The sequence below is a fragment of the Neoarius graeffei genome, chromosome 21, assembly GCF_027579695.1.
Source record: "Neoarius graeffei isolate fNeoGra1 chromosome 21, fNeoGra1.pri, whole genome shotgun sequence".
NCBI lineage: Eukaryota > Metazoa > Chordata > Actinopteri > Siluriformes > Ariidae > Neoarius > Neoarius graeffei.
In genome coordinates this window covers 56,437,309-56,572,450 of record NC_083589.1, presented here as the reverse complement: position 1 = coordinate 56,572,450, position 135,142 = coordinate 56,437,309, and the positions used below count along the sequence as shown (strand labels likewise).

At 41.5% G+C, this 135,142-nt stretch overlaps 1 protein-coding gene across 2 annotated transcripts; it reads right to left on the bottom strand.

Moving 5' to 3' along the window:
- Positions 1 to 15,252: 15,252 nt before the first annotated feature.
- Positions 15,253 to 130,134, bottom strand: chst11 (carbohydrate (chondroitin 4) sulfotransferase 11). Of its 2 annotated transcripts, none has more exons than XM_060903398.1 (3): positions 129,944 to 130,134; positions 62,399 to 62,484; positions 15,253 to 18,224 (listed from the first exon to the last, which is right to left on the bottom strand). In XM_060903398.1, exons 1-3 carry the CDS (start codon positions 130,059 to 130,061, stop codon positions 17,370 to 17,372), a joined length of 1,059 nt encoding a protein of 352 aa, XP_060759381.1. In that variant the 5' UTR covers positions 130,062 to 130,134; the 3' UTR covers positions 15,253 to 17,369. The 2 variants fall into 2 exon arrangements, with proteins under 2 accessions (XP_060759381.1, XP_060759382.1); XM_060903399.1 differs by having other exon boundaries at positions 129,959 to 130,134.
- Between the last annotated feature and the right edge of the window lie 5,008 nt (positions 130,135 to 135,142).

The window sequence follows — 135,142 nt, the reverse complement described above, 5'->3', positions numbered from 1 at the left end:
GGCTCGTGGAGGCTTCCGGATGTTATATCCGCAGCCTTTCTCGAAATGAACCCTTGGCACGTAAATATAGCCTCCTGGGAGAAAGCCCCATTTCAGTGGTTCTCCCAGTGCGTCGTTTTGCTAATGAGAAGCAGGAGGCGGGGAAGGGTAGAGGGTGGGGGCGTGCCATGGGGGGAGGGGGAGGGGCTTGACCAAGCTGCGCGCACACATACTCGCTGCTATCAGCGCCTGTAGCCACGCTGCTAAGACAAAACCCCGTTCTCCCTCGGACTCCTTTCGTAAACTCAACGTGACACAGAGAGTGAGGGTGTTCGGAGTGGTAGTTTATGAACGTATAATACCCTAGGCTTGAACACGCACTCCATAACCAAAGAGGATAGAAGCAGCAACTACAGCAACATAGCGCTTATCCAACAGAAGACATGCATTGCGGAGCAATAGTCAAACATAAGCTCATAAGTTACAGTCAATTTCCAGACTAAACTCAGTTTAACAGAGCATGCTGCATGCTCTTTAGTTTTGTAGCGCAGATTACCTGGCTAACTGCAGGAAGCGGTTAGCTCCACAGCTAATGTAGCCATTGCTAGGCTAACGCACCGATTTTAAAACACGGCAAAACGACCAGTTATACACTTACTTGTTCAGTGTTTGTGGCTGATGCGGCAGGGATGCTTGGTACAGACCCAGGCTTCAGTGACAGTTGATGTGCAAAACCTGCCCTGTACTGTCCCAAGTTGTGGAAACATTCCTCAGGAAAATGCTTCCGACAAACATACACCGTCTTAGGTAGACTCGACGGCGTATTATTGAAGTAAATAAAATTAAGCCACTGCGTCTTCAGGGGCTCTCCCGTCGGCAGTAAAAACAGACTCTTTTCTGTGTTGTCACATCCATGTACAGCGCAATTTCCATGTTTCGCTTGCTTAAGTGATGCCATGTTGTTGTGTCCTCTATGGTCTCCTCACTACAACTGGGCGGGGCAATCCATACAGTGGGTGGGAATCCAGAGGGGGGCGTGGGGATCATCTCCCTTGCTAACGTAGTAAAGGGAAGAGCTTATCAACGTGCCGTTTTGACGCGCCATTCTCAAATGTTGGGCATAGTTTGGTTTACACATTATGAAATTTCTAGCCACTGGGGTGACTTAAGAAGGTCAGAGGAACTCATTTTAACGTTAAAAAACCTCAAAGTGAAAATTTCATGCCATGGGACCTTTAAAAAAAAAATCTTCAGTTTAATAAAAAGATACCACACTATCTATGATATCTCAGAAAAGCATCTTGTGACACAGTTTATCATGTATTACATTACATTAGATTACAGGCATTTAGTAGATGCTTTTATCCAGAGCGATGGACAAGAAGTACAAAAGTCAGGTACACGAAGTGCTGAACTTCTAGACAAGAATGTCTGTGAAGGTTCTCCATCATCTAGGTCATTGTAGTCTGTAGGTGCTAAAGAAGGCAACTGGACTTGCTTGAAATCCTTGAAGACGTTTCACCTCTTATCCGAAAGGCTTCTTCAGTTCTGTCTGACTAGTGAGGAGTTCCAGGTTTTTATACTCTAGTGAACCAAAAGCAACCCTAAGAAGAGTCGGTGAGGTCACATGGGTCATTGGCCCTCTCAGCCTATTGACCCTAACAACCTACAGGATGGCTGAGAGGGCCAATGACCCATGTGACCTCACCGACTCTTCTTAGGGTTGCTTTTGGTCCACTAGAGGATAAAAACCTGGAACTCCTCACTAGTCAGACAGAACTGAAGAAGCCTTTCGGATAAGAGGTGAAACGTCTTCAAGGATTTCAAGCAAGTCCGGTTGCCTTCTTTAGTACCTATGGATTCTAGACAAGAAAGTTCTAGTGCCAGCTAAACAAGTGACAGAATAACATTTAGTGTAATATTCTGTTGAAGTACCAACAATCTGCAATCTGCCAAGGAAACAAACCAACCATACAAATGAGCTGACAAAGTACAACTAAATAGAAAAAAATAGAACCTCAACAGCTGGCACTGAGTCATCATGACCAAATGAGACGAGACAGTACACAGTCTGGGTTGGTCAAGACCGATACGTGATTACACAGTGGGATTAATAACAATATTGCTATTAGCCCTAATTAATTCTTACTCATGAGTTAGTTCTCCATTGTATTTCAACATAGGAGTGTGAATGTAGTCAAGTGCTTCCTCTCAGGAATGTGAAGCTGGGGGCGACATGCCCCCCTGGGAAATTTTGGAATTTTTAACCCTCTAAAATGCTATTTCCTGCATTTTGAGAGGCAAATTTTGGTGGAATAAAGTTAAGTTTAATGTCTCTATTAGAGTACATTTCGTCCATGTATTTTTTTTCTATATGAAACAGAACCAGATACTATAACATAATTATGTCTACTTAGTATTGTTGAAAGGATAACACCCTCTTACCATGGGTTTGGTACTTTCTACTGTGTTTACATGTAAGTAAATACACATACAACATTCAAATGTACCTTGCTTAATTGAAGGAACCAAAGTAGCGCATTCTCTTGCCATTGAAAGATGAGAAGGCAGCAGTAATAGGTTTGCGAAATTTGACTTGGGATGTTAAAAAAATTTATACTGAAAACTTACCTCATTAACTTCAGTGCCTTTGTTGAGCCCAAAAAGTTTGCAATGGATGTTTGTCTGAAACTCCTCTTCATAATGATTTTCAGTGAGTGGTCAAGGGCAGCAAGCGAATTCATGTAGATCTTGAGCAGCATCAAGTTTTGGGGCGCTCAAAACTGCTTGTATGCCTCGTGAACGCTATCTAGCCATCCGGACAGGGCACGATTTATGAGTCAGATACAAACATAGCAACACTGTCATAGCCTTGCTGTCACAGGGTCCCCGCTTTGGCGCGAGTACCCAAGGAGACCAGACATGTCTAGACAGTTGCTACAGCAGTGGGTTAATTAGTCCACAGAATATTCATAAATCAGCTTGTCTACTAAAAGTGATGGGTTTTGCAGTTCTGCATAAGCCAAATAAGGAAAATCCCAGAAAGCGGAGGCAATCGGTGACGTCAGGGCCAGGCTAATTTGCATCGGTTTTGGTGCAAATGGGTGATACCAACCTACAGTACAAAGGGATGCTGGCGGGGTGAAGGGACACAGCGCGATTTAATAAGGGAAAACAAAGGCACGCAGCGGGTTGTTAATTCACACTACTCTCTCCTTTTCTTCCTTGTAAACAGTCAAAGGACTCCCATCGTAACTTTGGGGGGGGTACTTCCATTCAGTTTTCTTCCCCTTTACTCCAATTCCCACCTACTAGCTATAATAACTTTCCCCACAAGTCACCACTCAGATAATTGTGGCATCACTGGAATTCAAACATTTAGGAGACCCAGTGGCATAAACTAGCCTAAAATTGTACATTTTGCCACTAAATCTAATCCAAATCCTGCATCCTTCCTGCACCATCAGCCCCTTTCCCACACCTTGAAAATGATAGGGAGCCACTGTCAGCCCATGCCATTTGGGTTGGAAAAGCTCAGATCCCAAATGGAATGAAAAGCCTCGTGTGGTTCTGCGCCTGATGAAAGGAAGGAGGAGTGTGGGATGAAGGAGCTGAAATAAACCCTGAGGTATTTTCAGAAGAGCAGAAGCCCAGTGTGAGGCTGTGGTGAAAGCTGTGGCTAAAGGGAGGGATGGGGTTCATGGAGGATGGGGCTTACAGGTGCACTTCCCAACCGCACACTAAATTCGCATCCACACACAAACCAACAGCATGGGAAATATGGCTCACTATGATTACGGGATAGGAACATCTCAAAGGGATTTTGGAGTATTGCATTAGTCATGGACAAATATGTACAATTTTGTCTGAATATATTCTCAGATCCGGGTGGCACGGTGGTGTAGTGGTTAGCACTGTCGCTTCAGAGCAAGAAGGTTCTGGGTTCTAGCCCAGTAGCCAACGGGGTCCTTTCTGTGTGGAGTTTGCATGTTCTCCCCGTGTCCGCGTGGGTTTCCTCCGGGTGCTTCGGTTTCCCCCACAGTCCAAAGACATGCAGGTTAGGATAATTAGTGGCTCTAAATTGACCGTAGGTGTGAAGGTGTGTGAATGGTGGTTTGTCTCTATGTGTCAGCACTGTGATGATCTGGCAACTTGTCCAGGGTGTATCCCGTCTCTCGCCCATAGTCAGCTGGGATGGGATCCAGCTTGCTTGCAACCCTGCATAGGATAAGCGGTTATGGATAATGGATGGATGGATGAATATATTATTATAATACTCTTTTTTTTTTTTTCCTTTGTTAAATTATAAAAATGGATATAGATTTTCCTCTTTTCTAACCTGAAATGATTGGGGGGGTGCAATCTTTTGCACTCAGCTCTATAAGGGCAAAATGCATTTCACACAGTTGAAAGCACTAACATTGATAATGTAAATTTATATAACTGTTTCTTTAAAAAATGTTATGAGGGTAACAATTGACACTGCATTAATTTTTAAATTAAATTTACTGTAGATTTTAAACAATGAAGCAAATTAATTTATTTCTTTAAGCAAATCGCTTAAAATATGTACTTCAGTTGTAATTGCTAAGGCTTTTTTTGTTTGTTTAAAAATTGGATAAAAATGTATTTTTATATATATACCATTCAAAAGTTTGGGGTCACTTTGAAATGTCCTTATTTTTGAAAGAAAAGCATTGTTCTTTTCAATGCAGATCACTTTAAACTAATCAGAAATCCACTCTATACATTGCTAATGTGGTAAATGACTATTCTAGCTGCAAATGTCTGGTTTTTGGTGCAATATCTCCATAGGTGTATAGAGGCCCATTTCCAGCAACTCTCACTCCAGTGTTCTAATGGTACAATGTGTTTGCTCATTGCCTCAGAAGGCTAATGGATGATTAGAAAACCCTTGTACAATCATGTTAGCACAGCTGAAAACAGTTGAGCTCTTTAGAGAAGCTATAAAACTGACCTTCCTTTGAGCAGATTGAGTTTCTGGAGCATCACATTTGTGGGGTCGATTAAATGCTCAAAATGGCCAGAAAAATGTCTCGACTATATTTTCTATTCATTTTACAACTTATGGTGGTAAATAAAAGTGTGACTTTTCATGGAAAACACAAAATTGTCTGGGTGACCCCAAACTTTTGAACGGTAGTGTGTGTGTGTATATATATATATATATATATATATATATATGTGTCTGTCTCAGAAACTGGGTACTGTGGGGGTCCCCCACTAAATATACTCACAGTCAATAAACTATACGGTTTTGAATGGTGATGTTGGTTTTAATTTGAAATAAAATGATGAAAGAAATCTCATTCATCTCATCTCATTATCTCTAGCCGCTTTATCCTTCTACAGGGTCGCAGGCAAGCTGGAGCCTATCCCAGCTGACTACGGGCGAAAGGCGGGGTACACCCTGGACAAGTCGCCAGGTCATCACAGGGCTGACACATAGACACAGACAACCATTCACACTCACATTCACACCTACGCTCAATTTAGAGTCACCAGTTAACCTAACCTGCATGTCTTTGGACTGTGGGGGAAACCGGAGCACCCGGAGGAAACCCATGCGGACACGGGGAGAACATGCAAACTCCGCACAGAAAGGCCCTCGCCGGCCCCAGGGCTCGAACCCAGGACCTTCTTGCTGTGAGGCGACAGCGCTAACCACTACACCACCGTGCCGCCCGACGAAATAAATAATACAGATAAAACTAAATATTTGATGCGAATACTCTATTCAGAATTTGGCAAAAATTCTGCAAATTTGTGGAAAAATGGCGGCTTGATCTGGGACATGATAAATGGTTGACTACGTCGCATTCCCTTAAAAAGGTTGTAGTCCACTGAAAAGTCTACAGTTATCACTAATTGTATTTTAAGTTGTAACTTTATACATCTAAGGATTGGTGTGCTCACAGAATAATCATAACCGTAATAAAACATCATGCAAAATATTTGATCACCGTCATAACTCCATTTTCCGCAAACCCAAAACCAATACGATCGTGTGTTTTGATCTAAACAGAAAGCCTCAGGGTCGAGGTCACTACCTCACCAAATGTAGGAACTTACAATCACTACGCCATATAAAAATGTAGTTATAAATCTGCAATTTTGTTTTTTAAAGCGAAAGCTGAAAGTTAGGTATAGAATATGTTTCTTACAGAATATGTTACGATGGTAGCTGGTCTTGTATGAATTTCTGAGCTATAAAATGAGTTGTGGTCTATTTTTTACCGTAGCGTGTTATTTGTGTGCGGGGAAGGACACACAGTAACAATTTGCATGTGTAGAATGGAATTTTCCACTCCAACAGTTAGAAGTTGATCGTGCTTCCATTTGCGGTCTCTCTGTTACGTGGGTGATCTGTTCAGACGTTATCGCTGAAAAGGTGAGTCTTGACAGTTTTATTTTGTTTAAGGTGGGGTTTACATTAGACCATATCAGCGGATCATCAGATTAACGTTTTTAAAACGATTCGCGTGCACACAGCAACGCCAATACACGATTCGCGTGCACACAGCAAAGCCAATACACAGATACGCTCGGCTCTGCAGGCATCCTGCGCTCCAAATCACTCCGCCCTGAACAGCGAGTGCCCTCTGGAGGGTGCGCACTCCGGCCCTGCGCAGCTCACAGAGCGCGCGAGTGAAGCGCACGAGCAGTGATTCGGGACAAATAGCAGGAAATGAAAGTCCACGCCGTTTTTCAGCAGTCGCGTCACATGACCAACGTGGCATGACCAACGCCAGCGAATCAGGAAGGTGGATGTCACAGTGACGTTGTCCAATGACGACGTCAGCTAGAGCTCAGCACAGCGTATCCTCGTTCCTCAATGTTTACACAGCACCGGATCAGATACGTAATGGATTGAATACGTGGGCCCTGGCGGATTCAAGTTGTTCCGCCTGTGGAGTCGTTTCCCGGCGTTTTAATGTGAACGGACAGTGCATCCGCGACGAAAACGAGACAGATATGGTCTAATGTAAACACCACCTTATTTAGTCTTGCAGTATAAGGCAATAGAATGTTTCTTTTTCATCTTACTTTCATATTTCGTAGTGTTTGCGTATTTTTGGCCAATATTTTGCAGCCATGGTCAATTTAGATCGAACTTTTGATAGAATCTACGGCCAGTCATTTTGCCCCGCCCCCGCTCCGTCCGGTGCGGTAGTGATGTCCCATTGCTCACGCGCCGCAGCAGAGACCCGCGCGACCTTCAGCCGGTACAGTCGCTGTTCTTTTACCACCGCCGTTATTCTCATCTTTCCGGTGTGTTCTTGATTTTTCCATTGTGTCCTATTTCGCCATATCAAATACCCAAAATGTATCATATTATTCATATTTAAGTGAATAATCAATTCAATCATCATAACTTGGCATTTTTAACCCAAGCAATCAAAGAGAGGAAATGTATTCAATATTTTCACTCATCTGTGAAGGAGGGGCTTTAATTCTTCATGATGGAGTTATTTTATATGTAAATCAATTTTACAAAAGCATTTGAATTGTAATAAAAAAAATTTCCACAGTGGAGGCCAGATAAAGCAAGATACTATCTTTATTCTTATTAAACATGACAAAAGAAACATTGAGTGTTAGGGAAATGCAAAAAAAATAGTAAAATTAGAAAATTTATTTTTTGACCATAATGTCCCAAATGAGAGACCAGTTTCTGAGACAGGCCCATATATATATATATATATATATATATATATATATATATATATATATATATATATATATATATATATGTATGTATGTGTGTGTATAATTTTTTTAAAATCTAGGTTTTATTTTAATTTCACTGTCAGAAATGGGGTACAGTAGGAATCCATTTCTGTCCCCCAAGGTACAGTCTACACTCATGTACCCCCTTGGGTTTATTATTGGGCCTCAAGGTTACTACGTGTACCTTTTTAGGGCCAAAAAGGTAAATATATGTTCCCAAATGGTATGTCAAGGGTATATATAAGTACCTTCGAGGGATTAATTCTGATCATCCCTCATCATGAATTTAATAAGTAAAGTTATCCGTACTTTGTGTGTGTGTTTGTTTTGCCTTTTGAGTGATCACTAGGATAATTTTTTTTTCCCTTTGAGGAGCTCTTTCAATTTCTGTAATTTATCTCTTCTTTGAAAATTTAAACCACTACACCTGCACCTTATGTAAATTTAGGTTTTCAGTAACAGATTACTCCAGAAGTTAGAAAGACAATGTAATGTCTCAATGCAATCCAGATGTTTGGTGCAACTGGATTAATAGGTGAACTTGGACGTAATCCAGGCTCAAGTTTCTTTCTGGATTCAGTCCTGGATTAGTTTTTTTTCCTCCTATTGTATGTGACTCTCCTTTCCTGAAATCTCAAGCTTTTAAAGGTCATGCAGTTAGCATCACCATTTCTTCCTTATCGCAAAACAACCAGGACGTTTCCTCTCGATGCTGTCATACTGTGTTTGCTGCTGACATATAGATCTGAAGCACAGAGTGGCACAGATGCTCAGCACACTTGTGGGTTTATTTCTTTTTTCTTTTTTTCTCCTCTCCAACAATTTCTTCAAAGACACCACTTCAAACCGTGGCAGGACGCAGCTCAGGACGTATAATCAGAGAGCACAGGCCTTCCCACAGAGTGCAGGAGCTAATGCCAGCGTGCCAAGGTCAGCCATGTTGGAACAGCTTCAATAACATCTGCTCAGCAAGAAACAGTTTCAGGACCGAACACGCTAAGCGAGAAAGGTGTTCTGTTACAGTTTGTGTTTTTAAAGAGTTTTATGGAGTTTATAATGAGTCTCGGTTTGACTTGATTCTTTTGTTCATTTTGCCAATACTGTCAATAATTCAGTCGTTTTTATTGTGTAATACATAATGAGGAGAAAATAATGGTTTTATGTGTGGATCTTACAGAGCTCTCCCAAGTGAACAGATACAAAATGGTGACTAAAACAGAACAACAGAGAGAAATGATTTTTGGAATTTTAGGAAAATAATAATTACTTTCCAAATGACTTTGTTAAAATGGGACCAGAATGAATGTGCTGTGTTGCTCAGTATTTTTTATTATTATTTTTTTTAGCTTAAATGCCTAATTTGTTTATCATACGCAGGTACAAACAAAAATCACAACTGTGCTAGTGAAGTGGATTGGGATTAAAAACTATTTTGGATCTGTTCAGTGAGTCAGATCATTTGATTCACCTCACCAGTGAACATTGAATCTTTCAGCTTGTAAATGGTTCATTTTTTGGATAAAGCTTGCAATATTTTGACCAGTTATTGTTCTACTTTCCCTAATTATGGCTGAAATTGTACCTTCTAGTTAACACAATAACGTTATTATGTTACCTATTTACATTTCATTTTATCAATGAATCAAATGAATCTCAATAACTGTAAGCCTAAATAAGCAAGGCTCTACAAATGTGCATTGACAAACACTGTAAACATTCCTGCAGCTCCTTCCCGTAATACACTCACCCCACACACACACACACTGGAAATAAAACACACTTTCAGGTAAATGAATGATTCAGTAATAGTACTGAATACAGCTACCAAAAAAAAACCCTCATGCAGGCGAGTCGACTCAAAGAGCTGATTCATTCATATGACACATCAGTAGAACAGTTCTTCTGAAGTAATCTTTATTGAGAAAATGGCAGAGAGAGAGAGAGAGAGAGAGAGAGAAAGATTCATGCATGAAGCATGTTGTGCAGGAGACACACTTCCCCTGTACATTTCTAAATCGGTTCCTTTTTGGTGAGTACAGTCAGTCCTGATGAGCCGGAATGAGAAGAGGGGCCTAAAACAAGAGTCTTTAGAGTTTACATGGACACAAGGAAGAAATAAAAAATAAATCAGATAGTCGCTGATGTAAGACTTGGATAGTCAGGTATACACGTACAAACACATAGAAGGCTATGTGAATGTAAAGCTGACAGGCATCTAATCAGATCCAATCAGTTATGCATCCAGACAGAGCCAGAAAAAGAAACTCGGATGTCGCAGCTAAGCTTTAGAGCTGATCTCCAATCAGCGGTCCTTATAATTATAGTCATTACATATAAGAACTGATTGTAGGGCAGCACTATCAGCTTAACCCAACTCCACAAAAAGTGGGTATGAATTTACCTGCAGGAAAGCACTCAGAGTAAGCTGTGTGTGTGTGTGAGAGAGAGAGAGAGAAAGAAATGACAGTGTTACTGAGTGGCTGAAAGACAGTACACCTATGTTACCTGTGTGTGTGTGTGTGTGTGTGTGTGTGTGTGTGTGTGTGAGAGAGAGAGAGAGAGAGAGAGAGAGAACAATGTTACTGAGAGGCTGAAAGACAGTGCACCTACAACCCCAATTCCAAAAAAGTTGGGACAAAGTACAAATTGTAAATAAAAACGGAATGCAATAATTTACAAATCTCAAAAACTGATATTGTATTCACAATAGAACATAGACAACATATCAAATGTCGAAAGTGAGACATTTTGAAATTTCATGCCAAATATTGGCTCATTTGAAATTTCATGACAGCAACACATCTCAAAAAAGTTGGGACAGGGGCAATAAGAGGCTGGAAAAGTTAAAGGTACAAAAAAGGAACAGCTGGAGGACCAAATTGCAACTCATTAGGTCAATTGGCAATAGGTCATTAACATGACTGGGTATAAAAAGAGCATCTTGGAGTGGCAGCGGCTCTCAGAAGTAAAGATGGGAAGAGGATCATCAATCCCCCTAATTCTGCGCCGACAAATAGTGGAGCAATATCAGAAAGGAGTTCGACAGTGTAAAATTGCAAAGAGTTTGAACATATCATCATCTACAGTGCATAATATCATCAAAAGATTCAGAGAATCTGGAAGAATCTCTGTGCGTAAGGGTCAAGGCCGGAAAACCATACTGGGTGCCCGTGATCTTCGGGCCCTTAGATGGCACTGCATCACATACAGGCATGCTTCTGTATTGGAAATCACAAAATGGGCTCAGGAATATTTCCAGAGAACATTATCTGTGAACACAATTCACCGTGCCATCCGTCGTTGCCAGCTAAAACTCTATAGTTCAAAGAAGAAGCCGTATCTAAACATGATCCAGAAGCGCAGACGTCTTCTCTGGGCCAAGGCTCATTTAAAATGGACTGTGGCAAAGTGGAAAACTGTTCTGTGGTCAGATGAATCAAAATTTGAAGTTCTTTATGGTAATCAGGGACGCCATGTCATTCAGACTAAAGAGGAGAAGGACGACCCGAGTTGTTATCAGCGCTCAGTTCAGAAGCCTGCATCTCTGATTAGTGCGTGTGGCATGGGCAGCTTACACATCTGGAAAGACACCATCATTGCTGAAAGGTATATCCAGGTTCTAGAGCAGGGGTGTCAAACCTGATCCATAAAGGGCCTTGTGGCTGCAGGTTTTCATTCCAGCCATGCAGCAGCACACCTGACTTGGCTCATTCAATCAACTGAACTGTCTTCACACAGTCAAATACTTGCAGCCACACCCACCCTTGATTAAAGGGTGGGTGTGTCAGTTGATTGAATAAGCCAAATCAGGGTGCTGCTGCATGGCTGGAATGAAAACCTGCAGCCACACGGCCCTTTATGGATCAGGTTTGACACCCCTGTTCTAGAGCAACATATGCTCCCGTCCAGACGACGTCTCTTTCAGGGAAGACCTTGCATTTTCCAACATGACAATGCCAAACCACATACTGCATCAATTACAGCATCATGGCTGCGTAGAAGAAGGGTCTGGGTACTGAACTGGCCAGCCTGCAGTCCAGATCTTTCACCCATAGAAAACATTTGGCGCATCATAAAACAGAAGATACGACAAAAAAGATCTAAGACAGTTGAGCAACTAGAATCCTACATTAGACAAGAATGGGTTAACATTCCTATCCCTAAACTTGAGCAGCTTGTCTCCTCAGTCCCCAGACGTTTACAGACTGTTGTAAAGAGAAAAGGGGATGTCTCACAGTGGGAAACATGGCCTTGTCCCCAGAGGTGGAAAAACCCGGGTGCAGAAAGTAAAAACCCTGCCACATTTTTGCTCCAGTCAATTCAATGAACCAGCTGATCCTAATTACCACATCCCCTAAGCCAGGTTGATGAGCTAATTGGTGAAATCACCTGTGTTGAGAGCACAGGCAGAAGGAAAACCTAAGCAGGACTTTTACTTTGTCAATCCAGTTTTTCCACCTCTGCTTGTCCCAACTTTTTTGAGATGTGTTGTTGTCATGAAATTTAAAATCGCCTAATTTTTCTCTTTAAATGATACATTTTCTCAGTTTAAACATTTGATATGTCATCTATGTTCTATTCTGAATAAAATATGGAATTTTGAAACTTCCACATCATTGCATTCCGTTTTTATTTACAGTTTGTACTTTGTCCCAACTTTTTTGGAATTGGGGTTGTAATATGTTATCTGTGTGTGTGTGTGTGTGTGTGAGAGAGAGAGAGAGAGAGAGTGTGTGTGTGAGAGAGAGAGAGAGAGAGTGTGTGAGAGAGAGAAATGACAGTGCTACTGAGTGTCTGAAAGACAGTACATCTAATATGTAATATGTTACTTGTATGTGTGTGTGTGTGTGTGTGTGTGTGTGTGTGTGTGTGTGTGAGAGAGAGAGAGAGAGAGAGAGAGAGAGAGAGTGTGTGTGTGTGTGTGAGAGAGAGAGAGAGAGAGATGACAGTGTTACTGAGCGGCTGAAAGAGCACATCTAATATGCAATATGTTATCTCTGTGTGTGTGTGTGTGTGTGTGTGTGTGTGTGTGTGTGTGTGTGTGTGTGTGAGACAGAGAGAGAGAGAGAGAGAGAGATGACTGTTACTGAGCGGCTGAAAGAGCACATCTAATATGTAATATGTTATCTGTGTGTGTGTGTGTGTGTGTGTGTGTGTGTGTGTGTGTGTGTGTGTGTGTGTGTGAGAGTGTGTCTGTGTGTGTGTGTGTGTGAGAGAGAGAGAGAGAGAGAGAGTGTGTGTCTGTGTGTGTGTGAGAGAGAGAGATGACAGTGTTACTGAGGGGCTGAAAGAGCACATCTAATATGTAATATGTTATCTGTGTGTGTGTGTGAGAGAGAGAGAGATGACAGTGTTACTGAGGGGCTGAAAGACAGCACATCTAATATGCAATATGTTATCTGTGTGTGTGTGTGTGTGTGTGTGTGTGTGCACGTGAGCGTGCATGTTTTAAAACTTGGTAAAAACCAAATGTCCCCAGGACACATTGAGATCTAACAGTATTGACCTTATAGAACATTTAAAACTGCTTTTATTAATTTTTTTTTTAATCCTAAGGGTTTCCTTTTGGTTACTGAGGTTAGGATTATGGTTAGGTACAGCATTCATTAGCTACATTAATAATGATGTCAGTAGCAGGTCCTTACATTGATAGTACTACGTGTGTGTGTGTGTGTGTGTGTGTGTGTGTGTGTGTGTGTGTGTGTGTGTGTGCAGACATGAACATACTGAGTGAACAAAAAATAAAAGCTTCCAAACAGACTTTGTTCTTTCTCCGATCTCTGTCTCGATTGGATTTTATTTATTTATTTTAATTTATTGCTCAACAGTGAACAGTAACACTTTACATGAAGGTTTCCTTAACTGACATCATTCACTGTTTTAGCTAACATTAAAAAACTTTAAACTTCAGCATTAATCAGATAAAAGCAATGTTAAAATAACAAAGTAAGCTAACACGTGTATTCGTTCATGTTTGGTGAAATAAACGTCATGCACAAATGTTTCCAATGATTCCATCCATGACTAAAAATAAGTCCATATAAATGAGGATAAAGTAAATCAGAGCATGTTGAGAATCAAATCAACTCTGGTCTCTGGGAGCAAATAAATATTGGCAGTTATGAATTTTGCCAATCAATCGACCACTGCAAACATTAATTAAGGCTTTAGTTCATGTTGGTTGTTGTGGACTTATTTTCAATCATTAATCAGTGTTGAAGTGATGAAGCAGAAATTTTATTTTTGTCTTGTATTTGTTCTGGGGAGAATATTTGACCATTAATATTGCCATTGGTGACAATAATCTGTTCATCATCATCCATGACACTCAGCCTCAATTATGAATTTTGCCTATTAACCTAATTAACATATTAATTAATTCATTAGCTTACCTTTGTGATTTTGTTTTTGTGGATTATTTTTTATTTGAAGTACTTGTGGAATACTGGTTAGCCATGCTATTCATTATTTGACTTATTTCATCATCAATTGCTTAAAGCTAGACGGCCTTTCAGATTTTTCAAGTGTAGGTCATAAAAAGAATTTTCCCTGACACCCAATTATTTTTCTTTAGTGGACCGAAAGCTACTGAATTCAAATCACAGACTTCCAATTTTATTAGGCTTTTTAAAAATAGAACAATTCATGAATTTAAGGCCACGTGGCCCTAAATTCTCTGTTATTTTTTCCTGCTTCATCATGACCCAATTCAAGATACTACGTCATGCATCACGTGGTGGGCTTTCCCCGTTCACACAAGGCATTGTGGGATACAAATGTGAAACAGGAGAGAAAAATGGAGGGCGAGTGTGCAAATGAAACGTAAAAGACCGACTATAGTAACAGAAAGCGAGAAGAAAAGACGTTATATTATATACAAAGGAAAGGAAACGCAGGACCAAACTAATAAATATCGGCGCTCAGCGAGCACCTCGGTGTGATCAGCTGTTCGTTTAGCGACAGAATGATGGAACTGTCAGTGCACGCTCAAAGGGAAACCTGTAGATGGCAGTAATGCAACACTGTGGGTGCCAGCTGCCGTAAAACCCAAAAGAAGAAGATGAAGGTAAACCTGCGCATGCGCACACGGACTTCCTCTGTCTGCTTGACTGTGTGAAGCGAGTGATTTCATGCACATTATTTGCTTTAATCCACTCAAATTAAATAACTTCCAAGCCACAGAATAGCCTGTTTTGTTTTTTTTTTTGAGAGAGAGAAATTTCAGAAATAAGCATATATCACAATGACCAAATTTCAGAGAGACCTAAATTTCACCGATTTTATGAAATCGAAAGGCCGTCTAGCTTTAATTATTTAACATTACTTAAGCCTTAAGGGACATTCATTTCGAAACAAAGAAATAACAGAGTTATTAATCAGTTAGTTGATTAATTTTCTCTAACAGCAGCTCTGACAGTATTTCCAGATTGCAAGACAAAGTTTTCTGAGATGTTTATTTAACACTTTTACTTTGAAGGTAAAACTGTAACCTTATGTTATCAAATACAGGAAAGTGTTCAGTTTATGGTCTCTCAAGAACATCAGAAGCTGTATTTTTTGTCTTATTAACGTCAGCAGAGAGAAAAAGATGACCGGACGACTGCTTATAAGCTGCTATAACATAAGTGAGAACGGGAGCTAACTTGTCTCACTGACATTTATTGTAACGAGAAATGGATAAAAACTGTATTCACTGCAAATTGCTTTGGTAAAAGAGGAATAACTTCAGGTGTACAGTCGGGCATTGGGGTGTGGTATCACACAGCCTATTTATTATTTATTGGATTATTTTCCTATACCTTGTGTGTTTTATTCCTTAGAACATTTTTATTGTAGTTACTGTAGGTGTTGAATAGGTCCTGGAGTTAATAACATAGTTCGTGGTTTCTTAATGTTAATAATGTTGAGAATTTTAGTTAAGGTGACCCTTCTGTAAACTGATACCAGTGGAATTGAAGAATAAGTTTGAGAGTAAAAGAGAGAGAGAGAATTGGAGAGCAAGGCAGAACACACAGCTTGCATTATGCTCTTTACCCCTTTAATAACATTTTATTCATGGCATCACTAGAGAGCTATCAATTTGTTTTGTGTGTTTGTGCGTCCTATAAAGACCCTGTTCCACAGGGGCTCGATCTGTAAAAAAGCGCCAACAGGTGTTTGTTTATCCAGGCACACTAATCCGTCTGGGCATCCAGATGAAAGAGAAAGCTGGTGTTAGACTGAGTCACCTTTACCAGTGTAGGATTTTTGTACAGCCGTGTCGACACAGACGGTGGAGACAGACACACCCGCCTGTGGCTGGGAGACACATAAATAGGCAAATTCATCATATTCAGACTCTTCGGATTCACAGTCATAACAAAATAGGGCCGTAAAAGGACAATTCTACAAATGAAAGCATGTGTTCCTTTGAAGAGCTTAAATTGGGATAGAGACGTTACAGTGGAACAAACACGGCCTTAATGCATGAAACAGATACTGTCAAGCACTTTCTCCCATCTCATCTCCTTTACTCTCTCTCCCTCCCAACTCTCAGCCTGTATGAATAAATTGTTCCTATGAAAACAGCTCAGAAAGCAGAGACTTTGCTTTCCTAAACCTAAACACGATCCACTCAAGAGCTCAGCAACATTATACCATGTTATATTCATGAAAAAAAACCATTAAAAATCAATCCTGCCATTTATAAATCCATCACTCGGAGAAAAAAAAGATCAAATCATGCTTTCTTTCGTTTCTTTTTACAAAGTATTTTAAATAATGTTTTGCTCAGCTGCTCGCAGCTACCTTTCATAAGTCAATAAAAACAAAGCAAGTACATGAAATATTCCCTTAATTTTTTAAAGATGGCTGATAGTTCTCGGGAGTGACCCTTAATGAATTAACCTCTTGCCATCCTCTGACTTTTGAATTCAGGACAGCTACCGACTCGTAAGAGCAGCAGGATGCACCCATCTCCCAAAGGCACCTCTCAATGCCGTTTTTACGTCCTCCTGTGTGAACACAAAGGTCCTCCTTTACATATGCATCATATAATTACTGTACACACACACACTCTTCACACAGAAGACGGCTGTAGTTAGGGGGACAACCATAAATAAGACTGGAACAAGCGCGCTTAAGTACAGCCCGCAAGTTCTATCCTGGGGAGTAACAGAAGTCACATCAGCTGAGGTTTCAGTATCATTAGAGAAGTCCACAAGAGTCTTTCGCTCCTCGAGTGTTTGAAACTGAAGGGTGAGATCTTGAGCTTGTTATAATAAAATGAGTCATATTGCTTAATGATGGCAGGGAATATAAACAGTAACATGACCTTTATCTTACAATCTGATGGACGGGTGTATGAGCACAGAAATGCCAGGTTTACCTGAACTGCGCATCAAATATGAAAGCATGACCAAATACAGTACAAAATCTTCCTCTGTTCAATCACAATACAGCAGACTGACCACCGGTGGATTATACAGTTCCAACCGTCTCCGGAAGTTCAGAGTCTTTTGCTCTGTTTCCACTGGCGCCAATTCGTGAACATTTCTTCTCATGTCAATGTTCTGATTAAGTTAAGCTCAGCTTTGAGTTACGTGTTCGCGCAGAATGTGTGCGTTTAAAAATGTGTGTCAACTGTGCGCCAGCCCTTCCTACTGCTCCTTCAGGTAACTTGGAGAGGAGTAGTTAAACATCAAGAAGTCCATCTTGTAAAGCTGATAGAGCTGGTTCTGTTGTTGTGCGCTGATGTTGCTGAAAAACATGGCTGCCATCTGGTCAGTGGTACGGGTAGACTTGGCATAGGATGGAAAATGTAGCGAGTCGGGCACACCAGCCAGCTTGAGCACATAGTCAGCATCTTCCTCCAGTGTCTCGTACTTGCCCACCAGGTCGTAGTGGATGTGGCAGGGGTGGCACAGTGCGTACACAGTCTGCCAGTGCTCATTCAGCGGCGCCTCACGTTGCGTGGCTGGATCTATAAGGTACTCTGCGAACTCCGTGAACTTGACGTCACTACCATTCTGGAGTGCTTCGGCTGTAGCGTTCTTGCGGTAACGCCGGACAATACGTGTGCCGTAGCGCTTGTGGAAGGACGTGTTGTAGCGCAGGGTGAACTTGTTACGGTAGGCCGACACTAGGCGCTCGAAGGGCTCACGCACAAACAAGAACTTGAGGTAGTTCTTCAAGCGGTGGTTGATATCAGCGATGCTGTACTGATTGAGCGTCTTCAGGTTTGAAGGTACGTGCGCCTCGTTGGGGAGGATCTCCATGGGATCGCTGTATTTCCCGTGCCCGCTCAGGACCATCATCACCCGCTTCCAGTTGGTGCACGCCACCTTGGGGACGTAGCAGTAGATCAGCTCATGCTCTTCATCCACAACTAAGTGTTTTAAGTCACTGGGTGTCAGTACGTGTCGCTTGCGGCTTGAGGCACTGTGGGCACGACATGTCTGGGCCACCTGGTCCCGCCGAGCCTGATGGATAAGCGCTGATCTTGAGAACTCTGCCTGAGTGAGAGAAAGCAAATCAAATGACCGTTAGCTAAAATAGTTCAAGATTAGAGATAATGTATGATTCCGTTCTAATCAGGTACTGAAATCTTAAAAAAACAAGCAGATAATGTAACTTTCAGAGGGATAAACAAATGCCAGCAAAACACGAGTGATGTCTGAGGACTGTTCAATCTTGCCCAATGATGTGGTGGTCAAAATATACGATGGCCAAAGAAAGGAAATGTTTTAGGTTTTAGTCAGATTCTTAAAGTACGTTGCCATCACATCTCTGATATTTCGAATAACTCTTAAATCTTTCAAAAATAGTCTAAATTATCAATATTAGATCAGTGTTGTTGTAGCCCTGTGATGACCTGGCGACTTGTCCAGGGTGTACCCCGCCTTTCGCCCGTAGTCAGCTGGGATAGGCTCCAGCTTGCCTGCGACCCTGTAGAACAGGATAAAGCGGCTACAGATAATGAGATGAGATGAGATCAGTGTTGTATATAAATCAATATTCAAAGTGTTAATACTGGGATCGTATCAAAAATTAGGGAAATAAAATTGGGACACTGGCAGTGATTTTATTGGTCGCTAGTGGGTGTTTCTTTGTTGAGTTTAATGACTGTTGCTATGGTAACCCTGATAGCGCCTGGCTAGTGCGATATGGCTGCATAAACCACTTATACCCCTACTGGCCACTTTATTATGAACACCCATCCATCCACCTGCTCTTTTACGCAGTTCTCTAATCAGCCGATCCCTTGACAGCAGCACGATGCAAAAAATCATGCAGATACAAATCAAGAGTTTCAGTTCATGTTCATGTCATTCAAACATCAGAACGGGAAAATTGTGATCTCAAAGTGCGACTTTCTTTCTCTGTGGCATGGGTGTTGGTTTGAGCCAGATGGACTAGTTTGAGTATTTCAGAAACTGCTGATCTCCTGGGGTTTCCACACACAAACAACAGTCTCTAGAGTTTACACAGAATGGTGCGAAAAACAAAAAACACTGAGTGAGTGACAGTTCTGTGGGTGGAAACAAACACCTTGTTGATAAGAGAGGTCAGAGGGAAATGGCCAGATTGGTTCGAGCTACTAGGAAGGAAAGCTATAACAACTCATATAATCTCTCTTTACAACCATGGTGAAGAGAAAAGCATCTCAGCATGCAAGAGCAGAAGATGTGTTCCAGTCCTGCAGCCAAGAACAGGAATCTTAGAATCAAGGACAAGTTCCTATTAAAATGGCCGGTGAGTGTATAGGTCTTTCTTCTCAAGTGCCACTTACTGAGAACCTGAAGCCAATCCCAGCTGAGTTCGGGCAAGAGCCGAGGTTCACCCTGGGCAGGTCATCAATCTATCGCAGGGCTAACACAGAGACGAACAACCATTCACGCTCACATTCACACTTATGAGCAATTTGGAGTAGCCTGTTGACCTCATCCACATATCTTTGGACTGTAGGAGAAAAGCCTCACAAGCACGGGGAGAACATGCAAACTCTACACAGAAAGGCCCCAGTCAGGCGAGACGCTCAAACCGAAAACCTTCTTGCTGTGAGGTGACAGTGCTGACCAGTGCACCACTGTGCTGCCTTGTCTGAGATCTTTTATTCTATCCACATTCACTGGATATGAGCAATTGTGCGCTCTGATTAGCTACTCTACTACTAGGATATCAGCTCTTATAGAGTGAGTAGAGAAAAACAAAATGGCAGCACGCTTTGCTGAACCAACTGAGGACGAAATAAAAACTTGACTCGAAAACAAAACCCCAAAAAATACAATAAAAAGCGGCAAAATATGGAATAAAAGTATTTGACAGTAAGAATGTATATATTTTTATTTTTCAAGAATTATCACATTTTTCACAAATTGCTGAATTTGTCATTTCGCTGGTTTGTTTAGATTCTAAGCAGAAACTATTTTGTTGGACGTTTTGTGTGAAGTTTTTATTTATCAAATTTGCTAAAAATAAAAATGCTCTGTTTCTCAAAATCCAGTGCATGTGGATAGAATAAAACAGTTATTCCACTCAATCTTGTCTTACATGGCTTATAGCCGACTTGGTGCCACGCGCCTTGTTGACTATCAGCTCATGTACGACTTGATTTCGTGGAATAACTGTTAAATATTCAATCAATCTTGTAGGCCATCTCATCTTGCTTTTTTCCATAAATGAGTGCAAACTGCGGTGGTGTAGTGGTTAGCGCTGTCGCCTCACAGCAAGAAGGTCTGGGTTCGAGCCCCGTGGCCGGCGAGGGCCTTTCTGTGCGGAGTTTGCATGTTCTCCTCGTGTCCGCGTGGGTTTCCTCCGGGTGCTCCGGTTTCTCCCACAGTCCAAAGACATGCAGGTTAGGTTAACTGGTGACTCTAAATTGAGCGTAGGTGTGAATGTGAGTGTGAATGGTTGTCTGTGTCTATGTGTCAGCCCTGTGATGACCTGGCGACTTGTCCAGGGTGTACCCCGCCTTTCGCCCGTAGTCAGCTGGGATAGGCTCCAGCTTGCCTGCGACCCTGTAGAACAGGATAAAGCGGCTACAGATAATGAGATGAGATGAGATGAGATGAGTGCAAACTGAGCTTTAGTTGAGGTATAATATCTCTATAAAGTGTTTGCTAGTTGCACTCTAAACGATTCAAAGGTCAGATGTTAAGGATCTGTCTCAGAAGCCATCTGAAAATTTGACTACAAGCCAACGATGCAAACTTTAGTGCAGAAAACAAAGATCTGTATTCACTGCGATGCACTTCATCAGTTCATTCAGTGCAGATAATTAATTTTTAAATGGGTTTGCAAATGATCCAATCAAGAAGGTTGATTATTTTCAATCCTTTGTTCTTTCTCTCTCTCTCTCTCTCTCTCTCTCTCTCTCTCTCTCTCTCTCTCTCTCTCTCACACACACACACACACACACACACACACACACACACACACACACTTTCTCTACAGTATGAGGTCTTTGTTACAGTGGAATTTCCCCAGAGCTCACAGCCCTTCCTCAGTGTCTCAGTACTCCTGTTTATCAGATCATGAAATACAGAGCCTGTGTGCAGAAAGTAGTGGATAAAATGACAGGAGAACAAAGAGAGAGAGAGATGTAATCATGTCAGCGTGGATGGCACAGATCAAAACACCTCTCAGGCTTGATGCCTGGACTCTGGTCATTCTAATATTCAGGAAAAAGGTATCACAGCTCCCACATTCTCCAATCCGTGACTTCAGCTACTATCTCTTTAAGTATGGATGTTTGTGAACCTCACAAAAGTCATCTCGAGTCACCAGGATGGTGCACATCAGTATAAAATTAATAGTGGTGCAGTAACTGATATTTGTCTCTATATTTTGAGTCAGCTTTTCTTTTTAATTTTATGTATTTTTACAGTTTTCGAGCAATTTCCTCATAGCCAATTTCTAGTTCTCCTTAGTGTGTGTGGTGAATTGCGGGCGGTATGGTGGCTCAGGGGGCGGCACGGTGGTGTAGTGGTTAGCGCTATCGCCTCACAGCAAGAAGGTCCGGGTTCGAGCCCCGTGGCCGGTGAGGGCCTTTCTGTGTGGAGTTTGCATGTTCTCCCCGGGTCCGCGTGGGTTTCCTCCGGGTGCTCCGGTTTCCCCCACAGTTTCCCCCAAAGACATGCAGGTTAGGTTAACTGGTGACTCTAAATTGAGCGTAGGTGTGAATGTGAGTGTGAATGGTTGTCTGTGTCTATGTGTCAGCCCTGCGATGACCTGGCGACTTGTCCAGGGTGTACCCCGCCTTTCGCCCGTAGTCAGCTGGGATAGGCTCCAGCTTGCCTGCGACCCTGTAGAACAGGATAAAGCGGCTACAGATAATGAGATGAGATGAGATGAGATGAGATGAGATGGTGGCTCAGCGGGTAGCTTGCCACCTCACAGCTCCAGGGTCTCCGGTTCAATCCTGATCTCAGGTTGCTGTCTGTTAGTTTCACATGTTCTCCCTGGGTCCATGTCAGTTTTCTCTGAATTCTCTGGTCTCCTCCGACCTCCCAATAACAAAGCATGTACTGTAGGTGTACTGGTTAATCTTAATTGCCCCTTGGAGTGAGTTAGTGTGGGAATACACACTCATGAGTGTATTCCCAGATCCACAATAATCCTGACCAGGCTCGAGTAGTTACTGAAGATGAACGAATGATGAATTGGGGAAACCAGATGGAGGAAAATGTAATAATTTATTCAAGTGTCACTGAAGATTCTTTTTCTTTCCATCAGTCTTTTACAGTTGAACATATCTATATACAATCTATATGCACAAGGTCTGACACACGCATCCTTGGAAATATATGAAGCCATAACTGTTGCTGATCGTGAGCTGGCCTAGTGGTTAGTGTGTCTGCTAGCCACTAGGCCGGGAGATCAGGAGATTGTGAATTCTACTCATGGTTGAGTCATACCAAAGACCATCACAAAAATTGTACATACCACTGCCTGGCAAGGCTGCTGCAATATAGATGTGGGTGGGGAGTCAAACTCTCACACTTACCAGAGGACTAGCCCCGCACTGTAACCCTAGTTGTATAGGCAAGAGGCCAAGGAATACAGAAGAGGAGATTGGCGCCGTCCAACGTGCCTTAAGGGCCTGGTTAATACGGGGACTGGAGACTGCCTGGAAAGACCAGGTTCTGGCACGGGAAGGACTTCGACTTTTGACTTTGATAACTGTTGCTCATGCAGGACAGATAAATGAAGTTCGCCACTGTGAGCACTTTATTTCACAATGTCAGTATGTTTTGCTCCTGGACAAATGTAATTTAACATAAAACTATCCAGTTGTTTGTCAGTCAGTTCATTGTAGGGATTCTGTGGCTACCTTTTGTTCTTCACGTCCAATCAGAACTACGCTAAAATGTTTCAGAATGACGACTATAGTGTCCATCAAGGCCAAATCTGTGTGTGATTTGTTGAATGAGTCTGATGGAGACCTGGGGGACGTTGACTCTCTTGCAAAATCACCGGACACCACTTCTGGGATTACTGGAACAGCAGGTGAATGAGGCTGAACTTCTCACCTTGTCAGTAGAAAAGTGAGCTAAAACTGACAGGAACTGATACAAGAAATTGATGGTGTCCTTTACTGGCAGGATCGGAGGGGTTATTAAGGCAAGGAGAGTCATGACCTAGTATTAGAGAAGAAACACAACATGCCTTTCAAATGAGCTTATCCTGTATATGTGAGCTAACATGAGTCTACCATCTCAACATGAGAGTGAAAAATCCCATATTTCCTCCCGCTCTGGCATAATAATAATAACAAGACCGTCAATGACGGCATAGCTCACTCCGGCCCCGTCTACTCCAGATCTAAAGTGGGCCACCTTGCGCAATAAATGTTGCAAGCTATTTACACTATATACAAGTTATATATAGAAGCGATATCCACCCCAAGAATACCAACCTATTTGCCAGAAAGAATCCAAAACGGTGAGGAATTGACCGAGAAGAAGCGATTTTTGTTGAATTGCTCATTAAGGCTTAATTAGTCCATAACTTCATTAAAAATTGCAATTAAGCAAATCTGGGTAGAAGTGATATACACCCTAGGTACCCCTACATTCATGCCAGAGAGACTCAAAATCGGTGAAGAATTGAAGGAGAAGAAGTGATTTGTGTGGAAACTGCTTGTTAGGGCTTAATTACTCCATATCTCCATTATTAATTGCAATTATGCAAATTTGGGTAGAAGCTATATGCACCCCAGGCAGACCTACCTTCCTGCCAAAAATAATAAAAATCAGTGAAGAATTGAGAGAGAAAAAGCGATTTTCGTGAAATGTGGACGCCGCCGGACAGCACATGATGGCATAAACTCATCGCCTGTCAGCCGGATGAGATAATAATAATAATAATAATAATAATAATAATAATAAACTTTATTAGGCACAGGGTTTCAAAAGCTAACGCTTATTTACATGAAAGCTGTGCATAACAAATATAAATTAATGGCAAATATATAATAACGAATAAAATATATAAAATGTAATATGTGGATAAAAATATTAAAACTTATAGTGATTTGTACTGACAATTTAAACTTGACGAAATAGTGTGAAAATTATAATAACTTAGAGGTTTGAGTACATTGGACAATTATAGTTAATCTAGAACATTTTTAGTTATATGCATAACCAACAGTTTGAGCAAAATGATTTAACACAGCATTTTTAATTACAGAATCCAGACTGTTGAATAATTTAGCAGCAGAATATTTGAAAGCTCTATAACCAGACTTGGATGATATTTCAACCATGTGAGTGTTAGATTTGTTTCGAGTGTTGTGGTTATATACTTCAGAATTGCAGGTAAACATGTTCCTGAGGTATGACGGGCAAAGTCCTTTCAAGAATTTGAATACGAATAGGCATTTATGGAAAGTCCAACGATCAGTTCAAGGGATCCAATGGCCCTTTTCCACTACCCTTTTTCAGCTCACTTCAGCTCGCTTCAGCTCACTTCAGCCCGACACGGCTCGCGTTTCGACTACCAAAGAACAGCACGACTTGGCTCGCTTCAGTCCTGCTTAGCCCCTAAAACTCGCACCGTTTTGGAGTAGGGCTGAAGCGAGCCAAAGCGAGCCGAGTGAGGCTGGGGGCGTGAGCAGACACTCCCCTGTGCACTGATTGGTGAGGAGGAGTGTCCTCACATGCCCACACACGCCCCGCGAGCACGCTGGGATCTGTAAACACCGTAAACCCGGAAGAAGAATAATTACGAGAGAATTTCTGAAGCCTTATGCGCCTCGCCTCATCTATACGCTCTTGCCAGTATCTGTTGGCGTTGTCGGTGACAACAAGCCACAGAACCAAGACCAGCAACACTAACGACTCCATGTCCTCCATGTTTATTGTTTACTATTCGGGTCGTGAGACTACCGCTTAAAAGCTCACTGATGTCACTGTTTGCGCTGCTTAACGACATCACGTGACGTCCACCCACTTTCGCTAACTCCACCCAATGTGTCCACCCACTTCCAGCCAGCACGGTTCAGCGCGGTTGTAGTCGAAATGCAACTTCAATAGCCCCGCTCAGCTCGACTCAGCACGGCACGGCTCAGCCCGACTCAGCCGCGTTTGTAGTGGAAAAGCGGCACAAGCCAACTCTCTAAACAAGTTTTCAGATCATTCTTTTCTGGTCTTCTTTTGTAGAATAATGTGTAAAACTAAAAAACCTCTCTTCGTCTCTTCTGCAACCTGAGTAATCTGTCGAGGCTTGTCTTGTCAGCATTAGACCAGACCACATCACAGTATTCGTAAGCAGGCTGAACCAAAGAGCCGTGAAGATATTTGCATGCGTCCACAGTGAGATACTTTCTAATCCTCCTCAAAAGGTTTAATCTTTTAGCTACTTTTCCAGAGAGATCGTCAATATGATTAGGTCACAGTAGGATCAAAAGTCAGACATACCTGTAGGTACTTGAAAGAATCTGTAACTTCTAGATCAGTTCCTGTGAATGACAATACTGGCTTTGGAGATCTTTTAAGATGTTGCGGTTAGAACCCAAAAAAACATGACTTTCGTTTTGGTACAATTTACGATTAGCTTGTTAAGAGAAAACCAGTTATTGAGGGCATGAAGATTTTCCTCGAGAAGTAACTCTATCGAATGGACGTCCTTACCAGCAAAGAACAGGGCTGTATCGTCTGCGTAGAGAACAACCCTGCAATGATGAACTGACTTTGGTGAGAACATTGATAAACACAATAAAAAGAACTATCAGGTTCTAAACGTCAGAGGAAAACCTTAGACACTTGCTGATTAGTTTTCTGCTTCTGTAAGTCATCATTTGGCTCAAAATAAAAAGGTACTAACTTTTGGGATTGAACTTGGTGTTTAATCCCACTTCACACTGTACTTTCCAGGGCAATGAATTCCATGTGCTCGTGTTTGTTGTGGTTTCTGTTCTAGTCCTGTCTCCAACTCCGTCCTGTCATTGGTTTGTTGCTTGATTGTGTTCACCTGTTTTATGTTTAGTTCTGCTAAGTTTGTCTATTTATACCTTAGTGTGCCAGTATACCATCGCAAAGTCTTATTATGCATTTGTTTCCATGATTTCAGTGTTTCCTGGTTCTGTATTCTCCTGATTTAAACCTTTCCACGTTTTCCTTGCTTCTGATTATGGATTATGACTGTTTATCACTGTTTAACTATGCCTGAATGTGGTTTGATGCACACTATGGACTTGGTGTACAGTTCTTGGATTTACTTAAAATAAAGCTCCAGGGTTAAGAACTTGCCCCTACTTACTGCACATTAAACTCAGCATGAGCAGTCATTCTTGTTAATGATGCAAAGGCCAGAGAACTAAATATGCAGGCAGTATTTCATTAGTTCACTCAATGAGAAGATGACACTGCAGTACAGAGTCCTGAGGCCTTACACCTTACCTTATTAGTCCATTCAAATGCATAATGATAGGACTCTGGCTATTTGAATTAGCTATTGTAAAGGTCAAAGCAATAAAGAGAATGGAGATTTACAGTACCTTGATACTATGTACATAACCCACACTAGGTCCATGTACAGAGCCTGCAAACACCTAAGAGTTATTCCATGAAATCGAGTCGTACGTGAGCTGATAGCTGACGAGGTGCGTAGCACCAAGTTGTCTATAATCCATGTACGACCAGATTGAGTGGAATAACTGTTTTATTCTATCCACATTCACTGGATTTTGAAAAACAGAGCATTTTTAGTTTTATTTTTTGCAAATTTGATAAATAAAAACTTTAGACAAAACATCCAACAAAATCATTTCCGCTTAGAATGTAAACAAACCGGCGAAATAACAGGAGCAATTTGTGAAAAATGTGACAATAATAATTCTTGAAAAATAATTAAAACAAGAGTGCTCTGAGAGCACAATATCCCCTGCTGGCAACTATATCTATGCTATAAGTGCTTAGTACACCCTCGTGAAATTGTCAAAGTACAAATTTGGTAATCAAGGGCCATAACTCTGGTAAAATGCGACTGAACTGAACGAAATTGCAATATGTGTAGGACTGACATATAACAAAGAATCCTGCCAAGTTTTGTGAAATTCCTCCAAAAATTGTGAGAGAAGCTGATTTCAGAAGGTGAGTACCCTTCCTGGGACGGATGGACATACAGACAGATGGACGGACGGATGGACATCGCCACAACATAATCCCTCTTCGGGCCTTTCGGCCAGCGGGGGATAAAAAAGATACGTTCTTACCATCAAATACTTTCATGCCATATTTTCTTGCTTATTTTGTATTTTTGGGGTTTTGTTTTCGAGTCGAGTCTTTATTTCATCCTCAGTTTGTTCAGTAACACGGTCCTCCATTTTCTTCTTCTTCTTTAGGTTTTTGGCGGTCTGGCACCACCAACTGAGCTGGAGTGTGGAACAGGAGATATTGGGGGAAAAACTATCTTCTTTTAGCTATTTCTGTTTCTTTTAAATACTTGATAACAAAATGATATATATCTGACTTGATGCGCTCCGCCATTTTTTCCCCCTCTGCTCACGGTATATACACTGATATCTTAGTAGTAGAGTAGCCAATCAGAGCACATGATTGCTCATATTCAGTGAATGTGGATAGAATAAAATCTGATATGTTGTCTGATTGTTCCATATAGTGTTGTAATACGGTCTCAAGAACACTTTTTGAAGATCTCGGTCTTGTCTCGGTCTCAGACATGGAGACTCAGGATTTTAATTCAAGACGGGTGAAGACCACAACTGTGGAGATTTCACTAAATTGCCTTTGTAGAATCTGATTTATTTGTTAACATCATTATTGTGATTGGATGTAAAATTGTATGCTTCAAATGCAACCAATAAGGTAACTCATTACTCATTTGAAATTGTCGCTATTATTAACGGTTGTCACCCCTCCCCTACCCCCTTCACACACACTGATCTGATTCTGGTTTTGACTCGGTCTCACCCTGCCTTGGTCTCGGTCTCGACTTAGTCTCAACCCCTCAAAGTCTTGGTCTTGTCTTGGTCTCAATACCCTCTGGTCTTGGTTATGACTTGGTCTCGGTTGAAGTGGTCTTGACTACAGCACTAGTTCCAAATACAGATAGGTGACAAATTAAAGGAACAACCCAACATAAAGTGTGTTAATAGTGTGTGAGCCACCAGAACAGCTTCAGACAGCCGTGATATCAATTCTACAAGTCTCTGCTACTGTATTAGAGTGATAAACACTGATTTTCCCTCAGTTGGTGTTTTAATGATGGCGTTGGAAAGTTCCATCTAACACATTGCTCCAAAATCCCCCATTGGTGTTCAACTGGGTGAAGCTCTGGTGAGTGTGAAGGCCGTAGCATATGTTTTACATCATTTTCATCCTCATCAAACCATTCAATGAGCCCTCGTGCCCTGTCGAAGGGGGTCGGGTCATCCTGGATGAGGCCATGCCTATCAGGAGAGAAATGTTTCATCATAGGATAAAGGTGATCAGTCAGAATAGCTTTGTATTGATTAACAGTGACGCTTCTTTCTAAGGAGACAAGTAAAGCTAATCCATGCCAGCAAAAAAAAAAAAAAAAAACCACCTCCCACTGCATGACTGAGTCACAGTTTTTCCTTTAATTTGTCCCCCATCAGCATGGACATTCAGTAGGAGCTGAGAAGTGGCAAACTGAATGGTTCAGACCTTAAAAAAAGTGTGTGTATATGATTTTTAATGGCACATTAGGAAAATCCCTTCCAAAGCATCCCAATCTGGATGAAGAGCTGTTTTGCATCTCATCATGTCGCACAGATGGTGGAGGAATAACCTCCACTCTTCACACTTGTTTTTCATCTCTCCATCACTCACATAAGCAGTGAGGCGTGAACAAGAGTCTCACACAACACATGTTTACACAAACAACTTGCATGCCGATATGAGAGATTTGTGCATGGGGATTTGCTTCAAAATTAGTGCGAATGCATCAACACGCTGGCCCGGAAAAAGAGAAATAAAAAAGAAAGACTCTCTCTCTCAAATACTGCAACTAAGTGACATAAATGGAATGAATATAGTTATGCAACTATAATAGACTGTCAGTGCAACTGCGTGTTAATTACGGTAAGTGTTTTTTCTTTTCCATTAGCACAGTTTCCATATCACACATTTATACTCATTTTCAAAGATCAGAGTAAACATTCACGACATGTAAGTACCCTTGTTTCATCTACCCTGTCCCTCAAATTTATGCTAAAAACATATTTTTTATAAATGAGAAATTATCAAAAAAATAGAAAAAAATGATCAATTTTACAAAAACAAATAATAATAATAATAATAATAATAATAATAAAGCAGAAAAATCCTGAGTGAGAGTAACAATTTGCACCAGCGCTGCTCGCACAAATTAAAAACAGCAAATTTAGGGAAAAGGGACTGGATAAGGACTGTTTTATTATTATTATTATTATTATTATTATTATTATTATTATTATTATTATTATTATTAATAAAACAGTCCTTATACAGTCCCTTTTCCCTAAATTTACTGTTTTATTATTATTATTATTATTATTATTATTATTATTATTATTATTATTAATAAAACAGTCCTTATACAGTCCCTTTTCCCTAAATTTACTGTAGTATTATTATTATTATGGCGGCACGGTGGTGTAGTGGTTAGCGCTGTCGCCTCACAGCAAGAAGGTCCTGGGTTCAAACCCCGGGTCCGGCGAGGGCCTTTCTGTGCGGAGTTTGCATGTTCTCCCCGTGTCCGCGTGGGTTTCCTCCGGGTGCTCCGGTTTCCCCCACAGTCCAAAGACATGCAGGTTAGGTTAACTGGTGACTCTAAATTGAGCGTAGGTGTGAATGTGAGTGTGAATGGTTGTCTGTGTCTATGTGTCAGCCCTGTGATGACCTGGCAACTTGTCCAGGGTGTACCCCGCCTTTCGCCCGTAGTCAGCTGGGATAGGCTCCAGCTTGCCTGCGACCCTGTAGAAGGATAAAGCGGCTAGAGATAATGAGATGAGATTATTATTATTATTATTATTATTATTATTATTAATAATAAAACAGTCCTTATACAGTCCCTTTTCCCTAAATTTGCTGTTTTATTATTATTATTATTATTATTATTATTATTATTAATAAAACAGTCCTTATACAGTCCCTTTTCCCTAAATTTACTGTTTTATTATTATTATTATTAATAATAATAAAACAGTCCTTATACAGTCCCTTTTCCCTAAATTTACTGTTTTATTATTATTATTAATAATAATTATTTATTATTATTATTAATAATAATAAAACAGTCCTTATACAGTCCCTTTTCCCTAAATTTGCTGTTTTTAATTTGTGCGAGCAGCGCTGGTGCAAATTGTTACTCTCACTCAGGATTTTTCTACTTTATTATTATTATTTGTATTATTATTATTATTATTATTATTATTATTATCCCAACATTTTTAGGACGCTATTTCTCCCTCAGTTTTCAACCAATCATCAAAAAATTTCATATGAAGAATACCTCTTTTTTTCAATCACTTATACAGTGGTGCTTGAAAGTTTGTGAACCCTTTTGAATTTTCTATATTTCTACATAAATATGACCTAAAACATCATTAGATTTTCACACAAGTCCTAAAAGTAGATAAAGAGAACCCAGTTAAACAAATGAGACAAAATATTGTCTCATTTATAAAATAAAATAAAATACTTGGTCATTTATTTATTGAGGAAAATGATCCAATTGAGGAAAAGATCCAACAGGGATCTATCAAAGTCTGATCTTCACAACACATGTTTGTGGAAGTGTATCGTGGCACGAACAAAGGAGATTTCGGAGGACCTCAGAAAAAGCGTTGTTGATGCTCATCAGGCTGGAAAAGGTTACAAAACCATCTCTAAAGAGTTTGGACTCCATCAATCCACAATCAGACAGATTGTGTACAAATGGAGGAAATTCAAGACCATTGTTACCCTCCCCAGGAGTGGTCGACCAACAAAGATCACTCCAAGAGCAAGGCGTGTAATAGTCGGCGAGGTCACAAAGGACCCCAGGGTAAAGTCTAAGCAGTGGCGTGCACAGATAGACATGAGGTGGTGCTCAAGCACCTGCCCCTCTGCCCTCTGTCCAAAAAAGTGCCTTTTGAATTTTTTTTTTCCAGTTTACTGAGGCCAATCGGGAGATCGTGAGTTCTATTCACGGTCGGGTCATACCAAAGACCATCATAAAAATGGTACCTACTACCATCTGGCAAGGCTGCAATACAGATGCGCATGGGGAGTTAAACTCTCGTGGTTACCAGAGGACTAGCCCCCCACTGTAACCATAGCTATGTAATAGGCGAGAGGCCGAGGGCTACAGTAACGGAGATCGGCGCTGCCCGATGTGCCACATGGTGCGGGAAGGACTTTAACTTAACTAACTGAGGCCAATGTCGACATGATCTTTTAGAAAAGCCGCGGCATTAAAAGCGTGTGTGAAAATAATGTTCCGATGTGTGCCCCCTCCGCACACACACCGGACCTCTATCTCTCTTGCTCTGTCACGTGAACAAGCGTGCAGTGCATTCAATGTGAGGTTGCAGCAGCATAGCGTCCTGGAAGCCACGGCCTTGTCGTAGCGCAGACAACACATCGGGCAGTCAGTCAGCTCTTCCCCTGCCCCACCAGCCAGGTAACACATGAATCGAGTGAAAATGTATTGTTTGCCCTCTAAGCCCAAGCTGTAATTATTTTGTCGTGAAGTAGCCCGTCGCATACAGAAACAACTGCACATAAGTATTATATTTTTTGCTAGACCATTTTCAGATTTAGGAAAACAAAAATTTATTTTTCTATTTTGTTCAACTAGAGATTCCTGGCAAAGTCAAAAAGCCTTGATGTAATAAATTAACATTAAGTGGTTGTTTTACACCTTTAAAAACTAAAATGGGTCAGTGGTGACCCGAACACAAGAGGAGGGTTAAATCTCAGACTTTTATAATAAGGTGTTCCACATGCACAAAAAAGTGCCCTTTTTTCCCCCCAGAGCACTTGCCCCCCAAAATGTCTGTGCATGCCACTGAGTCTAAGCAACTGAAGGCCTCTCTCACATTGGCTAATGTTAATGTTCATGAGTCCACCATCAGGAGAACACTGAACAACAATGGTGTACATGGCAGGGTTGCAAGGAGAAAGCCACTGCTATCCAAAAAGAACATTGCTGCTCGTCTGCAGTTTGCTAAAGATCACGTGGACAAGCCAGAAGGCTATTGGAAAAATGTTTTGTGGATGGATGAGACCAAAATAGATCTTTTTGGTTTAAATGAGAAGCATTATGTTTGGAGAAAGGAAAACACTGCATTCCAGCAGAAGAACCTTATCCCATTTGTGAAACATGGTGGTGGTAGTATCATGGTTTGGGCCTGTTTTGCTGCATCTGGGCCAGGACGGCTTGCCATCATTGATGGAACAATGAATTCTGAATTATACCAGCGAATTCTAAACGAAATTGTCAGGGCATCTGTCCATGAACTGAATCTCAAGAGAAGGTGGGTCATGCAGCAAGACAACGACCCTGAGCACACAAGTCGTTCTACCAAAGAATGGTTAAAGAAGAATAAAGTTAATGTTTTGGAATGGCCAAGTCAAAGTCTTGACCTTAATCCAATCGAAATGTTGTGGAAGGACCTGAAGCGAGCAGTTCATGTGAGGAAACCCACCAACGTCCCAGAGTTGAAGCTGTTCTGTATGGAGGAACGGGCTAAAATTCCTCCAAGCCGGTGTGCAGGACTGATCAACAGTTACCGGAAACGTTTGGTTGCAGTTATTGCTGCACAAGGGGGTCACACCAGATACTGAAAGCAAAGGTTCACATACTTTTGCCACTCACAGATATGTAATATTGGATCATTTTCCTCAATAAATAAAAGACCAAGTATAATTTTTTTGTCTCACTTGTTTAACTGGGTTCTCTTGATCTACTTTTAGGACTTGTGTGAAAATCTGATGATGTTTTAGGTCATATTTATGCAGAAATATAGAAAATTCTAAAGGGTTCACAAACTTTCAAGCACCACTGTAACTGTCAATTTTCATGTTTTTATTTTTAATTTGTTCAAGATACCAGGACACAACTTTTCCCTACTAAGTGTTATTCTCTATCTCTTACGGTTCTGAATCTATAGGGCAGTGTTTCTGAACCACTGGAATGGGCTGCAAAGTGCCATCTAGTGGGCCACATTTTTTTTTTCAAGTTGAAGCTAATTTTTACTCATAGTAGGGTACAAAATTGCTGGGTTACATCCAATGTCATATCCATCTCATTAAGCTACGGTCACACTACAGCTCGCAATGCTTTGCGACGAGTTATCGATGAAAATGAGGTATTTTGGTGGTGATGAATGGGGATATACCGTACATGTGAGCTAAAAGTTGTGGTCACACAGCATGTGAACACTTGACTGTCACGCCTTTGTGCACTTGAGTTCACGTGTGGTTATACAAAGCCGTGGCTTAATGGTTAGAGAAGCAGCTTTGAGACCAAAAGGTCACCAGTTTGATTCCCTGGATCAGCAGGAATGGCTGAAGTGCCCTTGGGCAAGGCACTTAACCCCTAATTGGTCTCCAGGCTGCTCTGGATGTGTTGTACTGTATGTTGCTCTGGATAAGAGCGTCTGCTAAATGCTATTAATGTAATGTAAATAACAAGAACAGTTATGTTGTTGTTGGAAGTAGTGTTGGTGTTGTACACTAGTTTAAAAGAACTGGTAAATTAACCTCAAGCTTTTCATAAGTATTGGTCAACTAGAATTTGGAGAAAACCATGGCCACTTACCAAACATGACAGATGCAGCTTTCTAGAAAAAAAAAACATCTGCCATAAAAAAACTAATTAATAAAAGTTTTTTTAAACAGATGTTCATTTAATCTATTATTTATGACGTTCAAAATCATTTCTTTTGATCCTTATTGTTCTACTTTGTTCATATTTCATGCTCTGTTCTCCAGCTGAGAGACGGATTAGCAGAAACAGACCCAGTTACAAACAGAACAGTGACCTGGGGCTCGAACCTGCCTTCAATCTTTTATTATTATCAATGAGAGTGTGGCTTGCACTGGCTAGAGACAAAAGTCGTTTGTGTTGTTGGGGCTGCACGTGATGATAATCGTGTCCTGAGGAAGAAAAGTGCTTAACTGCAACTTCGCCGGCATTTGAAATCAGTGGGGTTCCTCATTTACTGCCTATAATCCTGCGCGCTTGAAAAGGGTCCAGCATGCATTTGCTCCAGGAAACCCTATTAAACCGAATAAATAAAACGTCTGGCTGGTGTCGGATATGTTCTAAAACATTTACGACACACAGAAAAAGTAAGATAAGCTCAGTGATGGACTGCTGAGAATAAGGAAATGTGAGATACTGAACTGAAGTCAGGCAGTGTGTTAATCAAGCAGTGTGTATCAGAAGAGAGAAGTTATATGAGGACATTTTTAGTGCCACAGTGTTTGCAGGAATGTAGAAAACACACAGTCTTTCTGGGGTGGGTTTCCCAAGAGCCTCTTAACGCTAAGAGCAGCTTAACTAGGAGAGAGAGCATTCATTGTGCTGCTCGCTCAACCATTTAATGATGATATTTGTACTACGAAGCTTTTGGGAAACTCAGGCCTGATCAGTAATCCAACATGTATAAAATAGGATTAATTGAGATGTCCTAGACATACTGTACAGTGGCAGAGTGGTATGGTGGCAGCTCGCTGAGCTGCCACCATACCACCCTGCCACTATACAGTATGTTTAGGACTTCTCAGTTAATCCTATTTTAATGATGATCTTAGTTAATTGGCTATTGATGTTAAAAAATAATTCTGTTTTCAGTATTAAGCAAAAATAATAATGGTGTTAGAATAATATTCATATTTATATGATTTGATACGTAATAACATTCCATGAAATCGAGTCGTACATGAGGTGATAGCTATAAGCCATGTACGACGAGACTGAGTGGAATAACTTTTATTCTCTCCACATTCACTGGATTTTGAGAAACAGAACATTCTTCTTATTTTTTTTTTACAAATTCTATAAATAAAAACTTTATACAAAATGTCCAACAAAATCATTTCTGCTTAGAATGTAAACAAACTGCTGAAATGACAGGAGCAATTTGTGAAAAATGCTATAACAATAATAATAATTCTTGAAAAATAAAAAAAAATGCGTTCTTACCATCAAATACTTTTATTCCATGTTTTATTGGGGTTTTCTTTTTGTATTTTTTGGAGTTTTGTTTTCAAGTAGAGTTTTTAATTCGTCCTCAGTTGGTTCAGCAACACGCGCCGCCATTTTGTTTTTCTCTCCTGACGGTATATGAGATGATATCCTAGTAGTAGAGTAGCCAATCAGAGCGTGCGATTGTTCATATCCAGTGAATAATTTGCTTTACTCTATTCACATTCACTGGATATGAGCAATCATGCACTCTGATTGGCTACTTTACTACTAGGATATCAGCTCATATACCGTGAGTTGAGAAAAACAAAATGGCGGAGCATTTTGAGGAACCAACCGAGGACGAAATAAAAAATCTACTCGAAAACAAAACCCCAAAAATTACAAAAAAAGCAACAAAATATGGAATAAAAGTATTTGATGGTAAGAATGCATCTTTTTTTATTTTTCAAGAATTATCACATTTTTCACGAATTGCTCCTGTCATTTCACCAGTTTGTTTACATTCTAAGCAGAAATTATTTTGTCCAACGTTTTGTATAAAGTTTTTATTGATCGAATTTGCAAAAAATAAAAATGCTGTTTCTCAAAATCCAGTGAATGTGGATAGAATAAAACAGTTATTCCACTCAATCTCACCGTACATGGCTTACAGCTATCAGCTCATGTACGACTCGATTTTGTGGAATAACTGTTAATTATATTAAGTTTGGAAGGTTTTGGTTAATTTTCCAGTAACAGCAGCTCCAACAGTGCAGCTACAAAATGATGCAAAACTCATTCTAATATATTATAATTTGTATAGGTAATCTTATGGGGCCGAGTAAAATTAAGGATTAATTTCAAAACTTTGAAATCACGAGTGGAATTGATCCTTAATTTTACGAGGAACCATACGATTACTTGTTTATAATATATCGGGCCAAATTCATACTTTGGAAGCCATTCAAGTTCACAACATTTGTCATTCACGTTTTCTGAACCAATCAGGGCGCGAGACTATCTTGCACGTTTGAATCAGTTTCTAAAGCGTCTTTCATCATGACACGGCGACACGACACGAGGATTTTGAAAGTGGTTTACAAAATTTTATTGGAACTTCTTTACAAAAGCCATTTTGTTGACAAAATTTGCTAATTTTTGTAGCCGTAACCAAGCAACAAACTAGCCAATAGCATTTCAGAAATACGGCCCCGTGTTAAGGAAAAAAGCCCTCCTTGATTGACCAATCAGAATTGAGTAATTTGGCCCTATGTATTATAACTATAGTAACAGCTCCTTTGTATATAATACTCTACTAAATGTTTAACATTCAGTATGTTTTCCACCACAGGAAAGTCTTCAGGACAGAAGACTTTGTGCTTATCGGTTTCTCTCTGACATGACTGATTGTGTTTATTTGTGTCTTATTAACATTGAGAGAGAAAAAAGATAAGATAATGAAGGAGCAACTGTTTATAGCTGCTTTAACGTAAGTGATAACTAGATTTGTGGCTGTACCATAACAATAAGCGCAACTATAAATGGTTAAAAGTATAAAGTGATTTGTTAATAAAATAAAAATTATAGTCGCTGCCAAATTGCTGTGGTATAAGAGGAATAAAACACTTCATGATGTGATGTTATTGGAAAATAAAACTTCAGGATCAGAATGCTAAGTCTGCTTCGCATGGGATGCACCACACCATTCCTCCATTTATTATTTTCCTATGACAGCACACCTTCAATTGTTTTATCCCTTACTTATTTTATGCAGCTCTTTTGTATTCAAATAACAGGTCAAAATGACAAAGTTCAACCAGAACTGAGAATAAAATATTCCATATTTCAGAGCTCAGCTGCAAGGGCACTGCATCTCATTTCCATTTTTCTTTCTTTTACCATCCGTCTCTCTGATTGACGGTCATGAAGTGACCTCCTGACCACGGTGAACTCGCAGTTCTCCTCTCAGACGTCTCCGTCTGCAGATCCAGTGCTGAATTATTAACACACGAGGCCATGCACTGAATTATTGAAGCATGATCGCGTCCTATTTGTACTCCACTAGTCATATCAAAGAGCGAGCGTATTTATAACTAGTGGGAGATATTTACCTTATACGTGCGGGATGTAGAGAGGAAAACAAGGAACTAATGTACTGCATTATAGTTAAGATGGAATGTGACTGGTGAAATCTCTCCTGCGTCTGCCACGCTGAGACACAAACTCACACACTGTGTTCTAAGGTTAAAATTCATTTGTGAAAACAAGGCAGGGATTGTGTTAGAAAGGCTATAGCATGCTTTAACACAGCCTGTACTTGTGCTTTTCACTAGCAAGGACCAGGCAGCTCACTCTGTTGCCGTGGCAATGATGATGACTCATGACAGCTGAACTGTAGATGCACGTCTGTGTATTAGTTCAATAAATACAAAATAGGGTGCTCTCTCTCTCTCTGTCTTTCTCTATCTAGCTACCTATCTCTCTCTCTCTGTGTCTCTGTCTTGCTCTCTCTGTCTCTGTATCATTCTCTTCTGTCTGTCACTTTCTCCCTCTGTATCTCGCTGTCTCACTCGCTCTGTCTCTCTCTTTCTGTCTGTTTCTCTGTCTCTACCTATCTCTGTTTCTCTCTCTATCTACCTATCTCTCTCTGTCTCTCTCTCTCTCGTTCTCTTCTGTCTCACTCACTCTCTCTGTCTCTCTCTTTCTGTCTCTCTCTCATCTCATCATCTCTAGCCGCTTTATCTGTTCTACAGGGTCGCAGGCAAGCTGGAGCCTATCCCAGCTGACTACGGGCGAAAGGCGGGGTACACCCTGGACAAGTCGCCAGGTCATCACAGGGCTGACACATAGACACAGACAACCATTCACACTCACATTCACACCTACGCTCAATTTAGAGTCACCAGTTAACCTAACCTGCATGTCTTTGGACTGTGGGGGAAACCAGAGCACCCGGAGGAAACCCACACGGACACGGGGAGAACATGCAAACTCCACACAGAAAGACCCTCGCCGGCCACGGGGCTCGAACCCGGACCTTCTTGCTGTGAGGCGACAGCGCTAACCACTACACCACCGTGCCACCCCTTTTCTCTCTCTCTCTATATATATATGTCTCTCTCTGTCTTGTTCTCTTGTCTGTCTATCTCTCGCTTTCTTTATATCTCTGTCTCACTTGCTCTCTCTGTCTCTCTCTATCCATCTCTCTCTCTGTCTCTTTCTCTCTCTTTCTCTGTATCTCTCTGTCTCACTCTATCTATTTCTGTCTCTCTCTATCTATCTACCTATCTCTCTCTGTCTCTTTCTCTCTCTTTCTCTGTATCTCTCTGTCTCATTTGTTCTCTCTGTTTCTCTCTTTCTGTCTGTCTGTCTCTCTCTCTCTCTCTCTCACACACACACACACACACACACACACACACACACACACACACACACACACACACACACACACACACACGTCTCCTAAACTGGACAGTCTGTAGACGATCTCTGTTTATATGCACTTTATATTTAATCTGATCTAAAATCACATGTATGATAACTCAGGACGACGTGGTTGAGTGTCAGCGTAACCATAATGAGGAATAACGATGAGTGTGGGTCAGTGTGAGTCCATTTTAATCATGCTGCTTGTGTGTTTAACAAGTTTAACAAGTATTATTTACATCTAAGTAAAACATCACCCAAATGTAATCACTGAGTGGACAAGGAGAAGAGTTTGTGACTCCCAGTAAAGCTGCTCAGCGTTTTATATCTCCCTGACGTTCAGAAGGAAGCAGCTCTGGTTGCTGAAACAGAAAATGCCCACATTATCCATTGATAAAGCAGATATATTGCCTTTAATCATCTTGTAATGTTAACAATATGTGAGCTGTGTCTGGGAATAACTACTGGAGAAATATTGGTTTTATCAAAGGTTTTTCTCCTTGGATTTCAAAGCCTATGACTTGCAACTTAACTTCAAAGTTTATGACTTACAACTTGGTTCAGACTTAAAGCCTATTGCTACATCCACAGTAATACGTTTTAGTTGTTTGGTTGCTAAAATGGTGTTTTTAAACAGAAATGATGTCCGTCAAGACGAGTGTTTTAGCTCCATATCAGAAATAATTTCTGTCCATACTAACACGCCTGAAAACGCATATCACATGATCATTCACGTACACTGGGCATGAACATGCTGGTATAAACAACTGATGCTACTTGTTTTCTTCCAGAAAAGGGTCACATGATAGGAGCGTCACCAATCAGGGAAGCTTATCAGTCGTGACTGACGAGACCCAATCAGGAAGCGAACGTGGGAGTCTGCGTCATCATTTTCAAACATCTCCATTTTCACCCGTCTACACTAAAACACTACACCGGAGTTTTCGAACTAAAAGGAGGCCAGCAGTGTTTCCAAAAGTCATAGGCTTTGAGGCTGGAAAACTCTGGAGTAGTGTAGACGCCAGGCGTAAAAGTAGCAAAAGTGATGAGTTTTAAAACTAAAATGTATTAATGTGTACATAAAATGTAACCTATGAGTTGCATCTCAACTAGAATTCAAAGCTTCTCCCAACTTCAATCAAAGATCTCAAGGAAGGCTTATGATTGATTCCCAATTCAACTCTCTCTTCAGAGCTTATGATTCCCAACTCAACTGAGACTTCAATGCTTAGGGGCAGCCATGGCCTAAAGTTAAGAGAAGCAGCCTTGGGCCCAAAGGTTTGCTGGTTTGATTCCCAGGACCGGCAGGAAAATCCATGGCTGAAGTGCCCTTGAGCAAGGCACCTAATCCCCAGCTACTCCACAGTCAAGTCAAGTTTATTTGTATAGCGCTTTTAACAATAAACATTGTCACAAAGCAGCTTTAAAGAATTTGAATGACTTAAAACATTATAAGCTAATTTTATCCCTAATCTATCCCCAATGAGCAAGCCTGCGGCGACGGTGGCAAGGAAAAACTCCCTCAGACGACATGAGGAAGAAACCTCAAGAGGAACCAGACTCAAAAGGGAACCCATCCTCATTTGGGCAACAACAGACAGCATGACTATAACATTAACAGTTTTAACATGAAGTCAGTTTCAGTGATGTTGTAACTCTTCATTGATGGAAACTTGAGTGCAAAACTGTTCATGACAACTGCAGTCCTAAAGTTAGCAAGTCAACTGTAGTCCTCAGCCATAAAAGCATTACTGTAAGAGTCCAGAGCGTCCTCCAGGTGTAACTTTCAACTGTCCTCATGGGGCCGTCCTCCACAGGAGCGATGCGATGAGACTCCAACCAGACACAGGGCACCAGGATGGATCAAGCAAGCCCTGGGTATGTGTGTGCTCATTGTACATTGCACAGTGGGGTATAGCGAAATTGTGAGAGCTCTACCCAAGACAGTACAGAAACAAATAATAGAATAAATAAAAACAATAATAAAATAAATAAAGAACACAACATATAAAATTAGGTGGCATTTTCAAATGTGCAATACGAGTTAAAACTTTTGATAATAAAAAAGTTCTTAAAGGATATGGGACATGAAACATAAAAGCACGCTATATCAGTTTCTTTCCATTAAAAATATGAATTAATTGCATCAACAAATACAAAATCATCTATTAAATTCAGCAAAATCGTTATATTCGTGATGATTATATGGCATTTCTGCTCGACTTCCGATATGCATTTTCTACAACCGGAAGAGCCGCTGTCACGTGATCATACGTCACAAAAACTTTCGGGCACAGCACAAGTGGGTAGATGAATGGAGAAGTGGATGACAAGAAAATTGTTTTTATAGTCTTTAAAGTGCATTGGACATCATACATTGGACATCATGGTGTATTGTGCTGCTTATGGTTGCAATAATTCCAATGGGAAATGCCCTGGAGTAAGTTATTTTGCATTCCCCAAGGACCCGAAGCTGAGGAAAGTGTGGGCTCACTACTGCCGTAGAAAAAACTTTGCACCTACTGTTTCCCACAAACTGTGTTCGGACCATTTCACTGAGGATTCTTTCAACTTTAATACTCAGGTACTGAACGAAATTAATTGCCAAGCCAAATTTAAGAGGCTACTTAAAGATGGAGCCGTTCCCAACGTCCCAATTCAGGAACAAGACGGCGGAGTGAAACCAGAAGTGCTACGGCCACCACGAGGTGCATTCACTAAGCGTCTGAAAGCCGAGGTAAGGATTAGTATTATAATTTTGGGTGTATCAATTATTGATTATCATAATTCTGACTCATTTACTCTTATATCTGTCCTTCTTTGTTTACGTACCGAATCGAAGAGTTGTGGTGAAGTTGTAGAAGAGTTTTTTTAAACTTTTATTTCATTTTATTATTCTATATTTTATTTCTACTATTGTTTAATTCTTATTTTTCTTCCCCATTTATTTTATGTAATTTTATTATCTATCGTTTACTGTTTTGCTTTTACTTCTGTAAATGGACTCTGGAAGCATTGTATCTCAATCAATCTCGAAAAATATCAGCAAAAAAAAAATAGCTTGCAACGGACTTTAGCTAGATCTATGATGAACTTTCAATGTATGATACAAAAATAATACTTCTTTCAACAGATCATTAGCCTTTGAGCAGAATTGTTTTTAACTTACCAGGAAGTGTTATCGAGCCGACCGCTTTCAGTTTCATGGGGACTGAATGAACTCTCACTCTCAGAATCATCTGACCCATCAGAGTAAAGACAAGATCTATGTTCATGTGAATTTCCAGCTATCGGTTCGAATTGATAGGGTCTAACTTCACATCTCTGTGAAACATCGGGAATATCACTGTCGATGGTGTCCATTTCGGTAACCTGTTTACATTAGATACCCAAGCGCTGGCTCCTTGGAAAGTTTTTGTTACGTCACGGGTCACGTGACCACCTAGCTCATTAACGAATCCTTGTTTTACGCTGATGTATAAAAAAACTTGAATAATGTGATGATTTTCACATTTTTGACGCCCTGCAGTGATTTAGATGGCATTTCTTATGTCCTTTATACATAATTATACCTAGAAAAAAATCCATGTCCCATATCCTTTAAAATAGTGCAATAGTCCTTGGAGCAGGTGAAGGAGTGCATGCGCGCACGTGTGTGTGAATTGAATTGAATTGAATTGAATTGTCAGTGATTGTTTATGGTACGTATGGCCCAGGGGAAGAAACTGTTAGAAAGTCTGGTGGTGTGGGATTTGATTGACCTGTAGCACTTCCCAGAGGGCAACAGGTTAAACAGGTGATGGGCTGGATGTGAAGGGTCTGAGGTTATTGAATTGACCCTTCTGAAGCAGCGGGACCTGGAGATATCATCCAGGGATGTCAGAGAGCAGCCGATAAATGCCTGTAATGTAATGCTCAAGACTCACAACTCGACTAGAACTCAAATCTTTTAACTTCCAACTCGAATAAAAAAAGAATAAGACTCTCGACTCAACTCAGACTACAAAACACGACTCCTGACTTGACTCAGAATTCAAAGGCTGTGACTCACAATTCACTTCAGACTTCTAAATTTCTCCCAATTCAACTCACACTTCAAAGCTTATCTTTTACATCACGGGCTCTCCAGTTTCTGGACATTTCTAGGCATCTTGCCATCTCAGTGTGTGCAATATTACGACAGGATATTTTCGTTCACGTCTTCAAGCCCAATAATGGACTATCACCCGTCTGCTCTTATGTAAACTCATCTCCCAAGTGAGTTCTTTATAACACTAAATCAGCTTTTCCACCCAATAAAACCTTACAAACTTTTCCATGATCCAGTTAACGGCCCACATCAGATTTTGCTTTTGCGCATTTACACATCCAATCCACTATTTACACAGTCCATAATTCTTAAGCCAATTTCAAATCATGAAATAAAAACAGCCGTGTTTTATCACTCCTTGCTTCCAGGATTGCATCAGCCTGTGATTTCACAATCTTGCTCAGTCTCGTTCATTCAGCTCCTTATTTGATTGAACTAGAAGCATAAGACTGCATGAAATAAAGGTTTTCATCATCAAGACCATATACGGCAGATCAGCGTCGATGATTTTCATACAGACTTTATTCCAAATGCAAACGAGTCTTTGTTAAGCCTTGTGGTCATGAGTGCACTCTCTTTTTCATTCTGGTGAGATGGATGTAGGGAAGTTTCCCGTACCTCAGGAACTTTCCACTGGCTTTGCCTAGGTGCTGTCAGGATGTCCTTTACACAGCGCACACACACACACACACACACACACACACACACACACACACACACAAAGGGTTTTATATTAAGAGGTTGCACAAAGGTGCCCAGGTAAACTTGCCACCTGAGATGGCAGGGCATGGCGCAGGAAACCTGATCCGCCCTGTGAACCACTGTTTGTGTGTGTGTGTGTGTGTGTGTGTGTGTGTGTGTATGTGTGTGTGTGTGTGTGTGTGTGCGTGCACACACACGTGTGTGTATCAGAGGTAAGAGGCAATTCTGAGATGCACACACCCACACACAGGTTGCTCTGAGGGGAAAACTGGCTTCAAATAAACAAACACAAACATACACAGGCACTCAGTATGAGGGAGAAAAAGAGAAGGACATACAGACGAGTTGGAGAGAGAGAGAGATCCCAGTGATTTTCCACCTTTTTGCGCTTGAAAAGTTTGAAAAGACAAGCTACTGAAACAAGCTTACAGTTCAGCGAGTTCAAGTACCCATGATCAAGTGAAGTGTGTGCGCGTGCATGCGTGTGTGTATGTGTGTGGATGGGGAAAAAAAAAAAAAGATACACCATGTGAAGCTATGATTATAGCAGGACCTTGATGAGCTGAAAGATAATGAAAGGCTAGACTTACTTTCTTTGGTATATTAAATGGTACACACGCATACACGCACGCACACACACACACGGTGCTGTAGTCCCGAACACAATTAAGCCTTGTCCTAAAGTAAAGGCTGTTGAAAGTTGAATTCGTGATGATGGCACATTTTAGCTCGAAGGGTCGCTTCATGTGTATCCAGTAAACCAACCCACTGTGTCTTGTCCAAAATGAGCTACAATTATAACGCCTACAAAGCAGAAACGAAGAAGCAGTAGGTTGTAACGGCTACTTTTAGGTCAGATGTGGGTATTGTATGTTTCAGCTTGGGCTCAGGTTAATATTTAATTTCGCAAAATGTCAAATGTAAATCTTCCCACTGGATGGGGTCATACAGTATGTAAGGAATAAAAGACTTTGGGGTGTGTTTCTTCTTCTTTTGGCTGCTCCCGTACATTAGAGATCGCCACAGCGGAACTGTTCCGCATTTCTGATTTGGCATAGGCTTTACACCGGATGCCCTTCCTAACACAACCCTCCCCAGTCTATCCGGGCTTGGGACTGGCGCTAAGAATGCACTGGCTTGTGCAACCCCAGTGGCTGGGTATTTTATCTAACCTGCATGTCTTTGGATTGTGGGGGAAACTGGGGCACCCAGAGGAAACCCACGCAGACACGGGGAGGACATGCAAACTCCACACAGAAAGGCCGCCGTCGGCTGTGATGTTTGAACCCAGAACCTTCTTGCTGTGAGGCGACAGTGCTAACTACTACACCACCGTGCCATGGTTATAGGAAAATAATCAATGGAAAAGTGGTGTGATGTATAATTACTATTACAGCAATGTTCTCTTATTCTTAAGTCTGATTGGTCAGAAGGTGTTGATTCATGTCCTATAACAGCAAATCACAGGTTTATATTGACGAAGTAACATTCACGGAAGGAGTCTCCAGTGCTAGTGCTTTGAAGAAGAAGAAAAAGAAGCGGAAGTCTTTATTTGCCACATATACACTACAGCACAGTCATGGGTGCCGCCAGGGGGGGAAAGGTTAGAACAATTCTAGGGGCCCAGCACTGCCATGGGGCCCTTTAAGGGGCTGATAATATGCTTTTAATGATTTTAATAAGACTTTTGAAATAACAACTATGCAATATTCCATCTGGTAAAATGAGCTAATTGAACAAGGTTGTCTATTTCTTGAGTTCTTCAACATATTGTCATTTAACCCTCCCCCTTTTGCGAAATGGTACGGTCCAGTTCTGGTAGAAGCGCGATGCGTTAAATCTGTGTGTTGATCAGTGCAACGCTACTTGCTGCTGTGTCGCAGTGCAGCAGCCAGCCAGCCAGCAGTGGAGTGCGTACAGTCTATGATTGCTAAATATGAAGAGTGGCTGTCAAAAACGTAAAGAAAGGCAGCTGAAAGCTGAGAGGGACTGGAGAGGCAGGCAACTGGTCACTCAGTTTTTCCCAAAGAAAGGTCGCTATCGCTCACATGTGTGCTCAAAATATTAGCGAATGGTAAATGAACAGTATGAACGTGGTTGGATTAGCCTATCAAGAGAACACTTTTACAGTTTGTACAGTGACATTTTTTCCATTTTAATAACTGAACTGACTTGTGTGATAAACAAGATGAAATATTACGTTATGCTGGTGCTAATAACTAGTGCTAATAACCAGTTTCATAACTAATGGGGTCCCCTAAATATGCACAGATTCAGCCTCAGGGGGACCTCCGCCCTACCAAACCACTGAACCCCCCCTTTGGAGAAGGAGGTAAGCAGCAATACAACCCATAAATGCTTTAGGATTGAAGTTTTTAATGAGCGAGCGCCATATACAGTTTGCTAGATTAAAGTGTTGCTAATAACGGACACCAGTCAAGTGTTTGACATGGTTACGTGTGTGGAATGTTCACACGTTCTAAACCATTGGTTTCAAATTGAGGAGCTGGAGAAAGCGCAGCACACATAAAAGAGGGATAGAGGTTACAACATATGAAGAAATACATACGTAATTGATCAAATTGAAATGTCACTCCGTGACATTTCACTACCAATTGTCCTAGCACAAGAAGGCATGTGGCAAAATCTTGAATTTTCATTTGTGATTGTAAATGCACCAGAATTAGTCACTGACCAGTTTTCATCTAGTCCCTGGTAGGTTAATACATAAAATGTAATAACAAAGTCACAAACTCAAGGTCCATGGGCTACCAAAGTCAAATAATGACAATAGTGCAATTGTGACGAGGGTGGGCAAAGTTGGGGGGCCCAAAATTCTAATCTTTCATGGGGCCCAAAATTTCTGGCGGCGCCCCTGAGCACAGTGACATTCTTTTTTCCGCATATCACAGCTTGTTAGGAAGTTTGTTTGCCGTGGTCTGTCGTTTTCCCACCATGGTAAAGTCAGAAAGGTTTAGACTTTGTCAGCTTATTGATAGCGTGACAAGCTACATAGCTAGAAACTGATGTACTGTTTCTTAATTATTAAAAAAATATACAATCTTTGGCAAATTGCTGTGGTATAAGAGGAATACTTTGGGTAACAGTAGCTTAGTATAAATATGCAAGTGATTATAGGAAATCGCACACTCTGATTGGTCGAGAAATACGGACTATTTCTTGATAATCACCTCAAGCGACTCAGCAAAATGGCGGCCGATCGCTTTGTCATCATAAGTGAGGAAGAATTACAAAGTATGAAAGAAAATGCTGTTATTAAAAGCACTAAAGATGCTATGAAGTTTGGTCTGAAACTATTTAAAGGTAAGGTGGAATTGTGATTTAGATAAATGACACAAGTCTGAAATAAATGATTTTCTAATAATTAAAAAAAAAAATTAATAATCACCAGTGTATTTATACTAAAACAATTATCCACCTCAATGAATATTGGTGAATAATAACTTCAACTTCGTCTCCATTATTATTCACCGATATTCACCTCAACTACAGTAACTGTTAATTGTTGATTATTTTCCTGAAACAGCACGCCCTACGTGTTTTATTCCTCACTTAATGCTAAGCAACACCATTTTAGATGTTGTCAAAAAAGTCATGAAATATTATACCATTTTCTGAAAAAAAAGTCACACTACTTTTATAGAGCATCACAAATCAGTGAAAAACATTCTGCATTGTTTCAACCTACTGAAAGCTAAAAGCTAGTAAGCTTAGCATCTTAGCAACATTTTTTAGGTTTTCCAAACCAGATAATTTGCTACTTTCACTTGTGTTATGTGTCACTAAATATCCTGTTTGAAAAATGTTCAATAAGTAAAGGTAGAGATGAGCAAAAAAATAATAAAATAAAATAATCAATACTGTATTTCTATTTGTAAGGTTAATGTTTGCATTACGTTATGTGCTAGCTGAAGCTGACCCGAGGTATACAACAGAAAATGAATTTGTATACTGCAGTACACAATAAAAAGTCAATCAGGTATACTTTCCAAATTATGTTAACTTCCTGTTATATTTCTCTCCTATGTGTTAGCAAGAGATGAACACAGCTACGTCTAGCTGCTAGAATGTTAGCATCCAGCTTGCTAGTTAGCATCCAAAAAGTATGATGAATAATTAAAGGCACTGTAGGTTTGGAAATATTTTTAAATGCTTTATTGCATTGCCACATCTCATCTCATCTCATTATCTCTAGCCACTTTATCCTTCTACAGGGTCGCAGGCAAGCTGGAGCCTATCCCAGCTGACTACGGGCGAAAGGCGGGGTACACCCTGGACAAGTCGCCAGGTCATCACAGGGCTGACACATAGACACAGACAACCATTCACACTCACATTCACACCTACGCTCAATTTAGAGTCACCAGTTAGCCTAACCTGCATGTCTTTGGACTGTGGGGGAAACCGGAGCACCCGGAGGAAACCCACACGGACACGGGGAGAACATGCAAACTCCACACAGAAAGGCCCTCGCCGGCCCCGGGGCTCGAACCCAGGACCTTCTTGCTGTGAGGCGACAGCGCTAACCACTACACCACCATGCCGCCTATTATTATTATTATTATTATTAATAATAATAATAAGCTAAGAGTTTTAGCATCTTAAAGAGGTCCTACTTGGAAGCTTAAATCCCTGGTTGTAAAAGTAAAACCCTCACAGGAACAAGAAGCTGAAGAACCATTTAGAGAGTTATGTGGAACCCTTTTTCCATGATTTTTTCAGATATTTCCACCACTAACTGCTGTGGAATCCCACGTTTTATACATTTAATGGACCTAAATGCTAGTTTGGCTTGGGTGAAGCAACAAACAACGAGCTGTTCAATAGATTTTTCACATTTCGTTTCATTTCAGTACATATCAATTATTCAACAGTAATAATTCTGGATTCATTATTCATGAGTACAGATTGTGTCTTTCAGGAAAACTCGTAAAATGAGCAAAGACTGACCTGAGACAACTATGCAATGTTAAAACGGGTCTATAAAAAGACATTTCTTTTTCTATTTTAAATTGGTCCTGGGCTGTCTTGATCTGGCTCGTAAAAGTGTATCTCTTTTGGTTTTTGTCCATGACCACAATGGCTTATTAAAACTTTTTCTCCAGTCAAAATGTCACTGAACTGTTAACATACGCCAATATGTGAGGGTTTTTTTTTTTTTTGGCTGTGCCTGCAGTTTGCAGTCATTGTTACACTGCTTATCATTCTGCTTGCTTCATTACACCCTATTCTACCTTGGTTCAGTGAAAATCAAGAGGACATTACTGCGTCTACATGGCTATAACGGGATTAACTGCAGCTATAAAAGTATATGGAATGTAAAAGTGAGAGAGTGGGCATTGTGGCAGTGGGGGCGTGGTCGAGCGGCAGTTTGTGAATGGAGAGCGAGGCCGGAGAAGGTCAGTGGCAAAACAATCACACTTGTGTCCGATTAATGCTGTGTGTGTCTTTCAGTGAAGGCCGAGGCCTGATAAGGAGAGACAGAGAGAGAGAGAGAGAGAGAGAGAGAGGGGAAAGAAAGCTTCATCTGGAGCAGTGTGTGCAGTGTTTGTGTGTGTCTCAGTGCGAGACTTAAAAGAGAAAAAAGCTGAAAAGTGAAAAATAAAAAACCCACCTACAAAAGTATCGCACCTGTCCCAGTGCTTCAGTGTCCCAACATTCTGTAGAAAGTGCTACAGGTACGTATATCTGTATGTTGTGTGTTTTAACAGGTGTAAAACTGCAGCCGTAATTTTTTTTAATCAGCTGTGACTTTTCCCAGGAGGATATTAACATTGCCATATAAAACTGCGTACTGCATCGAAACCACCACACATGCCGTTGAGTGAATACACTGAGAGCCTGTGGACTTCCCACATATGCGTATGATTTAGAAAAGGTCAGGGTGAGTCAGTATACACATCTGTATACACACAGCCTGTAATTAGCATTCATTACAAGCATATTCAGTGAGAATCCTTTTTTTTTCTTTCCCGGAATAAAAAGATACCCAAACTAGAAGGATGAGTTTCGGTAGTTGATGCAGTAATGGCTTTGCAATTATTTTAGCTGATCACTGATCAAGTAACCACTTGCACGGTTGCAGGTTTCCAAAGAAAGTGTCATTAGTCTTCTGTCAAGCAGAAAGCCTCAGCATTGTTCAAAAAAGGTGCCAGTGTAATAAGAAAGTAATTGTGATGCATGTGTTACCACCCCAAAGTAGATCATTTCGCAATGATCAGATGAGAAAAAATACAGCTTGTTACTGAGAAACCACAAAATGCAACGTCCTCTATCCTTTGTGCTGTGGTGGAAAACCTAAAGGAGCAGCTTCATCTCTGAATGTTATGATGTGCTGACACTGGAGACTCCTTCTTTAAAGGTGAAATAAAATCTATGATTATATATTTTTCCTGTTAAATGATTCTTTTCAACCCATTTATTATTAGATTTAGATTAGATTCATATTCAACAGCACTGGTATAAACTATTATCATGGTAGTGTCATATTTTAATCTCATCTCATTATCTCTAGCCGCTTTATCCTGTTCTACAGGGTCGCAGGCAAGCTGGAGCCTATCCCAGCTGACTACGGGCGAAAGGCGGGGTACACCCTGGACAAGTCGCCAGGTCATCACAGGGCTGACACATAGACACAGACAACCATTCACACTCACATTCACACCTACGCTCAATTTAGAGTCACCAGTTAACCTAACCTGCATGTCTTTGGACTGTGGGGGAAACCGGAGCACCCGGAGGAAACCCACACAGGGAGAACATGCAAACTCCGCACAGAAAGGCCCTCGCCGGCCATGGGGCTCGAACCCAGACCTTCTTGCTGTGAGGCGACAGCGCTAACCACTACACCACCGTGCCACCCCATATTTTAATCATTATTCTCAATCAAGCATTTTGATTTATAAACTATTATTCTATCCTCATTCACTGGATATGAGCAATCGTGTGCTCTGATTGGCTACTCTACAGTATTACTAGGCTATCAGCTCATATACCATGAGTAGAGAAAAACAAAATGGCGGCACGTGTTGTTGAACCAACCGAGGACGAAATAAAAACTCGACTCAAAAACAAAACCCCAAAAAATACAAAAAAAAAAGCAACAAAATATGGAATAAAAGTATTTGATGGTAAGAATGTACATTTTTACTTTTCAAGAATTATTATTATTACCGCATTTTTCACAAATTGCTCCTGTCATTTCGCCAGTTTGTTTACATTCTAAGCTGAAATGATTTTGTTGAACGTTTTATATAAAGTTTCTATTTATCAAATTTGCAAAAAAATAAAAATGATCTGATTCTCAAAATCCAGTGAATGTGGACAGAATAAAACAGTTATTCCACTCAATTTCGTTGTACATGGCTTATAGCCACCTCAGCAATACATGATTTTGTGGAATAACTTAACTATACATGATGTTACGTATATAAAACTAATATTTAGTGGAGTTTTAACTTTGCCACTATCACCAATAATAGTTCATTATTCATTCATTCATTTATTTGCTACAGTACATTTTTTTATTGCTCAGTAACTTCTTATTACTTATTTATTTAAAACTATTTTTATTAAAGTCCTGGCTTTTTTAGTGTAAGGAGCAGACGGAAATTGAAATTACTTACAGGGTTAATGCCAATGCTCTATTCTTCATAAAATGTATGTATAGTGCATTATTATACTACTATTATGCTTATACTATAGAAGGGTTTAAACTCAACAGCATTCTTTTTTTTTTTTATTCATTCATTTTCTGCACCACTGATCGTTGTGGCTGATCTGGAGCCAATCCCAGCTGACACTGGGTGAGAGGTGGGGCACACCCTGAGTATGTCACCAATTTATCCAGCGCTAACACAGACTCACATTCACACCTATGGGCAATTTAGAGTAGCCAGTTGATCTAATCTGCATGTCTTTGGACTGTGGGAGGAAACCAGAGAACCCTGAGGAAACCCACACAAGCATAAGAACATGCAAACTCCACACACAAAAGCTCTGGTCAACCAGCAGGTTCGAACCCAGAACCTTCTTGCTGTGAGGCGACAGTGATAATCACTGCACCACTGTGCCACCCAGCTGAACAACAAAAACAAATCATTCATTACAATTAATTGTTTGACAATTATCCAAATTTTAAAACTATGACACCATAAGATTGATTTTAACTATATTTTCTTTTCTCGTCTCGTCTCGTCTCGTCTTCTTCCGCTTATCCAGGACCGGGTCGCGGAGGCAGCAGTCTAAGCATGGAAGCCCAAACTTCCCTTTCCCCAGACACCTCGGCCAGCTCCTCGGGAAGAACACCGAGGCGTTCCCAGGCCAGCCGAGAGACATAGTCCCTCCAGCGTGTCCTGGGTCTTCCCCGGGGCCTCCTCCCGGGGGGACATGCCTGGAACACCTCCCCAGGGAGGCGTCCAGGAGGCATCCGAAAAAGATGCCCGAGCCACCTCAGCTGGTTCCTCTCGATGTGGAGGAGCAGCGGCTCTACTCCGAGCTCCTCCCGAGTGACTGTGCTTCTCACCCTATCTCTAAGGGAGCGCCCAGCCACCCTGCGAAGGAAACTCATTTCAGCCGCTTGTATCCGCGATCTTGTTCTTTCTGTCATTACCCAAAGCTCATGACCATAGGTGAGAGTCGGAACGTAGATCGACCGGTAAATTGAGAGCTTCGCCTTTTGGCTCAGCTCCTTCTTCACCACGACGGACCGGTAAAGCGACCGCATCACTGCGGAGGCTGCACCGATCCGCCTGTCGATCTCACGCTCCATCCTTCCCTCACTCGTGAACAAGATCCCGAGATACTTAAACTCCTCCACTTGAGGCAGGACTTCTCCACCAACCTGGAGAGGGCAAGCCACCCTTTTCCGGTCGAGAACCATGGCCTCGGACTTGGAGGTGCTGATTCTCATCCCAGCCGCTTCACACTCGACTGCAAACCGCCCCAGTGCATGCTGAAGGTCCTGGTTTGAAGAAGCCAACAGGACAACATCATCCGCAAAAAGCAGAGATGAAATCCTGTGGTTCCCAAACAGGATTCCTTCCGGCCCCTGGCTGCGCCTAGAAATTCTGTCCATAAAAATTATGAACAGAACCGGTGACAAAGGGCAGCCCTGACGGAGTCCAACATGCACTGGGAACAGGTCTGACTTACTGCCGGCAATGCGAACCAGACTCCTGCTCCGTTCGTACAGGGACCGGACAGCCCTTAGCAAAGAGCCCCGAACCCCATACTCCCGAAGCACCCCCCACAGAATACCACGGGGGACACGGTCGAATGCCTTCTCCAGATCCACAAAGCACATGTGGACTGGTTGGGCAAACTCCCATGAACCCTCGAGCACCCTATGAAGGGTATAGAGCTGGTCCAGTGTTCCGCGACCAGGACGAAAACCGCATTGTTCCTCCTGGATCCGAGGTTCGACTATCGGTCGAATTCTCCTCTCCAGTACCCTGGAGTAAACTTTCCCTGGGAGGCTGAGAAGTGTGATTCCCCTATAATTGGAGCACACTCTCCGGTCCCCTTTCTTAAAAAGAGGGACCACCACCCCAGTCTGCCACTCCAGAGGCACTGTCCCCGACCGCCACGCGATGTTGCAGAGGCGTGTCAACCAAGACAGCCCCACAACATCCAGAGACTTGAGATACTCAGGGCGGATCTCATCCACCCCCGGTGCCTTGCCACCGAGGAGCTTGCAAACCACCTCAGTGACTTCGGCTTGGGTAATGGACGAGTCCACCTCTGAGTCATCAGCCTCAGTCTCCTCAGTGGAAGACATGACGGTGGGATTGAGGAGATCCTCAAAGTATTCCTTCCACCGCCCGACAATGTCCCCAGTCGAGGTCAACAGCTCCCCACCCGCACTGTAAACAGTGTTGGCAGAGTACTGCTTCCCCCTCCTGAGGCGCCGGACGGTTTGCCAGAATTTCTTCGAGGCCGACCGATAGTCCTTCTCCATGGCCTCCCCGAACTCCTCCCAGTTCCGAGTTTTTGCCTCCGCAACTGCCCGAGCTGCAGCACGCCTGGCCTGCCGATACCCGTCGGCTGCCTCAGGAGTCCCGGAGGTCAACATGGCCCGATAGGACTCCTTCTTCAGCTTGACGGCATCCCTTACTTCCGGTGTCCACCACCGGGTTCGGGGATTGCCGCCACGACAGGCACCGGAGACCTTGCGGCCACAGCTCCGAACAGCTGCGTCCACAATGGAGGTAGAGAACATGGTCCACTCAGACTCAATGTCCCCCGCCTCCCTCGGAAGCTGGGAAAAGCTCTCCCGGAGGTGGGAGTTAAAGACCTCCCCAACAGAGTGCTCGGCCAGACGTTCCCAGCAGACCCTCACCATACGTTTGGGCCTGCCAGGTCTGTCCAGCTTCCTCCTCCGCCAGCGGATCCAACTCACCACCAGGTGGTGATCAGTTGACAACTCAGCCCCTCTCTTCACCCGAGTGTCCAAGACATAGGGTCGGAGATCAGATGACACGACTACAAAGTCGATCATCGACCTCCGACCTAAGGTGTCCTGGTGCCACGTGCACTTATGGACACCCCTATGCTCGAACATGGTGTTCGTTATGGACAAACTGTGACTAGCACAGAAGTCCAATAACAAAACACCACTCGGGTTCAGATCGGGGAGGCCGTTCCTCCCAACCACGCCCCTCCAGGTGTCACTGTCATCGCCCACGTGAGCATTGAAGTCCCCCAGTAGCACAATGGAGTCCCCAGTCTGAGCACCCCTCAGTACCTCTCCCAGGGACTCCAAGAAGGCCGGATACTCTATACTGCTATTTGGCCCGTAGGCACAAACAACAGCAAGAGCCCTCTCCCCAATCCGAAGGCGCAGAGAGGCGACCCTCTCGTTCACTGGGGTAAACTCCAACACATGGCGGCTGAGCTGGGGAGCTATAAGGAAGCCCACACCAGCCCGCCGCCGCTCACCATGGGCGACTCCAGAGAAGTGGAAAGTCCAGCCCCTCTCGAGGAGCTGGGTTCCAGAGCCCAAGCTGTGCGTGGAGGTGAGCCCGACTATCTCTAGCCGGTACCTCTCAACCTCCCGCACAAGCTCAGGCTCCTTCCCCCCCAGCGAAGTGACATTCCATGTCCCAACAGCCAGCCGCTGTGTCCGGGGGTCAGGTCGTCGAGGCCCCTGCCTTCGACTGCCACCCAATCCACACTGCACCAAACCCCTACTGCTACCTCTGTGGGTGGTGAACCCACAGGAGGTCGGGCCCACGTCGCCTCTTCGGGCTGAGCCCGGCCGGGCCCCATGGGCAAAGGCCCGACCACCAAGCGCTCGCATACGAGCCCCAACCCCGGGCCTGGCTCCAGGGTGGGGCCCCGGCTGCGTCCTACCGGGCGACGTCACGGTCCTGGATTTTTTCTCCATAGGGGTTTTTTGGTATTTTCTTTTCATACTGCTTATTTAATGGAACACTGATTGTTGGGTGTTTACCTTTATTATAACTAATAATACAATAATTTTATACAACTAACAAATAATTTGTTATAACTACTGTAATAATCTAAGGACATCAACCAGTGTATGTTGGTAGAGTTCAGTATATTGCAGCTTATCATGATTAATATCAACCTATTTTGCAAAATGGCCAGATCTTACAAAAAAACTGACTTAATGACCTTAATGTCCAGTTTATTGTTCAGAGAAATATACAGAGGATATTACATGGTGGCGCAAAGATAGGAAGTTTATCTTCCGGTGGTGAACATATTCATGAGTGAGTGAAGCAAACAAGTGAAAATATTTTCAACATGAGAAGATAAACTTTATATATTCACATCACCATGTAATGTTCTTTATATTATATGGACACATCCACACACACACACAAAAACAAAAAAACGCAAGTTAATCAAAAGAATTTTAATTTTGAACCAGTTCACCATTTTAACAACGTATGTCTAGTCAGCAGGAAAACACTGGGAGTGACGTCATAGGAATGAAATATCGGGAATTATTATACATACAGGACCCTTTTTCGATGGAATAAAAACGTGTTCTATTCCCTTCGAGCGGGTTTCATTCATTTGGTTTGATAGCATGCAATATTGTTAGCATATCGCTTATCCTACGTGTATTATGTCACTCTACCCAATAGAGAATGAGCGTTGAATATGGTTTACGATATTGCATGGTTGTCAAGACAACATGACATCACACACCGGAGCTGATGCGAATATTCAGTGAGAAAGTTTTCTGCTGTGCATGCGCAGAATTATTTCTGTGTTTGCCGGGAAAGAGAAAGACACATTGAACACCCAAAAGGCTGCCAAAACTTCATTAGATATTCTTCACGCATATTTACAAGAGAAAAACATACCAATGGATATCGAAAAACTGGAAAAGAGACACATCGGAGATGTAAAACTCCCGCGCTAGTGAGTGACTGCGACAATTTGTAAACAAACATGGCTGCTAGGTTTGCTTCATTAAATATGGAAGATATTGAGAGAATTTTGGCTGCCAGGTCACTCCGTTATGTGTAGTTATCAATGTTGATTTTAAAAGTAACTCAGTAAATTACACAGTGAAATGAATACTTAAGTCTGAGTGAAAAATACTGTGATGAGCATGTGTGGATCTTAGTTTCTTGGTCGTTAGCTTGTGCTACTGGCTCTCGGTAGTACTGCTTTATTAGCATTCGCTAACACTCCGGATGAATGCTACACTGCTTGGAAGGTGACTTCACTGCCGCGCTGACAGCACTAACTCGCGGGTAAGCTAGCACTGATCTTCAAGAATGCTGATATGCTGATATCAACAGAGCGTGTATGTATAATAATAATAATATTGGCTGGCTTTTTTCATGGTATGTCGGATATATCAGATATAGTCTATGGAATATATCTGATATACCACTCAACTCCAGCCAATATTACTTAAATATGTCACTCAGATCTGTAATGTATTTCATATGAAAAACGTGTGTCCATATAATATATATAATATACTTAATATGTACAAAATTTGCATTAAGGACAGTTCATGAAGGACAGGACGCTAAATCACACTGCATTAGAGCAGAGTGTAGGATTGTATTTAGTGATCTGCACTACTACAATACAATATACCCTTACATTTCTGCATCATTATTCAGTTATTTATTGAAAAGCATATTATTCAGTAACCAGAAGAACTAAGAGCTAACAGGAAGTGTGCAGTTATAGAACGAGGAACGAAAATCTTATCTTAACAATATATCCTGTTATGTTGTGTTGTAATTCACCTGTCGTTGTTTCTACAGAACATCCAGCTGTTTCACTAAACTTTCTGTGCTCCATCTTTGTGAAGTTTCCCATAATAGCTTCAGCAAGTCATCTACGGACTGAATTAAACTTCGAATGCCTCACATCACCTCATGGTCCACTGAACCATAAAATGGACACACACATTCTTTCTCTGTTTAGGCCTGCAGAGACATTCCTTACGTTTAGCTACAGAAACCTGAACATGACTTTACGAGTAGAGCTTTTTATGCATCTGTAGAGGTATACAGATTACTGGAGGAAAAAGAATCAGTGCTTTATAGTGTACATTTATATCAGAAGACATCATAAGATTTATTCTGTAGACTATGATCACACTACATCTCGGGATACTTTGCAATGGATTATCGATGAAACTGAGGCATTTTGGTAGCGACGTTTCCCTGAGCTTCAGGAAGTATTCCTGAACTAAGCAGCGAATACTCACTGCTTAGTTTACCGATGAAAACATCACCATCAAATTTCAATGCATGCATTGCAATGCATGCAATAACATTTTTTGCAACGTTTTTGGCCATTCAGGAGGCGGAAATACAACAAAAAACAACTCGCGGAGCTCAGAGATCATTCGCCGTGCAATGCAACCAATGTTAATTGGTCGCATCGCACTATTGATAGCGATGCGACCAATTTTTCATCGCCAAGTATTCGCAAATCCATCGCGAGCTGTAGTCTGATCATAAGAATTCAATATAGGCAATTATTATACATACACAGGGGCGGTCCTGGGGGCGGTCCGACCGGGCAGCCACCCGGGGCGGCATCGCGGGGGGGGCGGCACGAGCGCGGGCGCGAAAAAAAAAACGGTCCCAAAAAAAAAGGTCCCCCAAAAAACCCCCCCGAAAAAAAAAACAAGACAGGCGGGGGGGTGAACATTTTAGATGGGGGGGTGAACATTTTGGATGGGGAAGCCCAATACCAAAGTTGCGCAGGTGACATCATCAGTGTGTGTGTGTGCCTAACTTGTCGTAGCCCCATAATATGCACAATCCCGCCAGCGGAACGTTGTACTAGTCATCAAAAAGACTTTACTACCATAGTACTACACTACTATGACATTACACAGAGTCTTAAGTAATACATTACGACTTGATCATTGCCATTCTGGTAACAGCAAATTTATAACGGGCCGTGTCCGCGACGTACAACACACGACGAGAAATGTTTAAACGACCATGTAAAGCTGTTAACATTCTGTTGGCTAATACAGAGCCCAACGCGCACGGGGGGGGCGGCGGCACGAGCGCGGGCGCGGAAAAAAAATTAAAAATGGTCCCCCCCAAAAAAAGGTCCCCAAAAAAAAGCCCCCCGAAAAAAAAAAAAAACAAGACGGGCGGGGGTGGGCGCCAGCAGGGGGTTTCGCCCGGGGAGTAAATCACTCTAGGATCGCCACTGTACATACAGGACACTTTTTCGATGGAATAAAAACGTGTTCTATTCCCTTCTAGCGGGTTTCATTCATTTGGTTCGATAGCATGCAATATTGTTAGCATATCGCTTATCCTACGTGTATTACATCACTCTACCCAGTGGAGAATGAGCATTGAATATGGTTTACGATATTGCATGGTTGTCAAGACAACATGATGTCACACGTCGGAGACGTAAAACTTCTGTGCTAGCGAGAGACTGTGACAATTTGTAAACAAACATGGCCGCCAGGTTTGCTTCGTTAAATATGGAAGATTTTGAGAGAATTTTGAAAGAGAAAGACACGTTGAACACCCGAAAGAAATGTGTATGTATAATAATAATATTGGTTGATTTTTTTTTCGTGGTCAATCAGATATATTCCATTCAGCTACTCATCTTCGACTTGTTCAGTATCATGCTAGCTGAATGGAATATATCTAATATACCACTCAACACCAGCCAATATTATTTAAATACTGTATACAGGCAAAGTGCGCTTACTTGCTGGAAAGTTTGGTATTGTTCGTCTCCTCCTAGCAGTGTAAAATCAGTACGTTAGAATCAATGTAGAGCAACACTGTAGAATCAATAATTCCTAATGAATTTGTGACCGTCACTGGTTTAGTGACAACATTTTTGTTGTCTATAGACAAAACTAAAATCCATGACACAGTGGGCTGAGAGCAGAAATCTCAAAACCACATGTTTTTTTTTTCATTGTTAGAATTATTTTTCATTTAATTTTAGCTTTTTGTATTGTTGATGTTTTGAACTGCTGCATAAACTGTAGTAATTTTATGTTAGGCGGCACGGTGGTGTAGTGGTTAGCGCTGTCGCCTCACAGCAAGAAGGTCCTAGGTTCGAGCCCCGGGGCCGGCGAGGGCCTTTCTGTGTGGAGTTTGCATGTTCTCCCCGTGTCCGCGTGGGTTTCCTCCGGGTGCTCCGGTTTCCCCCAAAGACATGCAGGTTAGGTTAACTGGTGACTCTAAATTGACCGTAGGTGTGAATGTGAGTGTGAATGGTTGTCTGTGTCTATGTGTCAGCCCTGTGATGACCTGGCGACTTGTCCAGGGTGTACCCCGCCTTTCGCCCGTAGTCAGCTGGGATAGGCTCCAGCTTGCCTGCGACCCTGTAGAAGGATAAAGCGGCTAGAGATAATGAGATGAGATGAGAATTTTATGTTATGGTCTATTTTTTTTTTTTTAAATTAAAGGTGCAGTATAATTATTAGTAACATGAAAGAAAAAAAATCAAAATAAATGTTAAAAACACACAAACAAACAAATGCTCCTGAGTGGAGCGTTCACTTTATCATCTGGAGATGGAGTTCAAATGGCAAAGATGTCATCCTTGGGAGCAAAACTGTCCGTTCTCTCAGGGTTAGCCCTCAGAGTGACATATACCCTGTCTGTCCTGCCAATCACAGCGACACTGGTGGGCATCTGTAAGCTCATGTAAATCAAAAAGATGTAGCTGGCTGGCTTCACGTGTCATGGAGTAAGCACGTGTTAGCCGTCACCCTCCCCGGCTGGTAGCTGTCGTATGATGAGGGAAAGCTGGCTGGTCAGTAGAACATTGTCCATTAAAAAACTGAGCCAGAATTAAACTAAACAACGTATAATACTTTTTATGAGTGTACTAATTTGTAAATCGTTTAATACTGATACAGTATGTTGTGTGTTCAATCTTTTAGAAATTGGAGCAGAGTAACTTTTTCAGTCAAAGTTTCCAGAATTTTTACTCATAAGGCAAAAAAAAAGAAGACTAACAGTGCTTCTTTAGTTTAGTGTAGTAACTTTATAAAGTAAAGGAATCAGAGTGCAATATTACAGTGCAGCTAAAGATCAGTGGAATAAATCATGAACTGTAAGAGTTAAGAACTGAATGTGTGTGTGTGTGTGTGTGTGTGTGTGTGTGTGTGTGTGTGTGTGTGTGTGTGTGTGTGTGTGTCCTAAAAAGAGGATGATATAGCACCTGGTAGAACAAATTCCTGAATTGAAATGTTTCAGAAATCCTGGGCTGCTTTATACGGTAATGTGAAACTGCACTGAAACACTAGCCAGTCATCTTACAGCAGGAACCAGAGCCCAGGTTCTTCAACATTGCCTGCTTAACGTCAAGCGTCCCAGAGCCTTCTGTAAATTCGCTTGAAGAGCTAGCCCAACAGTCAGCTCTCATTAATATTCCATTGCTCTTTCAACTGCTATATTCAGGCTGGAAGTGCTCTCATCAATGCTCTTTTGCATTGCAAAAATGTTTGAGGAAATTCATGCCTGCTCTAGTCTCTTTCTGAAAACAATCACAGTAGCATTTCCAGATTGTACCATGAAGAAATTGCAGATGAACACAAGTGATGCATGATGTACAGCCATAACCGTGCTAACAGCAGGCAGGAGGAGATACTATAGCTTCATTAATATAGCAAAGCAGCATGGCGTTCCTGGTGTATACATATCCATACATCAACTGGTAGTCATGATGAATGAAAGTTCTTTTAAACTTTGAAAATGTTTCAGAGTAAAATTATGCAAGATGTGATTATCGTTTCAAGTCCATCCCTTTACTTTTACCCAGAGGAGGACAGTTGGCATGGCAATAACGTTCATTTGTCTCCAAAAGACGCAGAGGTGGACAAAGTGTGTGTGTGTGTGTGTGTGTGTGTGTGTGTGTGTGTGTGTTAGAGAGAGTGAGTGAGTGAGCAAGAGAAACAGAGATGTACAAGGATGAGCTTAATATATGCAAAATACGCTTAGAGGACAGTTCCTTTATGCAGAGTGGTGCAGAAATGTATTTTATAACAGAAGGGAAGTGGGGATTTGAGTGCCATATTGAGTTTCCATAGCAACATGGTCAAGAGCACTGAAGTCCGGGTCGAAAGGTTACCGTGAGCTTTCAGAGCACACTTCCTTTTACAAAATTAAGTAGTCTGAATGCTGTTGTATCAACCTAATTATAAATATTGAGTAACTACAGTGAAATTAATAGACAATATTAAAATATGTCACTATAAAAGTAATAAATCACGGCTTAAAGTGCCATTCCACCATTGGATGTATTCTTTGGCATAAAATACAATATATTTTATGACAACATGACCAGACAGAGAAATCTTTTAGCTTCAAAATGATATATCAAACATAATTTTTTGACAACGACAAGTATATTAATTTTGCGACCAAAGTCACCTACCCTTTTAATTTCCGCGCGGTAGTGAAACGTGATGTCATCGGCAGGTTCCCCTTCTTGTGTATCACATGTCGGTCTATTTTTAGACCAGGAAACCCCCAAAGTGAGAGAGTCATTTCTCCTCGTATATGGGGGCCAAAAAAATTGCGAAAAATTTTGAGTTAATCTTTCAGTTAGCTAGATTTATTGGTATTAGCTAGATTTATTGGTATTATTTTTATCGCGTTCTATCCGCCATTGCTGATAATATGTGCCACGTCACACGTCACGTGGTACACAAGAAGGGGAACCTGCCGATGACATCACACACGGAAATTAAAAGGGTAGGTGACTTTGGTCGCAAAATTAATATACTTGTCGTTGTCAAAAAATTATGTTTGATATGTCATTTTGAAGCTAAAAGATTTCTCTATCTAGTGATACCATTTATATATGTTGTCAAAATATATTGTATTTTATGCCAAAGAATACATCCAATGGTGGAATGGCACTTTAAGGGGTAAAACCTATTATATCTTCCTCTCAAATCTCAAATCAAGGGTTAAATCCACTTCTCTAGATCGAATAGAACAGGCAAAACTTCACGATGTGACTTTAAAATATCAATTATTGTAAATAAGCAATAACCTTTGCTTAAAATAGGAAGACCATTCATTCATTCATTCATTGCATTTAACAATGAATGCTGTTTAAATAAATTGAAAACAGAAACCCAAGACACATCTTCAGGCAACGCTTATTTTTGTGGTATCGAAAAATCAATATCAAAAATATCAAGTCCCAAGTTGTATCAAATGGAATTTTGATAATAGTGTTGTGTATTATTATAACAATTTAAGGTGACGCCAGACAAAGCCAGTGTGAAGTCAGACATTTATCAGACAGGCTGATATTTATAGCCTGTTAGAAAGGTACCTGTGTGGGGTTATAAAGTTCCTGCAGTGCATTTCCCGAACCTCTCCTACAGCAGCCCTCTGCTGCAAACGGGTTCCGTCTCATTACTGCAAAACAAACAGAAACGGAGACAGATGGTGAGGCAGGAAATCAGACACAGATCAGAACTAAAACCAGAATGCTAAAATGTGGGTAAAAGCAGTAAACACATTCACATTTATAGTTTGATGTGTCTCAGGTTAAAAAAAAATAAAAATAAAAATCCTCATGTCGTTATTAAACTTTCATTTGGCAGAGCCCTTCATATTGGCTAAATTTCCATATGCACTCCAATAACAAATACATCATAATAACATTTAGTAATAAAAATTGTGTATACATCATATAAGGAATCTAATGAACCAGTGTTGTGTTTAATGTTGTGGAACCTCAACAACACAAGTTAGTTCCTGTTATCACTTGGTTCCCTCACCAGCCTCTCGTATTTCTCTTTCTGTTGAAGTTAATGAGACAAAAAATACAGCTTGTCATGTTACCGAGAAACCACAAAGTGCAAAGCCTTCCGGTCCATCAGAACTGAGAATTCACGTGGTTCGACAAAAAAAGTTCAACATCAAATCCTTTTCTTTTTATCCTCGCAACAGTTCGCACCGCTATGGCCTCATGTATTATTAGCTTCAGTGTGTGAAATATTGAAAATCCTCTATGTCTGAACATATATCAGAACCTACATTCTGGGTTTCTAAAGGACGCGTGTCGTGAATATTTCAAATATAGTTTAAAAAAAAAAGTAAGCCATCCCTCTTGCCTTCATGCTTTCATTATGCTTCTCTGTGTCAATGTGATCTCATTAATTTTATTCAAAGCCTGCAGTGAAACAGTATTTGAGTTTGACGTTAAATAATTCTCTGTTCTGCTATTTACACATCACAGGTGAAAAACCCAGCAAGTCTGTAATGTGAAATAACGCACGATAAAGAGTTTAAGTGGTAAAATAATGTGAAACCTTCATCATTTACAAAATTAATAAATAAGAGATGTGACTTCAGGAAACAATAACCTTTGCTTAAAATAGAAAGACCATTCATTCATTCATTCATTCATTGCATTTAACAAGTCTGGATTGTTCACAACAGCAGTTTTAGGAACAAAGGTTTTGAGAGTGAAAAGGCTGCTTTATTAAAAAAAAAAACTGTGCAAAATGGTGACAAATAATCTGCCTTGGAAAACTGGAAGAAGAAATAAACCCCCGTTGCCTGTTTTGTTCATCATCTGTCCAGTTTGGATGAAAATATTCACACTAGCCTCAGATTCCTGTTTTTTGGCTGACATGAGTGGAACCTGATATGGTCTTCAATATGGCTGTGGCTCATCCATCTCAAGCTTCAACATGTTGTGCATTCTGAGATGCTTTTCTGCTCACCACGGTGGTAAAGAGTTGTTATTTGAGTTACTGTAGCCTATCTGTCAATTTGAACTAGTTTAGCCATTCTTCTCCGATCTCTCCTCTGAACAAGGCATTTCCAGCCACAGAACCACTGCTTAGGCCAAGTTTACATTAGACCGTATCTGTCTCGTTTTCTTCGCGGATGCACTGTCCGTTTACATTAAAACGCCTGGAAACGCCGGGAAACGGGAATCCGCCAGGGTCCACGTATTCAATCCAGATCGTGTCTGGTCCGGTGCTGTGTAAACATTGAGAATACGCGGACACGCTGTGCTGAGCTCTAGCTGGTGTCTCATTGGACAACGTCACTGTGACATCCACCTTCCTGATTCGCTGGCGTTGGTCATGTGACGCGACTGCTGAAAAACGGCGCGGACTTCCGCCTTGTATCACCTTTCATTAAAGAGTATAAAAGTATGAAAATACTGCAAATACTGATGCAAATACTGCCCATTGTGTACTTATGATTGTCTTTAGGCTTGCCATCCTTCCACTTGCAAGTGGTAAGTGACGCGCATGCCCGATATGCACTAGGATCACACACACAGCGGCTCAGTCCCGAATCACTGCTCATGCGCTTCACTCGCGCGCTCTGTGAGCTGCGCAGGGCCGGAGTGCGCACCCTCCAGAGGGCACTCGCTGTTCAGGGGGGAGTGATTTGGAGCGCAGGATGCCTGCGGAGCCGAGCGTATCCGTGTATTGGCGTTGCTGTGTGCACGCGAATTGTGTATTGGCGTTGCTGTGTGCACGCTAATCGTTTTAAAAACGTTAATCTGATGATCCGCTGATACGGTCTAATGTAAACCCCACCTTATTGTATATTTTGTCTTGTGCACCATTCTGTACAAACTCCAGAGACCGCTGTATGTGAAAGATTTGAAAGATCTGATTTATGCCCTAATTTTAAGGACTCGTGACTTGACTTGGACTTGAGTACTGATGACTCGGACTCGTGCATTAACCGAAGCCAGAGTTCCCAAGCACGATAATGTCCACAGGTGTGTTACACTAATTAACGCCCCATCAGAAACAACAGTGGAACCATTAACAAAACCCAACAAATTAACATATTTTACAATAGAGGGATTTGGGGAAGTTCACAAAAAAACAAAAACTTTATTCCTATGAAATTATGACATTGCTACATGTGTGTGGAAGAAGAGTCTGAAGACAAAAATATTAGTTTCTCAGTCGTTAGCCTGTGCTACTCGCTCTCCGATTTACGGTTAAGCTAGCATTGGTCTTCAAGAAGGCCGAGGGTGATCAATTTTTGGTCCCTCGATTATAAATCAAAATCTGATTGATTAATTCATCTGACACTTCCTACACAAACATACACTGCCATGGCCTTCTGTCCCGGCAATGAAGTCCTAACCAATGAGTGAGCAGCTCTAAACTCTTCTCAGCTGAGACACAACAAACAAAAAAATCTCATTAGATAACTCGATTTTAATGTTTTCACGACGGTAACCCTTTCGTTTCTGAAGCAAATTTGATAGAAAATGAGGCCGAATTAGAATTAGAAGAGAATAATTATAATGAAATTATGAAAGAATGAAAGCAATTAAAAAATGAAATAAATTAAATATAACATTTGAAATGCTGATAGGTTTGGGCTTCTCTGAAGGCCGAGAAGGCCCTGACGTTTCCCCTCTGGAGATGATATTTGGGGAAATAAACCTTCTGAGCAGTATTCCCAGGTCTCTACTGCAGTTCTCTGTGATGTTCTTTAGTCTTACAGCACAGAGCAGAAATGGTTAAGGATGTCATCTGAACTTTTCTGAGCTCTTTCCAATCCACTCACTAACCCACGTACAAATGTGGAAATGCATTTGTGGATGTGTATCAGATTCAGGCCAAGTTTACATTAGACCGTATCTGTCTCGTTTTCTTCGCGGATGCACTGTCCGTTTACATTAAAACGCCTGGAAACGCCGGGAAACGGGAATCCGTCAGGGTCCACGTATTCAATCCAAATCGTGTCTGGTCCGGTGCTGTATAAACATTGAGAATACACGGATACTCTGTGCTGAGCTCTAGCTGGCGTCTCATTGGACAACGTCACTGTGACATCCACCTTCCTGATTCGCTGGCGTTGGTCATGTGACGCGACTGCTGAAAAACAGCGCGGACTTCCGCCTTGTATCACCTTTCATTAAAGAGTATAAAAGTATGAAAATACTGCAAATACTGATGCAAATACTGCCCATTGTGTAGTTATGATGGTCTTTAGGCTTGCCATCCTTCCACTTGCAAGTGGTAAGTGACGTGCATGCCCGACATGCACTGAGATCACACACACAGCGGCTCAGTCCCGAATCACTGCTCGTGCGCTATACTCGCGCGCTCTGTGAGCTGCGCAGGGCCGGAGTGCGCACCCTCCAGAGGGCACTCGCTGTTCAGGGCGGAGTGATTTGGAGCGCAGGATGCCTGCGGAGCCGAGCGTATCCGTGTATTGGCGTTGCTATGTGCACGCGAATCGTGTATTGGCGTTGCTGTGTGCACACTAATCGTTTTAAAAACGTTAATCTGATGATCCGCTGATACGGTCTAATGTAAGCCCCACCTCAGGCGTCATGAAAAATTGAAGCATTTTAACATGCCATGATGTAACTGGTCTTAATGGGTTTGCAATTTGGTCCATAGACAGAGGCAATCACTGCGTAACTGAGTTAACGTCCAGAAAATAAAAAATGATGTCCTGTGAAAGCTGTCTTTGTTTTCCACTGGTGCACAATGAACACTGGCTATAGATCATCATCATCATCATCTCTCTCTCTCTCTTGCTCTCTCTCTCTTTCTACATTGGTTGGATCACACCACATGGTCCTTGATTATTTTCCTATAACAACACATGCCCAAGTGAGATATTTTTCACACACTGTTGGAGCATGTTTCCTGTTCCCAGCTTTTGATTCCATCCCATTTGTTGTGTCTAGGAGTGTAGGACAGGATAAATGAGAAGAAAGGTTGATGATAGAAAAAGAGGGAGGAATGAGCAAAATGAGCAAAACCTAATAATGATAGAGAGGAAAGAGGGGAAAGTGAGTGAGAGAAGAGAAATAGGTTTCTACAGCTATTACACACAGAACAGTTTACAGCTCATTAGGGCTAGAAACAATAAAGGGTAAACAAAAGAGCAAGACCAAGGTGTGTGTGTGTGTGTGTGTGTGTGTGTGTGTATGTGTGTGTGTGTGTGTGTGTGTGTGTGTGTGTGTGTGTGTGTGTGTGTGTGTGTGAAGTTCAATGTGAGGCTGTTCCACCTGAAAAAGCACTGAGATACACCGTTATTCCACAAAATGAACGTTCCTGGCTGAAACCAAAATCACGACACAATGAGCAGGAAATTTAAATGGGGTTCATTTTTTAAAAATTAAATATGCTTTTTTGATTTCCTAGATTTCCGTATAAGTGATATTAACTTATAATGCTTTGCATTAATATTTTGAAATGGAAAACTACCATGTGATGAAAAAAATATTGCAGCTAATCCATTGCGGTCACGGGTGAGTTGGAGCCAGTCCCAGCTAACACTGGGGTACATCCTGGGTACAGTGTTGCCAGTCGATCACAGGGCTAACACAGACAGACAGACAGACAGACAGCCATTCCCACTCACATTTACACCTACAGGCAATTAAGGCCCTGTCCACACGGCAACGGATTCAGGTGAATCTGATAAACTTGTTTATCGTTTCGGCCTGGCGTCCACACGGCACCGGCGTTTTGGGTGCCCCAAAAACGAAATCTTTTGAGAACGGGTTCCAGAGTGGAAAAATCTGGCAACGGCGCCATTGCGAAGTCGTCTGGATGAGTAGAACAGATTTATTTATGATGACGTCACAACCACATGACTGTCAGTGCTTCACGCCAGGTAGGAGTGTAACGAACTCAATGCGAGTTGTCAACAAATCCTATAACTTGGTTCATGAAACGTGCTTACAAAATATTTTCACTGCTTTCCAAAAACAAAAACAATCCCACCAGCAAAAATAGGGGGAAAAAAAGGAGCGATCTCACCTCTTCAGATGTTGGTTTAAGTCCGACAATACATTCCTCAAAAAGGGCGTAGAAGAACAAAGTAATCCATCAACATGTAGCATTCAATTTATTCCGGACCATTAAAGAATTCTGGAGGATATCAGAATGTTGGCGTACCGGCTTCCATCTACCCCCATTCATTCCTCTTTCCGCGTCTTTCGTTTTACGCTACTGATTAATAATCAAAACTTTATGTGGCTAATGCTACAGAAGAAGGGGTTTATGCGCATGCGTCTACTTCTTCTATTGTTCTGGTGTCTCCGATGGGACCGTCTTACAGCGCACGTAGAGGTGTGGCATGTGTATTGCATCGTTTTCAGCAAGCGTTGCGTTGCCATATGAACCTGATATTTTACTGATCCGTTGCCCATGTGGACGCGATATGTAAAAAAAAAAAATCTCGTTGCCGTTGTCGTGTGGATGTAGCCTTAGAGTAGTCAGTTGACCTAATCTACATGTCTTTGGACTGTTGAAGGAAACCAGAGCACCTGGATAAAACCCATGGAGGCATAGGGAGAACATACAAACTCCACACATGCCCCTTTTCCACCAAAGCAGTTCCAGGGCTGGTTCGGGGCCAGTGCTTAGTTTGGAACCGGGTTTTCTGTTTCCACTGACAAAGAACTGGCTCTGGGGCCAGAAAAAACGGTTCCAGGCTAGCACCAACTCTCTGCTGGGCCAGAGGAAAGAACCGCTTACGTCAGCAGGGGGGGGCGGAGTTGTTAAGACCAACAACAATAACAAGACCGCGAAAGATCGCCATTTTTAAGCGACGAGAGGCAGCAGCTGTACAAACGCGAATTCATCCATTATTATTATTGTTGTTACTGCTGCTGCTTCTTCCATGTTGTTTTTGCTTCGATATTCGCGCCAAGGTTTATGCAAACGTAGCGACGTAACTGACGTATACAGCGACGTAATGGCGTGGCTTCCCTTAGCACCGCGAGCTATGGAAAAGCAAACTGGTTCTCAGCTGGCTCGCAAGTTGAACGAGTTGTGAACCAGCACCAGCCCCGAACCAGCCCTGGAACTGATTTGGTGGAAAAGGGGTAACAGAAAGGCCCTTGAACAACCAATAGATTCAAACCCAGAACCTTCTTGCTGTGAACGTACTAAAGGTTTGGCTTTTGCAATCATGCCACTGCTACCTTGTGTTGAACCTCTGCAAGCCGGAATTGAACTCAGTACTTTTTGGTTGTCATGGGGTTAGTTAACCACTATACCATGGAAATGCTGTTCCAGAACTGTAAAAAATATATAGTTTCATCATCTGTCCTCTACTCTAAATGATATTTCTTTGTACAGGGAATGTTTAAACCATTATTCCCCTTTCTTATTAAGACTGAAATATTTTTGTAACGTGTTCTGCTTTAAACCTTCGAACATGTCCCCACTATACACTCTCAGAAAATAAAGTCCATTATTGTACCTTTAGGGGTACAATGGTTTGTCACTGGGGCAGTACCCTCTAAGGTGCTTATTTGTACCCTTGATATGCTGTTTGGGAACATGTGTATATACCTTTTGGCCCTAACAAGGTCCACTTAGTTATGTTGAGTTCCAAAAATTGGAGTAAAATAGTGTAGATTGTACCTTGATGAACAGAAATGGACTCCTACTGTACCCCTATTTCTCACAGTATAGTAAAAAGCAAGGAAAGAAAGAAGTATTTCAGGGTTATTTTGTCCAGACTGCGTTTATTTGCTATAATTTCGTAGTGCAAAGGAAACAGCTCATGGTGACAGTTGGAAGTCTATATTTATTCTAATATTTATTCGAACTAACTTGCCAAGTTCCGAGTCTCGAAATAAAATCTGCAAACACGGAGTTTCCAGTTTATTAGGTGCTAAATGCGTATGTCTAATAAACACGTAACCTGGTGTACATTTTGAGCATCAGATAGAAAAAGTAAAAGTACTGCAGAAAATACAGTAGTGTGTACATTGCTAAGCCAGAACTATAAAGGAGAAATAGGATTTAGGATAAATATAGTATACTGCAATATGTACAATAATCTTGGCTAATTTTATTATTTAATACTCAAACAACGTTGCCTCTTATGGAAGTTCCAGAAACTGTGATTTCTTTCTTGTCCTTTCTCATAAGGTTGATAGAATTCATCATGAATTTTTTTCATAATTTCCTCATTTATACTTCCTCCCAATTTATAATTTCCTTCCATTTCTCACCCTCTAGCTGCGTCTTCCTTAGCGTGTATGGAATCAATTTTGTGCCAAAATGTTCATACAATACTTTTGAAATATCAAACAGAAACGACAAATCAAAATACAAAAAAACAAAAAAAGTCAATTTTTTTAGACTGGCAAACAAATTATTCGTGTAATCGTGCAAAATATCAGTCTATTACTCTTCAGAAGCCTTTTATTTTTGTTCCGCGTCTTTGTCAGTTTTGTTTGACGTAATTTATTTTGGTTGCGATTCCAGCTTTCTCGTTTGCGCTCCCTGACTTTTTGCTTGCAGTTTTGGCACAAACTTCACGTGTGGGTGGGCTGTCCAGGAATGCATTCCCATTGGCTAACTTGTGTTTGTGCCAAACTTGTGCCAAAACTGCAAGCAAAAAGTCATGGAGCGCAAACGAGAAAACTGGAATCGCAACCAAAATAAATTACGTCAAACAAAACTGAGAAAGACGCGGAACAAAAATAAAAGGTTTCTGAAGAGTAATAGACTGATATTTTGCACGATTACACGAATAATTTGTTTGCCAGTCTAAAAAAATTGACTTTTTTTGTATTTTGATTTGTCGTTTTTGTTTGATATTTCAAAAGTATTGTATGAACATTTTGGCACAAAATTGATTCCATAAGCGTACAGCAGCTAGCAATCTGCAACTGTTAGCATTAAAGGGGAACTGAAGGCAAATTTTTTATTATCAAAATTCTATTTCTCATTTTATTAAATATCGGAATGCATTTTTGATCGCTATTTTATCACTGCTATAGCAGGTTATGAGTGTTTGAAATATGCTATGTAATATATCAGTCCATATGTCAAAGCAACGGCCGTAAACGAGATTCGTTGAGACCTGTGCGAGACATCGTAGGATGGAAGTAAAACGTACAGCGGAAATCAAAGCGACCGACATCTGCCAACGTTGTCAAAAGACGTGCGCGCCCTCCTTCGAATGCTGACATAATCAAGCCAGAAGTTCTCCCTGTGTCCGAAATCGTTCCCTACTCACTATATAGGGCACTGTATAGTGGGGACGCCATTTTGTAGTGCTGTCCGAAACCTTAGTGAGGATTATGTGGGAAATGCGCTCAGTATAATATGTATTTATCACAAAAATACATGCATGTATTTATTATTTTGAAAACCCACCAGCCGCCTGATCTGGCACGTTTTAATTGCGTGACAGTAATGACATAAATACCAGCGCGATGGACTCGTCCTTATCCTGTCGTCTTTCCAACTCTTCTCTACTCCATGTCGGTTCGAAGTCGTGTGGAATAATCTCCATCACTGATGAAGCTGGCAAATCTCGAAATTAATCTAAATTGGAAAGATATGGCGATCTGGCCGCTGTGTAAACAGTTTTCAAAATGGCGGCGCTGACGCTTCACATTTGAAGTCTGGCACAAGTCTCGTGAAGATCGCGCGGATAAGCGACGCCTGCTGTGAACCAAACAAACTATATTCAACATGGTTCAAAACCGAAAAGGCAGATAAGTGTAATATAATATGCCAATACGAGTCACGATATAAGGTTAATAAAACCGAAAACGTAATTAAATAGCATGTTAATTAAGAAATAAAGCAAGTTTAAAAATGACTTCAGTTCCCCTTTAAAGCAAATACAAGCTTCGTCAGACATATGTGCTACATTGTTTTTTTAACTGCTGCTCTTGGAATGACAAAGGAGAATCGCTAGCTAGCTACTGCTGTGCTGTCTGGCAAGGCACACTGCCATACAGATGCGAGTGAGGAGTCAAACTCTTGCAGTTACCAGAGGACTAGCCCCCCACTGTAACCCTAGCTATGTGAGAGGCCGAGGGCTACGGAGAGCGGCGCCACATGGCGTGGGAAGGACTTTTTACTCTAGTCTACATACTTTAATTCCTAACAAATCCCCAATTCATCAGCGTACATTACACCACAGAATGGAGGTGGAGGTGAAGTAGGATATACAGGATTTAGTTGATAAAAATATTGAACTGCACAAACCTTACTGCAGTGTCCAGCTTCGTGGCTCCAAAGGAAGTAGGTTACTCTCAGGGGAAACATCTGATTGAAAACATCTAAAACCTGATTGGTTGAAATTAATTTATGGGAATACAAACTGTCCCATGTCTCCTCCATCCCAAATCTCCCCGTCCTCCCCTAGTGTTAATACTAGTATATGATTCTGACATTGAGGCGGCACGGTGGTGTAGTGGTTAGCGCTGTCGCCTCACAGCAAGAAGGTCCTGGGTTCGAGCCCCGGGGCCGGCGAGGGCCTTTCTGTGTGGAGTTTGCATGTTCTCCCCGTGTCCGCGTGGGTTTCCTCCGGGTGCTCCGGTTTCCCCCACAGTCCAAAGACATGCAGGTTAGGTTAACTGGTGACTCTAAATTGACCGTAGGTGTGAATGTGAGTGTGAATGGTTGTCTGTGTCTATGTGTCAGCCCTGTGATGACCTGGCGACTTGTCCAGGGTGTACCCCGCCTTTCGCCCGTAGTCAGCTGGGATAGGCTCCAGCTTGCCTGCGACCCTGTAGAAGGATAAAGCGGCTTGAGATAATGAGATGAGATGAGATTCTGACATTTGAAACAGTTTGTCCAGGCTTTTGCAGACACATCACACTTCACTAACCAGCACACATACTTTTAACCTAAATCCAAACTGGATGGTGATATTTCAAAAAACAAAAAAACAGTAATTACAGTATTTCTGGTATATCATCCGCCCAAACCTAGAATTCGCTCAGTATAGATGATTACACCACAGCCCAGTAAAAACATACCCTCACCCTGCACATGCTTAACAGACTGTTTCCTCCCAGGCTGTGATAACACACTATCTCCTGCCATCCTTCAGCAATGGATTATGGTACACAAGGGAATTAGTTCATCACTATTTATCCTTCACACAGACGCAAACGAAAACAGATTACTTCCATTACGTTGTGTAAAAAGGCAACAATCGTGGCAGAAACACACACATGCACACATACATACATACAGCCTCAAATTGCCATAGGAGAACCCACAAAGAGCATAATTTAGCATCCCACAGTGCATATGAAAACTTTCCACGTGTAAATGCAGCTTGAACTCTACTGTGCAGAAGAAAACAGGAAGAAAGAAGTGTGTGTGCGCGTGCACGCGCTGTGATTTCTTGTTAAAGTCATTTCTGAAGATTACAGATTTCCCATTGGTAAAATATAGGCCAAGGAAAACCCACACACACACACGTTAACAGGGTTGAGCAGAACACTGTAAAAGCACTGATGGCTGAATATATTCAATAATGTATTCCATTATAATACGTAAAAATGAATCTATCTTGTATTATGTAACTGAAATTCACATCTCATCTCATCTCATCATCTCTAGCCGCTTTATCCTGTTCTACAGGGTCACAGGCAAGTTGGAGCCTATCCCAGCTGACTACAGGCAAAAGGCGGGGTACACCCTGGACAAGTCGCCAGGTCATCACAGGGCTGACACATAGACACAGACAACCATTCACACTCTCATTCACACCTACGGTCAATTTAGAGTCACCAGTTAACCTAACCTGCATGTCTTTGGACTGTGGGGGAAACCGGAGCACCCGGAGGAAACCCACGCGGACACAGGGAAAACATGCAAACTCCACACAGAAAGGCCCTCGCCAGCCACGGGGCTCAAACCCGGACCTTCTTCCTGTGAGGCGACAGCACTAACTACTACACCACCGTGCTGCCCTGTTGTGAACTTACTATATTAATTTCAGTGAACTCAAAATTTTAAGGCAGCCCTTGCACTAACTTTAAGTTAAAATAACAAATCATTTTTTACAGTGCATGCTGTGCAATTTTACTACACACGCCGTTTCAAGAATATATATTCTATCCACATTGACTGCATATGAGCAATTGTGCGCTCTGATTGGCTACTGTACTACTAGGATATCAGCTCATATACCGTGAGTAGAGAAAAGCAAAATGACGGAGCATGTTGCTGAACTAACCGAGGATGAAATAAAAACTCTACTTGAAAAACCCCCCCACAAAAATTGTTATCAAGTATTTAAAAGAAACAGTTAAAGGTCCCATGGCATGGTGGTTTGTTGATGCTTTAAATGGGCTCGTGGAGGCTTCCGGATGTTATATCCGCAGCCTTTCTCGAAATGAACCCTCGGTACGTAGATATAGCCTCCTGGGAGAAAGCCCCATTTCAGCGCTTTTCCCAGTGCGTTGTTTTGCTAATGAGAAGCAGGACGCGGGGAAGGGTAGACGGTGGGGGCGTGCCATGGGGGGAGGGGGAGGGGTTGCCGTCTGCCTCCCAAGCCGGCCGAGAGCGCTCCTCGTCGGGCACGGCCAGGCGGGCGAATGCCCTGGTCCGTCCGCCCTGTCTAAAAAAATGGTACAACTCGAGCCCATGTACCTGGCTAACTTCAGGAAGCGGTTAGCTGCACAGCTAATGTAGCCATTGCTAGGCTAGCGCACCAATTTTAAAACACGGCAAAACGACCAGTTATACACTTACTTGTTCAGTGTTTGTGGCTGATGCGGCAGGGATGCTTGGCACAGACCCAGGCTTCAGTGACAGTTGATGTGCAAAACCTGCCCTACTGTCCCAAGTTGTGGAAACATTCATCAGGAAAATGCTTCTGACAAACATACACCGTCTTAGGTAGACTCGACGGCGTATTATTGAAGTAAATAAAATTAAGCCACTGCGTCTTCAGGGGCTCTCCCGTCGGCAGTAAAAACAGACTCCTTTCTGTGTTGTCACATCCATGTACAGCGCAAAATGTAGTCATGTGTTCTGCGCATGCGCAGTAGGCTTCGCGCATGCGCAGTAGGCTTGGTAGGACAAACAGCAACTTTTGAGTTGGGCGGGCAATCCATACAGTGGGTGGGAATCCAGAGGTGGGGCGTGGGGATCATCTCCCTTGCTGACGTAGGCAAGGGAAGAGTTTATCAATGCGCTGTTTTGACGCGCCATTCTCAAATGTTGGGCATAGTTTGGTTTACACATTATGAAATTTCTAGCCACTGGGGTGACTTAAGAAGGTCAGAGGAACTCATTTTAACGTTAAAAAACCTCAGAAAGTGAAAATTTCATGCCATGGGACCTTTAAAAGAATGTAGTTTTTTTTTTCTCCCCCAATATCCCCTATTCCACATTCCAGCCCAGTCGGTGGCCGTAATGCACCTTTAAGTTGGTTTGCCAACAGCCAAAAAACCCTAAAGAAGAAGAAGAAGAAGAAGAAATTTAAAAAGCAACAAAATATGGAATAAAAGTAAGCAGGTGGGTGGCACGATGCTGTAGTGGTTAGCACTGTTGCCTCACAGTAAGAAGGTTCTGGGTTCGAGCCCAGTTGCTGACGGGGGCCTTTCTGTGTGGAGTTTGCATGTTCTCCCCGTGTCTGTGTGGGTTTGCTCCGGTTTCCCCCACAATCCAAAGACATGCAGGTTAGGATAATTGGTGGATCTAAATTGACCGTAGATGTGAATGGTTGTTTGGCTCTATGTGATGATCTAGTGACTTGTCCAGGGTGTACCCCGCCTCTCGATGATTTTGTCAGATGTTTTTAATAAAGTTTTTATTTATCGAATTTGCAAAAAATAAAAATGCTCTGTTTCTCAAAATCCAGTGAACATGGATAGAATAAAACAGTTATTCCACTCAATCTCATCATGCACAGATTATAGCCAACTCGGTGCTCCGCGCCTCTTCGGCTATCAGCTCACGTACGACTCGAGTTTGTGGAATAACTGTTAAATATATAGCATGGAGTTACTCTTACCACTCCCAACTTACTTATTTTCCAACAACAGCACATCCTGAAGTGTTTTATTCCCCTTATACCAGAGCTATTTGCCAACACTAACACATTTTTTAGTCTAGTCCTAGGGTCCTAGGGTTACAAACTTTTATGTGTTTTGCAGTGATTTGCTGCTTGCCCATTTTTGCCAAAGCTGTCATAAGAAGCAAAGATACAACTTCATTAATATTTAACTGAACGCTCTAGAGCATATTTCTTAATTAAGATGTGGTTGGGAGACTTTAGATAAGAATTAATTGAGTGTGTGTGGGCGTGAGGGAAAGTGTTTGATCCCGGAGGGGACAACAGTGTGAAGAGGTGATGCTGTTTGGCTTTCGATTTTTTTTCTTTTCATTTTCTTTTCATGTCTATAACCTTTCAGTGACAAATTGAAACATAATAAAATGAACAGTGCATAAATTGTGCGTTTGATAGAAACAGAGAACTGTGCAAGTCTTAGGCACTTTATTTTTTTAGTATAAACTTTGTTATAGATTTTTATTTGATAACTTCTACATTATCGAGTCAGGACAAAAACATTTTAGATTCCAAACATTAGTTTTCCAGCACGAAATTAAATGATACAGACAAAATGTTTGTACGTCAGTAGAGCAGCATATTACATAAGAGAAACTTTTCAGAAAAAAGACATAATGAAGGCTGCTGGGTTTTGCTGTAAAAATAGAAGTTCATGTGACAGTCACAGTGTCCAGAAGAACTGCGGCTGGTTCTGGAAGATGTTCGGTAAAACCTTATGGGGTGCCAAGTGCCACCAGGCCCATTTCGTGGACGAAATGCATTTCGTCCATCACAGAATGCATTTCGTCATCACAAAATGCATTTCGTCCATCACCGGGCCCATTTCGTGGACAAAATGCATTTCGTCCATCACAGAATGCATTTCGTCATCACAAAATGCATTTCGTCGGACGAAATGCATTTCGTCCATCACCGGGCCCATTTCGTGGACGAAATGCATTTCGTCCATCACAGAATGCATTTAGTCATCACAAAATACATTTTGTCAGACGAAATGCGTTTCGTGATGGACGAAATGCATTTCGTGATGGACGAAATGCATTTTGTGATTGACGAAATTAATTTCGTGATCTACCATACTGCATTCTGTGGACGAAATGCATTTTGTGATGGACGAAATTCATTTCGTGATGGACGAAATGCATTTCGTCCATCACAGAATGCATTTCGTCATCACAAAATGCATTTCGTGGGACGAAATGCATTCTGTGATGGACGAAATGCAGTTCGTCCACGAAATGGGCCCAGTGACACTTGGCACCCCATAAAACCTACGGCTCATTTCTTTATGAAGCTGCATGCATTGTACCTAACACTATTATTTTTTTAATGCAAAGGATCATCACAGCAAATGTTGACTTTGTTGCATTTACTACTGTTTATTACACTTCATAGTAATTTGAACATCGAAACATCCATCCATCCATTATCCATAACCGCTTATCCTGTGCAGGGTCACGGGCAAGCTGGATCCTATCCCAGCTGACTATGGGCGAGAGGTGGCGTACACCCTGGACAAATCGCCAAGTCATCGCAGAGCTGACACATAGACACAGACAACCATTCACACCTCAATTTAGAGCCACCAGTTAACCTAACCTGCATGTCTTTGGACTGTGGAGGAAACCCACGTAGACACGGGGAGAACATGCAAACTCCACACAGAAAGGCCCTCGTCGGCCACTGGGCTCGAACCCGGACCTTCTTGCTGTGAGGCGACAGTATTAATCACTACACCACCGTGCCACCCCTGTTGAAACATTTAATTTCATTATTTTTGAAGGCGTCTTTGCTCTACAGCATTTCTTTGCATGTGCCTCAGACTTTTACACACAACTGTAAATCTACAGGATGAGAATGAAGCACTTTAACAACAGAGACAACAGAAAAACGAGAAATAGAGATGAGAGGAAAAAACAGGGAGTGTACAGTCGGGCTGGTCGATATTACGATAGATCAATATTATGAGAAACTATGCTGTGTGTGCGAAAGATTTTGATATAGTTTTGAAAATGATTTTATTTTTTAAATATTATATATTCATGACAACCTTTTACAGTGTGAAAAAGTTCAGTTTTAATGCAACACCACTGTTCTGCTAGCAGTTTGTCAGCAAACCTAAATATCACCACGCATCAGTGGCGGCTGGTGGTCTTTGAAATAGAGGAAGCTCAGTTTTAGGTCTACGTAATAAAATTTTTCAATAATTTCTTATTTGTCATTTGTCAGTTATTTGTCAATTTGTTGCTATTTATATGTGAATTGTGCCATGTTCTACTCTGACTCTGACGAGCAAACTTAAGCATGCACATGAACTTACAGTGGATATAAAAAGTCTACACACCCCGTTAAAATGATCGGTTTTTCTGATGTAAAATAATGAGACCATGATAAATAATTTAAAAACTTTTCCCAACTTTAATGTGACCTATAACCTGTACAATTCATTTGAAAAACATAAAAAATAAAAAATGTACAATAATCTGGTTGCATAAGTGTGCACACCCTTAAACTAATACTTTGTTGAAGCACCTTTTGATTTAATTACAGCATTCAGTCTTTTTGGGTTCGCACCTGCCATCAAGTAAAATGACTCTGATTAACTCCAAATAAAGTTCAGACATTTACTCAGTTGCATCCTCCAGCAAAGCCAGGGTTCACAGAGAGCTTACAAAGCATCAGAGGGATCTCACTGTTGAGAGGGATCAGTCAGGAGAAGGGGACAAAAACATTTCCACGGCATTAGATATACCATGGAGCACAGTGAAGACCGTCATCAAGAAGTGGAGAAAATATGGGACAACAGTGACGTTACCGAGAACTGGACGTCCCTCCAGAATTGATGAAAAGACAAGACGAAAACTGGTCAAGGAGGCTGCTGAGAGGACTACAGCAACACTGAAGGAGCTGTAGGAATTTCTGGCAAGTACCGGTTGTGTACTACATGTGACAACAATCTCCCGTATTCTCCAAATGTCTGGACTATGGGGTAGGGTCAAAGAAAAACATCCAGACCTGGCTAAATTAAAAAAAAAAAAAAACATCAACTCTCTCAAAAGCATGTGGGAAAATGTGTTATGGTCTGATGAAACCAAGGTTGAACTTTTTGGCCACAATTCCAAAAGGTATGTTTGGTGCAAAAACAACACTGCACATCACCAAAAGAACACCATACCCACGGTGAAGCAGGGTGGTGGCAGCATCATGTTTTGGGGTTGTTTTCTTTCAGCTGGAACAGGGGCTTTAGTCAAGGTGGAGGGAATTATGAACAGTTCTAAATACCAGTCAATTTTGGCCCAAAACCTTCAGGTGTCTCCTAGAAAGCTGAAGATGAAGAGGAATTTCATCTTTCAGCATGACAATGACCCCAAAAAAAGTTCTGGAACGGCCCAGCCAGAGCCCAGAACTAAACCCAATTGAAAATCTGTGGGGTGACCCGAAGAGGGCTGTGCACAAGAGATGCCCTCGCAATCGGACAGATCTGGAGCGCTTTTGCAAGGAAGAGTGGGCAAACATTGCCAAGTCTAGATGTGGCAGGCTGATAGACTCCGACCCAAAAAGACTGAATGCTGTAATTAAATCAAAAGCTGCTTCAACAAAGTATTAGTTTAAGGGCGTGCACACTTACGCAACCATCTTATTGTACTTTTTTTTTTTAAGTTTTTGCCCCGAACAGATTTGTTTGCTTTTCAATTGAATTGTACAGGTTATAGGTCACATTAAAGGTGGGAAAAGTTTTGAAATTATTCATCATGGTCTCATTTTTTTACATCAGAAAAACCGATCTTTTTAACAGGGTGTGGACACTTTTTATATCCACTGTAAGTGTTCCTTGCTTTTCTTATGCCTTTTGTATGCCGTGTCAAAGTTGGCCAAATCTCTAAAACCCAGTTTTGACCCAATAATACATCCCTGGGATGGTCTCATTAAGAGACAAGGCCAACAGGACATTCTCTTGGTCAAAGCCCTCCTAGTTAACTAGTTTACTTTGTCATACCAAGACAGCTGAAATGAGCGACTGTGTCTGGCTGACTTTTAAATTAAATCAATCTTGGGCATTGATCTGCCCTGTTGTTTAATTATGAGCCTCTGCTCATAAGGAAGAGCATCAAAATCAAGGCTTCTCCAAAATCAGCTTGACAACATTAACAACGTTTGCTATTGCGCACAGCTAACAGCTGGCTTGCTGGCTGGCTAGATTTCCCCTCTATTGCCTGGCTTAAAATAAACAGCCTTTCCTGATCCGAAATGAAAGCAAGTAACAGACTCACAAACTCTATGTTTATGATTTTATTTACAGTATATACACATGAAAATAGGAACTGTATACTGGTAGGAAAAGGAGAAACGAGAATGAGCAGCAGCTAGTCTCACGATTTTACTTGCCAACACACCACATGATGGACTGAGCTTGAATCCCTCTGATCAATGCAACGTATAATTTTAAAATGCTGTCAGTCACATCACACTCAAAAGAGATTTGAGAGTTACTCCAGTCATCATACAGAAGCCCTGCGTCCAGTCCCGCCTTACTGTCGCCAACTCTCCACAGACTCCCAGTGAAGCTGGGCATCCGGAAATTATGTTTTAAAAGCATATTGTCCAATAAATGTCTAGCTTTGCTGCACTAAGATTAAAGTGGCATTCCCGTAGTGGCATTAAACTACAGAGATGCTGAGCATCAGTGTGTTTTCAATCAATGGGTCGTGCTTCCACAGGCTTCTATGGGGAAGGAAGAAAAATCATGTTATCAGATTATGACGACCATTGAGACGAACTATCCGTAAAGCTGAGCACTTTCTAGCACAAAATATCGATTTGGAATAAGCGAATTAAGTAGTGTACATACATCTTTAACAGATGAACTTTTTCATGACATTTTACAGAAAGCTGGGTTTCCCTTGTAATCTTAGAGCAGCCGCCTCCCACTTATAACATACAGTGGTGCTTGAAAGTTTGTGAACCCTTTAGAATTTTCTATATTTCTGCATAAATATGACCTAAAACATCATCAGATTTTCACACAAGTCCTAAAAGTAAATAAAGAGAACCCAGTTAAACAAATGAGACAAAAATATTATACTTGGTCATTTATTTATTGAGGAAAATGATCCAATATTACATATCTGTGAGTGGCAAAAGTATGTGAACCTTTGCTTTCAGTATCTAGTGTGACCCCCTTGTGCAGCAATAACTGCAACTAAACATTTCCGGTAACTGTTGATCAGTCCTGCACACCGGCTTGGAGGAATTTTAGCCCGTTCCTCCGTACAGAACAGCTTCAACTCTAGGATGTTGGTGGGTTTCCTCACATGAACTGCTCGCTTCAGGTCCTTCCACAACATTTCCATTGGATTAAGGTCAGGACTTTGACTTGGCCATTCCAAAACATTAACTTTATTCTTCTTTAACCATTCTTTGGTAGAACAACTTGTGTGCTTAGGGTCGTTGTTTTGCTGCATGACCCACCTTCTCTTGAGATTCAGTTCATGGACAGATGTCCTGACATTTTCCTTTCGAATTTGCTGGTATAATTCAGAATTCATTGTTCCATCAATGATGGCAAGCCGTCCTGGCCCAGATGCAGCAAAACAGGCCCAAACCATGATACTACCACCACCACGTTTCACAGATGGGATAAGGTTCTTCTGCTGGAATGCAGTGTTTTCCTTTCTCCAAACATAACGCTTCTCATTTAAACCAAAAAGTTCTATTTTCGTCTCATCCGTCCAAAAAACATTTTTCCAATAGCCTTCTGGCTTGTCCACGTGATCTTTTGCAAACTGCAGATGAGCAGCAATGTTCTTTTTGGAGAGCAGTGGCTTTCTCCTTGCAACTCTGCCATGCACACCATTGTTGTTCAGTGTTCTCCTGATGGTGGGCTCATGAACATTAACATTAGCCAATGTGAGAGAGGTCTTCAGTTGCTTAGAAGTTACCCTGGGGTCCTTTGTGACCTCGCCGACTATTACACGCCTTGCTCTTGGAGTGATCTTTGTTGGTCGACCACTCCTGGGGAGGGTAACAATGGTCTTGAATTTCCTCCATTTGTACACAATCTGTCTGACTGTGGATTGGTGGAGTCCAAACTCTTTAGAGATGGTTTTGTAACCTTTTCCAGCCTGAGGAGCATCAACAACGCTTTTTCTGAGGTTCTCAGAAATCTCCTTTGCTCGTGCCATGATACACTTCCACAAACATGTGTTGTGAAGATCAGACTTTGATAGATCCCTGTTCTTTAAATAAAACAGGGTGCCCACTCACACCTGATTGTCATCCCATTGATTGAAAACACCTGACTCTAATTTCACCTTCAAATTAACTGCTGATCCTAGAGGTTCACATACTTTTGCCACTCACTGATATGTAATATTGGATCATTTTCCTCAATAAATAAATGACCAGGTATAATATTTTTGTCTCATTTGTTTACCTGGGTTCTCTTTATCTACTTTTAGGACTTATGTGAAAATCTGATGATGTTTTAGGTCATATTTATGCAGAAACATAGAAAATTCTAAAGGGTTCACAAACTTTCAAGCACCACTGTATTGTCCAAACACCTTCAAGGATTGCAATATGATATTTTTAACCAAATCACCAAACCCTAATCCAGACAAAAAAAGAAAGTAACAGTGGAATTTGTTTTAAAAAAAAAAGTCCCATTGCTTTACTTCCCCTGTTAAATGTCTCATTCATGCGACAAACTGGCTGACTGTATTTCCATGTGTGTCTGACTCTCATTGACTCATCACTCTTTACACACACCAGAGATGGAATTCCCATCACTGAGATCACAATATGACCAAAAATGGACAGAACAAACGCAGACACACGGCTTTCACAATATGCAAGTTTTACTCAGTTTCATGTATGTCTTATTAGATCACAGGTCAGAGGTCAGACTGAGGTTAGTCAGGCTGCTGAATCAGCACCCTTCACATGTATACGTATACTGCCAGACAGAAAACACACACACACACACACTCTCTCTCTCTCTGCATACTGACAGAGGAAAATAAAATGATTATCAATTATATATCATAATGTAGCATATACACCTTCAATAATAAAGGGCCCAAAGTCAAGTCCTGAAGAACTCCATAAGATACTAAATGAGCATCACTCTTAGGATGCGAGTTGATCTAAAACTGCTTTTTAAAAAGTGAGTCATTTACAGCCTTGTGGTGAAGTTTATTAAAGGCAGCACTTGGATTTTCGAGAACCAAGCCCGACAGACGACTCTGGAAGGTGTGGTTTGAATACAAAAAGCCAAAAGAAACGTTTGTGTAAAATTATGGGCTCTATTTCTGTGCTGTCGCAAACATAATTTGCATAAATTAGTGGTATAACGCTGGTGTATTGCTAATTAAGTTGGGCTTGGGTCCAATTTTGTGGCGATATAAATCGCAGTGGGATTTTTGAGGTCTAAAAGTGCACTTGTGATACCACCCAAGGCGACAATCAGAGTCTTGCCTTAGTCTTTAGATGTTTTTGTGGATGTTTACTACACTATTAAAAATGCTAAACGCCCTAACGGCTGATCCAGTTGGCAGCATTTGCCTTCTCACAGTTAATATTCTCTCTGTGTCCATGTGGGGTTCCTCTGAGTTCTCTGGTTTCCTCCTACTGTCCAAAAAACCATGAAGGTAGGTGAATTGGGTATGCTAAATTGTCCTAGGATGGACTGACACCTCATCCAGGGTGTGTTTCTGCTTTTACTCAGAGGTGGACAAAGTACCCAACTTCATTACTGAAGTCAAAGTACAGATCCCACTGGTTAAATGTTACTCGCGAAAGTTGGACAGTCAAATTTTTACTTAAGTTAAAGTACTGAAGTACTTGCTTTTAAAATACTTAAGTATTAAAAGTACATTTTCTGTCAGTGCATTGTTGCATTACTGCCATAACGCTTACAAAACCTAATGCCTCTGAAGCAACCGACTGGATTTATAAAATGAACGCATGCTGTGCCATCATGGTGGTTTAACGTTAAGCTAGCTAGTCAGTGAAGCTCCACCTGACAAGCTAGCAAACTCTTTTCAAACTCAAAATCATATTGGGTAGCTAATGTTACTAGAAAAGAAAGATTTCTACATTCTGTTTATTTGGCAAGATTATGCTAAAACATTTCTGAAAGGACTTCAAATAAGTTAACGTTATTCATGTTAGCGTAACTCCAATTTTACATGCTAACTAATAGTGTCCAAGTTAACTAGCTATGTGTTAACGTTAGCCGTGGACAAGGCGATGGCAACTTGGCGGGCAAATCCATAGAAAGTCATTTGACTAACCAGACTGCATAGCTATTGCAACGTTATCGCTAGCTCTAAAAGCACAGACAACTTCATTACAAGCTTTCTCTTGGAATAAAACGTTCCACAGGTTAGACGGTGGGTTTTTATAGGCCGTGATGTGGTTCGTTTTGGGCAAACAAAGCAAACATTTAAAATGAAACGAATCTTTCATCCTTTCAGAAAACTCAAACATGGGTTCTAGATATGGCCATGGTTGAATGAAGAAGAAGATCCAGTTGGCAGCATTTGCCTTCTCACAGTTAATGTTCTCTCTGTGTCCATGTGGGGTTCCTCTGAGTTCTCTGATTTCGTCCTACTGTCCAAAAAAACATGAAGGTAGGTGAATTGGGTATTCTAAATTATCCTAGGATGAATTGTCCCCAGAAGAATCGCTTCCTTCCATTCTGACATCAACCGATCTTGTTCAAATAATGCTACTGGGAAATCATTGAACTTGATTTTATCCAGTCTATGGACGTGACGTGACCCTAGTGATTACTGAGAGGCTGTCTCAGTGTCACCTGAGAAAAAAACAATCATTTTAGAAAAGAAAAGGAAAAAGCTGCTTCATAGTAACGAGTAACGAGGACCATGACAGAAATGTAGTGGAGTGAAAAGTACGATACAGTACAACACTGATATCGTAAAGTCCTTGGGATATTGGAAAAAACTTTATGATATCAGAACTTTATGATAAGCCTAAAGTCACTTTTTAATAGAGAGCAAAGAAACACACTTTCAAATTCAATCTTTATTTGCAAACACATAATACATACATGCATTATATTTAATAGTAACACCAATACATCAGAAGAAATCTTTGATTGTGGTTTGTTTGACACTGATCACATGGTGATTGACATCAAGATCATTTTCAATAGCTAACAAATCCTTCAAATATTCCTGCATCTTGGGAAGGGGTCGTCCAGGGAGGGCCACCATGTACCTTCGAAGTTGACTGAGACCTGCCATGGCACTGGCATATGATGGCTTGTCAGAGTCATCAGATGTTTCTTCAGATATTTCTTCTGCTTCTTCTGGCTTGCTCTGAACTTCTGTCACAATCTCTTCATCTGTGAGTTTGGATGTTGTCTCCACGTTCTTGTCAGCATTGACAAAGTCTTCTGGTTCTGTACTGAATCCACAGACGGCACCAGCTTCACCACAGATGGCACGCCAGGTGTAGCCGTGTCTTTTCTTAAAACGGTGCAGCCAACCGCTGTTGGCAGTGAAATCTGGATGACCAAGGTGAGTGGCAAGGTCCTGGGCACGTGCTTGGAGTATGGGGCCATTGACTGGAACATTTGAAGCTCTTGCATCACGAAACCAGAGGTCAAGTGCTTTCTCAATGTCTTCATGTGAGGATTTGCGCATTCTCTTGGCAGCTGGACTAAATGAAGACTGTTCATAGCTCTGAATAATCTCTTCTTTCTTTTTGATCCATACTGAGAGAGTGCAGGGCTTGATGTTGAACTTAGTCGCTATCTCACTCTTCTTGAGCTGACCAGCCTCAACAGCTTTGAGGGCTTGATACTTTACTTCCAGTGTGTTGCGCTTCTTTGGTGTGATCTCGCTTGCCATTTTGAGACTGATTTACAATTGAGAAAACAGCTTGCTCTTTTATACTGTCCCCAAATCACCACTTAACTACTGATCAGATCAGCTCAAGCCCAGCAAGATCCTCAAGCGCAATTGATAATTACTCACTGCAGCCTGACACTCATTAAAAAGCTTAACACAAACAATGGTCAAGTGCAATCAGTAATTACTTAACAATCAACTTTGCAGGCTTCTGGGGTGCTTGACAGGAAAACTTTATGATAAGTGTAATTTATGGCCCCTGGGGACATCAAAATGACTTTACATTATACCTAAAATTTATGATAAGCAAGTTTATGATAAGCCAAAAGTTTTATATCATATTTAATGGAATTTATGCCGGGAAATGAAAATCACTTTACATTATCCATAACTTTACAATATCAGTGTTTACGATATCTGTGCTGTACTGTATTTGTCTTTCAAATGTAGTGAAGTTAAAGTCATAAGTTTCCAAAAAAAAACCCACAATACTCAAGTAAAGTACAGATACTCAAAAAGTGTACTTAAGTACAGTACTCAAGTAAATGTTCTTCGTTACTGTCCACTCCTGCTTTTACTCACAGTGTTACTGAGATTGGCTCTGGATCCACTGCGACCCTGACCAGGATGGACTGATGAATGAATGAATGAATGAACCCTAAAGGCTTCTTTGCTTTATCTCTCTTGGGAATCTTTTGAATATTCTGTATGACACCCTACAACTGTTTTATCCATTTATAGCTACTGTATCGTAGCTATAAATGGATAAAAAGTACATCTACTTTAATTAATACAAATTGCTTTCAAATGTTCATTGTTTAACAGAGAAAAATGCTTTTAAAAATGTGCTCTTATTAAAAAATATTTAACTTTTCTGTGATAACATTAACTCCGCTACTTTTTGTCGGACTACATCACATCACCCTGCTGTTACAAGTTCTGTTCCTTACATAAAGCGCTGTCTTTCTTCTCCCTTATTGTTTAAAAGTCTCCATAAGTCAAGAATGAAATTTTCCAAGCTGGCTGAACTTCCCGAGGAATAAAGGGCAGAAATTCCATGAAGATTACAGCTGAACTAGCAGTAAAACTGCACTTGTAACAAAACACTTTATCACACTATATTAGTACAAACTGACTTTTAAGACAAGACACAAAAGTATTCAGATATCAAGATAAGGTGCATAAGGGTCAAGGAGTTACAACAGCACTGTAAGTATATTAGTCACAGGACCAGACTTCTCCAAATGGAGATTCTTGCATGTAAAATGTAGTCACAATCAGTGTTCACTGAGATGATAAGGACCAAGAAACCAAGAGATACTGAGATATATTGTTTACCAGAAGCTCCTTCCTTCCTCTTCCAGATATTATTTCTCAGACATGAACAGTCTCCCAGAGAAGAGACCGCAGGCTTCCTTGCATCTGGTTGTCAGCAGCGTATGTGAATGATATTAATTTTGATGAATTCTTGTGAAGTGTTTTCTTTAAAAAAAAAAAGTTTCAAGCCTTGTGTAAAGAAAATCATAATCCGTTCAGTATGAAGATAACGTTTACACAGACTATCTTAAGTCATGGATGGTTCACTGTGCATTAGGGCTGAAAAACCTGCAGGAGATTGCAGCTGCATTGACCGAGGTGTATACAGTGGCACATTTTTACAGTGTAATGATTTAAGGAATAAGCCAACACTGAGTTCAGCTTTACCACAAGGGCTGATTAAAAAAAAAAAAATCCACCTCTGTTTCATTGAGAAATACAAACTCAAACACTCCCACACATATGCATGAACCCAGCTAAAAAGAGAATCCATCCATCATCTGTAGCCGCTTATCCTGTTCTACAGGGTCACAGGCAAGCTGGAGCCTATCACAGCTGACTACGGGCGAAAGGCGGGGTACACCCTGGACAAGTCGCCAGGTCATCACAGGGCCGACACAAACAACCATTCACACTCATGGTCAATTTAGAGTCACCAGTTAACCTAACCTGCATGTCTTTGGACTGTGGGAGAAACCGGAGCACCCGGAGGAAACCCACGCGGACACGGGGAGAACATGCAAACTCCACACAGAAAGGCCCTCGCCAGCCGCTGGGCTCGAACCCAGGACCTTCTTGCTGTGAGGTGACAGCGCTAACCACTACACCACCGTGCCACCCCTAAAAAGAGAATATTTTACATATTTTTTTCTACGGATTTATTCTCAGTTATATATCACGTTTTATTTCCTTTTGTTTGCAAGTTCATGTTACGGCCAGTTGTCGTCTGTGGGCGTGGCCATTCCTGGGAAATATGGAACCACAGCTTTTCTTCCATTTGGAAGTGCCCGTGGGGTTGAATGTAAGCCAAGTTCAAACTACAAAACTTTGCAATCAATTGTTGGTGTTGGTGTTGTAGATGTCTGGACATTACACAATCACTCTCAGCAAGCACTACACAACCTTTTACCTGGAGAGATCCCCAGCAAAGTACACCTAATCCCTGCTGCTTAGACTAAAAAAAAAAAGAAATGCAAGATCATGTGTCTATCATGTGAAAACGAGAAATACGAAAATATGTGTTGGAAAGATTGGTTAGGGAGACACGAGCAGTGACGATTGTCTGTTCTGCAAAGGTGCAAAAATGAGCTGTTTTTATACCACTTTATTCCGTAATAAAACCACTTGGGTCAGACATGCCAAATAAGTTTTCACAGAAGCATAATTAGCCCTGTGATGACCTGGCAACTTGTCCAGGGTGCACCCCGCCTTTCGCCCATAGTCAGCTGGGATAGGCTCCAGCTTGCCTGCGACCTTGTAGAACAGGATAAAGCGGCTAGAGATAATGATGAGATGAGAAGCATAATTATTGTGTTTACATTTTATCCTCCTACTCCCACAGAAATAGATGGATGATAAACTGGGTTCAGAGATCTGCTGCACATAAGAGCTGATAAATTCGACTGTTTCTTATCACTGCTCTTGTATAGTCATGTAAGGTTCATACGAGAAAACTCATCGCTAAGAAATTCAACCATAACTGAGCTTATCAGAACCTCATCGATGACTCGCAGACTGAAAAAAAAAAATCACACTAGGTAGTGTACACTGGGTTGAAGACCATTTTCTTCCAAAGAGCGTATACTGCCTACTGCGACTGAATGACAGGTGAGCTTACCATGAAACAATGGGGCCATGGTGGCTGAATGGTTTAGGCTTTGGGCTTTTTTTTAATTTGGATAAAAGTGTCAACCATCCATCCATCCATTATCTGTAGCCGCTTATCCTGCTCTACAGGGTCGCAGGCAAGCTGGAGCCTATCCCAGCTGACTACGGGCGAAAGGCGGGGTACACCCTGGACAAGTCGCCAGGTCATCGCAGGGCTGACACATAGACACAGACAACCATTCACACTCACATTCACACCTACGGTCAATTTAGAGTCACCAGTTAACCTAACCTGCATGTCTTTGGACTGTGGAGGAAACCGGAGCACCCGGAGGAAACCCACGCGGACACGGGGAGAACATGCAAACTCCACACAGAAAGATCCCTGTCGACCACTGGGCTCGAACCCAGGACTTTCTTGCTGTGAGCTGACAGTGCTAACCACTACACCACTGTGTTGCCTCATTCTTTAATTTCTTTCATAATTTCATTATAATTATTCTCTTCGAATTTTAATTTAGCTTCATTTTCTGTCAAATTTGCTTCAGAAATGAAAGGGTTACTGTCCTGAAAACATTAAAATCGAGTTATCCAATGAGGTTTTTTTGTTTGTTGTCTCTTGGCTAAGAAGAGTTTAGAGCTGCTCACTCATTGGTTAGGACTTCATTGCCAGGACAGAAGGCCAAGGCAGTGTATGTTCATGAAGGAAGTGACAAATAAATTAGCCAATCAGATTCTAATTTACAGGCGGCACGGTGGTGTAGTGGTTAGCGCTGTCGCCTCACAGCAAGAAGGTCCGGGTTTGAGCCCCGTGGCCGGCGAGGGCCTTTCTGTGCGGAGTTTGCATGTTGTCCGCGTGGGTTTCCTCCGGGTGCTCCGGTTTCCCCCAAAGACATGCAGGTTAGGTTACCTGGTGACTCTAAATTGACCGTAGGTGTGAGTGTGAATGGTTGTCTGTGTCTATGTGTCAGCCCTGTGATGACCTGGCGACTTGTCCAGGGTGTACCCCACCTTTCGCCCGTAGTCAGCTGGGATAGGCTCCAGCTTGCCTGCGACCCTGTAGAACAGGATAAAGCGGCTAGAGATAATGAGATGAGATTCTAATTTACAATGGAGGGACCAAAAATTATCACCCTAGGCCTCCTCGAAGGCCAATGCTAGCTTAACCATGAGTCGGAGAGCAAGTAGCACAGGCTAACAACTGAGAAACTAATATTTTTATTGCTAGACTCTTCTTCCACGCATATGTAGCAATATCATAATTTCATATGAATAAATGTTTTTTTAAACTTCCCCAAATCCCTCTATTGTAAAATATGTTAATTTGTTGGGTTCTGTTAATGGTTCCACTATTGTTTCTGATGGGGCGTTAATCAGTGTAACACACCTGTGGACATTATCGTGATTGAAATGTCTGGCTTCGTGAATCCTGCATGGACACTATTCATTAATACAGTACATTCTTTTTTCCAAGATATGATTTTTATTTTTTGATGTAAGAATATTTTGACACACATCTGCTGTTTGTATCGGATCAAATATGTAAATTAGCGTTGTAAATTTCCATGTGAAAAGTCTAGTGTTTATTCGAGTAGCCATTTGGCTGCGTGCTAACTGGTGTATTATATTGTCGGGATGCCAGAATTCTTTCCCTTGTCTCCATGTGTTGATAGTCCTGTTTTTCATTGTTTTCCAGCATAAATGCTGACAGATCAACTCTTCACCTCCTCTGCATCATCTGTTAGCCACACAGAGACTTTTAGTTATTATTAAAGTAACTGACTGGTTATAGTCGGTTACACACACTTGCTCCAGTATTTTTCACTCAGACTTAAGTATTAATTTCCCTGTGTAATTTACTTAGTTACTTTTAAAATCAACATCGACAACTACACACAATGGAACGACCTGGCAGCCTGCTGCTAACCCCTTGCAAAATTTGCCCCGTTGCTTTTTTGGTGTGTCTGGCAAAGGTTTGGTTGAGCTCAAGTCCCAGCACTAACAGTAACGGTTCACCACTGACATACAGGCCTACAGAGACAAAATACATATAGACACTGTTCTTTCTCTATGTAGTTGTGACTCTGATGGTCTATGCTTCAATGATACTGTGTGTGTGTGTGTGTGTGTGTGTGTGTGTGTGTGTGTGTGTGTGTGTGTGTGTGTGTGTGGACTCCCTGGTGTGTGATAACATGTCCGCAGGCTGGAAAACCATCTGCCACTCAAGAGCTTCATCCATCAAAACAAAGCAGCAGTGGCAGCCAAACAAAACACACTCCAACCCATTCACAGACCACACACCCACTGAGCGGATGAATACGTGTGAACAGAGTCGGCGGCAGGTGCTGGAGTGTAAAGATATGCTAGATTACTCAGTCGCTTGAAAACCATATTAAGAGCAACTGAAGTGAGCCTTCATAACGAGCACAGTTCATAACAAAGCTTGCTTTTCCTTTCACTGCATGGTTTAATGTCCATCAGGAGTGTGTATGAAAGCCAGTGTCAGTTAAATTGATGATTCATCGAAAACATCATGACAATTCCAATGCATATGTAACATGTGTAGCTAATTAGCTAGTCGTGGAGCTGCTGGAGTCAGCAAAAGGAAAGAAAAAAGCCAGCTTGCATGCGTGTATCCATCCTCAAACCCACCTTGTGGGTAAACACACACATCCTGATTTATCAGTCGGGAATTATAATGCACAACGTCCTTTCTGAATCCTGTTTCAATGCCTGGGAGCCTCGCCTACAGCACAGCTCTGTCTTTCTTTGTATCATGTTTTTCTTCCTCTCCTTCTCCCTCACTGCCAATGAACAGGATTATAATCCTGCTCTCATATACCGACTCGCTTTTTTTCAGCATTCATTTATTCTTTCATGCTTTTATTTTTCAAACAACTGCCCCATTAATTGCCCTCACTGCACTCATTCAGTCATTTTTGTACACGTATCTCTAAAACACATCTGCTATTTTATATTTCTGTAATTCGATCTATTTATGGCAGTGTTCACAAATTGTCACAGGAAGCATTAAAAAAGCGTTTAAACAGGGTATAAATCACTCTGTGACACTCATGATAAAGTGAGTTTCAGGTCGTGGGTTACAGTGAAAATTATTCGCATACGCTGAAGTGACTCAAAGGGAAAAACATCACTAGGAGCTCTTTAGGGAGTTTAGTTTGCCTCACATTGCGCACTGAGGGAATGTTCTCCACTTCCTGACAGCTTCATTTCTGTATTTCCCTTGACATTTCTGTGAGATTACTCCAAATATAAGAACTAATTTTCTTACTTTTTGCAAAGTGAAATAAAAGATACAAGGCTCAAAACTTTTAATCATGACTATATACTATATAATGATGACTATATACTATACATATAACCATCTTTAATATATTATTTATATATAAGTACTCGAGATGCACTGCTGCTCACAGCCTCAATTCCACCACAAACCTCTAACTGTACCTGCCACACCCTGAGGAGAGGAGAGGAGAGGAGAGGAGAGGAGAGGAGAGGAGAGGATTGGAGAGGGGAGGAGAGGAGAGGAGAGGAGAGGAGAAGATTGGAGAGGAGAGGATTGGAGAGGGGAGGAGAGGGGATGAGAGGAGAGAGGAGAAGATTGGAGAGGAGAGGAGAGGAGAGGAGAGGAGAGGAGAGGAGAGGAGAGGAGAGGAGAGGAGAGGAGAGGAGAGGAGAAGATTGGAGAGAAGAGGACAGGAAAGGAGAGGAGAAGATTGGAGAGGAGAAGATTGGAGAGGAGAAAGGACAAGAGGAAAGAGGAGGAGAGGAGTGGAGAAGATTGGAGAGGAAAGGAGAAGATTGGAGAGGGGAGGAGAGGAGAGAGGAGGAGAGGAGAAGAGAAGATTGGAGAGGAAAGGAGAGAAGAAGATTGGAGAGAAAAGGAGAAGATAGGAGAGTAGAGGAGAAGCTTGGAGAGGAGAGGAGTGGAGAAGTTTGGAGAGGAATGGAGAAGATTGGAGAGGGGAGGAGAGGGGACGAGAGGAGAGAGGAGGAGAGGAGAGGAGAAGATTGGAGAGGAAAGAAGATTGGAAAGGAGGAAAGGAAAGGAGGAGAGGAGAAGATTGGAGAGGAGAGGGGACGAGAGGAGAGAGGAGGAGAGGAGTGGAGAAATTGGAGAGGGGAGGAGAGAGGAGGAGAGGAAAGGAAAGGAGAAGATTGGAGAGGAGAGAAGATGAGAAGAGAAGATTGGAGAGGAGAAGATTGGAGAGGAAAGGAGAAGACTGGAGAGGGGAGGAGAGGAAAGGAGAAGACTGGAGAGGAGAGCAGAAGTTTAGAGAGGAGAGAAGATTGGAGAGGAGAGGAGAGGAGAGGAGAGGAGAGGAGAGGATTGGCGAGGAGGGGAGAAGTTTGGAGATGAGAGGAGAAGATTGGAGAGGTGAAATTTGAAGAGGAGAGGACTGGAGAGGAGAGAAGAAGATTGGAGAAGTGAAAAAAGGAGAGGGGAGGATTGGAGAGGAGAGAAGAGAATAGGAGAGGAGAGAAGAAGAAAGGAGAGGTTGGGGAGAAAAGGGGAAGAGAGAAGAGGATTAGAGAGGAGAGAATAGATAAAGAAAAGATAAAAAGAAAAGAGTCAAACAAAAAGAATGAGAAGAAAATACCTGAAAAAGAGATGAATTGAGAAGAAAAGAAGAAAAGAAAAGAACAAGAGAAAAGAAAAATAAAATCTAACAAAAGAAAAGAAAAAACAAAAGAATCAAAGGGAATCCGAACAAAAAACTGAAGAAGAGAAGAGAAGAGATGTATATGTACAGAGAGTGTGTGTATACAGTCGCGTGTGTAGAATGGCACTGAATCTCACAGTTTGCTTCTCCAGGAGGACGGCGTGAGGCTGTGAACGGACAACAACCCAAACCCCATGCTGTCCCGCTGTAACCCTGAACCCCTGAGACTCTGAATACTGATCCATACCTGTCCAGGTCATTACCACAGGAACACACCCTTACTGCTCCCTGCGGAGGCAAAACTCAGCATGAGCTAAAGAAAGTGCACTAACCATAGTATACTAGACTGAACATACAGGCAGGCCATAAATATTTGGACATTGACAAAGTTATTGTTATTTCAGCAGTCTGCCAGAGTGAGCTGAAATTAAATAAAGGATATGAGCTCAAAGTGCAGACTCAGCTTTAGTTTGTATTTATATCCAAATCAGATCAACAGTGTAGTTTTTATGTACAGCAGTTTATATATGTGTCCAGTTGAACCCCCCCAGTTCATTACACAAACTAGCTTAACCCTAAATGGTGACCGACTTGGTCAAATCAGGGCATTCCACTTATTTGCCTTAAAAAAAAAGTCTTGGGTTGCTTTTGAAGTAGTTTTGGGTCATTGCCCATCTGCACTGTGAACAGTGAGTTTTTACATTACATTACTGGCATTTACCAGATGCTCTTATCCAGAGCGATGTACAACATACCCAGAGCAGCCTGGGATTAGAGTTCTTTCTCAAGAGCACTTCAGCTATTTCTGCTGGTCCAGGGAACCAACCCAGCAACCTTTTGGTTCCAAAGCTGCTTTTCTAACCATTAGGTCATGGCTTCCTCAGTTTTGGAGCATGTGAGCAGAAAATACAACCCGATACACTTCAGAGTTCATCTTGCTGCTTGTGTTAGTAGTCACATTATGAAGTCAATAATGAAGTCTTCTTCTTCTTCTTCAGTAAATACAAATAAACAAATTCCATTGGCAGTCATACACGCCCACGCTGTAAGATGAAATGTATTATTCGGATCATGAGCACTTCCTTCCCTTCTCCATACTCTTCTCTTCCAACAGGCTTTTTTTTTAAAATCTCTTTTTTAGATGTTTTTGGTAAACGCTAATCTGTTTTTCCTGTGTTACGGTTTACCAGTGGTTTTCATCTTGTGGTAAACCCTCTGTATATACTCTGGTGAACTCTTCCCTTGATTGTTGACTTTGACACAGATGCGCCTACCTCCAGAGTGTTCTGGATCTGGCCATATGTTGTGAAGAGGGTTTACTTCACCAGTGAAAGAATTCTTCTGTCATCCACCATAATTGTTTTCCATGGTCTTTCTGGCCTTTTGGTGTTCCTCAGCTCACCAGTGCATTCTTTCTTTTGAAGAATGTACCAAATAGTTGATTTAATCCACACCTAATGTTTTAGCTATCTCTCGGATGGGTGTATTTTGATTTTTCAGCCTTATGATGTCATTGGCAGTGACTTTATATTGAGAGTTAATAGCAACAGATTTCAAATGCAAATGTCACACATGAAATCAACTCTAGATCTTTTACCTGCTCACTTCAAAGTGAAATAATGAGGGAATAATACACACTTGGCCATGAAACAGCTGAGCAGCCAATTATCCAATTATCTTTGGTCCCTAATAAGGGGATCAAAAAGCTGGAAACTGAGACTCTCGCTCAGTCAGGTCCATAAATATTTGGACATCGACAAAGTGACTGTTACTGGAATTTGTCGATGTCTGAATATTTATGGACCTGGCTGTACATTTACTTCTAGATGTACGCTTCCATACAGAGTATAGAGTTAACTCTATAAATAATGTATTCCTTATTTATTTTTAAACAAATCAACTCGAACTTTTCCTACGTCCTGCTCCCGAAGGTCTCCTGTGATCTGAATTACACCTGGAGCTACTGTCAGAGGCTCTGTTATTGAAAATTAATCAACACCTTTAGACTGGAGAGTTCAGCAGCGCTGTGGTGTAATGTTGCTTAATATACACATTTGCATTCTGGAACCTGGTGCATGTGACATGGCCTCCAGGTGCCTCAGCTGGAATAAACTCAAAGTGTCAGGATCATAAATCATCACTTCCTCAAACACGACACAAGAGACATGTACACACACACACACACACACACACACACACACACACAAACACACACTCCCCCCTAATTCCCCCCCCAATTCAATATCACAGAGGCAGTTGCCATGGGAACATGCATGAGGAAGTGAACTGATGTCAGTGTCACCAAGTGCTGTAGGCATCAGGAAAGGAAAAATGACAAACCCAGAGATAACTTGAAAGTGGGAGAGAACTAATGCTAACAGCCACGCTGACAGTTTATTTATGTTAATTCTTTCAATTGTGTTTTATTTGAATAGCATCTTTAACTACACATTGTCACTGTCACTAAGCAGACAAATCCGGATGGAGATGAGATCCCTAATGAGCAAGCCAGAGGCGACAGTGGTGAGAAAATACTGTATTCCCAGAGACGTACTGGGAAATAGTTTCTGCGATTGTTTAGGTGGACAGTTTGTACTGTGAGACCAAGTATCCTAATATAATAAGAGAGTTCGTTTCCTGGATCATCACTCAGTCATCACACTACAAGATCTGTCCAGAATAAAACACAAGCGATCAGATTATGCTCACGAATCATGTTCAAGTCTCAGGATCTTGGAGAGTTTTTTTTTTTTTTTGGTTTGGTTTTTTTTGTGAAGAAATATGCCTTCGGCTCAAATAATATGACGGATGACAGTTCAACATTACTCTGATTTATTATCGATCTTTTACACGTGACATCAAGGTTGCGTTTTTACACAAGATGTTACAGCAGTAAAGCAGTACAAGCACACACAGACACACACAATGGGCACGGCTATTGGAGTTTAGATATTTTCTAGCATTGTGGTTTCGTACCCCGTCTGCCCCCCCCCCCCCCCCCTTTTTTTGGGTCCACAACTGCTTTCTCTCAAAAAACACATATACATCTGTACACATAGTTACAGTCAGAGAAAAAATGTCATGGTGAAAAAAACATGCACGTACACATGGCCACACCACAAAATTACAGAGTGAGATTGAACTGTACAAAAGTGAGCGCTTAAAATAGCTGGTGGGGGAAGTGACAGCAGTTACACAGCACACAATCAGGCATGCACGCAGACACACACACGTGCGCACGCGAATAGCGAATATCCACACACGTAGAGCTGTGTGCCAAAGGCCACATGGTTCTTGTACTTCATACACATTCACTGGAGTCAAATAACAGCGATGTTTTAAACACAGCGCTGACTACAGACAGTTATAAATGTGTGAACGTTTTTGTTGTCTGAAAACGTTACGTATGAAACGACCCACAGCTACCAATTGAAAGCAGAAAATCAAACACGCTTACATACCAACACACACACACACACACACACATATCTAACTCTAATGTTAACCCCAAGTCACCACAAGGAACAGAATCTGCAGTTTATTTATCAGGAAAAAACAAGCTTGTAATATTCAACTGCATTCGGACTCGTAAATTGGAGACGAGGACTCGGATTTTTTCTTTATTTTTGTAACATGCCATAATATTTTGGCACAAGATATTTATATTTATCTCATCTCATCTCATTATCTCTAGCCGCTTTATCCTGTTCTACAGGGTCGCAGGCAAGCTGGAGCCTATCCCAGCTGACTACGGGCGAAAGGCGGGGTACACCCTGGACAAGTCGCCAGGTCATCACAGGGCTGACACATAGACACAGACAACCATTCACACTCACATTCACACCTACGGTCAATTTAGAGTCACCAGTTAACCTAACCTGCATGTCTTTGGACTGTGGGGGAAACCGGAGCACCCGGAGGAAACCCACGCGGACACGGGGAGAACATGCAAACTCCGCACAGAAAGGCCCTCGCCGGCCACGGGGATCGAACCCGGACCTTCTTGCTGTGAGGCGACAGCGCTAACCACTACACCACCGTGCCGCCATTTATATTTATATCTACCTTAATTTTTATACTAATTTCATGCAAGAGAATGCAAATTCACCTGTTCATACGTCATGTTCAGGAACAAACTAACGTTAATGGCGCTAAAATGCCTGGAGAGACGCCGCCAGGATTGTCCGCTTTGCTTATACAGACTTCTCGTGCAGTGGGAAAAAATGCACTGCTATGTGTTCCATATGTAGAAGAACTATCGAGGAGACGACGGGGACAACCTCAAACTCCAATTGTCATTTGGTAAGACTCCACCCAGAGAAGGAAGTGACACGCTATGTTCATTGCTCTGTTGATAGCAGGGCTTGCTTGCTGACCGATGAGCTAGCTAGTGTTAACCCTCTCTCATTTTATTTGCCCTCTTGATAGTGGGGCTTGTGTCAGATTCGACTCGGGTCAATAGTGGACTCGGCTCGAATTTTTCTTTAATGACTTGGACTTGACTCGGACTTAGACTCAAGGTTTAGTGACTCGACTACAACACTGTGAAAAATACCTTGTTGCCAAGTGGACACTACACGATGTTGATCACTTGCAATCATCTGTTTGTATTTTCTCAAAAATTAGACACAACAACTGTCCATTAGGTAACATTTAATTACACCAGAATATTTAGACCCAGATTTGCTAAGCAGGGCAAATTAGCATCTCATCTCATCTCATTATCTCTAGCCGCTTTATCCTGTTCTACAGGGTCGCAGTCGAGCTGGAGCCTATCCCAGCTGACTACGGGCGAAAGGCGGGGTACACCCTGGACAAGTCGCCAGGTCATCACAGGGCTGACACATAGACACAGACAACCATTCACACTCACATTCACACCTACGGTCAATTTAGAGTCACCAGTTAACCTAACCTGCATGTCTTTGGACTGTGGGGGAAACCGGAGCACCCGGAGGAAACCCACGCGGACAACATGCAAACTCCGCACAGAAAGGCCCTCGCCAGCCACGGGGCTCGAACCTGGACCTTCTTGCTGTGAGGCAACAGCGCTAACCACTACACCACCGTGCTGCCCTGCAAATTAGCATGAGGCCTAAAAAAAAAAAAAACCCTGATGGGAGTGGCCAGTTCTGCATGTGATCAGCATTCAGTTCATTTTAAAAAATACCAACACACTCTACCAAGAGCAGCACAAATTAGCGTAGGGTCATAAACAAATACACACTAATGTGCCTTTGCAGTCGATACGTTCTTGTAACATCTTCCTCTGGCATTCTGTATAAGAGCAGAACTGCTCTTTTACGCAGTTCTCTAATCAGCCGATCCCTTGACAGCAGCACAATGCGTAAAATCATGCAGATACAAATCAAGAGCTTCAGTTAATGTTCATGTCATTCAAACATCAGAACGGGAAAATTGTGATCTCAAAGTGTGACTTTCTTTCTCTGTGGCACGGGTGTTGGTTTGAGCCAGAAGGACTGGTATTTCAGAAACTGCTGATCTCCTGGGGTTTTCACACACCACAGTCTCTAGAGCTTACACAGACAGAATGGTGCGAAAAACAAAAAAACACAGAGTGAGCGACAGTTCTGTGGGTGGAAACAAACACCGTGTTGGTAAGAGAGGTCAGAGGGAAATGGACAGATTGGTAGGAGCTTTTTTGCCAGGAAGGATATAGCAACTCATATAATCACTCTTTATAACTGTGGTGAGCAGAAAAGCATCTCAGCATGCAACAGCAGAAGAACACACTGGGTTCCACTCCTGCAGCCAAGAACAGGAATCTTAGAATCAAGAATAAGTTCCTATTAAAGTGGCCGGTGAGTGTATATTGAAAAGAAAATATTAATCTCAGTAAACAAAAGTGTATTCTGTGCAAACTCAACAACTCTGGCTGCACTTGACAGACATCACTCTCCCTCTCTTACCATGTCAATGCCAAGCGCAAAATTAAGACATGCTTTTTCCGGCGTTAAATAATGACCCTATTAGCAGTAAACTGACTACTGCAAACCTTAGTAAATCGCACTGCATAATTCATTTAAATACTCTCTTCCTCCAGATTTATCTCTTACAAATACATACGCAATGACAATGAGGTCAGCTGCAAAAATAACTTTGCCCATGTCTTTCCATCGCTAACTTTTCCTCGTGTGTCTTTAGTAAATCCTGACAGTAGCTTTTTAAAGGTAGACGGCCTTTCAGATTTTTCAAGTGTAGGTCATAAAAATTATTTTCTCCAACACCCAATTATTTTTGTTTAGTGGACCGAAAGCTACTGAATTTGAATCACAGACTTCCAATTTTATTAGTTTTTTTTTAAAAAATAGAACAATTAATTAATTTCGGGCCATGTGGCCTTGAATTCTCTGCTATTTTTTCCTGCTTCACCATGACCCAGTTCAAGATATTATGTCATGCATCACGTGGTGGGCTTTCCCCATTCACACAAGGCATTGTGGGATACAAATTTGAAACAGGAGAGAAAAATGGAGGACGTGAGTGTGCGAAATGTGAAACATGAAAGACCGACTACAGTAACGGAAAGCGAGAAGAAAAGACATTATGTTATATACGAAGGAAAGGAAACGCAGGACCAAACTAATAAATATGGGCGCTCAGCGAGCACCTCGGTGTGATCAGGTGTTCGTTTAGCGACAGAATGATGGAACTGTCAGTGCACGCTCAAAGGGAAACCTGTAGATGGCAGTAATGCAACACTGTGGATGCCAGCTGCCGTAAAACCCAAAAGAAGAAGAAGGTAAACCTGCGCATGCGCACACGGACTTCCTCTGTCTGCTTGACTGCGCGAAGTGAGCGATTTCATGCACATTATTTGCTTTAATCCCCTCAAATTAAATAACTTCCCAGCCACAGAATGGCCTGATATTTTGTGAGACATTACAGAAATAAACATATATCACAATTTCAGAAGGAACTAAATTTTACAGATTTTATGAAATCGAAAGGCCGTCTAGCTTTAACACCACAAGAAAGTTTGCACATGCTGCAAAACCATTAGTAAAGTAACACTGGCCTGAAAGTGTTAATCATCATAAGCCAGAACATTGTTAGCAATGAGGAACTTAACATGCAGCCAGTGTGGATTGAGTAAGAGTGGGGTAATAAGGTTCTGACTTTTCTTTCCGGTAAAAACACAGTCTGCTGCAGTGGCAGCAAGTGGTTTTTAAAAACACAGGAAGCAGAACTTTCTGCCAGCACTGTTGGTCACAGCACTTCCAGTCAGCCAGTCAACTCAACTACACCAAGAGAGCCGTAAGAACCTGTTTTTACCGCCGGCAACTTTGTTGGAGGAGGTTATGTTTTTGTCGCCATTTGTTAGTTTGTTTGTTTGTCTGTTCCCAACGTGACTCAAAAAGTAGTGAACGTATTTTGATGAAATTTTGAGGAAAGATGAGCCAAAGACCAATTGATTAGATTTTGATGCAAGTCCAGATATGTGACTTGGCGGAGTTATGCATTCTACCAAGTGCCCTTCTAGTTGTACTATGAATTCTCAAATAAGTCAACCTTGGACACTAGTTTGACCTGACCTCCTGCTTAATTCTTAGTCATGCTTTTTAAGTAAGAGCATCAAAAGTCTTTACCAAAATCACATGACAAGATATCATGCTAAAAAGCAATTAGCTAAGCTAGCTAAATTTCACTGAGGAAGGTAGCAACAACTAGCTATGCAGTTATACTAAATGTCAATACACAGGTAATCACAGCCGGGCTGATATTTAAATAATATTGGCTGGCGTTGAGTGGTATATCAAATATATTCCATTCAGCTAGCATGATACTGAACAAGCCGAAGACGAGTAGCTGAATGGAATACATTTGATATACCACAAAAAAAATCCAGCCAATATTAATATTATTATACATACACATTCCTTTCAGGTGTTCATCGTGTCTTTTGTCTTTCAAAATTCTCTCAAAATCTTCCGTATCTAAGGAAGCAAACCTGGTGGCCATGTTTGTTTACAAATTGTTACAGTTGCTCACTAGCATGGATATTTTACATCTCCGATGTGTGACGTCATGTTGTTGTCTTGACAACCATGCAGTATCGTAAACCATATTCAACGCTCATTCTCCATTGGGTAGAATGACGTAATGCATGTAGGATAAGCGATATGCTAACAATATTGCATGCTATCAAACCAAATGAATGAAACCCGCTAGAAGGGAATAGAACACGTTTTTATTCCATCGAAAAAGTGTCCTGTATGGATAATAACCAATATAACAGCATGATTACGAGTGCTACAATAGTTTTAGAAATGAGAAACTAGTATTGAGTAACTGAAATTTCAGACAAAATATGGCCAAATTTTTTGTTTATTTTTGCCCTGTGAATAGAAATACATAGATCCCGGAGAAGTCCCACACACTGACAGCACATCAGATAGCTACGGTAGTTAGCTAGCTCGCATTAATTTGTATGTTCCTGTTTAAGGTGCCTCCAGTGAAATTAGCATCCCTTCTTCCTTTTCATCTTCATCTGTTGAGCGTTCACATTTTAGGTCTGCTGATGATGTCACTAACTCTACTGTCATAACGGTTTCACTGAATTGGAATTGTACATGGCAAACACAGACAAGTAGCATGATACAAACAGTGAAACGTCCCAGTGTGGTTATTTTAAACATAAGTACAGTGTCTTGCAAAAGTATTCATCCCCCTTGGTGTTTGTCCTATTCTGTCACATTACAAGCTGGACTTAAAATGGATTTTTGGAGGGTTAGCACCATTTGATTTACACAACATGCCTACCACTTTAAAGGAGAAAATTTGTTGTTTTATTGTGACGCAAACAATGAAAAATCAGAAATTTGGAGTGTGCATAGGTATTCACCCCCCACAAGTCAATACTTTGTCGAGCCACCTTTTGCTGCAATTACAGGTGCAAGTCTCTTGGGGTATGTATCTATTAGCTTAGCACATCTAGCCACTGGGATTTTTGTCCATTCCTCAAGGCAAAACTACTCCAACTCCTTCAAGTTAGATGGGTTGCGTTGGTGTACAGCAATCTTCAAGTTATGCCACAGATTCTCAATTGGATTGAGGTCTGGGCTTTGATTAGGCCATTCCAAGACCTTGGTGCTAACCCCCCAAAAATCCATTTTAATTCCAGCTTGTAATACGACAAAACAGGACAAATACCAAGGGGGATGAATATTTTTGCAAGGCACTGTACTCTTGTAACGCTCCTCACAAAATCAAATTAGTGGATCAGAACTAACTGTTGTGTAAAAATAAGCAACAAATTTTCAAAATGAATGCAAATAACGAATGCAAAGAGAATGTTATACTTACAATCTATATACAATATTTACAAATTACAGTATATTTACAATTACATTTATAAAGAGTGTCCTGTCTAATAATGCAGTACCCAATGATGGTACCTGCTCTGGCTCCCATGGTGTCTGCATGGGACGATAAATGACATACTAAACCCCTGCTGTTCAATAAACTTTAATCTTTGCTCCATTAAAACAAAATGTGTGGTGCAACAGAAAACTACTCGTCTTATCATTAAGAGACTCTGAGTTTCAATCCTGTATTAAGATCCAGGAGCCAAGGTATTAAAATTGGCCAACAGGATAAAGCGGCTAGAGATAATGAGATGAGATGCTCCCTGGATGGGAGGGATGGTATACTTTCTCTCTCTCTCGTCAATCAAAGCAACATTAGCCAATCACAAGTGTTTGTGAACTCATGTATGGAGAAGAGGGCAGATAGTGATTTCCTCCATGTGTGTTATGCTGCCCTGTGACAGCAGTTTGAAAAGATGCACAGCTTAGCTTCACATGTCTCAAAGGAAGAACATGTTTGCCTTCACCCATGGTGGTTAGAAGATGCCATGTGATAGAGGAGTAGGGAATTTGCAAGACCAAATTGGGGAGGAAAAAAGAAGGCACTGGACTCTGTTATAGGATGCCATTGAAGTCATTCATCAATAGAGTATTATACCGTAGGTGGGGTCCATTGAAAACAGTTTGTCAGGGTTCCCGCTGGCACTTGTCACTGACGAACATAATTCATCAGTGACGAAGAGAAAATTACTAGCAGTCGTCACAGTGATTAATGTATTTGTCATCAAATCCCTCCATTTGCTGAAATCCAACCCCAGTGAAGAGACGTCCCCAGAGCGTAAACAATGAGCACAAGCTTTTGACCAATTGCAATGCTTCTTAATCGGCCTGGTGTGGTGGTGTAATGATCTCTGCATGAAATAAACAATGACGCAGTCTAAGCTGATGAAATTTTTTTGGGCAGGATTCTTCAAGCACTGAAGATGATTTAAGGGCCGGAACAGCAACAGTGAGGCACACTTAGAGCCCCTACCGTCCCCGAGCACATGGGACAGTGTCAGTAATACAGGGGCCAGTAAAAAATACTAAGAGCCCCTACCGTCCCCCGAGCACATGGGACAGTGTCAGTAATACAGGGGCCAGTAAAAAAGGCCAAAGTGAAAGTGCTGTCAGTGGGCAAGCGACTGAAGGGAGCTATGTTTCGGGAGCGTGGCATGTTGAGTCCCGGTGGCTAACGAATATATGATGAAAATCGCGGTGTCATTCGCGGTGTTCGTAAATCGACTGGAAATTCAAATTCCTTCACTGTTGGTTGTTCCCAGATTCTTCTCAACTCTGTTCAATTGCAAATCAAGCTTTGTGTTGAAGTTAAAAGTAAAGGGAGTCTTAACACCTCTTTTGAATAATTCCATGCTAAAATAACCTTCAGTAAGTTCAAACTAAAGAGGATTATTTTACCTTGATGGTGCACAGGCTGCTCAAAATCAAGTCTCTCTTATTAGAGGCTGGAGTGGAGCCCAAATTTTATATGTAATGGAGAGGCCAAGCTGTATCTGTACAAATATTTAAACTGTGCCAGTTTGGTTGTTATAAACCTGTATTAAGTCCACTTTGATAAGTCGCTAACTAAGAAAAAATACAGACTAAGTGAAGAAAAAATAAGAAAATATGAAGAAACTTATTTGACTTGATTTTTCCAGAAAAAAAGCAGAGAATATTTTTCAGAACCCAGGGGGAACGCTGTTGTGTTAAATAAGCAAACCATATGATCTTACAGTAAGGCATTTGATATTTTGATTTACTGAAATATTGAATTTCATCCAGCATGATAAATACTTCAGACACATTGGTAAACATTTCACTGCTACATTTTAATGAAATTTTAATAGAGATCATGCTTACCATGTAGTCTTCAAAGGATAAGTCTTATGCTGCTCTACAGTTTTATAGCTATTACACTGGACCAGGGATGACTAGAATACCAAGGTCCTAAATTGTAGCTTTTCATTTCATAGGGTGAAATCAGCAACCATGTGTTTGTGAGCCAACTTACAAACTTGAAATGAGAACTTAGAAGACAGATGTTTCTGTATTCTTTTTCCTTTACATCTTTGTCTTCCATTTTTTGCTAACTGTGCTCCTGATAAATTGTATATCTTCAGAAAATTGCATGGTTAAGGAGCTGGATATAAATTCAGAACAATAGTGGGCCTAAAACAGAACCTTGTGGGATACCATATTTCATTTTTTTAAGCCATGACAAATTTCCATTGTGGGTAACAATGTTATAAAGGTTATGTTTTTGTTTTTTTTAATGTCTATAAAGGGTTTTTTTTGAAAGACTTTTATGAAAATTATGATAGAGCATCTATTTCAAAGAACAAAAAGGAAAAGAGTGAGTGAGCAAATCCAGTAAACAAACAAAAAAAAAGATTTAGTGCAGTTCATCAGAGGAATACAATCTAAACACACATTCGTAGGTCCTTGTTGGAAAAGACAGACATGTACAATACATGTACACATGCTCCAAAACACACACCCCACCCCCTTAGACACATAATACACCCTAGTTTCCATGGTGATCCTTTCAGACTTCTCAGATTTCTTTCATATTGTCTTCAGTTTCTTTTTTCTCCTCTCAGTCTTTTATTTTCATTCTGACAAACTCCAAAATATCTTTTGATCAGCCGCTACGGTGGTTTATTAAGCAGTGATACAAGGTTGATTACCTACAGAAAATGCAGACACATAAATACATACACACACACACACACACACACACACACACACACACACACACACACACACACACACACATAAAGATAAAACGAGAGAGGAATGAGACAAGCATGCTTGTTCAGCTCCGGTGTGTTGAAGTGTCAGACTGGTCGTCCCTGTGGTCCGCTAACACTCAGGTTTTCAAATTCACACAACACACACACGATAAGAAACGTCAAGACACAATGAGAGTGTAAATCTAACAGAGGGAACCATGGGGAGGTTATTAAAACCATTCAACAACACATCTCCTACACATTTTCCCCTCTGAATAAAGTCTGATTTCAATCTGATTTATGTCAGGAGTGTCCAAACACTTTTCTGAATGGCTCTCATTATTATCATTATTACTATTTTTTAATGAAGTACGTGTGTGTGTGTGTGTGTGTGTGTGTGTGTGTGTGTGTGTGTGTGTGTGTGTGTTAAACAGATGATCAGTGTGGTCTGTAATGCTAACCAGTGAAACACAGAACACAGGAAATGATCCAGACTTTAACATCAGAGCTTTCTGCACTAACACAGATCCAAGCAGTCCTAGTGTGACTTGTACCTGTTCCTATTGCCTTGTACAGTATAAAGGACAAAGTAGGACCTGTGTGTGTATCAATGATGGAAGCGTATATGTTTACAGCACTTCATTGCTCCTTTAGGATTTCAGTCCCGTCTGAATCTATCTGGGAAGATTACACCATATTCAGGGTTCTCCAGAAAATCTGAAGTAGCCGGCTAAAAAAAAGTAGTAGGTGGGTCTGGAATTTGCGGCAGCAAAGCTGCCGTGGTGCGCCAAAGGAGCGCCAACGCTAAGGGAATTCATGGGGCATGCCCCCCCTAGAAATGTTTGAAACTTACATACCTTCTGGTGGCTTCTGGTGCATTCTCAGGTCATAAATTACTAACCATTTCCCTGTAAAATACTTAGAAAATCTGTATGAAATTTCCGTCCAGATGTGTGTGTGTGATTGGCTTTCTCAGTTACACTCTGTAGTACGCTGCCTGGCTCTGTAACATAACTACATGGTGTAACATAACTATATTCGCTACAGCGTGGTCACGTGGTCCAGCTCAGCCAATGAAAGCACGAGAATCGATCAACAAATATGGCGTCGCTTCCGGTCATGCCGAAATCTGAATAGAAGACTGGATTTGCAGAAAATTATGGGCAGCGGAGATGATATACATCACTTGAACATTGAAAGGCAAGTTTTTATCTTTTTCTGGGATCGAGTAGCCGGCGCAGGCCGTCTGTGTAGGCAGAGAAAACCGCCAGTCGCTAGCGCTTGTAGACATCTTTGCATATTTCACCTTCTTGAAAATGACCAGTAAAAACAACTACAGGTAATATATGTGGTGTGTCACCACAAAATGAGTCCAGTGTCACAAAAGTTCATTGTGAGATACAGAGACTTGCAATAAAAACGCGTCAAAAAATGACCCACGTGTCATTTTTCTAATTTTGCCGTAAATGCATTCCTTAATAATCTATAATGTATCAATCGCCAAAATTTCATAATGTAAAACAACCTATTATTATGACTTTGTAGGTCAAAGAAATGTGAACTACGCATTCATTTCAGTTTACACATCATAAAGTGTACAGCTGAGTTTCGGCAAACTTGATTGTTTAGCTGATGATACCGTCAACATTTTCTTTAATTTCTCTTGAAATTTAACAAATGATCCCTTATTTTAAAGATAATTAACTGCAGATTTAGAATATCCAAACAAAACAGCTTTTCATTTTATACACACACACACACACACACACACACACACACACACACACACACACAAACTACACCAGTCAAAAGTTTGTACACCCCTACTCATTCATTCATAGGTTGTTCTGTATTTTGTATTTTCTACAATGCAGAACAGTACTACAGACATCAAAACTACGAAATAACATGGAACATATACGGAATTATGTAGTAAACAAAAAAAGTGTTAAAACAAGATCAACTGTGAGCTACTGCTCACTTAGGTATACTCCCGCTCTTACTTATATCAGAACGCAAGCGATCAAAGGAATAGGACACTTATTATGAATGTTGACTTCAACAAATAATGAACCCTGAAACAAGTAAGAAAAGAGCAGTGTCTCTCCCCAGGGATTTCAAACAGCATCCTGGTAAACTGTCATTTTGAAATAGCATTTTGTTTCTTGAAATAGCGTCAAAATCCACCCTATATGTTTCGTAAATACATTCACTCAGTAAACAGGAATTTGATGTGGGACAGACCTGAAAACTTTATGCACGGTATAAAACCCCAAGCTGAAGCTTGGTACCAAATATCAAGCAGTTGTGATTTGTAGTTGCTGAGAAAAGTGTTACGAAAATTTTGTAAATCCACGCTATATGTTTCATAAATACATTCAGTCGGTAAACAGGAAGTTGATGTGCGACAGACCTGAAAACGGTATACACGATATAGAACCCCAAGCTGAAGTTTGGTACCAAGTGGCTATGATTTGTGGTTGCTGAGAAAAAGGGTGTTTCGGACAGACGGAGATACGGACAGATGGACGGACGGACGGACAGAGGTAAACCAGTATACCCTCCCTCCTTTGGAATGGGGGTATAATAATAATAAATATAAATATTTTTCATATTTTAGGTTCTTCAGCATATCCAGTGTTTACCTTGATGACGCTTTGCACACTATTGGCATTATCTTAACCAACTTCATGAGGTAGTCACCTGGAATGCTTTTCAATTAACAGGTGTGCCTCATCAAAAGTTAATTAGTGGACGAGTTTCTTGCCACCTTAAAGCATTTGAGATCAAACAGTAAATAGTAAATAATAAAAAACACAGCCCTATTCCACACAGCAACTCTAGTAATCCATATTATGTCAAGAACTGAACATCCACACGACAACGGCAATGAGATTTTTTTTTTTAGCGGGTAAAAAAAATATCGCGTCCACATGGGCAACGGATCAGTAAAATATCAGGTACATATGGCAACGCAACGCTTGCTGAAAATGATGCAATACACATGCCACACCTCTACGTGCGCTCTAAGACGGTCCCATCGGAGACACCAGAACAATAGAAGAAGTAGGACGCATGTGCATAAACCCCTTCTTCTACCCGGCGTGCTGCTTGTTCTAGTCATGTGGTTGTGATGTCATCGTAAACAAATCTGTTCTACTCATCCAGACGACTTCGCAACGGCGCCGTTGCCAGATTTTTACACTCTGGAAACCGTTCTCAAAAAATATCGTTTTGGGGCACCCAAAACGCCGGTGCCGTGTGGACGCCAGGCCGAAACGATAAAAAATTTTATCGGATTCACCTGAATCCGTTGCCGTGTGGACAGGGCCTACTGGCAAGTAAACAGATATGACATCCATCATTACTTTAAGACATGAAGAAGTGTTGTTTAATTAACAAAAATGAAGAAAACCCACTGAATTCCAAGGTGTCCAGACTTTTGGCTGGCATTCTCTAAGAGGTTTTCCGCTAAAGCACTCCAGGAAAAGCTTACTACTTTCTACAACCTCCTGTCGAAAACCAAACAATGCCAAGTATTGGACGAGTTATATGTAAAATCCATTTGTCTCAGATCTGTGCTTCCATCCTCATTTGACGCAAGACAGAAATCCTTGAACCCTTACAAACAGGAAACGGTTTGGCCGAAATCTAACTCCATAACAATCTGTTAGCAACCCAGTGCTCCACTGTGAGAATCAAATCAATGCTTATCAATAAGCACTGGAGAATGCAGCACTACTAAACTGATAGTATGATGAGCTCACAGTATGCAGGATCAGGCTGATACAGCAAATCACAAATAACAGACACAGGCTCATTATTGTCGTATACATCCCACCTGCACAGGGGAAAGGATCTGAACAGCGAAAACTTCTGAAGGCAGATTAGAAATGTAATTCGCTTGGATGTCGATGCCTGTGGATTGTGAGTCAGTGAACACCTGAGGGCCAGTGCCAAAGCCTGATCTGAAATTATATCTCTGAGCTCATGAACTTAATTAAAAGCACAGGAAGGACAAGGAACGTAATGAAAATTAGTTAACACTTGACACTTTCTGGGGCTCAGTAGTCACGTCACGAAGAACAAATGGTCTTATTTCAATTGTTGACCATCAATATACTGCAGTTTCATCAGAAGTAAGATGACTGAAGACTCACGAGGCCAAGACCCAGGCTGTACTAAAAGACATGGTTTATTGTGTGCACGAAGACAACCTTACCGTCCAATAGTCTTAGCCTAAACAAAAGTTGGACACTACCTTATACTGATGTATACATGCCAAACATACACTCTAGTCCAGACAGAGCCAAGGCTAAGATAAGAGAAAAATATGAGCGAGGACAAAAACAAAAACATCATGAGCCAAAGAAAAGACTCGTATGCATTATGACTGAACACACAAATCACTTTAAAATTAATTAGTCTTAAATGATTAAATCATGTATTTGTTCAGGGCGGCACGGTGGTGCAGTGGTTAACGCTGTCGCCTCACAGCAAGAAGGTCCGGGTTCGAGCCCCGTGGCCGGCGAGGGCCTTTCTGTGCGGGGTTTGCATGTTCTCCCCGTGTCCGCGTGGGTTTCCTCCAGGTGCTCCGGTTTCCCCCACAGTCCAAAGACATGCAGGTTAGGTTAACTGGTGACTCTAAATTGAGCGTAGGTGTGAATGTGAGTGTGAATGGTTGTCTGTGTCTATGTGTCAGCCCTGTGATGACCTGGCGACTTGTCCAGGGTGTACCCCGCCTTTCGCCTGTAGTCAGCTGGGATAGGCTCCAGCTTGCCTGCGACCCTGTAGAACAGGATAAAGCGGCTACAGATAATGAGATGAGATGAGATGTATTTGTTCACACATAATCAAAGACATGCAGATTTGTGAAGCCAGTATTGTCAATCGAATTAGATTAGATTAGATTAGATTAGATTAGATTAGATTAGATTAGATTAGATTAGATTAGATTAGATTAGATTAGATTAGATTAGATAAAACTTTACTGATCCCTTTGGGAGGGTTCCCTCAGGGAAATTAAGACCATAACCAGAGTGTATCGTTACGCCCCTATTATTTTGTAGTAATAATGATCCAAGTTAGTTTAGTTTAATCGATTGTTATTGGTCACCATCTGCAATGGTCAGAAATAGAATTAACCAATCAGAATCATGCATTTTTCCTGTTTATATTCCTCAGGGATATCAAGGTGACACCCGATGAAGTACTGCAGGTTTACTGCAGCAGGAGGAAAGACATGCAGTTTTATAAGATAAATAAATTTATGCCCTCATTCTCTCATTCTCTGCACGAAGGACACACTTCTCAGTACTTCTCAATATACCATAATTATTCAGGGGTGAGTTTCCAGATAACGTTGCCCTTTAGGCAGAGGTGGACAGTAACGAAGTACATTTCCTTGAGTACTGTACTTAAGTACACTTTTTGAGTATCTGTACTTTAATTGAGTATTGTTTTTTTTTTTTTAAACTTATGACTTTAACTTCACTACATTTGAAAGGCAAATATCGTACTTTTCACTCCACTACATTTCTATCAAGGTCCTCGTTACTCGTTACTATGAAGCAGCTTTGAAAGTGGAGGTTTTTTTCTTTTCTTTTCGAAAACTTGATTGGTTTTTTCGCAGTTGACACTGAGACAGCCTATCAGTAATCACTAGGGTCATGTCACGTCCATAGACTGGATAAAATTAAGATCAATGATTTTTCAGCAGCATTATTTGAACATGATCAATTGATGGCAGAATGGAAGGAGGCAGTTCTTCTGGGGAATGCTCTGGGGAAAGGATTAAAGATTCGTTTCGTTTTAAATGCTTGCTTCGTTTGCTTAAAACGAACCACATCATGGCCTTCAAAAATTCACCGTCCAACCTGCAGAAGCATATGTAAACATTTTATTCCAAGAGAAAGCTTGCAATGAAGTTGTCTGTGCTTTTAGAGCTAGCGATAACGTTACAATAGCTATGCAGTCTGGTTAGTCAAATGACTTTCCATGGATTTGCCCGCCAAGTTGCCATCGCCTTGTCCACGGCTAACGTTAACATGTAGCTAGTTAACTTGGACACTGTTAGTTAACATGTAAAAATGGAGTTATGCTTACATGAATAACATTAACTTATCTGAAGTCCTTTCAGAAATACGTTTTAGCATAATCTTGCCAAATAAACAGAATGTAGAAATCTTTCTTTTCTAGTAACATTAGCTACCCAATATGATTTCGAGTTTGAAAAGAGTTTGCTAGAGTCAGGTGGAGTTTCACTGGCTAGCTAGCTTAACGTTAAACCACCACGATGGCACAGCATGCGTTCATTTTGTGAATTCACATTTCTGTCTTTGGTAACGTTAACATTGTAGCTTTTCTGACCTTGCATAATTACTATAGCCTGGGTGCGATTTGCTGGGGGGGATGGTGGGGATCATCCTCCCCTCTGGTTTTTATCTCTGCTGAAAAAAAATCCTCGGGGACAACCCCGTCAATAAAACAAACAAACCAAAAAAAAAGTTGACATGACAGGCATGTTGTGACACAGTTTTCTATGGTCTATATTGCACTCACTTTCAAAATGACCCGAAGTGGCAGCTTTGATGTTCACGAACATCCCCAGCAAATAGATACATTGTAGATAATAACAATATCTTTGTGTTCTATGCAGGGATGCAAACAGCGCGCCTTTTGGCGGATGCCGCCTTTTTCACGGACGATTTTTTTTTTATTTGGGGGGGGGCGTTGGAGTGTCTGATTATAATTTCAAAGTAAATTCTGTATTAAAATTACTAAATAAGCAAATCCGTTACAGTCCATGAAACAGGAAGTATAAGGATGAGAAAAAAACAGTTTAAATCGGAAAGCTGCGCACAATGTGAACTGCGCCATCAGAGCAAACTGTTCATTTAGTATTCATGTATTTTAGTGATTTTCGAGTCACTGTCCATTTAATCCGGAGGGAGAGAAACATCACAGCAACGCGACAAGCAATGTGAACTTTGTTGTGTTAGTGTTCGTGTATTTAGTCAGAGAGATAGGAAGATGAATTTACTATCTCTGGTTTAGTGTTCGTTTTCATTTAGTGTTATTCATTTGATATCATCGGATGTTATTGAGCTGTTAGCCTATTGTTACCTTAATTTTGTGATGTTTCATGATTAAAAAAAAAAAAACATTCTCCCTTCTGGTTTTTTGACAAATCGCACCCTGACTATAGCTACTACTAGTGTTGTGCATGAACGCGTTCAAAAGAACGCGTTCATTGAACACGCTCGTTTTTCCATGAACTTTGAACTGAACGCAACAACTTTGTAATGAAAGAACTTGAACGTGAATTCGTTCAAATTATGCGACATGAACGACAAACATGAAGATGAATGAAACATGAAACCTGATGAATCGAGTGGCACATCTACTTGCAAGATATTTTACGTTCTACTACTTCACCGTCAGTCTGATGTTGTTGTCACTCACTGCCCTGAGGTGCCGCGTGTGTGCAATGCATCATGGATAACGTAGTGTGAAGCCGGAGATAGTGGATGGCTCTATGATTTGGCTCCATACTACGTTACCCATGATGCAGCAGAGCAGAGTAGGCGTAACCCAGCATTCCCTAGCTACAGGCAGCAGACAGCGCGCACACCACAGCCGGCGCACACTCACAGCAACATGGCCAGTGAAAGTTCAAGTAGCAGCACGGAGAACACAGATGAGACGGATTCTCCTCATGGTTATTTACAGCAATTTTACACAATTTCACACAAAGACTCAGACGGTAAAAACCTTACCTTTCTATGTAAGCTCTGTCCAGTGTTGTGCATGAACGCGTTCAAAAGAATGCGTTCATTGAACACGCTCGTTTTTCCATGAACTTTGAACTGAACGCAACAACTTTGTAATGAAAGAACTTGAACGTGAATTCGTTCAAATTATGCGACATGAATGACAAACATGAAGATGAACGAAACATGAAACCTGATGAATCGAGTGGCACGTCTACTTGCAAGATATTTTACGTTCTACTACTTCACTATCATTCTGATGTTGTTGTCACTCACTGCCCTGAGGTGCCGCGTGTGTGCAATGCATAGGGTGACCACCTGCTCATAAGCCCAAGGGGGGGCAAGGGGTATGTTTTTGAGGGACAATGTGGGACGCCGCCCCCACTGCGCCGTGCCGGCCGCTGGAAGACTCACAGATAGTGGTTTACCCATTTCTAGCACATACTACCTTACATGGTATATCAATAATACCCTATTCTGCTGTTATTGGTGATGTATGGTCATGAACAGGCCACCAAATGTGTTTTTTTTTAATAAACATAATATTTTGACCATTCAATGACTTGACAGACACACTTCGACTTATGATTTACTGAAGCTACTCAATTTTATTTATTTTCCATTACAATTCATTCACTTTAAATCAATCATAATATAATATTGAGTCTGAGGCTTTGCAGTGCATCAGTACAGCAGGAATAGTGACAAGTCTCCATTTAGTTTTCAGTGGATTAACAGGAATTGTAGTGGCTCAGCACCACAGAAACAGTAGAAAAAAAGTCTCTTAACTCACAACCGCAGTCACTTTGTCAGCTAGAGAGTCGTTTTTAGGTCGGAGGAAAGACGTTTTTTTTCTGTTGCACACGTTTCTTGTGAGTCTCCGCGAGCCTGTGTCGTTTCACATCGTATTCCCCGCCATGTCCGACTGAGAAAGATGTTTTGCAAAGGTCACAAAAAGCCCTCTCGGTATCCCCCTCAACCCCTTTCAGCCACAAATATTCATTTTCCCACTCTTTCCTGTACATACCCCTTCTCTTTTTAACTGGAGGTGGCGGTGCCTCACCTGCCATCTCCCCGGTACCTTTCTCTATTTTTTAATATGAAAGCAATGCATGCGTTGCACCTGCGTCCCTCGTCACTGTCTGTGCACGTGAGTGCGGTGTCATGGCAACAACAAAAAGTTGACAACAACCAGTCAGTTGTGAGGGGTGTGTGTGTGGTTTTGTTCTACAGTCTATAGTGGCGACGGTGGTGTGCTGAAATGTCAAGTAATATTCGTTTGGCTGCCTGGGTGGCCCGGGGAGAGCGACATCCCCCTCAGCAAGCATCGATTATGCGGGACACGTTCTGAATTTGCGGGACGCATAAATTCGGCTTCAAATGCTGTACGCGCACGCGCTATGCGGGACAGGTGGTCACCCTAGCAATGCATCATGGATAACGTAGTGTGAAGCCGGAGATAGTGGATGGCTCTATGATTTGGCTCCATACTACGTTACCCATGATGCAGCAGAGCAGAGTAAGCGTAACCCAGCGTTCCCTAGCTACAGGCAGCAGACAGCGCGCACACCACAGCCGGCGCACACTCACAGCAACATGGCCAGTGAAAGTTCAAGTAGCGGCACGGAGAACACAGATGAGTACAATGCCAAATAATTTTAGAAATTTGATTGTTGTGTGCATACACAGATGTGTACTGAAGAATGAGGCTATCTGAAGTTTTCCTGTTTTGTATTTTGAGAAATAAAAAGCCCTTGAGCATGCATCCCTCTGTCTGATCAATATGGTTGATATGGTCAATGCTGTTGATATGGATCTTAAAATAGCACTCCTTCAGTGTACAGTGGTGATTGAAAGTTTGTGAACCCTTTAGAATTTTCTATATTTCTGCATAAATATGACCTAAAACATCATCAGATTGTCACACAAGTCCTAAAAGTAGGTAAAGAGAACCCAGTTAAACAAATAAGACAAATATATTATACTTGGTCATTTATTTATTGAGGAAAATGATCCAATATTACATATCTCTGAGTGGCAAAAGTATGTGAACCTCTAGGATTAATAGTTAATTTGAAGGTGAAATTAGAGTCAGGTGATTTCAATCGATGGGATGACAATCAGGTGTGAGTGGGCACCCTGTTTTATTTAAAGAACAGGGATCTATCAAAGTCTGATCTTCACAACACATGTTTGTGGAAGTGTATAATAGTACGAACAAAGGAGATTTCTGAGGACCTCAGAAACAGCATTGTTGATGCTCATCAGGCTGGAAAAGGTTACAAAACCATCTCTAAAGAGTTTGGACTCCACCCATCCACAGTCAGACAGATTGTGTACAAATGCAGGAAATTTAAGACCATTGTTACCCTCCCCAGGAGTGGTCAACCAACAAAGATCACTCCAAGAGCAAGGCGTGTAATAGTCGGCGAGGTCACAAAGGACCCCAGGGTAACTTCTAAGCAACTGAAGGCCTCTCTCACGTTGGTTAATATTAATGTTCATGAGTCCACCATCAGGAGAACACTGAACAACAATGGTGTGCATGGCAGGCTTGCAAGGAGAAAGCCACTGCTCTCCAAAAAGAACATTGCTGCTCATCTGCAGTTTGCTAAATATCACGTGGACAAGCCAGACAGCTATTGGAAAAATGTTTTGTGAAGGATGAGACCAAAATAGAACATTTTGGTTGAAATGAGAAGCCTCATGTTTGGAGAAAGGAAAACACTGCATTCCAGCAGAAGAACCATATCCCATCTGTGAAACATGGTGGTGGTAGTATCATGGTTTGGGCCTGTTTTGTTGCATCTGGGCCAGGACGGCTTGCCATCATTGATGGAACAATGAATTCTGAATTATACCAGTGAATTCTAAAGGAAAATGTCAGGACATCTGTCCATGAACTGAATCTCAAGAGAAGGTGGGTCATGCAGCAAGACAATGACCTTAAGCACACAAGTCGTTCTACCAAAGAATGATTAAACAAGAATACAGTTAATGTTTGGAATGGCCAAGTCAAAGTCCTGACCTTAATCCAATCGAAATGTTGTGGAAGGACCTGAAGCGAGCAGTTCATGTGAGGAAACCCACCAACATCCCAGATTTGAAGCTGTTCTGTATTGAGGAACGGGCTAAAATTCCTCCAAGCCAGTGTGCAGGACTGATCAACAGTCACCGCAAACGTTTAGTTGCAGTTATTGCTGCACAAGGGGGTCACACCAGATACTGAAAGCAAAGGTTCACATACTTTTGCCACTCACAGATATGTAATATTGGATCATTTTCCTCAATAAATAAATGACCAAGTATAATATTTTTGTCTCATTTGTTTAACTGGGTTCTCTTTATCTACTTTTAGGACTTGTGTGAAAATCTGATGATGTTTTAGGTCATTTTTATGCCGAAATATAGAAAATTCTAAAGGGTTCACAAACTTTCAAGCACCACTGTATATACATATTGGCAGTCATCTTTTTAGAAACACACAAATTTATGAGGAAGTCTAGTTGTCATTTATTAGAAGTTACTGTTAGTTGAAACTGAAAGCATTTGTTTGAAGTCACGTGTAACGTTTTGGTAGCAGTGGTTGAGTCAGTGAAGAAATCAAAATATTTTGTCCTTTTTTCCATATATAGTATGTACAATAACTTCCATTTTGTGTGATAGAATATAATATCTATAATATGTGAGTAGTTTTGAGCTAGAATGTAGCATATGATTTTAGTCTTTATTTTCATATCCCACCTAAAAGTAAAATGAACTGAACTTTGAACTAGTTCAGAATTAAAACTGTGAACTATGAACGTGAACAGTTCACTTTTAACATGTTTGAACTGAACTTGAACTAGTTCAAAAAAAGTGTGAACTTGCACAACACTGGCTACTACATATTTTTTACCAGTAGCCAAAGAGAAAAAATAGCGAGCATCTTATTGATGATTCTGCTTGGTTGTAAGTTGTGTTTCATTTTGTAACGTTCTACCAGGTGTTTATTCTACAGGTTCTACAAGTTAGTCAGTAAATCCAGTCAGTTGCTTCAGAGGCATTAGGTTTTGTAAGCGTTGTGGCAATAATACAACGATGCGTTGACAGAAAATGTACTTTTAATACTTAAGTATTTTTAAAAGCAAGTACTTCAGTACTTTAACTTAAGTAAAAATTTGACTGGACAACTTTCACTTGTATCGGAGTAACATTTGACCAGTGGGATCTGTACTTTGACTTAAGTAATGAAGTTGGGTACTCTGTCCACCTCTGCCTTTAGCGCTAAAGAGTGAGTTTAAAGACACTCTTAAGCAACAACCGTATGTGTTCGTTCTGTATGTGGTTTTCCCGAACTCACTCGTAAAAAGGATTCTTAAGAGCAACATTACAAAGAGCTTCTTTGCAATGCGCATCCTCAAGATAGACATTAGTAGTTGCTAAATCCAGTCGATGAGGTCACATGGCATTCGTTTTTAACCAAAAGCCAATGAAATATAAAGTGTTAAAATATGTTAATATATTGTATCGTTGTTAAGCATTACATATATAATGTGGTAATTAATAATTGAAACTATTTTACATTTTTGGACAATAACTTTTTATTCCAAGCTTGTTTTTTAATTAAATGAACAAACGTTTACATGAAAGAATGAGCAAATAATAAACTAAATAATTGCTCCAGCTTGCCTGCGACCCTGTAGAACAGGATAAGCAGCTACAGATGATGGATGGATGGATGGATGGATGGATGGATGGATGGATGGAAATGTGTTCCCTGTGCTCGCTTATTTCACTGTTACCCCCCCCCCCCCCCCCCCCCCCCCCCCGATCATGCAGTCATGATTATTTCAACTGTTATCCACAATGCCAAGTTGGCATAAATTTGTCTCATTTATAACACTAAATGAGAGACTCAATCACCTAATGCAGTTAAATTTGATGAAAATGTAGCGATATCAATGTGACATTACAATATCCATAACATGTTGAAATATATTCATAATGTTTCGTGTATATTTATTTAGTAATTAACTCAATGTACTTGCAATGTACAAGAAAAATAATTTAACACCAGCAGCAGATTCAACACCCGTCTCCACCCACTGACTGTGAGAGAGAGTCCCTCGGAGGTGCGTGCACATTCTGTGTATTCGGCTGTGAGCGAGTCGCTCTTTGTTGTGAAAGAGTGGTGCGGGTCTCTTGTAAATTCAGAGCAAACCAAAGGACTACTTTGGCTTCGATGTTATTCGGGAAAACCACGTTAGCTTGACGATGGATCTTAAGAGGTAATTAAAGACTCTCTTAGTCTTAAGAGGCTTTCGGGAAACCCACCCCTGATCACGTGGTGATTTTATTTATTATATTTCCTCACACCTGTCTGAACTGAGCTCCTGGGGGCAAATAGAGCAACATTGGACTACATTCATTCTGACCACCATCACCGCTTTGAGTTTATATTCACCAATAAAACTGTTCTCCTGTAAAACAATATGACTGTAGGTCCATTATGAACAAAAGACAACTCTGATGATTTTAATCCTGCATCGCATATGCTGAAAAACAAAAACACAGTGACTATTAAATGTGTTAATTGAATCTGTATACTCCATGTCATTCTGGAAGGTTTTCAAACACATCCAGGTGTGATCTGGTTGATGACATGGACGGCTTTCCATCATCAGTAAGTGCTGAAGCAGTATACTGAGGTTAACCTCGGAAGAAGAAGAAGCCTTTCTTTTGTCACATGCACACTCAAGTACAGTGAAATTTGTCCTCTGCATTTAACCCATCTGAAGCAGTGAACACACACACACACAAGTGAGCAACGAGCATGCACACATACCCAGAGCAATGGGCAGCTATGCTACAGAGCCCGGGGAGCAGTTGGGGGTTAGATGCCTTGCTCAAGGGCACTTCACCCCATGGCCGCCCCTTCCATCCATCCATCCATCCATTATCTGTAACCGCTTATCCTGTTCTACAGGGTCGCAGGCAAGCTGGAGCCTATCCCAGCTGACTACGGGCGAAAGGCGGGGTACACCCTGGACAAGTCGCCAGGTTATCGCAGGGCCGACACATAGAGACAAACAACCGTTCACACTCACATTCACACCTACGGTAGGGTGACCAGATTTCCCTAGTCTGAAACCGGGACACTTTTGCGCGCGACCATGCTCGTGCACGCACACCTTTTTTTTACGTAAACGTGACACTCAGAGAGGTGCTCTTATCGTTTTGTCGAAGCTCACATTTATCAACATCTCACATGAAATGAAACAAACAGGCATTTTGTTATCTAGTAGCATAGTGGTATACAGATCAGTTAAATTATGGTCAGACAACAGATTTTGTAATGGCTGAGAATAGGCCAGGCTATGTCCATAGGCCAAATTTAAACTGATTTATTTCACCTGTTTGTGAGAACACCAAGAAGAATGCATATGCACATGTAGGCTATATCTCTAAAATTGTATGCACTATAGCATGAACTTAAAAAGTAGATATGTGACCTCAACATAGCCTAGGTCAGAATCAACCTTACTAACCATTCCCCACAACTGAATGAATAAAGCAAGAAGATGTGTACAAAAGTGAACACTTTAATGGAAGGTGCAACAAGCTGTTCAATATGGCCAAACTGTCAGAATGGTATGTTAAACAGAAACACAAAAGAGACAAGTGATTTGAGAACATATACTACGGAAGCCGAGAGAGGCCCTTCATATAATCCTTTTTTTTTATTCACCTTGTTATCCCGAGATAACGACATAATTAACTCAGGATCTCGAGAAAACAACACAACTAATTCGAGATCTCAAGAAAACAAAACCGTTATTTCATGATCTCGAGTAAACAGCTGAGAAATGGTTCATTCAGGTGCGCCAAGAGACTTGTGATTTGCTGACTTTGGGGCTATTTCTCATTCTGTATAGACGCAACTTTGGTCATTAGAATGTCTGGAATAATCGATCACCTAATAAGGCAATATTTTGATCAGGGGTTGACACAGGGAGAGACTGCATTAAGTCTTTTAATAAGGGATAATTTCAAAATTAGTCCGCGGCACCTCCGCAGAAGACTGGCCCGGCTTCGTCTCTACCGACAGAGATACAGTGATCCAGCTGAGATCATGAAATAATTGTTTTGTTTTCTCGAGATCACGGAATAACGGTTTTGTTTTCTCGAGATCTCGAATTTGTTGTGTTGTTTTCTCGAGATCCTGAATTAATTATGTCGTTATCTCGGGATAACAAGGTGAATAAAAAAAGATTATATGAAGGGCTTCTCGCGGCTTCCGTAAATATACACTCAAACAAAACAGCAGTAAAGGAGGAGAGGGGCAACAACCCGAGGAAAGCCCCCACAGGAGCGCACAGCATTTACAACATAGGCTACCCAACTCAGTACAGGAACAAAGCACTTACAGTGTGTGCAGTCGGCTTCGTGCGCATTGTTCTGCACCTCTCGGAGGAAGGGGTACGTGCCCTGTAAATCTTTGGAAAAGGTACATTTTCTTTTCGGCATAATTGCTGCGGCATTACTGCTGCTAGACAAAGAACATTCGCGCCAGTTAATGTTTATTTTATTGTTGCATGGCAACACATTCTGTTGTCTGGAATAATGTGGCTAAATAAACACCCATGCCACAGGGCCAGGGGGCAGTAACCAGGAAAGTTTGCGATTCCTGTCAATTCATCAAAATAGTAAATGCAGACATTTCTCCGCTAATGATTCCCACGCTGCTCAGTCGCGAACGTCGCGAGTGGCGAAAACCGGGACATATCCGTGTCCCGACAGACTTTTGTCGGGACTCGGGACACACAACCCCAAATCGGGACTGTCCCGGTAAAACCGGGACATCTGGTCACCCTAACCTACGGTCAATTTAGAGCCACCAATTAGCCTAACCTGCATGTCTTTGGACTGTCGGGGAAACCGGAGCACCCGGAGGAAACCCACGCAGACACGGGGAGAACATGCAAACTCCACACAGAAAGGCCCCCATCAGCCACTGGGCTCAAACCCAGAACCTTCTTGCTGTGAGGCAACAGTGCTAACCACTACACCACCGTGCCACCCACTAATGAGTCTAATGAGTCTGAGAAGAAACCCCAGACATCTGTAAACCCTTTATTCCAAACACAGCTTTATTCCAGATTTGGGAAGAGGGGATTGGGGGCTTGTTTTTATATCTTGGTTGGAACCAAATGTGTCTACAAGGAGAGAAATATCTGACAGTTTTGGTCTTGTGGAAACATCTGGCTGGTACCTACAAGGAGAACACCTTGTTTAAGGGGGTATAAACCTCATAAGGTTTCAATTTGTGATTCAGGAAACAATTCAAGCTGTCGCACAATCTCAGATTTCACCATCATGATTCAAATGGACACAATTATTTTGTGTGAATGGAGGAACTGCTTACATTCTCAGAACGTTTATTTATAGGATTTGACACAGAAGCTATGCAATTTAACCAAGATTTAAACCTTCATTCACTTTCAAAGTGCTGCTGTTTTTGGAACCGTACAATTTTCCTTCTCCTTAAATCTTCCTTAAAACTGCCAAATTTTAAGGATTTTCGTGTACTGTATGTTCATTCATGCTTCCATGCCAGACATCGAAGAACAAATGAAAGCCTTAACATCTCAGCTCTGCTTTTTCAAGACATCAGTCAGTCTCTGTCGGAAAGTTCTGGATTTAGTCTGAGGTTTAATTTTGGCTAAACTGTGAGTACACACTAAGCTACTGTTGATGATAATCAAGCCAGCATTACAAATCAAAACAGCTGTATCATCACCTTTACTGTAGTTAGACTTCTACATGCTATGCATGTGTGTGTGTGTGTGTGTGTGTGTGTGTGTGTGTGTGTGTGTGTGTGTGTGTGCGTTTGTCTGCTTGTGCTACCAGTAATGAATTCCAGCCCTCTCAGTCTATCAACCTGAATAAGTCAGACAGGCCTCAGTGGAATTGCCTCTGGCTGTTGCCTAAACACTGCTGCACATGACTCTACACACACTGAATGTACAACAAGGACACACACTCTATTGTCCCTCTTACTGTGAAATACAATGAGAGGATTGGCTTTAAAAGCCAAAACAGACCTTACCAATGCCAATCTCTTCTAGTCGGAAAGGATTATCACGCAAACAGGATATCCTAAATACACACACATTAAAAATAGCATCACAGACAACACACACACACAATCATACACAAAGAACCCTCATTTGTAAGCCACATCCTCTTCTTACAAGTGAACCCTGTTCATACCGTATGTGCTGGTATTAGTTCTCTGTTCGAACAGCATGTATGAACAAATCGCTTGTCCCCATGTCACTGAGTTCAGAACGGCTTCACTGCTTCACAGTTACACATCTCTATAGTGTATGCACCTCCTGTTCAGAAGCCTGAGGAATTTCGAGATCAACCAACACATTCCTGGCGTGACCAGTGACCATTGCTTTTCCTCCACCCTCTGCCTCTCGGCCTTTCTGTCGTCTCTTCGTCTGTCTGGCTCAGTGCTGAAGATATAAACACGGCTGAACAAATAGGGCCGGCCTTATCACTTCACCCTGTGTTCCGAGCTCACATGTACACTCAGGTGCACTGTTTAGAGTGACTATATGTGTGTGTGTGTGTGTGTGTGTGTGTGTGTGTGTGTGTGTGTGTGTGTGTGTGTGTGTTTCATGTTGTGTTGAGCACAAACTAGTTGAAATTAGACAAGTGACCGTTCACAGTAGGGCACGAGGTGAGTGTGGAGTGGCCTAAGAAAACTGGAGGAGCAGGAAGAGTGGCACACGGAAAAGGAAAACATGTCTAAACATATAGTGCTGTGCAAAAGTCTCAGGCACATGTAAAGAAATGCTGTTGACCAAAAATGGCTTAAAAATAATGAAATGAAATGTTTCAACATAAAAAAATACTATAAGCAGTAAGCCATAATAAATGAAACAGAGTCAATATTTGGTGTGAGATGACTGTTTTAAAAAAAATAGTAGTCTGAGGTCCAGCGAGTGCAGTTTTATGCGGAAATGAGCTGTAGGTTTTACTGAGCATCTTACAGAACCAGCCACAGTTCTTCTGGTCACTTTGACTGTCACACTCGCGTCTTCATTTTGCACAAAACTTTTTCCAGTAGCCTTCATTATGTTTTCTTTTTTAATCTGAAAAGTGGGCTCTTATGGAATACGCTGCTCAGATACAAACTTTTTTTTTTCTGTAACATTTAATTTTGTGCTGGAAAAAAATGAACGTTTGGAGTCTAAAATGTCTTTGTACTGACTCAATAATGTAGATCATAAAATAGAAATCTATAACAAAGTTTGTATGAGAAAAAATATAGGGGGCCTAAGAATTTTGCACAGTATCATATATATATATATATATATATATATATATATATATATATATATATATATATATCCTATCCGCATTCACTGGATATGAGCAATTGCGTGCTCTGATTGGCTACTCTACTACTAGGATATCAGCTCATATACCATGAGTAGAGAAAAACAAAATGGCAGATCATATGGAAAATATGGAATAAAAGTATTTGATGGTAAGAACGTATCTTTTTTATTTTTCAATAATAATAATAATAATAATAATTATTATTATTATTGCATTTTTCACAAATTGCTCCTGTCACTTCGCCGGTTTGTTTACATTCTAAGCGGAAATGATTTTGTCGGACGTTTTGTATAAAATTTTTATTTATTGAATTTGCAAAAAAAAATAAAAAAATGCTCTGTTTCTCAAAATCCAGTGAATGTGGTTAGAATAAAACAGTTATTCCACTCAATCTTGTCGTATGGATTATAGCATGGATTATAGCTATCAGCTCATGTATGACTAGATTATATATATATATATATATATATATATATATATATATATATATATATATATATATATATATATATGGGGCGGCACGGTGGTGTGGTGGTTAGCGCTGTCACCTCACAGCAAGAAGGTCCGGGTTCGAGCCCCGTGGCCGGCGAGGGCCTTTCTGTGCGGAGTTTGCATGTTCTCCCCGTGTCCGCGTGGGTTTCCTCCGGGTGCTCCGGTTTCCCCCACAGTCCAAAGACATGCAGGTTAGGTTAACTGGTGACTCTAAATTGACCGTAGGTGTGAATGTGAGTGTGAATGGTTGTCTGTGTCTATGTGTCAGCCCTGTGATGACCTGGCGACTTGTCCAGGGTGTACCCCGCCTTTCGCCCGTAGTCAGCTGGGATAGGCTCCAGCTTGCCTGCGACCCTGTAGAACAGGATAAAGCGGCTAGAGATAATGAGATGAGATGAGATATATATATATATATATTTTTTTTTTTTTTAAACTGGAAATGTTTATTTATAAAGTGACTTGGTTGTACTTATTGTAAGGAATGATTTTATTACATTTATACTTTATTATATTTATTTATTGTGTGAAAGAGTTGAACTGAATAAAAAAAGCTGCGTTTTTTGTTTCCAAAATGGCACAAGAAAAAATTGTTCGTACTATCATCTGGAGATTGTGATTCTCAAATCCCAGTGATGCGCGATGCAGGCAGGAGAGCAGAACTGGCCACGCTTTCTGGGTAGGCAGGATGGCATACTCTCACTCCGCTGTCAAACATAGTGACACCAGCCAATCATAGGCATCTGTGAGCTCATGTATGAGGAAGACGGTGGATAGCGTTTCGTCCCAATATGCTTGAGTTACGCTGCCCTGTGACGCAGCATGAGCAGGAGTCTGAAAAATGATTTTAAAGTTAAATACTTCTGTTAAAAATGCTTTAAAAAATAGTAGTTTTTAAAGAAAAGAAATATCAAATGAATATCAATGCTGGCTAATACTCAAGATTTCAGTATCTCTATCAGAAAAGAGAGAAAAGTAGTATCACGTCAGCTCTAGTGTCCATGTAAATGTATCCACGGACAAATTTAGTGTGCAAATTCAATTGCACTTGTCATCTCAGACTTTTGGAACCCACCGTGATCCATGATGGCACAGACGAGTCCTGACACTTTTGCAGAGGCTCTGCTAGACTTGAATGTTCTTAGATTTGAATATTCTGAATGCTCTTATGTGGTTGTTTGTTGTCTTGCACTCCTCCTTACCTTATACCCGTCATTATTTTGTCTGTGTTGTCTATTTATGGTTTTGATAGGTACAGTCTCCGGAGTTGCCATATTGAATTTCACTGCACTGTTTTACCTGTTGATATTTGTGTTTAAAGGTTGCACACAGAAAGTATCGTTTTATAGATCCAACCAGTTATTCCTGTCAGTTAGAAGACACTAATGACTCATTGTGGAGTGGCTCTACTGTATATGGTCCCGTTATACCTTACTCATAATAATGGCAGATAAAAATCTCTAAACAACACAAATAGCAGTGGTATGAGCAGGTTTTTAGAGAAAAATGGAAAAGGCGCCCCAACATAACCATATACACTCACCGGCCACTTTAAAGGGGAACTGAAGGCAAATTTTTTATTATCAAAATTCTATTTATCTCATTTTATTAAATATAGGAATGCATTTTTGATCGCTATTTTGTCACTGCTATAGCAAGTTATGAGTGTTTGAAATATGCTCTGTAATATATCAGTCCATATGTCAAAGAAACTGCGACCCTGTAGAACAGGATAAGTGGCTACAGATAATGGATGGATGGATGTCAAAGCAATGGCCGTAAACGAGATTCGTTGAGACCTGTGCGAAACATCGTAGGACGGAAATAAAACGTACAGCGAAAATCAAAGTGACCAACATCTGCCAATGTCGTCAAAGATGCGCGCGCCCTCTTTCAAACGCTGATGTAATCAAGCTGGAAGTTTTGTTTGTTTTGATAGCAATCAGGAAAGTTTGAAAAAAGTAGGCAGTAATCGTCATTTAAACCCGTTTTTGTGCAATATTTCGTTTGGAAAACAGTTTTCAAAATGGCGACACTGACACCTGGCTGACAGTTCACGTTTCGAAGTCTCGCACAAGTTTCGTGAAGATCACGCGGATAAGCGACGCCTGCCGTGGACCAAAAGAACTAAATTCAACTTGGCTAAAAAACGAATAGATTGATGAGTATAATATTTAATTGCAATTAGTTGCCAATACGAGTCACGATATAAGGTTACTAAAACCAAAAACGTAATTGAATAGCACGTTAATTAAAAAATAAACAAGTTTAAAAATGACTTCAGTTCCCATTTAAAGATCTTCTGTGTATTGGTTTTGCTTGAAGGACAGCATTCACTTGATCTGCCAAGGACTCCACAAGTCTGTTTTACCCTGCCAGGTACCGTACTGAGCCCAAAATTTTGGTACCGAACCAACTCTATTCTCAGTAATTGTGTAAAATGAATCTGACAGCAATACGTACACACAAAAAACATTGAGTGAGTGAGGGACAGTTCTCTGTGTGGAAACGCCTTGTTGATAAGAGAGGTCATAGGAAAATGGACAGATTGGTTCAAGCTTGTTTTTGCCAGGAAGGCTATAGTAACTCATATCATCACTCTTTACAACTGTGGTGAGCAGAAAAGCATCTCAGCATGCAACAGCAGAAGAACACACTGGGTTCCAATCCTGCCAGCCAAGAACAGGAATCTTAGAATCAACAACAAGTTCCTATTAAAGTGGCCGGTGAGTGTATACATTATACACTCTGAGACGTTTATCAGTGATACAGAATATTCTCAATGGTGTGACTGGCAGATGACCTGATCAAGTAGAAACTTTTACCTCCAGATCTGCTGACTTCGTAAATAACAAAGTCATTTTCACTCGTGCCATGGTATATTTCACCAGGTTTGACTGCTGTTAAATAAATCCTTGCGAATTTACAGTCGCAAATCGAGCCTGATAATAAAATCTCACTAGCATCTAAGTGTGATAAATGTGAGCAAATTTACAAGCAATCCATCTAAAGCTGGTTTTAGACTATGTGATTTCAGCATATTATTATTATTATTATTATTATTATACCTCACGGGGCGGCACGGTGGTGTAGTGGTTAGCGCTGTCGCCTCACAACAAGAAGGTCCTGGGTTCGAGCCCCGGGGCCGGCGAGGGCCTTTCTGTGTGGAGTTTGCATGTTCTCCCCGTGTCCGCGTGGGTTTCCTCCGGGTGCTCCGGTTTCCCCCACAGTCCAAAGACATGCAGGTTAGGTTAACTGGTGACTCTAAATTGACCGTAGGTGTGAGTGTGAATGGTTGTCTGTGTCTATGTGTCAGCCCTGTGATGACCTGGCGACTTGTCCAGGGTGTACCCCGCCTTTCGCCCGTAGTCAGCTGGGATAGGCTCCAGCTTGCCTGCGACCCTGTAGAAGGATAAAGCGGCTAGAGATAATGAGATGAGATGAGATTATACCTCACACTGTATAAGATTATCTTGGCCAAATTCTATAACAAACTGTGCAATAACGTCTTCTCCATCTCATTATCTCTAGCCGCTTTATCCTGTTCTACAGGGTCGCAGGCGAGCTGGAGCCTATCCCAGCTGACTACGGGCGAAAGGCGGGGTACACCCTGGACAAGTCGCCAGGTCATCACAGGGCTGACACATAGACACAGACAACCATTCACACTCACATTCACACCTACGGTCAATTTAGAGTCACCAGTTAACCTAACCTGCATGTCTTTGGACTGTGGGGGAAACCGGAGCACCCGGAGGAAACCCAGGCAGACACGGGGAGAACATGCAAACTCCGCACAGAAAGGCCCTCGTCGGCCACTGGGCTTAAGCCCAGAACCTTCTTGCTGTGAGGCGACAGCGCTAACCACTACACCACCGTGCCGCCCCCTGCCCAGTATTATTAATAATAATAATAATAATAATAATAATAATAGGCATGGTGGTGTAGTGGTTAGCGCTGTCGCCTCACAGCAAGAAGGTCCGGGTTCGAGCCCCGTGGCCGACGAAGGCCTTTCTGTGTGGAGTTTGCATGTTCTCCCCGTGTCTGCCTGGGTTTCCTCCGGGTGCTCCGGTTTCCTTGACAGTCCAAAAACATGCAGGTTAGGTTAACTGGTGGATCTAAATTGACCGTAGGTGTGAATGTGAGTGTGAATGGTTGTTTGTCTCTATGTGTTGCCCTGTGATGATCTGGCGACTTGTCCAGGGTGTACCTCGCCTCTCGAACATAATCAGCTGGGATAGGCTCCAGCTCGCCCGCGACCCTGTACAGGATAAGCGGTTATGGATAATGGATGGATGGGTGGATGGATAAGAAGAAGAAGAAGAAGAAGTTTTCTTTATACAGGGACACACTTCAGCACGGCTGTTCTCCCAGGCGCCCCGAATGAATAGGATATTTAGAATATGAGATACGATATTAAACAATTATACTGTACAATAGTGACTCTATTAAAATATATGCACTAGTAGATTGATCACGTGGATGAGGTTTGAAGAGAAACTTTCAGACTTGTAGAGGACAGGGTAGGGTATTCCCCAAGCTCGGAGGTAAGAACCCATGCTCTGTATTGATTATTATTTTATTTTTGCATGACTTTAAGAGCTGTGAGATCGCGCGCGAGCCGGCGGTGTCGGTGACTCACCGCTTCCACAGTGTCGGTGATGATGTCGCTCACTTTGCTGCTTTCATTTCTCTGTCTGCTTCTTGCATTAGCGGGATGTCTGACTCTATCTGTCCAACACACTGTCTGTCTGTCTGTCTGTGTTGAGCCAACAAGCTTCTACACGTGCAATAACGGAAAGGGTTGAAAGGCACGAACGCGCGCCTGGAGATTCTTGTGCGGGGAAACTTTTTGTCCGGTTTTTTTTTTTTTTAAATTGGTATATTAAGTAGAAACAGCACAGCTGGAGAGGTTACCATAGCAACATATGATGTCGCGTGTACTATGTGTGGGGAAACTTTTTGTTCGGTTTTTTTTAAAATTGGTATTAAGTAGAAACAGCACAGCTGGAGAGGTTACCATAGCAACATGATGTCGCGTGTACTATTCCGGTAAAACTGTATTCGTATTCTGAACGGAAACGCACATCGCACGCGCATGCACAGCATCCCGAAACGTGTCAGTCAGAGGCGCGCGCGTGCCGTGTGTCAACAATGATCTGTTTGTTTATTATGGAGCGGAGAGTTCCCGGTTTCCACAAAGCAAATCCTGCCTCCAGAGAGAGAGAGAGAGAGAGAGAGAGAGAGAGAGAGAGAGAGAACAGGCTCCACAGCTCGGATGCAAGTCATATTGAGGTGTTTGTAAATGTTGCACAAAGGTAAGATCCGACTCGACCCGAAGCACAGCTGGATCGGTGCCTCGCGCTTCCCCGTCACTGTGCACGCGCGCCGCCGCTTTCTCAGACCTTAACTGTTTCCTTATTCCCCCCCCCCCCCCCCCCAACATTCTTTAACATCCCAACATGACATAACAGAGATCATCAACACGATCAGTATCCACAAAGAAATAATAATAATAATAATAATAATAATAATAATAATAATAATAAATGGACTCATCTTTAAAAACAAAGGACATAACTGTGTGGGTCCTACCTGGCTGGAACATACTTTGGAAATAAAAGATGACCAGGATAAAAGATCCCAAACATGTGGCAAGGACCATCCGGCAAATCCTGCTCATCCTCATCAGGTCGAACAGCATCTGTTTCATGGCTCAGCGGAGAGAAAGACAGGGACACGGAGACGGACAGAGACGAGCACCGCTCTGCTAGTGTGTGCGTGTGTGTGTGAGTGAGTGAGAAAGACAGAGAGAGAGAGAGAGAGAGTCTGAGTCGGTATCTGCTGATGCTGATGCTGCTGTGCTCTCGCTGATCACTAGGCGAGAAACCGGGTTGCCAGATTGGGATTGGATCCAGCTAAGAAGTACACAGAGTATAACGTAAAAGTGATGCCCATATAAGGACATCTGGATATATACAGTCTTTGGCACATGTAAAGAAATGCTGGAGACCACAAATGGCTTAAAAATAATAATGAAATGTTCCAATTTAGGGTGGCACGGTGGTGTAGTGGTTAGCGCTGTCGCCTCACAGCAAGAAGGTCCGGGTTCGAGCCCCGTGGCCGGCGAGGGCCTTTCTGTGCGGAGTTTGCATGTTCTGACCGTGTCCGCGTGGGTTTCCTCCGGGTGCTCCGGTTTCCCCCACAGTCCAAAGACATGCAGGTTAGGTTAACTGGTGACTCTAAATTGAGCGTAGGTGTGAATGTGAGTGTGAATGGTTGTCTGTGTCTATGTGTCAGCCCTGTGATGACCTGGCGACTTGTCCAGGGTGTACCCCGGCTTTCACCCGTAGTCAGCTGGGATAGGCTCCAGCTTGCCTGCGACCCTGTAGAACAGGATAAAGCGGCTAGAGATAATGAGATGTTCCAATTTTTTAAAAATGCTATGAACAGTAATCAGTAAGCCATAATAAATAAAACAAAGTCAATATTTGGTGTCCTACAGGGTCGCAGGCAAGCTGGAGCCTGTCCATGGGTGAGAGGCAGGGTACACCCTGGACAAGTTGCCAGGTCATTACAGGGCTGACATATAAACACAGACAACCATTCACGGTCAATTTAGAGCAACCAATTATCCTAACCTGCATGTCTTTGGACTGTAGGGGAAACCGGAGCACCCGAAGGAAACCCACGCAGACACGGGGAGAACATGCAGACTCCACACAGAAAGGCCCTCGTCGGCCACTGGGTTCAAACCCAGGACCTTCTTGCTGTGAGGCAACAGGGCTAACCACTACACCACCGTGCCACCCCTGTGAGACGACCCTTTGCTTTAAAAAAAAAAGTTTCAGGTCCAGTGAGTGCACTTTTATAAGGAAATGAGCTGTAGATTTTACTGAGCATCTTGCAGAACCGGGCGGCACGGTGGTGTAGTGGTTAGCGCTGTTGCCTCACAGCAAGAAGGTCCTGGGTTCGAGCCCTGGGGCCGGCAAGGGCCTTTCTGTGCGGAGTTTGCATGTTCTCCCCGTGTCCGCGTGGGTTTCCTCCGGGTGCTCCGGTTTCCCCCACAGTCCAAAGACATGCAGGTTAGGTTAACTGGTGACTCTAAATTGAGCGTAGGTGTGAATGTGAGTGTGAATGGTTGTCTGTGTCTATGTGTCAGCCCTGTGATGACCTGGCGACTTGTCCAGGGTGTACCCCGCCTTTCGCCCGTAGTCAGCTGGGATAGGCTCCAGCTTGCCTGCGACCCTGTAGAACAGGATAAAGCGGCTACAGATAATGAGATGAGATGAGATCTTGCAGAACCAGCCACAGTTCTTCTGGACACTTTGACTGTCACACTCACTTCTTCATTTTGCCCCAAAACCCAGTAACCTTCATTATGTTTTCTTTTTTAATCTGAAAAGCACTCTCTTATGGAATATGCTGCTTAGATACAAACTTTTTTTTCTTCTGTAACATTTAATTTTGTGCCGGAAAAAACATGAACATTTGGAGTCTAAAATGTTTTTGTACTGACTCGATAACGTAGAAGTTATAAAATAGAAATCTATAACAAAGTTTGTATGAAAAAATAATCGGGGGCATCAGACTTTTGTATAGTACTATACACACACACACACACACACACACACACACACACACTAATCAACCATAACATTCTGACCACAGACAGGTGAAGTGAATAACATTGATTATCTCATTTCAATGGCACCTGTCAAGGAGTGGGATATATTAGGCAGCAAGAGAACAGTCAGTACTTGAAGTTGATGTGTTGGAAGCAGGAAAAACGGGCAAGCATAAGGAGTGACTTTGACAAGGGCCAAATTGTGATCCCAAGATGACTGGGTCTGAGCATCTCCAAAATATCACATCTTGTGAGGTGTTCCCAGTATGCGGTGGTTAGTACCTACCAAAAGTGGTCCAAGGATCCGAAGGACAACCGGTGAACCGGCGACAGGGTCATGGATGTCGAAGGCTTATTGATTCGCATGGGGCATGAAGGCTAGCCCATATGGTCCAATCCCACAGAAGAGCTACTGTAGCACAAACTGCTGAAAAAGTTAATGCCGATACCCTTCTGTTTTAGCCAGCATTCACTTTTTCAGCAGTTATAGATCTATAGATAGATAGATAGTTTCTTGCCCTTTTTGTGTCATCAGCAAGGCTCTGTAGAAAAATTAATATTGGTGTCAATTATATATACATTTTTATCTCATCTCATCTCATCTCATTATCTCTAGCCGCTTTATCCTTCTACAGGGTCGCAGGCAAGCTGGAGCCTATCCCAGCTGACTACGGGCGAAAGGCGGGGTACACCCTGGACAAGTCGCCAGGTCATCACAGGGCTGACACATAGACACAGACAACCATTCACACTCACATTCACACCTACGGTCAATTTAGAGTCACCAGTTAACCTAACCTGCATGTCTTTGGACTGTGGGGGGAAACCGGAGCACCCGGAGGAAACCCACGCGGACACGAGGAGAACATGCAAACTCCACACAGAAAGGCCCTCGCCGGCCCCGGGGCTCGAACCCAGGACCTTCTTGCTGTGGGGCGACAGCGCTAACCACTACACCACCGTGCCGCTACATTTTTATTATACTTAAATATGCTTAAATATTTCCTTTGACTACCCAGCAGCAGATCAACAGTGAAAATGTTCACCGTTTCTACAAGGAATTTTCTATAAGAGGATTATAGCAAAAATATATGGTTTTTTTGTTGTTGGTGGTGTTTTTTTTTTAAACTCATGTGGGACGATGAATTCTTCAGGTTTGGCAAGTCTGTTGTCCTTATAAAATAGTTATAATGAGTAATATCACTGCCATACTGCAATACCCTAATACCCAATACTACTACTGTGCACCAAGTCACTATTTTTCTCATAAATATACCATTACTTTGAGAAGACACCTGTGTGACGCTTCAATTTTTTTGCACATTGGTAATGCATGCACCTTGAATTTTTCTTTATTTTACTTTTATAATTCATATTATGTTAAGCATATCTATCTATCTATCTATCTATCTATCTATCTATCTATCTATCTATCTATCTATCTATCTATCTATCTATCTATCTATCTATCTATCGTATGGTATGAAGCAGTTTTTAAGATTCAACTTTGGGGGAAAAACAAATTCAATATATGAAAAACACGAGCTTTGCATAAAAAGCATATTTGACACTTGTGTTATTCTGCAACAACAACAACCAAGTAAACAATTTTTCATCTGGTCATGTAGAAGAGTATGATTCATTTAAAGTTACAGGATAATTAATTGGTTTTTAAAACACCTTACACATTTAAGTTCAATTTATATTTGTCTTGGTAAGAGACTTTACATTTTAAACACTTTAAACAGGTTCTGAGTGAGATTCAAAATCCTACAATCGTGCAGTCATGTAAAACTGTAAAATGTCAACAATGTATCCAGAATGTGCTTTCAAATTAATTTCTCCATTTAATCATTCAACAAAGAAAGTCTGTCACAAAAGTGTCCACAGAGTACGACTGAAAATCAGGACAATTAACATGATACAACCAAAATGCAAAAAATTGTTCTTGTTTTTTTATTACCTCTGCCAAGGAGGTTATGTTTTCGGTAGCGTTGGTTTGTTTGTTTGTTTGTTAGCAATATTATGGAAAAAGTAATGAATGGATTGCTCTGAAATTTTTTCCAGAGGTGTGACTGGGCCCAAGTAACAATCCATTAAATTTTGGCGGTGATCCGGATCACCTTCTGGATCCCGGATTTTTTTAAAGGATTCTTGGCGGAGGTCTGCGCTCTCCGAGTGCTTTTCTAGTTTTGTTTTGTTTTGTTTTTTGCTCCTGCTCAGCTGTGACCCGCAATGGATAAACAGTATAGAAAACAAACAAACAAATAAATAATTTAATAAGCAAATCCTGTTTATTACATGAAGGTGGTTTAAAACATAAAATTGATGGTTGGTTGAATTGATGGTTAAAATCAAAATCAAATTTATCAGCAAAGCAAAATTAATGTCTGTTTTTCCCCCCCAGACAAATCTGATTAAACCATTTTTACTAAATAAATAGAGGTTACAGATTAAATTGCTTTTTATTCTACAAATCAATTTTGTTTTAAACCACTTTTACCTAATAAAAGGGATTTGCTCATTAAATTCATTCTTTCTCTATACTCTTTATGCATTACAGATCACAGGTGAGCTGGAGCCAATCCCAGCTGACATCCTGAACAGGCAAATTTATTGCAGGTTCATGTAACACAGATTAATTACATTAATGGCATTTAGCAGACACTCTTATCCAGAGTGACATACAACACACCCAGAGCAGCCTGGGGAGCAGTTGGGGGTTAGGGCCACCATTTCAGCTATTCTTGTTGATCTAGGGAATTGAAGCGGTGACCTTTTGATCCCAAAGCTGCTTCTCTAACCATTAGGCCGTGGCTTCCTGGTAACATTCACAGTCACACATACAGACAATTTAGAGTAGCCAGTTGACCTAATATGAATGTCTTTGGACTGTGGGAGGAAACTGGAGTGCTGGAGGAAACCCACGAAGGCATGAAGAGAACATGCAAACTCTGCACAGAAAGGGCCAGGTTGACCGAGGGGTTCGAACCCAGAAACTTCTGGCTGTGAGGTGACAGTGCGCCACTCCTTATTAAATGTTTTATAAAAATTATTTTATAAATATTTTTACAAGGTAAATATTTTTATTTTAAATATAGTTTTATTACAGGAGTGTTAGAAGCAAAATAACAGGAAGAATTTTATATCCCAATCTGGCAACCCTT

Coding starts and splice junctions, on each gene's coding strand:
- chst11 (XM_060903398.1), bottom strand. CDS start 130,061: ATGAAACAGATGCTGTTCGACCTGATGAGGATGAGCAGGATTTGCCGG. Junction 62,485..129,943: donor CCAAAGTATGTTCCAGCCAG/GTAGGACCCACA, acceptor TTTGTTTTGCAG/TAATGAGACGGAACCCGTTT. Junction 18,225..62,398: donor AACTTTATAACCCCACACAG/GTACCTTTCTAA, acceptor TCTCTCACTCAG/GCAGAGTTCTCAAGATCAGC.